The 144,179-nt window shown below is 41.3% G+C and overlaps 3 protein-coding genes and 1 long non-coding RNA gene across 4 annotated transcripts in view; all 4 read right to left on the bottom strand.

Annotated features, from left to right (window-relative positions):
* Positions 1-2,855, bottom strand: part of LOC132108301 (LIM domain kinase 1-like) — a 78,165-nt gene extending 75,310 nt beyond the window's left edge. The window contains exon 1 of the mRNA XM_059515000.1: positions 2,499-2,855. Coding sequence (XP_059370983.1) covers positions 2,499-2,556 — 58 coding nt within the window. The 5' untranslated portion in view covers positions 2,557-2,855. The remainder of the gene's footprint in view (positions 1-2,498) is intronic.
* Positions 2,856-9,541: 6,686 nt separating this feature from the next.
* LOC132108547 (uncharacterized) lies at positions 9,542-16,803 on the bottom strand. The gene is made up of 3 exons (XR_009424473.1): positions 16,705-16,803; positions 16,433-16,510; positions 9,542-9,578 (listed from the first exon to the last, which is right to left on the bottom strand). It is a non-coding gene; the product is annotated as an uncharacterized LOC132108547 (long non-coding RNA).
* Positions 16,804-29,343: 12,540 nt separating this feature from the next.
* On the bottom strand, positions 29,344-39,771 carry LOC132108329 (elastin-like). Its single transcript, XM_059515033.1, has 11 exons — positions 39,767-39,771; positions 39,565-39,685; positions 38,348-38,423; positions 38,175-38,252; positions 37,368-37,424; positions 33,267-33,323; positions 32,948-32,983; positions 32,063-32,110; positions 30,905-30,937; positions 30,363-30,419; positions 29,344-29,913 (listed from the first exon to the last, which is right to left on the bottom strand). The coding sequence occupies exons 1-11, from the start codon at positions 39,769-39,771 to the stop codon at positions 29,867-29,869; spliced, it is 615 nt and encodes a 204-aa protein (XP_059371016.1). The 3' UTR covers positions 29,344-29,866.
* Positions 39,772-41,062: 1,291 nt separating this feature from the next.
* Positions 41,063-107,683, bottom strand: LOC132108328 (elastin-like). The gene is made up of 39 exons (XM_059515032.1): positions 107,311-107,683; positions 84,402-84,479; positions 82,832-82,870; positions 82,217-82,279; positions 69,004-69,084; positions 68,875-68,922; positions 68,747-68,773; positions 67,367-67,408; positions 67,165-67,260; positions 67,032-67,079; positions 66,329-66,391; positions 66,207-66,242; positions 65,985-66,056; positions 65,018-65,056; positions 64,836-64,919; positions 62,846-62,896; positions 62,618-62,689; positions 62,433-62,489; positions 61,868-61,912; positions 56,198-56,266; positions 56,059-56,103; positions 55,677-55,766; positions 55,551-55,634; positions 55,384-55,449; positions 54,403-54,468; positions 54,220-54,252; positions 50,793-50,870; positions 50,645-50,677; positions 50,353-50,424; positions 50,149-50,181; positions 49,939-49,992; positions 46,544-46,600; positions 44,667-44,699; positions 43,795-43,866; positions 43,568-43,600; positions 42,680-42,763; positions 42,557-42,589; positions 42,285-42,419; positions 41,063-42,198 (listed from the first exon to the last, which is right to left on the bottom strand). Exons 1-39 carry the CDS (start codon positions 107,384-107,386, stop codon positions 42,131-42,133), a joined length of 2,355 nt encoding a protein of 784 aa, XP_059371015.1. The 5' UTR covers positions 107,387-107,683; the 3' UTR covers positions 41,063-42,130.
* Between the last annotated feature and the right edge of the window lie 36,496 nt (positions 107,684-144,179).

The following is a 144,179-nucleotide window of genomic DNA, read 5'->3' as shown; positions in this document are numbered from 1 at the left end:
TGTTATCTTAAGGGTTTTTACCATTATTTTCATTTTAGTTTTAGTATAACATTATAATAACATTCATATTTGTAAGATATCAATCTGATGTATAGTTGACATTTGTGGCTTAATACTATACTGTAGAAAACCACTGAAGGTTTTTCAGTTTTCTTGATTATTTTCATATAAAATATGTCATGCAGTTGCATCAAACAATGGTATAAACATTGAATGTAAATTGTGATAATTGTAATTAATAATCACAATAATGATTTCAAGTGAATAATCGACAATTATGATTTTTGTCATAATCATTCAGCCCTAAGTGATATAATAGATTTATAATAGCACAAATTATATGTATAATACCATAATAAATAAATGAAAAACAATAGATGAATAATAGCAAGTAGAATATGTAATATCAAGAGTGGAGTAATACAGAGATACAATAATGAAGAAATAAAATAAAGTAAGAGTAATGACAAAAAAGGGCTGTAAAGAAATGTTTTCTTCGAATTTCGAATATTCGTCGAATTTAAAATACAAATTCACATTCAGATTGTAGGTGTCCGTTAAGGAGGCAGCTTTAAGGCCGTCCCGGGTTTACTTGACAATCCGTGTTCTGTTCCGTCTCACACAGCTTCATCCGCTCAGCTTTCAGAAGGCTTTTCACAATTGAGCAACTAGATGCAGCGCTGCTGCGATGTTCAATCAAAATATCGCGGAAAAAGAGAATGTGGAGGAAATCTTGTTTACGTCAAAACTGAAACCAAGCCATTCACACAGAATGCATTTTCTAGAGAGGGACGTCTTCTACTACCCTTGCACTGGCGTCTCACACAATAGAGCCGCATGTTAAGAAAGCCATGTAAAATTAAGGTGGCTTCAGTGTTTTTCAAAAACATATCTCGAGACTTTATGGTGAGTTTTCCCATCCTACTGATCTCATGTTTAAATGAAAAATGTACTCTGTGTTATTGGCTTTCACCCCTTTGTATTAAACTATGCATGCACACATGGTGCTGTTTGGTTTATAAGTCTTTAAGCTACTTAATTATAATTGGTTTATAAACATTATTTTAAATATTATGCACTTTTTTCACAGTCATATTTTCTTATGCTTTGAATAAACGTGCATTAGTAATATTTTGCCCAATGCGCCCTCTTGTGGCCTCAGAAGAGAAGCCAAAAGCTTTTCTTCACCCTAACTAAAATTATGCATTTTAAATTAGAATATAATTCAAATTTTGATAATATTTAATTGCAAATTCGAATTTAGTTTTTCAGCCCTTTTGACAACCCTAACGGCATGTGAGTACTAACCTAAGTGATCTTTCATACTTTAATGTGCTTAAACTATAAATACACACAAGTTTATGTGAAAAAAATAGATAAGTTACAAAAACACTGTTGGTTATGTCTGTGAAGTTAAACAGCTGGGAAATAAATCACACTTATATTAGATCTGTGTGGCAGCAGCATAATATATAGGACCTATGCAGCTGTCTACACTGTTAATATGAGTCAAACAATAAAATAAAAACAAAATCACTCACTGCTCTTGACTGAATAACTTCAGTAGCTTTAATAAGAAGACATTTCTTACTTAAATGCTGCTTTTACATAAATGCTGTAGTGTGAAGATAAACATGACGGATCGCGTGGATTAAAAAAGGAGCAGGTGTTTTTATATCATTATAGGATGATTGTGTACACACACTGCCAACACATTTATGTTCAGACAACATCTAAAAGTGAATTTTCCATAACAGGCACCCTGTAATAACACTGAACAAACTACTAACATTTAGGTGAGGAGTGTCATCATTTCTTTATAATGCTGTTAATACTGAATAATCAAACAAACGGTCCTATATTCATCATAAGTGACATTGTGATCATTTGTGTGATCTGTTCTCTGCATGTGTGTGATTCATGTATAAACTGGAGGTGTGTATGGACTGATGGACGTGTGCTTATGGCAGATCCATAAAAATATAAACAAAATACTAACATGGCACTTTGGACACAGTTGTAATACATTTTTAACAAGTCTTTTGGAACAGCGTGCCATTATGATACTATAGTATATTTTAAGTACTCTAGTATCACAGTGCCATTACACAATCCAATACTTTCTCGCCCATGAACTTTTCTTTGACTTTTCCAGTCTTTTGAGTATATAGATTTGTACTAATACATGATTACACCGTCTTCATTAAGACCCTCGACAGACAGACTAAAGTTTCAGCAAGTTTTACCTGGAAACACTAGATATTAAGTTTTTCGTTATGTACCAAACACCATTGTACTCATCCATAAACATGGTCTTGGTACATGATAACGGTATGCACCAGCTCAGACCTTCCCTGTTTAGGAGACTCTTGAGCCCTAATGAGTGAGTGCTTCCCGCAGTGCTGCAGCAGCAGTGAACACAGCACACGTGCTTCTGCTTCCTCACGGGACACCGTACAGCAGCAGCAGCAGCAGCAGCAGTATAGAGACACACTAACCTTCCTCCTCTCCCATGCGTCCGTCCTTCCACGAGCAGCAGAGCAGCATCAGCCTCATTCAAGCGCCGCGACAGAAGCTCTCCGCTGCGGTCAGACGCGCTGGAGAAACGCGGCGCGGCACCTGCGCTACTACGGCAAAGGCGCGCTCATGAATATTACACGCGTCGCGTCGCGTCACGCTGCTGTCTGATTAGCTGACGGCTTTGAGTCGGTAAGTAGGCGGGAGTCCGCTGACGAAGCTTTGAGTGTAGTTTCAGTTTTAGTTACGCGCCTGGGCGCTTCCCGGGCCTTTGCCATAGTGGGACACCTCCAGACAGAGACCGTCACCGGGGACCGGGCCACATGAACACCGTCCCTGGAAAACACTGGCGCATGCGCTTGAGCTGTCGCTCTGATACTCTGTGACGCCGATTAAGAGAAAAGGAAGTCAAATTTGAAGAGCGCTTTCAAATTAATATATGTACGACTATATATATATATATATATATAATATATGTATATATAAAAATGTAATATAAAAAAAAATTCTAAATAGACTTCATAGAAAGAATGTAGGAGATTTAGAGATGCCGTTTAGAGATGTCATTAATACATATATATATATATATATATATATATATATATATATATTAGGTGTTTTAGTTGTTTGCTTGTTTGTTTATGTTGTATTGAGTGCTGAAGGGGCGGTCACACTGCACTTTTGCTTCCTTTGACTTCCATTCTTGCGCATGCGAATGCGTCAGACCGGAATATCTTTTTTGCATTTCTTATTTTTTTATTTTATTTATTTTTATTAATGCCAAGGTACCAAAGATACAAATACAGATAATATCAACATCACGTGCAAAGAGGTGACATTAGATGCAAAGCATCATTTATAGACATATGCAACAGTAAATAAATAATACAAAACAAAAAAATAAATTAAAAATATTAAATAAATGATTCGTTTTACAAGCTTTGAGATTCTTGGAAGATGAAATAGTTTGAATATACTGTTGAGCCTCTTTTTCAAAAACAATATATAAAGGATTTTGACGATTGAATTTACTATGGTGAATGTGAAATTTAGCTGGAAGTAATAATAATAGGTTAATAATAAAATATTCCTTAATTTAAACTCTTGGTATATTAAAGAAGCCAAACAGTACATCCTTAAAAAGCAGAGAGAAACCCTGGAGCACACTGCGATTGACAACACTACAGAATTCAATCCAAAGTTGCTGTGTGTGAGGACAATCCTGAAATATATGTACATCTGTTTCATTAGGGTCACCACAAAAACAACAGCTTGTATCGATGTGTGATTAAAATCTTTTCAAAAACACTTTAGTTGGGTAACATCTGTGTAATAATTTGAATGAGATCTCTCTAACCTTGTTTGTTATTATGTATCGAAGACAGATTCCATACTTTTTTCCAATCAATATGATCGACCTTATTCCTCCAATAAAACACAACATAAGGAGTTGTTACAAGCTCCTTTTGAAAAAGTGATCTAATCTTAAAGTTACGCGATGAAGAAGGTGACAGAAAGCATAGTTTTCCTACTGGGATTTCAAATGGGTCTAAAGAAACAGATAAAGTGCTGGATGATCTAACAGAGTCCCTTTAAAGCAGAACAGCTCCTTTAGGAATAGCGTCCATGACAATGGAGAATTCTTTGGGAGTTACTGGAAAATTACTTCGTAACTTAAAAGAAGACCTTTTGAGTTAAATAACTGGGAAACAATCAGAATGTTTTTCTCAAACCAACTACTAAAAAACAAAGATTTTCTCTTATATACAATGTCTTGATTGTTCCAAATGAAGTACCGGAGGGGAGAAATTGTGCTTAAAGATTAATGACCATGCAAGTAATACCTTGTGAAATTTAGATAAATTGTAAGGGATTCTAGCAATATTATAATTACAGATCAATAGGAAAGGGAGACCACCTAATTTGGAAAAATAGTAATTGGGGATAAAATTCCAGATTGGTTTGGGTTACACAAAAACTGTCTAATCCAATTAATTTTGAAAGTGTTGTTCAAAGAAGAGAAATCAAGGAAATTCAACCCACCATGCTCATACGTGTTCATTAATACAGACTTCTTTACATAATGGATTTAGTTTTTCCAAACAAAATTAAACAGGATTTAATCATCTGATTTACAGATGTTGTTGTCCACATATAGAGAGAGTGCAGAGTATGTAAGCCTTAGCAAGCAGTATTCTGCCTCTCAAGATCAAGTCTCTCTCCAACCATTGGGCTTTTATTACAACCGGATCAAAATTCAATGTACATCTTTTATCTTGATTTTGTGTTATCATAATGCCTAAATATGTAATCTCGGATTAAACTGGAATATTATAAATAGTGAGTGCTGTACAATCTTTAATAGACATTAATTCACATTTACTCATGTTTAGATTAAGACCCGAAGCTCATGGCTGGACTGGCCATTGGGCATACAGGGCATTTGCCCGGTGGGCCGACGTGCTTTTTGGGCTGATATATCTCATACTCATACTTTTTTTTTTTTTTTTTTAAACGGCCCATAAAATGTGTACATCGGCGGCCCATTTGTTTTGTTTTGTTTTGCTTAATTGGCGGAGCTGGGTTTGTGCCGGTGTAATGCATTGGTCAAAGTCAGTGTTAGTTTTTTTTCTGACAGACCAGCCCATGAAACACGTAGATCAGCGGCCCATTGGCTCTTTTCTTGATTGACACTGGGCTGGCCCAATCACAACTTTAAACGAGTGAGCGAGCGGCAGCAGTGTCAGTGTGTATCTGTAAAAAAAGATGGAGAAGAAACGCAAGGAATGTGTAGATAAATAGCGTGAAAAAATAGAACCAGGCCCTTAAAGCAGACACTGTAAACTGTGTCAAATATATATGTTTTCTGACCTTCATCAGCTCCTGTGGCAGATGATGATAGTGAGGACGGAGGATCAGGAGAGAGATGAGAAAGTGTAGAAACTGCGGTAAGCATAACTACTTTCAAAACACTTAGGCCATGTCATGAGTGTAGATTATTTCCACATCTGCATAGTTGACGATTACCGCAATTCACTAGAAATTTAATAAGAGGCGTTTGTAAACCATGTTTTCCGCCAAAATAAAAGCTTGATGCAGTTTGCGTCAAAATAAAAGATCATGTGCTTATCTCTTTCAAGTATAGAAATTGGTACAACTAATTAAGAAAGTTTCCTTTATTATTTTGTGCATTTGTTTTACAAAATATGGCTATTACTGTCATTGGATTAATATTATAACTATTATTATGTATAGGTGTAATGTAAATAGACACTGTAACTAAAAGAGGTTTGAATTTTTCTTTGTTTAATTTGCACACTGAATATGGGTTGGAACTTTTAATTTTGAACTCTCAAAGTGCACCAGATTAATGAATTTAACATTAAAATGCACAAAATCTTCTCATGGGGGGGCATGCCCCCGAACCCCCCTAGAAGGACCGAGGACACACCACCATAGTTTTGAGAAAAATCCTGTAAGAAACACTGGTATTGCTATGCCAGAGCCGCTTATAGCTTGTTTTAGGATTCACCGCTGTGGAGTATAGTTCAACTGTATTAATAAATATAACATTTTGACTTATTTCATCTGTTAACTCTCACTCGTTCCTATACTCACTCATTACATGGCATTAGTGGTTTTAATGAATAGGAGTTGGTATGCATATAATTAAGGGCGTGCAAAGATGGGTGGTGTTTATGATCATATAGTGGGCCGGTCTGGGCAAAAATGCCCGGGCCGATTTTTTGTCCCAGTCCAGCCCTGCCGAAGCTTCAGAGAACAGTTTTATATAATTAATGGCTATAGGGATTTGGGAAGCATCTCTCAAAAATAAGGTGGTGTCATTGCTAATTGACTTATAAATATTTCTCGATCTGCTACACGGAGACCCTGAGTGCCACTTTCACATACAAAAGCTGACAGTAGCTGCACACAAAGAAGAAATAAATAGGGAGAAAGGGGACAACCTTGTCTCACTCCTCTGGATAAACTAAACCTTGGTGAAGTGCCATTCTTTAATTTAATCGAAGCACTTCCATTATTGTAAAGGGTTTTAATTACTCTGCAAAACATGTCTCCAAAACCAAATTTACCTAATGAATTAATAATAAAATTGGTGCTCTAAAGAATCAAAAGCCTTATAGAAATCTAAGAAAAGAATGAAGCTGTCCTCCTGAATCAAGTCTGAATAATCTAATAAATCAAGAATCAACCTTATATTGTTAACAATGTGTCTTTTGTTCAAGAAACCAGATTGTGTCTCATCTAAACCAGATCACAATACAGATTGTAGTCTTTTAGCAAACATAATAGCTAAGATTTTATAATCACTGTTAAGCAGAGATATGGGTCGCCAATTGTCAATTAAGAGTAAATCTTTTTTAGGCCTGGGAATTAAAGTAATTAAGCTTTGAGTGAGAGTCGGGGGGAGAGCCTCATTCTGTATGCTTTCTTCAAAAACCTTCAGTAAAAAAGGAGACAGTTCTTTAGAGAACTGTTTATAAAACTCTGCCGTAAGCCGTCCGTTCTGGGAGATTTATTGTTTTTAAGTTCTAGAATTGAGTTACTAACTTCAGATAAAGTGATTTCACTATCACAGAGATTTCTGTCATCACTTGAGATAGTCTTACAATCTTTAACAGACTCCAGAAAAGTATGGGCTGCCTCTTCCGAAAAGGTTTTTTATACAGATTACTGTAAAATTTAGCACAGAAATGTGCAATTGACTGAGGATTATTAGTGACTGTCTCCTCGATATTGAGACTTTCAATTAGTGAAGTACTTAAGTGATTCTTTTCTAATCTGAAAAAATACGCCGTGTTACATTCTCCCTCCTCCAGCCATTTTTGTCTAGATCTAATATAAGCACCCTGTGCCCTATAAGTGTACATCTCATCTAATTTAGACCGCGGGTCAGCATACTCAAGCTTATCAGATTCAGAAAACAACTCTGGGGGTTTAGAAGAAAGTATTGCAATTTTACACACCACCTTATTTTGTTCTGCAGTTCTTCTTAAGTTTAGCTAAATTACTACCGAATTTTCTAAAGTATTTACTAATTTCAAATTTTAACAGCTCCCACTGGCAACAATATGAATCTAACACTAAAGCTTTTCTCCAGTGCTGCTCAATCAATAATGTAATATTCTTCTTGACATCTTCAAAATGGAGAAGAGAATTGTTCAATTTCCAGTAAGAAGGAGATGAGCTGAAATCAAGGGATGCAGAAAGACAAAGCCTAAGAGAGACTGTGCTGTGATCTGTAAGAGGTGTAGCATGAATGCGGACTGATTTACATCTATTTGTTAGGCTTTGAGAGATGAGCCAGTCATCTATTGGGGACTGCTTAGAACGGTCCTTGCTGCTCCACATATAGAGTCTCTGCTGTGGATACATTTCTCAACATATATCAACAACACAAAAACACAACATGAAATTATACATAATAGGACTTATAGAAGCAGCTCTAGGGGGAAACCTATCTAAATCACTGTTTAAAACCATATTGAAATCCCCACCTAAGATAAGAACAGCATTGGGGTATTTCTTTAACCAGTACTGTATATTTTCACTGATATTGTCCATTAAAGTAGTATTTTCTATAGAAGAATTATACCCATAAACATTTAATAACACTGAGATGGTCTGACCAAGTGAAAGCACTAATAAGAGAAAATGACCCTTTGGATCACTGTCAGCGTGTAGAATCTCACCAGCAAACTTATATTTTAAAATGGTGACACCTGCTGAACGCTCTGTACCGTGCCACATCCATACATCATTGCCCCACTGGGACCTCCAAAATTTAACATCGTCCTGTGTAGAATGGGTTTCTTGAAAAAAGCAGAAGTCAACAAACAAAAAGAGGGCTTTGCGCTTCACATTGTTTCTTAGACCCCTGGCATTAAGAGAAATGAACGATATTGACATTGAAAAAACAAACAGTAATGAACAGCTGTTAACACGATTCAAAACAAAGGCAAAAAGTCAAAACTGACCGATAGATGAGAAAAAAGCTGAGATGAACAGAGCTTAACTGACCAACTTAAAGGTCCAGCTGTAGTAGGACGATAGATTAAATGCCATACACTCAAATAAATTACTCTTTAAACTTACTTAAGTCAATTATGGACAGTGGTTCCACACAACCAAATTGTGTTTTGATAACATTAATGGAATTTGTTGAATCTATGCAAACTCCTTGTGTTGTGACAACACAACTGAATGAGGTAGAATCTATGTGAAATAGTAATGTCCAACCAAATCAATTTATTCACTTTGCTTCAACTTAAACCGGTTAAGTTAACTCAACATGTTATGGTTTATTACAATCTAGCCAATTTTGTTTCACTCTATCAACATAAGGAGGTTTGTTTCAAATTACTCATTTCAATTATGGACAGTGGTTCCACACAATTAGTTCTAGTTACTTTAACTAAATATTTTCTATTTAAAGTTACTCACTTCAACAAAGCATTTTTTGTGTGATTTGTCTTGTAATGAGTCAAAAGACAAGATGTCACAAATGATCAAAGTGTATTTGTTAAGCAATAAATAATGACACACAGTTACAGTAAATACAGTTTAAACCACATTACAGAATTACAAAAAAATTACACAAAATAGCAGAAATATCAAACTACTCATTTTCTAACTGGCATTCATGGGTAACCAATCAAACCTTATTCCAGGAACAGGAACTGGCTCCAGAAATGACTTCTTCAGTACTCCAAATGTGTACCTGAGTTCAGGAGGGTTGCTCAAGTTCAGTCCATATATCAGTCCCAGAAACATGGCTTTGCAGACTGTAAACTGCTAGGTCCTGAAGAACTTTATCCTTTAAAACTCCAACTTCTGCTGGACTGTCTTCAATGATGCAGCTTCAAACAGATTCCCACGAGTCTTCTGATTGCTGTCAACGTCTGTATCCTACAAGTATTTAAAAGGATGGAGAACTCAAATTCTTGTGTATTAACTTAAACAAATCATTTATTAACCTTGAACTCACCATATACTCCATACGGCTAGGGTCTTCATTCGGATACTTCAATTTCATTAGTCTGAAGATGAAAAAACTAAATTTAGCCTGTTTTTTTCCCCTAAAATTACATGAAAAAAAAGTCAGTCACTCATCTTCTTATGGGAAATACAGGCAAGCAGAAAACGGTACACACATCTGGACCCTGCACGGTAAGCAACAGAACTGGAATGTTCCCAGACCCAGAAACATAGTAAAGACATTAGTAAAACAGTCCATGTGACATCAGTGGTTCAACTATAATTTTACAAAGCTACAAGAATACTTTTTTGTGCAAACAAAATCAAAACAGCGACTTTATTCAACAATTCTTCTCCAAATCGCATCTTCCACCATTATCAACAGCAAGTAAATAATTCATGCGCATGGTGCTGCTGACCTCGAACATGCATGCGCTGAGCCTTGATTACACGCAGAGGAAAGCAATGTTCCTTTTCAGGAACTCGAGCTGCGTCGAAACGCTTTTGGGGAACGTCCCTGACGAGACCGACTCTGAATATCGTGTGCGATCAGTCCATCGGAAAGGCGTGATGTCACGGGCGGGGTGACGAAGCGACCAGGAAGCTATAAAAGCATGTGCCGTGCAGCTGGCTTCAGCTTCGAATCTGTCAGCAAGCGCTCTGTGTGTGCATGTCAAAAGTTTGTCCTGTTGGTCCTATTTATTGTTGTCTGTCCCTTAGCTTAAAAAAGATCGCTAAAACAGCTCAATATGCCTAAGCAAAAGCAAAAAACATTTGAAGGGCGATTCCAAGCCACGTTACAGATTGTGTGTTCCTCCCTGCCCTCGCTACATTATGAGCGGGGATACACACAGGCTGTGCGTGGCTTGCCTGGGATCGAAGCACGCTGAGTCGGCTCTCGAGGGGGAGTCGGCTCTCGGCTCTCATTGCGAACGATTGCCAATGCGGACGCTTTGATCCCGGAGGGCTCTCTTCGAGGAGGGAGCCTTCACCAGCGTTCCTCGTGGTGCTGGCTCCGCTTCTGCCGAGGCAGAGCGGCTGCTGCACTCGTGGGGTTCGCAGGTGGATTTGTCAGAAGGAATGGAGACGGGCCAGTCCTTATCTCCTTCCTCATCTGCCAGATCCGGCGCCCAAACCCTGGGTTCGGAAGCACGCTCGTCTGTTTCTTCCCCCCAGGGTGAGGGATCAGCTCTTCACCTCTCGTCCTCCGAGGAGGTCGATGTGGAGACTGTTGCTGGGGATTCGCCACCCCTGTCGCCCCAGTATGAGGAGCTTTTGGAGGTGGTCACGCGTGCAGTAGATAAATTAAAAATCGACTGGCCTGCTGAGAAACAGACTGAGCCGCAGAGAAGCAAATGAGATGAACGCTTTCTGTGGCCGAAGCAACCACCTCCACGTCAGAGCCTTCTCCATGATGAGTTATCAAGATCGTGGAACCACCCGTATTCGACCCGCCTCTTTGGCCCTGATTCACTATATTATGGCAACGTGATGGGGCTGGGAGAGCGTGGTTATAGAGCGATGCCACGGGTCGAACAGACGCTCGCGGGCTATCTGTCACCCGGTTCGGCCTCGTCTCTAAAGGCTCCGACATTGCCCACTAAGCCGCTTCGAGTTACATCATCGCTAGTGGGCAAAGGTTATGTGGCAGCAGGTCAGGCTGGGGCGTGCCTTCATACTATGGCAGCCCTGCAAGCTTATCAGGCTGACCTGCTGAGAGATGTCGATGAGGGGGAGGGGATTAAGTCTGAAGATATTGAAGAACTCAGAAAGACCGCTGATCTCTCCCTCCGCGCCACTAAGGAGACCGCTCGCGCAATTGGGCGGTCTATGGCAGCCTTAGTGGCCGCGGAGAGGCATTTGTGGCTGACCCTGTCAGAAATTAAAGAACGAGACAGGGTCTGCCTCCTGGACGCCCCGCTTCAAGCCTCGGGCCTGTTCGGCGACACAGTTAATACTGTCGTCGACAGGTTCCAGGAGGCACATAAGCAGGCGGCGGCGTTCCAGAGTTTCCTCCCTCGTTGCTCTAGTGGTGCATCTGGGCGGGAGATGACCACGCCACATACCGGCTCCTCACACCGGGAAGCGCAAAAACAGAGCGTCGCCACTCGTGCTCCCCCACGTCGGGACCGAGGGCAACGACGCTCTGAGTCGGGGGCTTCCACCCCCAGTTATGTCCGCCCATGAGCGTAGCGGAGCTGGGATGCTCGCCGCCCCTTCGGGGGCCTCTTACACCAGAGGTCAGTCTCGAGAGACTGATTCCCTTAGTAGATTATTTAGCAGCGTGGAAGCTACTGCCAAATGTATCTCAATGGGTCCTGCGTACAATAGAAAGAGGCTATTGCATTCAGTTCGGTCATCCACCACCGAAGTTCAACGGGGTTACACCGACTGTGGTCGGCCCCCAGCAGGCTGAAGTGAATACCCTATTAAGGAAGGAGGCCATCGAGGTGGTCCCTCCTCTAGACAGGGAATCCGGGTTTTACAGCAGGTATTTCATAGTTCCAAAGAAGGATGGGGGGTTGCGTCCGATCTTAGACTTACGTCTCCTGAACCGCACAGTTATGTCACTGAAGTTCAAAATGCTCACTGTCAACCCGGTTGTAGCTCAAATCAGATCCGAGGACTGGTTTGTCACAATAGATCTCAAAGACGCATACTTCCACATATCCATCCTTCCACAACACAGGAAGTTTCTGAGGTTCGCTTTCGGGGGCAAAGCTTATCAATATCGAGTACTTCCCTTTGGCCTCGCACTCTCACCCCGCACGTTCACAAAATGTATGGATGCGGCTCTGGTATCCCTCCGTATGCAGGGCATCCGCATCTTAAATTATATCGACGATTGGTTGATCCTAGCTCAATCAGAGCAGATGGCGGCTCGACATCGAGATGTCGTTCTCGCACACATGGGGGAGCTGGGTTTGAGACTAAACGCCAAGAAGAGTGTACTTTCTCCAGTTCAGAGAACCACCTATCTAGGCGTAGTGTGGAATTCGACCACGATGCAGGCACGCTTGTCTCCTGCTCGGATCGAGTCGATCCTCACATCAGTCGAGAGAGTCAAAGAAGGCCAGTCACTCACTGTCAGACAATTCCAGAGATTGTTAGGGCTGATGGCAGCTGCGTCCAACGTGATACCTTTTGGCCTGCTGTACATGAGACCCCTACAGTGGTGGCTCAAGTCCAAGGGCTTTTCCCCGAGGGGAAATCCACTTCGAGTTATCAAGGTCACACGGCGGTGCCTTCGTGCCTTAGACATGTGGAGGAAACCTTGGTTCTTGAATCAGGGCCCGGTGCTGGGAGTTCCTTGTCGCCGTGTAACGATAGCGACAGATGCGTCCCTCACCGGTTGGGGTGCGGTCATGAGTGGCCACCCTGCCCGCGGACTGTGGAGTGGTCGCCATCTAACATGGCACATCAATTGCCTAGAGATACTAGCAGTCTATCGAGCATTGAAATATTTCCTCCCAGACCTGAGAGGTCACCATGTGTTGGTGCGCACCGACAACACATCAGTGGTCTCTTATATCAATCACCAGGGGGGTCTGCGTTCGCGCCCCTTGTACAAGCTGGCACACCAGATCCTTCTGTGGTCCCAGGGCAAACTCCTCTCGATCAGAGCAGTGTATATTCCTGGGAGATTGAATGTGGGAGCAGACATACTGTCGAGACAGGGGCCGAGGCCCGGGGAATGGCTGCTTCACCCCGAGGTGGTGAAGCAGATATGGAGAGTATTTGGCACAGCCCAGGTGGACCTCTTTGCGACTCAGGAGACATCGCAATGTCCCCTCTGGTTCTCTCTAGTTCATCCAGCTCCTCTGGGACTGGACGCTATGGTACAGACCTGGCCGAGGCTTCGTCTGTACGCTTTTCCCCCTATCGCTCTGCTCCCGGGAGTTTAGGCGAGAGTACGCCGGGACGGGGCCCGTCTACTACTAGTAGCCCCGTTCTGGCCGGGCCGAGTATGGTTCTCAGATCTAGTCTCGCTCCTCGACGGCTCTCTGTGGGAGATACCGATCAGGACAGACCTACTCTCACAGGCGCAGGGCACGATAATGTTGTGGAAGCTGTGGGTGTGGCCCCTGAGGGGGCACAGCTGTTAGCAGCTGGTCTCTCAACCGAGGTTGTTGAGACCCTACTCCAATCCAGAGCTCCCTCTACGAGGAAACTGTACGCCCTGAAGTGGAAGCTCTTCACTTCATGGTGCAGAGACCGCCAGCTTGACCCAGCAGACTGCCCAGTTGGTACAGTTCTGGAGTTTTTACAAGCCAGGCTCTCTGCGGGGTTATCCCACTCCACCTTAAAGGTTTACGTGGCGGCCATAGCTGCTTTCCATGTCCCTTTCAATGGTCAGTCAGTGGGTAGACACCCCCTAGTTACACGTTTCCTCCGCGGTGCGCTGAGGCTGAGACCTCCAGTACGATCCCGTGTTCCCCCCTGGGATTTGGTTGTGGTTCTAGAGGCTCTTTGTAAAGCTCCATTCGAGCCAATACAAGATATCTCAGATAGACATCTGACACTTAAAACTGCCCTGTTACTGGCAATCACCTCACTAAAGAGAGTTGGAGATCTTCAGGCCCTTTCGGTGGCCCCTACTTACTTAGACTTTGCCCCTGGTATGGCCAAAGCATTCTTATACCCTCGAGTGGGTTATGTTCCGAAGGTTCCCTCTGTTACACCACAACTTATCGTACTGCAGGCCTTCTGTCCTCCTCCCTTTCGGGAGCCAGACCAAGAGAAGCTAAACTGTATGTGTCCAGTGCGAGCACTGGACGCATACGTCCACAGAGCTGCCCTGTGGAGAAAATCAGACCAATTGCTTGTTTGCTACGGTCCTTCTAACAAGGGTTCTCCTGCCACCAAGCAGACCCTTAGTCGTTGGATAGTCGAGGCTATCAACGTCTCCTATGAGTCCTCTGGTCTTCCCCCTCCTTTGGGGGCCAAGGCTCACTCAACTCGGGGTATGGCGGCCTCCAAGGCCTTCTCAGCAGGTGTGTCCCTCTTGGACATCTGCAACGCTGCGGGGTGGTCCACGCCCTCCACATTTGTCCGATTTTACGATCTTGACATGCGAGCCACGCCGGGCTCTTCTGTTCTCTCGTCTTAGCTGTGCTCTTTTGACTACACACTAGGCAGGGATTTGGAAGTCTGGCAGCGTGGGCACATCGTTCCCCAAAAGCGTTTCGACGCAGCTCGAGTTCCTGAAAAGGAACGTCTCAAGGTTACGTATGTAACCCTAGTTCCTTGAAGGAACGAGACGCTGCGTCGCAGAGCCATACTCCCGGCACCCCTGCCGGCGTTTGCTTCCCTACTCGAAGCTGAAGCCAGCTGCACGGCACGTGCTTTTATAGCTTCCTGGTCGCTACGTCACCCCGCCCGTGACGTCACGCCTTTCCGTTGGACTGATTGCACACGATATTCAGAGTCGGTCTCGTCAGGGACGTTCCCCAAAAGCGTTTCGACGCAGCGTCTCGTTCCTTCAAGGAACTAGGGTTACATACGTAACCTTGAGACGTTCATGCCTCTTGTTACTCTCCATAATGGCGGCATATGTGATTTGGAGAAGAATTGTTGAATAAAATCGCTATTTTTGTTTTCTTTGCACAAAAACGTATTCTTGTAGCTTTGTAAAAGTGTGGTTGAAGCATTGATGTCACATGAACTGTTTTACTGATGTCCTTACTATGACTCTGGGAACATTTCAGTAGCATTGCAGCCTTTATGGAGGTTCAGAACTCTTTTGCATTTTCATATAAATATTAGGGATGCACCGATTGACCCGCCATCAATCGGAAACTGGACAGTTTTTGCTTAAAATACGCGATTGGTAATCGGCCGGTCTTTTGCCTTTTTTTCGGCCGATTTTTCCGGAAGTGCGTCCGCGTGCTCAGACTACATCTACATGAGGGTGAGTAATTAATAGGGCTGTCACTTTTGTGAAAAAAAAATAATTTTCGATTTTTAAGACATAAGTGTTCATTGAATCGATTGTAAAATCGATTTTCCATGTCAAAAAAAAAAAAGACGTTTCCTTTTTCAACGTCAAATAACAGACGAACGTAAAGAGATATTTCTTATTTATTGGCATGAAGTTTCGTGCAGAATAACAAACAGCAAAAAATATATGTGCAGAGGGGACGGCTGCCATGACAAAAGAAAAACATCAGTGCAGGCTTCAACCCGGCTGCATTTATGATTTAGGCAATTCAAAAATCTCCAAGATTATTTTAAATAATGATTCAATCAGTTTCAAACAACTGTTCAAAAAAATGTAACTTTAAATGGACTTGAGAACAGGCCATGTGTCCAGAGCAGAGCGTTTTTTATTCACTATATGTCCAGCTGTTGAGAAGACGCGCTCCGACCGCACTGATGTCCCAGGGGCACTCAGGTACAGCTGCGCAATTCTCCACCACAGAAGCCGGTCACTGTCAGCTTGCTATATCATAACTCAGAATCTCCTGTAACTAGAAGCGCGAATGAGGCGAATGAGACCTCCAGACGCTCTATTCGCGTTTGGTGTGAACGCAGCATAAGAGGTCGCTTTCGACGTCACTGGGTCTTACAGGCACGTAAAATTGCTGGTATTTTTTGTCTAGCTTTCACAACGCATACTGCACTTTCGGAATTCTTTATTTTCTTTTTCTGCTTGTTTGTGAGTTTTGTTACCTCTATATTTTTAATTGTTTAATTATTTTAAAATGAATAGTGTACATATTTGGTTAAAATCGATTCCCTATTTTCATTTTCGAAACTTTTTTTGGTTGGTCCGATCGCTTGTGCAATCGATTTTCGAACTAAAAGTGAGAGCCCTAGTAATTAATGACGTTTATTTTTGGGTGACCTAGCCAGTTAAACACACCTGAACCAGCTAATCAAGGTTCTTGGGAATTTTAAAACAATAAAGTCTTACTAGAAGTTCCAGGCAGGTGAGTTAGAGCTAAACTCCACAGAACACTGGCTTTCCTAGAGCAGGTCTGGACACCCCTGCCTTGCATCAAAATGAATTGTTTTTGGGAGGCAAATTCATTCATAATCTGTCAGTTTATAGTAATACCACATCTTTTGTATTTATTGTACTAATAAACCTAATCTTAATCTATCTGTCTTTTTTTGTCAATTTCCAGTGGCCAGTGAGAGAATAATGTTTTAATACAAGGTTGTGTTGAGTGCAGTTGTTCTTACCTGTGTAGTGGGCACCAAGAGGGTTTCAGTATTTGTCCAAGCACTCTTCTTCAGTATGCAAACATCTTCATAAGTTCTGTAGTGCCGATCCAGTTTGGCAAAGACTGTTGATTCTAATGGGCCTATGGTAATTCTATAGGTCTCAAATTCTGCACAAATCTGTAAACACATGAAGTGCAATGTGTTACAAAAAAAAAAAAAAAACGGTTTAACAGCAAAAACCAATTCAATTATCAAAATATTAAGTGATTTATTTGTGTGAGTGATAAATAGTGTCATGTTTACCATTCCAAAAGGGTGAACCTGATTACATATCTGGAGCATTTGTATAATGTGAATAGTGTCCGGTTTAAAGTAATTGTATGACCACACCGCCATGTTCATAAACAAAGCTTCAAATACTTTCACTGTGCTGAGCCAGGGCTCTCCAAACTCGGTCACATTACATGGTTAGACATTTATTTATTATTTAGCTTTTTGCAATTAGTTAAAATATACATATTCTAACAAATAAAGGGAATTACTTCCGCTTTTGAAGGTCATTATGTATTACTAGTATACAATTAATTTATACAAATAAATATATTTTGCACACAAAATGAGAAAAGAGAGAAACTCCTATTCGCCATTTGATTAGCTATAGGAGGAAGTAGCTGAATGACGAATCATTCTGCCTCTTAACATCTCTTATTGTAAGCCATATGTATAATAAAAGTAAAGGTAAGTGATAGGACGTTTTATTTTTGGATAAACATTTTACTAATAAATACAATCTTTCTTAAAATACCTTACTGGGTTATGATATTTAAAACAGTTTGGTTTGATCTAGCGCAGAAATAAAACTTTAGTGAAATATTTCCCACAATTATAAAATAAATGTATGATTAGCTAGCTCCACACTGGAGAGCTGCTTTATAACAGGAAATAAAGTTATAATTCTAGCGACACTGACTCTGTATTTTCATGTTTAATATTGAAAAGCTATCTATTGCATAAGGACTGTTATATAAATAAACGTGACAGAACATTTCTTTACTGGAGTGCCTGGAGAACCTCAGAGTTCGTGCAAACATCCACATCGCTGTAATCAAATATGTTCTTAAAGGCACAATATGTAATTTTTCTGCTTTAAAAATAGCAGATATCACTATATCTATGTTATATATATTTTTTAGTTGTGTACTTACATTATCCCGAAAGTTTACTCGAACTTTCAAATCCGGAGAAAATCATAGTTTAATTAGAAGACACGGCACGTTTCTTTATTTCCGTTTTGTCGCCCGTCTATGGCGTCATATAAACTTTGACCCCTCTAGTTTATCTAACTTCCTGCGGAACCGCCAAATACAAAGGTGAACAGAAGCAAAGACGAGACGAAGAAAAAGTAGCTAGTCTTGATCGAGACTTTTATATTTATACTTCAATCAATAACTTAGTTATGGATCATGATTATGCTTTGCCTGCACGTTCTGTGAAGCGCAAACGTACGGGTGAAATAAATGACCTGAGAAGGTTTTGGGACAAGAGAACAAACAAGACACGGGTAAATATTGGAGTTGCATTTCCAAGATAGAGAGAGCTTCGTGACAAGCTGAAACTACAGAGAGATGTTTGCATTCTAATAAACAGGTATGCATCCATTCAGCTAACTATATCTATCCGTGTATTTTGTGAAACGATGATGTCTTGTGTAAAACGCAGACGGACTAGCTCTCATGTAGAGTATAATGTAAATCTACATGTGTTCTATATCTAGCTGGATAAAGTAGCTTTTTTAACATTGTAATGATAAAACCTTTCATATTCATCCGGAAGAAGGAGGCGGGAACCGGCGGACAATCAAATAACATTTAATTATTCAAAATAAACACAAAACAGCGCACCAGCCCCTCACGGACGACTGGTGCGCACAAAATAAAACCAAAACACAACTAAAATCCCAGGCCTGGTCCCCTCTCGTCCTTCATTGTCGTCGCTCCAGTTTTATATCCTTCCATCTCCTCCGTGGGCCTCGAGACCGGTGGGTCGAACAGGTGTAGCTCATCTCCAATCACTCCACCGGCCTCGCTCCCATGTCCCTCGGCCCCGCCCCACTCGTCACAAACATATATTGTGTTTTATACATATATTACTACTAGCTAGATGGAATATTGATTTGATAGGGGTCTGATAATTCATATATCTCTCCGTTCGAAAAGACTTGATCAAAATACTAGGCTGCTGCCGCTGTAGGTCAAGGGAGACCGCTGACAGACCAGGCTCTTGTCTTCATGACAACAATATCTATACTTCATGTTGAACATAAATATAAAGCCTACTGATAAAGGACACCGTCAACAGTATTGACGGCAAAATAGACGATCGATAATCGATAATTATTTATTTATTTTTTAAATTACATTTATATCTGAATTGATGTCAACCTATAGACTTCAAACATCAAAATGTCATGAATTAATATGTATTTGTGTACAAAATAACATATAAACATATTTTCCTATTATATTTTGCCTGGAAACGCTTTCAACACGCGTGCGTGTCGCGTGAACAATAGGCGTCGGTTCTATTTCTAGCAAGCACGCGTTTTCCTGAGACGCGCGGCTCACACAGGCAGTCTGCAAGCTCTAACCTATTAACATGGGAGCCGAATTAAAAACTGACACGCCACGCAGCTGAGACGCTTGCGCCACGCATCCAGTGTGTCGCCGGCCTCAGTTAAAATGAGTGAGGAATGTGGGGAGCGACAGAGCGCGTGTTCCAATGAACAACAACTCCCATGAGCCTACGCTCTTTCCCGACGTCATCAAAGTACGTCTTATGTTATTATTTTGATTGATGACCCCTGGTGGCCAAAAATTCCATACTGTGCGTTTAAAAGCTGCTTTTACATCGCGGTCAGTTTTTGTTGTGTTTATGCAGTTATTGAGAGCAAGGCGTGCAGTATATATTTACATATTCATCCAAGGTTCGGATCGGCTCGGTTTGCTCAAACTGAAGTGCTATCTTCTTCTTTTGAATTGAATCAGGAGAGTGTATTACAATCTTGCGCTACAGCGCCACACTGGTCAAACTGCATTATTGGAGGCTTTCACATTAGGCATACGAGATCAAACAACTAACGTTACACAAAAACATTTGCCGACAATTTTTTTTTATCGTCGACATTGTCGATAATGTCGACTAATTGTTTCAGCCCAAGTATATATATATATATATATATATATATACTCAAGTCAATACCTTACAGAGAGTCGTGCGCTTTCACATCTCCCAACCGCTCAAAATCATCTATTAATGGTGCAGTAAACCGATTACACAATACTAGACTGCAAAACAAAAGCACCCCAAAACAGAAACTCTAAGAGAAATTAAAGACTTTGACTTAACACAAGAAAAACTTTAGATTTTCTTACCTGACTGGTACCTCTTGCTCTCCTTCTCACCGTCATCAAATGCGTTGGAAATCGTCACTTCCGGTTTTTTTTTAATTACAAAATTAAACACTTTACATTAGTTTAACGATTGATAATTAAGTAAAATTGAAAATGAAACATTTTAAGTTGATTAAGCACAATACAATTGTGTTTTAGAGGAAAACTAAATATACTTGTGTTGTTTTAACAAAACATATCTGTGTAAAACGAACAGTGCCACAAATCCATTTTTTTGAGTGTAGTGACAGTTAACGGTCATCATTTTACAAAAGAGTACACGATCCTCATGATGAAACTCACAAAGTAATCTCCACACCTTCAATAAACGCACGTGCTCCGACGTAATAAGCCATTCTTCCAGCAGCCCTCGCCTCTCTCACTCTCGGCCACAAGCTCTTCCGTCTCTCCCGGTCCAGCGAAGTCAGATCCTCTGCGAAGCGTAGGTCGTTGTCTTTGAAAAACTGGGAATTCTTGGCAGCTTTCCATAAGGCATCGCGGATAACCCGTGAGGAGAACTGCATGATAACGGCGCGAGGTTTTGTGTTGTCACCTCTCCTCCCTTAACGATGCACAGTGTCAACAACATCAGGGTACTTGCTCTTGGCCTCGGGATAAGTCTCGCTGCATATTCGAATGACCTCGGATCTGATGTCTTCTTTGAATGTCTCAGGCACTACAAACAATCTCAAATTCCACCTGCGAGAGTATCTCTCCAGATCAGAAATGCGTGTTTCCCAGGCGCTTGTGAGATGTTCTTGATCTTTAAGCCTGGAATCTACATCTTTCACATTAGTTTTTAAATCTTGTACTTCGGCACACACAAAGTCTACCGTTTTCTTCAGCCCTTCTATCTTTAGAGCATTGGCACTAATCATTCCTTCCAGTGCGTCAAACCGAGTATTGATCAACGAGGGGAGTGTAGAAATGATGGCAGAGTCGGCCTGCTCGTTTGGACTTGAAGATTTACCTTTTTTATGAGGTGGCTTGCTAGGAGTGACAGGGAGTGAAGTAGCGCAGAGAACATCTAGCTCGTTTACAGCAGGAGAAGCATGATCGTGGACATCCATGATGTCGCTAGTGTCCGATCGCTCTTTGCGTTTGTCAAATGGCATATTAATGCTCTCAATTGAATGTACTAAAATATGATCAACCAAATGTAACGAAAAAAATACGTTAATACAGCTATACTTTCTTAGAGTGTAAAGTTTGGTCAGGAGCTCTGAAAACTTCGACTTAACAAGGCGCCATCTTGGACCTCCCCCAAAATTTTGCATTTCACTGCATTCCACAGTTCAAGTTTGGTGAACTTTGACCTGCGAATTTGCATCACATGAAGACGGGACCAGTAGAAGATTGATACGTCACTGCGTGACCTTTCTGTACAGAAATTCAAAAATGGAGGAAGCGTTTGAACACAAAGGAGGAAATTTAGAAAAATGTTTGCAAACAAGCAGTTTTCTGCCACCATTTCACGTCCATAGTATTTTTCCATACTATGCAAGTCAAAGCTGTTTTGTAGCAAACATTCTTCAGAATTGCTTCCCTTGTTTTAAGACAGACCCTGACACAGAGGAAACCACTCAAATATGAGGCATAATGGCTGTAATGTTGAGACTTGTAATCAAAAGAAATAAATCAGCCGAGAAGCTTCATTGTTTTCAACTACTTTCACTTTTCTTCACTCTTCTTCTCCTTCTTCCTCCCCACCCGTACAAATCTCTCTATCAGCCTCTAGCGGACTGGTTCAGTATTGCAGTCCATGAACATAAATTACAGAACATAACATCCCCCTCTTTCTTTAGGAAAGACTCTTAACAAGTGGAATTATTCAACCAAGTTTCCATCCACTTATGAACTCTGTCTATAACTATAAATTTCTTCAGTATCTTAAACTATCAGTTAACCAACATATGAATAACATACGAACACATTCACCATATATTTTCTGTTACTTCCTTACTACAACTCTAGTGTTCTTTCATTTACTTTTCCTTTCAATTTCCCTTTACTCTGTAGCATAGTCCTTTAACCATACTGGAGGGTGTCTAGCCCGTGTGCTCTTAACTAGCTCATACACAACATTCTCTGTTCCGGGATTAACATGAGCATTCTCTAATGTCATTTGAGTGGTTTCTGGAACCAGAGACAGGTGAGCCACATTCCATTTCTTCCCATCACTCAAGACATAAGTGCTCGGTCCCAATTTCTTATTCACTATCATTGGAACAGTGAATTTCCTTCCAGCCTTCGGTACATGCATAGGTTTTCTTACACATACCCGATCTCCACACTTGAAGGGTGGTGGTTTTGCTCCACGTTTTTTATCGGTGTACAGTTTCATCTTTTGCTGAACCCGATGTACACGGTCACGTATGCCCATTGCTCCTTTCTCACCCTGAGCTGCTGTGGTTGGTAGAGTGTTTAGCTTTGTACGCATCTTCCTCCCTCTTAACAGTTCAAAAGGTGATACACCTGTGGTCGCGTGCGGTGTAGCTCTGTAGTTCAGGAGGAAATCTGTGACTGCTTGCTTCCATGGAAGTTGTTGCATTTCAACTACTTGGATGCAGTTCTTTAAAACACGAGCACCATTCGCTTGGGGCCAGTAAACACTGCAACACATGTGTTATATTCCTCTTTCAGTCAAGAAATCAGCGAATGCCGAAGAAACAAATTGAGGACCATTATCACTGACTAATGTGAGTGGGTTACCTTCTCTTTTTTGAGTGGGTTACCTTCTCCACGACTTTTGGGGAAGTCGTGGCCTGGTGGTTAGAGAATCGGACTCCCAATCGAAAGGTTGTGAGTTCGAGTCCCGGGCCGGCAGGAATTGTTGGTGGGGGGAGTGCATGTACAGTTCTCTCTCCACCTTCAATACCACGACTTAGGTGCCCTTGAGCAAGGCATTGAACCCCCAACTGCTCCCCGGGCGCCGCAGCATAAATGGCTGCCCACTGCTCTGTGTGTGTGTTCACAGTGTGTGTGTGTGTGTTCACTGCTCTGTGTGTGTGCACTTCGGATGGGTTAAATGCAGAGCACAAATTCTGAGTATGGGTCACCATACTTGGCCGAATGTCACTTCACCTTCACCTTTCTCTCGCAAACACAGATGCTAGAAACTTTGTAACTGTGTTGGTTGTAACATTTGAGGTAAATGCAACCTCCGGCCACTTACTATAATAATCCACCATCGTAATAGCAAACCGACAATCCTGAGTGGCTCTCTCAAAAGGTCCAACAATATCTATTGCGACTTTCTGAAATGGACCATCTGGCAGGTCCACTGGCTGCAATGGAGCTGGACACGTCCGGGCGGTTTTGTCACAGGACTGACAGGCAGAACAAGAAGCAATGGACAAATGCACTTCATAGTCCATATGAGGCCACCAGTACAAGTCTCTTAGCCGTTGTTTAGTTCGTACCACTCCCTGGTGCCCCTCGTGTGCTAAGTGAATTAATTTAGAGCGCAATGCAATTGGCACCACTAGTCTCTGCCCTCTCAAGATGTACTTATCATCCACAGCTAACTCATGCCTGATCTGAAAGTACGCCATGATCGTTGGATCCATTTGTTTCTGTGATTTAGGCCAGCCTTGTGTGATCTGGGCATGCAGGTTGGACAACTCTGGACAAGATTTACATGCTTCCAGGAGATCCTTCATAGGAATGGCTTTTGAAAGGTCCTTTGAAATCTCTGCTACAATGCCTAATTCCTCTTCCTGACCAGCATCTGAATCAGGTAACGGTAAACGTAATCCTCATTCCTGCTCTGTTCATTCCTCTGGTGGCCAGCAATGTGGTCAGTGCTTGGTGTTCCGTCTTCAGTGTAAACTTCCTGCCCCAAAGGTAAGTCCTCCAACGTTCTACTGTCCAGACACACGCTAATGCTTCCTTCTCAACTGTACTGTATTTTCTTTTGGCTGGCGTCAATGTACGAGAAGCGAATGCTATTGGACGCTCCGACTGGTCTGGGTGCCGTTGAGAGATGACACCTCCAATGCCATAATCGGAAGCATCAGTGGACACAAATGTTGGCAAGAAGGGGTCGAATAAAGCTAAGGCTGGACTGTGGACTAACAGTTGCTTTAGCTCTCGAAAACTCGCCTCAGCTGCTTCCGTCCAAGTAAATCCATTCTGAGATGATCTGAGTATCTCACGCAAAGGGTCTACTACCATTGCATAGTTCGGGATGAACTTGCTAAACCAAGACGTAAGTCCTAAGAAGGACTGTAATGACGGTAGGTCGGTTGGTGCAGGTGCATTTGCAATGGCTTCAACTGAGTCCGGGTTATGATGTAGTCCCTCTTTTGAGATATCATGGCCTAGATAGCGAATTCTGCTCTGGTCGAATTTGCTTTTCTTCATATTAAGTTTTAGACCAATGTCTGTGAGTCGCGTCATCACTGCCTGTAGATTGGCGTCGTGGATGGCTTTGGTTTGGCCATACACGATCAGATCATCCAAGTAGTTCTGTACTCCTGGTAAACCCTCAAGTACAGTTTTCATCATTTTCTGAAAGGCTGAGGGCGCTGAAGCCAACCCGAAAGGAACCTTTGTGAATTTCAATAACCCATTGTGTGTGATGAAAGCAGTCAAATTTTGACTCTCTTCTAGAGGAAGTTGATGGTATGCGCTTTGCAAATCAATTTGGGAGAACACTGTAGCGCCTCTGAGCTCTGTGAAAAGATCCTCCATATGAGGCAGTGGGAAACAGTCAGTAATTACAGCTCGATTAGGCTCTCTCAAATCCACACACACCCGAATTTCTCCTGACTTTTTCCTGGTTACGACAATCGGTGACACCCATGGCGAAGCATCAATCTTTTCGATTACTCCATCACTCAGTAACCGATTAATTTCCTTGGAAACCTCCTCCCGTACACTCAGTGGTAGTCTGCGTAGTTTGTGCTGCACTGGTTTTACAGACTCATCAATCTGTACTTTGTGCACAAATCCTTTGACACATCCTGGTGAACCGGCTGCTGCATTACATATTTCTAGCACTGGTGAAGCAGCGGGGCTCGATAATGTAACAATCCTATCCCCCACAATGTGACATTTTAGAGCTTTAATTAAGTCCATACCCAAAAGTGGTAAACCCGTTTTGGCCACATAGAAATTTGCTGTGGTTGCAACCCCGTCATGTGACACAGAAACAGTGAAACATCCTAAGGTTGGTAATTGTTCACGTGAGTATGTGACTAACCTCACTTGAGGTTCCTTCAGTTCACAATGTGCAAAGTGTTTCATGAACAGGGTCTCTGGAAGGATGGACACACTTGATCCTGTATCGACAATCAATTCCAGTGGTATTTTATTTCCTTGCGGTGCTTCCAACTGTACTTGGCAACGGATTTTGTCATGAGACTGATTTACACACAGTACAGTCAGTTCAGGCACCACCACTTCTCTGACAGCAGCAGATTTACATACCTTTGCAAAATGTCGTCTCTTTTGACATTGATGACAGGTGGCAGACGCAGCTGGACAAGTGTGTGCGTTGGCTAAGTGAGTGTTTGATCCACAGCGAAAACAGCGTCTTTTATTTGAATTCTGTGGCTTCCCAGTTTGTACTGGCCTTTTGTCATAATTTTGTTTACCTCTTTTGAAACTGCCCTTTGTCTTCGAGATGGCTTGAACCTGGGCGGGAGATGAACCAGTATTTGAAAGAAGTGTAGCATTTTCAAGCGCGATCCAACGTAAGTTCGGGCTCAAGTAACAATCTGTCTCTTACCGCGGCCAGAAAAACCCATTCAATCAGTTGGTTTCTTAACATTTCGTCCTCCATTCCTCCGAAGTGACAATCCACTGCCAGATGACGTAACTCTGCTATAAATTGACTTACAGTTTCATCAATGCGCTGTGCGCGTTGTCTGAATTTATGCGACAACATTCACTCTTGGCGTGAAATGAGCATCAAGTGCCGCCATGGCCTCATCATAAGTTGTACCGCCGTTTGGCAGCGTATAGAAAAGTCTCTGGCCTTCTGTACCGAGACAATGTAAAAGAACTGCACGAAGTCTAGCATCAGGCCATGCGTCACCTCGCGCTCCGATGACAAGTAAATAGTTTTGGAAAATTTTCTTCCATGTAGAAAACGGTATAGCAGGCTCTCCTACCGTCGGAAGAAAACATGCAGGCATAGGTACGGGATGCAGACATCCTCGTCGCCAAAATTTGTAATGTTGAGACTTGTAATCAAAAGAAATAAATCAGACGAGAAGCTTCATTGTTTTCAACTACTTTCACTTTTCTTCACTCTTCTTCTCCTTCTTCCTCCCCACCCGTACAAATCTCTCTAGCGGACTGGTTCAGTATTGCAGTCCATGAACATAAATTACAGAACATAACAATGGCTAAACAGTCCATTTACATATGTATGTGTGCATGTATATTTTTAATGGATTGATTTATTAATTCACACAAACATACAATAGAATAAAGTGAAAATTACAACAAGGAAGAATTCTAATTAAGAGAAAAATTAAATAAACGAATGTCCTAATTCTTAACTTCACTAGGCATGTTTTGTTTTTGTTTAGTTTATGCATGTAAATATAAATAAATAAATGGGTAATCTAATTCTTAGGATAAAGAGAAAATGTATCCGTTGACACTCTCAGCTAATGAGCATGAAGCTGTGTCGTCAGTCAGTCGTTTCCCATCATGCATTTGATCAGCGCAGTCGGTGGAGAGCAACTGTGCTCGACTGCTCAATCCGACACAGCTGTCTCGTCATCGCCAGAGTTTTCTGGCACACGTCAACATGACATCAGAGCAAGGCGGAACTCTGACACTTTTTTAACCGGCACGGGGATCACCGGTGATCGGTTCTGCGCAGATTTTGCTCATCTCAAACAAGCCTAAAGACACTATGGTGCCAAACCCCCTCACAAAAGAAAGATGGCGTGTTTACAACTGTGACGACAAGTGCTTATCAGGATCAACTAAACACCGGATTTTAAAAAGTATGTGAAATATTTAATATTAATGGCATAGAATCTTTAAAATATGTCTGAGAGTTTTACACACCAGTCTGTTACTATGGCGACATTTTCAGGCCTCGAAACATGACGATGAACAAAATGAACTGTGATTGGTTGTTTGGCATGTCAGTCAAAGGGCCTCATGGACGGGCCTTGGCTCAGGAAAGCGGACATGAATGGTATGGCTACGCCAGACTATGGAGTAATTAGTTACATGTAACAGAATTAGGTAATTACAAAATTAATTACAAAACAAATGCAACGCTAATCAGTTAATGAGATAAAAATGTGTAATTAAACTACAGTTACTTATGAAAATGTTAATGAATACGAAGGGGCTTGAATCTGAATATTTTCACACTTATACATATTTAGTTGATTTCTTTCATAAATTGCATTGACTGCTCTAAAATATGAGACACTGATGTCTCAGGAGTTTATGACACATGCTTATTCAATAATTTTAATTTCCTATTTGGGTTTATGTATATGCTTTATTTTTTTAGGATGAACTGTTTTCCCCAAGGCACTGTAACCATATTCCCAATACTGGTTGTTTGGTTTGTTGTTTTATACAATGTCCAGTAAAATAATATAAAAATACTCTGTAAACACACCCCGTGACCTCATTACTTCAGTATTACTGTTGCTGTGTGTTTGTGCTATGAAATCTGTGTGTGGTAATGCTTTTATTAATGCAATAATCCACATGAAGCTGTGATTTACAGTGGTCTCAGAACAGTGTAAGAGATGGCCCAACATTCACAGTGTGTTTTACACAATCATGCACACCAAGAACGCCATTTTTAATTTAAAATATTTTATTAAATTTTTCCCTAGAGCAGGTAAAATGCCAGGATTTCCGGGAACTAGTCAGAATATAGGTTGTGGAAAAAGTGCAACAGCCCCGCCCCTTTATTTAAATAAGATGGAAATCCCGAGGCACAATAGAGGAGACCTGGTAGGGCTCCCAGGCAGGTCAAATACAGCACCAGGTACATTAATACATGATAAAGTGTCTCTCCAGATGGATCGAAAAACAGTATCAACCAAGTATTGCAAAAACTTACACATTATATGTTTGATAATACATTGGCTGGTGAGGATTTCGGGAAACACACACACACACACTGAGGAGATTTACAAACATCACCTACACACACACACACACACACACACACTCGCATCTTAAAATAGCACACACAGTTTTGCAAGTTCCACAGTGACTACATTGCAGAAGCTATTTAAAACAAAGAAGTTATTGTGATATGATGTGTACAAACTCGATAATTGGTCAACATGTCAAGTTCAAATGGTGCAAAACACAACATAAGGCAAAGTAACCTGTTGTTAAATGATCCAACCTATGGTAAGCGTGTGATATACATATATGATATATATATAAACTAATTCTATGTGAATACACAGCGATTAAAAAAAAGCATTCTTGGTCAAATGATGGAAGCACCTGTAGTCCCTAGGTCTGGGGAAAAACATAAGCACATCTTTTAATCTTCCAGGTTTAAACATACATAATGTACAAGTCAGAATTATGATTACTATTTTACAGAGTTACTTTAAGTTTGTTTCCTTCACCGGACAGACACCAAAACAGATGACTGATTTTAGACATAAGCTGTCATTCACTTCTGCTTGTTCTCAGCATAATCAAAGCAAAGCTCTTCATACTTCACACAGTACGCAAGAATGAATGCTGTCAGACGTTCTGCCATCCACGAAGCTCTCTTAGCATAATATGTGTTGTTTCTATTGCTGCAATACACATTCGCGCACACATTACTGCAGCCTGTTTATCAAGCGTCTCAAACCAGGAGATCAGATCTGAATCGAAGACACTCACTGATGCTTCATGAAAGCCTAATCATCTAGAGGGGTGACTCTATCTCACAAAATATGTCAAGAACATGTCACGAGACACATTTCATCACAAAAAAGAAAAATAAATTATAATTGCGTGAGGAAAATTTAGATGTTAGAAATAAATTCAATACAAAAGTATGTATACATCATGAAAGTATTACTGCCTTTAAAATAAAACACCTTTTTTATTAAAGTAATAAAAATAACATTGGCATTGAGAATAACTGATAATTGCAAAAAAAAAATCTTTGATTTCGATGAAAAAGTGTTTAATTGAAAGAATTGGTGCTCTTAAAACAGGATTAATTTTCTTTATTCAAAATATAATTTCTTTGTGTGCGTGTGTGTGTGTGTGTGAGAGAGAGTCACCCGTAAAGCACTGTAATCATAAAGCTGCTGAAGGGTAAACTAACAGGCAAACCCCTGAGCTGAAGCACAGCCAGATGTGAAGTATTTCAGCAGAATGACAGGACGCGTTCATTCAGGAGTCTGCGAGGACACTGGAGGATGTGAAAGAGTCTAGAGCGCCAGATCGTGACTGCGAAAAGCAAAAGAGCTTCGGGTGGTCTCAGAAACATCCACAAATAAGAGGTTGTGGTTAAAACGTTTGCAGTTACACAACAGCATTGCCAGCTAATCAACCCGGTTATAATAGGAAACAGTAAGGTGATGGGATGTGCCATTAGGATTAGAATTATTTTCACAGAACACTAGATGATTCGGGGATCTTGACTTGTTAAAAAAATACTATCAGTACAAAACACTTGTGCATGTTGGGGTTTTTTGTTTGAGTATCAAAAGTACATTCTGGAGCATGCAGTAGCACCATGTTTCTTGAGGTCACTTCACATCTCAAGAGATCCTTTACTTTCTCCTCCTCCCGCAGTATTTTCCTTGGCAGCCGGCTCCTCCTGCAGAACAACACCACAGACAACACCTCAGCATACATTAATTACTATAACAGCTCTTCTTCATTTGTCTGAATGAAGATAAATGAAAGTCAGCTGGGTTTGAAATGGCATGAGGGTGATGACAGTTTTCAGTTTTGGGTGAGCTATCCCTTGAAACGTGGAATGAAAACTGCTGTTCAACAAAAAAAAAAAAAAACAACAAAAAGATTTTATCCATCATAAATTCGTCTGATTCATTTTAGAATCAAGTCTGAACTCAATGCAGAAAGATCCTCCGGAGCATCTCGACTACTTTATACTTTTATAAACTCACATATGCTCATATAAATCCAAACTTCTGAAGTAGGCCAGTGTTTGTGTGATTTAGGATCGGGACGTTTAGTTCATGAGAAGCAGAGCAGTGATTATGAGAACTCAGTGATTATGTGGCGGTGGGATTCATTTCGTACCTCGATAACCTGCTCCCAGGAATCCCGTCAGTCCACCTCCATATTTGGCTGCTTTGGCTGATGAAAGAAGCAAACATGAAATACACATTATACAAGAACTGATCAATTTTGTACATTGACTGCAATGGAAATTGCATTGGTTAAGAAAAATTCTGCCAAAATGCATACAGTAATTATAAAAAAAAAGTAATGCTGGATGTGTTAATACTGGTAATCCTATGCTTTATTCAAATGAGCCATCAAAACAAAGTTAGCAGTAACTGTATAGTTTCAAAACTGATTTACAGGTATTTCTGCTGTAGATGCCCCATATCTGAAATGAAAGTGTTTGGAATACAGTGTCTGAACTGTATGGACCACCTTTATGATACTTGTTTTACTTCCAGTTTGCAGCTTGGAGATTCTTCAATGGTTCAGTTCATCCCTTTATTAAATATAATATATATATACTTTAGAGTTAAGGAGACTGAATGGGCTCAACAGCTATTGCTCATTCTGCTGTATCTTCCAGTGATGGTGTTAAGGGTTTTAAGAGTGTTTACCTTGTTGTGGTGACAGTCCTGCTCCATATCCTCCTAAAACACAAGAAATCCTTATATTGTGATGAGCTGTTCAAACCACATGAGTGACTGAGTGAAATGTGGCGTTGTGTCAAATTAAGAATAACTGTGTCAAATAGATGCCTAGAGGACCTAAGTTAACCAACAGCAAGCATCAGGATTACCGTTTGTTCCAGCAGGAGATTTATAACCAGCTGTGACCAAGAGCATCTGGACAGAAGTAATAATGAACCCACCGAGCAGCTCTACGCACTGATTATATAATAACAAACACATAATATCGTGTGGTATGACAGCGGCTTGATCGTCAGTATTAGCAAGCACCGAGACTCACTTTATAGTTAGAATGCAAATACACTTTGCATGATATTTGCACTTCAAGCCAATGCTTTTCATAGCGAGCGGATTTAAAGAGTTAAAGTGTCGATCAGTGATGCTTTTCAGTGTATTGTCTGTCAGGATATGTTGTTTAGAGGGGTCGTGTTATGAGCATTTATTTGATTCCTTCTGTTTGTGCATAAAAAAGATCCAAAGTCATTCTCTATGTATATCAGTAAGCACTGATTCTGATTCTCAGACATCTTGACTGTAGTCCTGAGTTTTCTTTCATGAATGTACTCACAGTATCCCACCTTTAAATGAATCCCACTCAAGGCATATGGCTAAAAAACTCAAGTGGGCAGGTCCTGGTTGAGTTATGTTAGTAGTGTTGTCACCATTTCACAAATCTCATATACTGATACACAAGAAGCTGTTTATGTTCACAAACATAACCGACAGTATTTATCCAAACTCTGTGTGTTTTTCACATAACCTTGCGTGTTTTTGACAGTTGATGCAAAAGATGCACAAGCCCCGCCCTCTTCTGAAAAAAGGGTGTTGGGGAGCAGCACCTCGTTTGCATTTGAATACAAACACACAAAAACATCATATTTATGCTTCCACCCAAAAATTTGTGGAATAATAATTGTTCTGTGGTGTACTTTGAGCTGAAGCTGCACAGACACTTTCTGGGAGCCCTTAAGACATCTCATCAAATGTACAATGGCCCTCGAAAAGCGAAATTAACTACACAGGGGCTGAAATCTATAAGAGTATACAATATGAATTTAGCCTTGGATTATTTCTATAAAACGATACCTGGATATGCATGTGGATATCCTCCGTATCCTCCTGGAGCTACACCACCTGTAGGAAGAAAAGAGACACAGATTTAGATCTGTTACTCAGTCGATCTAAAACAGCTTTTGTCAATAACAAGGATTAGTATACATTATTACTTGTAATCAAAGTACAAAGGCTTCAGTATCTTGGCAAATTAAAGCACAGATTGAGATCACTTTGATCTCTTCTGAAATGCCATTGGGCAAAAATGTAGGAGTAATTTAGTATTTTTCTCAGGAGAAACGTCTTTTATTGTGACTGTATTATGAATACATATTTTTTTTATTATTAATGTGCATTGTCCCTGATTAAAATAAAGAAAGAAAGAAAAATAAATACAGCAAGTATAAGGAAGATGTTTTGAAAGAATGATGCTTGAGAGAACACAGTAACACCAAACATTACTCCCGGGACCAATACAAACCCATGATCTCACTGTATTGTGTGTGTGTGTGTGTGTGTGTGTGTGAAAGAGAGAGAGAGAGAGAGAGAGAGAGTGAGACTGTGATTACACAAGTGTGTTGCTGCTATGAGTGTGAATGTACGTGTCGTGGGCAGGACAGAGGGGTAAGGCTGTCTACTTGACTGGATGATTCTGGTTTCGAGAGAGTACCACCAGCAAGTCAAAAGACAGAATGATCCAAAACAATCACTCCTGTTACTGCTATCAGAGTCACACAAAACTAGCAGAGCTCAGCACCAGGCCCACTTCGAGCACCACTTCTGTAACACCTTTCTTTATTTTACAGTAAAATTTGTCTATAACACAAACATGTAGACATATATTCAAGAATATGAATAGATGCGAATTTAGATTTGCGTGTAGCAATCATTCTTTGTCCAGTTAATACTGGGCCTCACCTTGCTGTGCGTATCCCGTACCCAAAGAGCCATAGCCTGTTGATAGAGTTAGATGTTAAACACTCAGCACAATCATAGCTCACAAAATTTGGAGGAAAACAAAAAAACCCCACAATGTTAGATGCTTTTCCCCAAATCCTCTACACTTCCCCAGCAGAGAAGGTGTGCTGTTAATTGAAGCGTCAGTGTTAATCTATGGACATGGGCAGTACATTTGTTCTTGGGGGAAATCTTTGAAAATGAATTTGGCAATGCTTTTGAAGTACAATGTGGAGTCGTGTTGCAGAGCATGAATATTTTGAATGCTTTCGTTTACTACCTGGTTTAGGTGGTTTAGCCCCAGCTCCCACACCAACACCTGATGGATACCCTCCACCTGCAACAAGATGATCATATGTCTTTAACAACAGCCCACAAGGAAAGCTATTTCAATAGTATATTCAGTATTTTGATAGAAAATGGTGTGTGTCATGTTACGGAGTCAACTTATGATCATCCATATATAAATATATACACATATACATACATGCATGCATGCATACACACACACACACACACACACACACACACACACACACACACACACACACACTGGCCAGTTATTAGGTAGACCTTGCTTATACCGGGTTGGACCTCCTTTTGCCTTCAGAACTGCCTTAATTCTTTGTGGCATAGATTCAACAAGGTGTTGGAAACATTCCTCAGAGATTTTGGTCCATAGTGACATGACGAAAAAAAAAATGCAGTTGCTGCAGATTTGTCAGCTGCATATCCATAATGTGAATCTACAATTTCCACCGCATCCCCAAAGCTGTTCTATTGGATTGTGATCTGGTGACTGTGGAGGCCATTTGAGTAAAGTGAACTCATTGTCATGTTCAAGAAACCAGTCTGAGATGATTTGAGCTTTGTGACATGGTGCATTAACCTGCTGGAAGTACCCATCAGAAGATGGGTACACTGTAGTCATAAAGGGATGGACATGGTCAGCAACAATACTCAGGTAGGCTGTAGCATTTAAACTGTGCTCAGTTGGTACTAAGTGTGCCAAGAAAACGTCTCAGGTTATGAATGTAACCATGGTTCCCCTGAGTAGGGAACGAGACACTGCATCCTCTAGGGGGCGCTATGGGGAACGCCTCGTCGTGACTCGTGTCTGAAGCATACATTGAAAAAACACCAACGAGTTGGCCGGCGACAGCCTCCGTCGTCACTACCGGCGCGACTATAAACAGGCACCGCGAGAACACGTCATTCACTTCTTCATCTAAAGCTTGCGTCCGAAGCATGGCAGGGAGCTAGTGGACGCAGTGTCTTATTCCTTACTCAGGGATCCATGGTTACATAGTAACCTGAGACGTTCCCTTTCGAGGGAACTTCAAACTGCATCCTCTAGGGGGCGCTATGGGGAACAGTATACCCATGCCGCCATGCTGAGGGGAGTGCAGGCCAGAATCATGGCAAGCACTAAGTACCGACTCTAACATTTCCATGGGAGTTGCCCCTGGGACGTTTAGACGGCTGTCTGTGACAGTACCCCTTAAGTTTAGAAGGCGAAACCGGAGTCTGTCAGGTTCATCCACAGACGTCTCTCCGCTGCCACCATGGCCGACATAGTCCCGCCCATGGCGGAGGCGGCCTGCTTGGTAGCATGGAGAGAGGTCCGTGGTGCAGCGCATCACGAGAAAGGCCCTTGCCTCCATCCAGGTCTCTTAGCAGATCAGCCTGATATGCTTGAAGCACCACCATCGTGTGTAATAAAGCCACGGCCTGACCTGCTGCTGCGTATGCCTTGCCATTTAAACCAGATTAATTTCTGAAGGGGCTTAGATGGCAAGGAGGGAGCTTTTTTTTTTAGCTCTTTCTACAGGGGGCATCTTCTCATGGCTGCTTTCGTGCATCACCTCGATGTCGGCAGATTTACTCTTATGCCAAAACCGATGGATGCGATAAGAAAACGGCCCCTTTCATTTCTTTTTTATACTTGTATGGAGATCATGCAGAAATGTAAGGCTCACCTGATCTGGAGGGCTATGGTCAGAAAGATATCGCTCATCGAGGGATTTTTTTTGTGGCCTTACAGCATCACCTTGTTAGCGCATTTTCATGGCAAGTTCAACTTTGCCGTGGAACGATCCATAACCTTTAACAGCTCTACATATGCAGGGCAGGAGGATTGAGAAGGTTCAGCCTCAGCTTCTTCATCATCCTCAAATATCTCCTACTTTCCTGGGTAAAAACCCAGCTGAGCACTAAACTCAGTATCAGATAGTGTTAAAGATATAACATCATCCTCCCGAGGCTCTCTCTTGTCTGCCGCCATTACGAGCGCGAAAGGGAAAATCCCTCTTTAAAACATTCAAACAGATCCACCTGTATTCTCACGAGCTCATTCTCCTCTGTGCCTCAGCGGCGAAGGGTCCTGAACCGCGGGAAGTAGATGGCTGACTTTTTTTTTCGGAAGAGAGACGAACGAGAGTGGAGCTTTTTTCATTGGAAAAACGTTCACAATGCACACAGATTGCCTCCACAAAAGACATCACGTGCGTGCTCTTCACCCAAACAAATAATGCAAAGATCACCGTGTGTCATCAGGTGTCAAATAACGCCGACACAGATGCACACATTGTCTAAACGCTTGCTAGTAGTCAGCATGATACAGAGAAAGATCGCTCTTACCAGTTATTTCAGATTCACACTTCAAACAGAACAGTCAGTGAATACAAAGAAGAGAATGATGTGTTCTCCCGGTGCCTGTTCATAGTCACGACAGTAGTGACGTCAGAGGCTGTAGCCGGCCAACAAGTTGGTGTTTTTTTCAATGTATGCTTCAGACACGGGTCATGACGAGGTGTTCCCCATAGCGCCCCCTAGAGGACGCAGTTCGATGTTCCTTTGAAAGGGAACTACAATATTACAACAGCCTGAACCGTTGAGACAAGGCAGGATGGATCCATGCTTTCATGTTCATTACGCCAATTTCTGACCCTATCATCTGAATGTTGCAGCAGAAATCAAGACTCATCAAACCAGGCAACGTTTTTCCAATCTTCCATCGTCCAATTTTGGTCAGCCTGTGTGAATTGTAGCCTCGGTTTCCTGTTCTTAGCTGACAGGAGCGGCACCTGGTGTGGTCTTCTGCTGCTGTAGCCCATCTGCTTCAAGATTTGACGTGTTGTGCGTTCAGAGATGGTATTCTGCATACCTTGGTTGAAACGAGTGGTTACTTGAGTTACTGTTGCCTTTCTATCATCTCTAACCAGTCTGCTTATTCTCCTCTGACCTCTGATAGAAGGCATATTTGTCCACACAACTGCTGCTCACTGGATATTTTCTCTTTTTCAGACCATTCTCTGTAAACCCTAGAGATGGTGGTCTGTGAAAATCCCAGTAGATCAGCAGTTTCTGAAATACTCAGACCAGCCCGTCTGGCACCAACAACCATTCCATGTTCAAAGTCACTTAAATCCCCTTTCTTCCCTGTTCTGATGCTTGTTTTGAACTTGAGCAAGTCGTCTTCACCACATCTAGATGCCTAAATGCACTGAGTTGCTGCCATGTGATTGGCTGATTAGCAATTTGTGTTACAAAGCAATTGAACCGGTCTGTTATCCTTTGGATCATCTTAAAAAGGAAGTCTAAATTACACTGGCTATTCTTTGGGACTGGGGTGCCTCAGGGTTAGAGGCTTGGCCCACTCCTCTTCCCAATATACTCAATTTTAGAGATCTCTTTTTACCCTCATAGAATAATTTGGTTGGAGCAAAACTTTGCAGGACTGTTGTTGGCCGACCCTGCAGTGCAGGAAAATCACAAACTTCCTATCGGAGTAAATGATGCAGAATATAGTGTCATATTTGTCTTTTCACTCTTACACCGGTTCTGGAGCCCCCTCACATCTTCACAAAAAAACAAACAAACTGCAAGTCATTCCATACTGTACCTTCAAGAAAAAAGTCACAGCTGTTAATGCACTGTGCATACATTTTTATTTAAAGTAATATAAACATGCATTTTGTCAGTTTAAAGGTAAAGTGAGGCCAGACGTATGGTGTCTATTTTCATTTAAGTCCATCCAAGTGCACACAAGCAGCATTGAACACACACCCAGAGCAATGGGGAGCAGCAGTTGGGAGTTCAGTGCCTTGCTCAAGGGTCTCACCTCAGTTGTGGTATTGAAGGTGGAGAGAGCACTGGTTATTCATTCTCCCCACCTACAATGCCTGCTGGACCTGAGACTTGAACCTGCGACCTTAGGTTACAAGTTTGACTCTCTATCCATTAAACCATGACTCAGTCATGAGGGCAGTCTTTTTGTATTCACAGGGAACCGTGACCATAGTTTTGTACTTTTAGTACTTTTCAAGCTACAGGAACACTGCTAAATGATCAAGTAATTTGGTATTGCATTACATCTCACCTGCTCCAGGTACGAGTCCTGCCCCTACACCTGCGACACTGCCTGCTCCTCCAACACCTGGACCAAACACACACACTGGGTTTAGGAGGGTGCTATGAATCAGAACCTTATTTAAGAAATCTAAGCTTGCTTGAGCTTGATTTTCTAAACACAGTTCAGGCTAAGACATTATATACATTTACATTTGTACCAGAATATTTATTTATATATTATATATATATATATATATATATATATATATATATATATATATATATATATATATATATTTGTGTGTATATATATATATATATATATATTTTTTTTTTTGTATATATACACACACACACACACACACACACACACACACAGTATATATGGTAATCAACATTTTCTGATTAAATTCATGCACGTTTACATGCACATTCTGTTACAATGGATCTTGTGAAGGTCTTAACATTATCTTAGCATTTCACACAACTGGGATATAATTTTATATCTGCTTATAGGAGTCAAGATAAGATTTTGACCAATTAATTATAATATCTGAATATCTTAGTGTATATGAACTTCGTTATTGATGCCCAAGTAATCTGTAGCAAAGGTAGTTATATGGGTATATTTCAGATGTTGCCAAGGTTGGTCCTGGAGAGCCACAGTCCTGCACAGTTTTGCTCCAATCTGGATAAAAATTCACCTGCCTGTAGCTTTCTAATAACTGTTAGACTTTGATTAGCTTGTTCAGGTGTGTTTGATTAGGGTTGGAGTGAAACTTTCCATGACCAATGTTGACCACCCCGGTACAGTATATATGATATAGGATCTTACCAGGGGCTTTCAGAGGTTTGGCTCCAGGTAACACACCAGTTCCAATTCCAGCAGCTCCGGTGCTACCAGGAAATGGGCCTAAAACAACAGGATGAAGAAACATTCAGCATTATTTTTACTTTGGTAAGTTTTAAATCTGTTTTTGTCTTTAATGATGGACTAATAATACTTACCATATCCATATGGGTAAACCCCACCAGGACCTATAAACACACAAGTGTACTTTACAATTAAGTCAAATATAGGTGCCTATCAAGGGGAATGGACATACTTCAGCATTTACACAAAATGTTCATTTGTTTGTTTGTTGTTTCTGTATAAACGGTGTAGAGCAGTGCTTAGGTTTTGGTGCATGTGGATATCTATTCCACTTTTAATATGGAAGAATGGCATGCTGGATATCTATACAGATGTGTACTGGGTAATGTGTTAGGAACGAAAGGATGCCATATCGTTTGATGGAAATGAAAATTATCAACCTACAAAGGGCTGAATTCAAAAACACCCCGAAAGTCAAAGACAAAAAATGCAGCAATCTAGTCCTAATCCTCCATGAACTGCCTGCATACTCTCTCCACATGAGGCCGGTGTCCGTCGATTTGTGCTACTGTCAGATTAAAAGAGTGAGTAGAAAAATTCAACAACAAAAAATGCTACTGTAAAGTTATGGTTTATTAACTTCTACACCTACTACACCCTAAACCTACCCTTAAAGTAATACAAATACAGTAATTATGTGTTATATTCACAGTTGTAGCTACAAGGGATTCAGCAACAGGAAACCAGCAATAAATTGTAATTTTAAAAAAGTCTACCTATTAGATTGTTTTATTAAAGTCGACTCCTACACCAACCCTAAACCTAACCTTACAGTAATGCAGATACATTAAATATTGTTGTTAAGCATAGGAAAACCCAGGACCCAATTCACCAGTGTAGGTTCTGACAATGGGTCCAAGGATTTCATACCAATACATTATGGCAGTCAGGGTGCCATTGTCTAGCCTGTAGAGGTCTGTGCATCCCTCCATGGATATACCTCCCCAGACAAATCACTGACCCACCACCAAACAAGTCATGCTGAACGATGTTTCAGGCAGCATAAAGTCCTCCACAGCATCTCCAGACCCTTTCACGTCTGTCACATGTGCTCAGGGTAAAGCTGCTCTCTTCTGTGTATATCACAGGGCACCAGTAGTGGACCTGCCAGTTCTGGTGTTCAATGGCTAAAGCCAATCGAGCTCCATAGTACCGGCAGTGAGCATAGGGCCCAATAGACGACGTCAGCCCTCAGGCCCCCCTTATGGCGTCTGTTTCTGATTGTTTGGTTAGAGACATTCACACCAGTGGCCTGCTGGAAGTCATTTTGTAAGGCTCTAGCAGTGCTCACCCTGTTCATCCTTTGGAGAAAGAAGCAGACACCAGTCCTGCTGATGGCTTGAGGACCTTCTACGGCCCTGTCCAGTTCTCCTAGAGTAACTTCCTGTCTCCTGGAATCTCCTCCTCCAAACCTTCTGGTAATGGCACGTATTGATGTGTCATTCTGGAGGAGTTGGACTGCCTGTGCAACCTCTGTAGGGTCCAGCTATCACCTCATGCTACCAGTAATGACCACTAACCCTAGCCGAATGCAAAACTAGTGAATAAAAGTCAGAAAGATGAGGGGGAAAATGTTAGTGGTCTAAACCTATAAAACCATTATGCTGCAATTCCTAATGAAATGACTTGTCAACTCTGCATAATTTAAAAGCCAGTTATTACCCACACAGTTAATTTTGGTCCCTGCTTGGAACTGATCATGTTCTTTCTTAGCCCTAGTGTGCATGTTTTGAAAACATGAAACATGAATGACAAGAGGACCATTCTTTACAGAGAAAAATCATGCTACAGGTACAGAGTGTCAGTAACAGATCTTAGAAAATACAGATTGGCAATCGCAAGCGCAGATAGCAGCAAAGGTTAAAGGGAAAACGAAGCATTAAAGTTTAATGGTAACGAGTTCTACTACATTTAGACAAGACATTTTTACATGCCACAGTAGATCTTACTGGGCTCAATGACCTTACCATTTGCTACAATAGGTGTTGGTCCTGCCAAGAAACAACATGTTCCACCTTCAACCCTTGCAGTTTAAAGACAAGCAGCATAGAGATGACTAGCTCAGAGGCAAGCGGAGGCAGAGGCCGCTGCCATAACAGGGTGCATTGTGGGATGAAGGAAACAAGCTATCTATCGTTATAGCGATCTCTCACCTGCCTCAGCAATAGTCCTGGAGATGACGGTTATTACCATCCAGACAGTGTAGAGCTACATCTAGATGCGTTGGTAAAGCCTATGTCGTGGCTGGTTAGGCTATTGCATCCCTGCACACTGTGGTGGAATTGCTCATAGAAACAGATGGAGGTGTGGGCTGAACCCCTGAGGCAGGTAAAGACCTACGTCAGCCTGCGGACCTTGCCCTCCATGCCAACAAGTAGATTACCAGATGTACTGGCCGATCAATGGGGGACCCATTGGGATGCTCATTCTCCCAGTGTTTGGCTAAACCTGCCACATCTAGTGCATTGGAAGGCAGCAGATTGTAGTTGAGTTTTTTATTATTCCTTGCAAAACACCACTGTTGTATGTGGTTGTTAGAGGGGTTTAAAACACAGTTTTGTAAATGTTTGGGAGGCACAGTTTTTATCAAAAGAATCAAAAGATCCCTTTGAGCAGACGAGTCCAGCTTCTGTAGCCGCTATTCTCTATGCTTTTCCATGATTGTACTGCTCCTGGGAGATCCAGTACATGTAAGACAGAATGGAGTAGGTCTATTGCTTATAGCCCTGTGTTGGCCAGCCTGAGAATGGTTCTCAGACCTAACGTTCCTCCTGGTAGGCCCTCCAGGGGAGATTCCAGCCTCAACTGCAGGGCTTATTTCAATTCCCTAGCCTGAACAGTTAAAGTTATGAGTTTGGCCTTTGGTGGTAAACCCCATATTAAATTCTAGTCTAGTCTATTTTTTTATTGTTAAAGCTCCCTCTACTACGAAAGTGTATTTTCTGAAGTATTTCGCATCATAGTGTAAGCAGCGTCATTTGGATTAAGTCCACTGCCTGGAATTCCTCCAAGAGAAACTTTCCGCATGTGCAGATCAACAGCATTTTATTGGGGAGATACTCCCTAATTTCCCATGGTTTACATGGGATCAGGTAGTTGAGGCCTTTCTGACCAGCGGGAACTCCTTCTTGGACCTATCCTAGAAATATTGGACCCTCTTTGATCCTCAAGAGTCAGTGTCGGATGATTGTCCTAGGGCAGGTGTACTGAATCCTGTTCCTAAGGATCTGCTCCAATACACTTGTCTGTAATTATCAAGTCTTTTTTGCAGAATGGAATAATTGGTACACAGTTGCCACTGGTGTCAACTCCTGATGCAATGTTGAATTCCTATTTCCTGAGTAGGGAATGAGATGCTGAGTCTCACTGTCATACTTCAGGCAGGCCTGTGCATCTTCCATCAGATAATCTGAAGACGTGATGTTTGAGATGGCCTTTTATGGTGTAGGTGATGCAGTGCACTATGTCAGCTGACCTCTTGATGTGATTGCACACATTCTTCAGACACGATTATGCCGAGGGCATTCCCCATAGTGTTATCGCATGATGCAGCATCTTGTTCTCTATTCAGGGAACCAGGGTTACATATGTAACATTTTGTATAAGGCACATTTTAAGAGGATGTGACTGAGTAAATGTGTATTTCTTTATTTCATTAAAGGTTTCGTCTATGAAATAATTGGATATGCTTGATTTTGAAAGAACTGACCCCTATTCAATCACCATTATTTGTCTGTACTGTAACTGTTTGCAGAAAACTGTTGCAAAAATCTCTACATTATTTGAATGAGCAACTACTTTCTTTCTTTGGCAACAAACTGAATTGCAATTAATAGTACATAGAGATTGCTCATTTATCAAACAGAATCAGTTTTGCACTTACCCGGTACAGCAGTCCCTCCAGGAGCCAGCGTTGGAAGCTTTGCTGTGGAACAAATACATTAGCTGAAATCAAGCATGACATACTAGGTGCTTTCCAGGTATTTGGTGGATTAAGCCTATTTGTTGTACCTGGTTTTCCACTTGGTGCAAAGGGCAGACCAGTACCTCCAGGAACACCGATGCCAGTGCCGCCCGGTACAACCACCAAGTCACCACCAGGTGTTGCTCCAGGAGCTGCTATTCCAGTTCCAGTGATCCCAGCGCCTAGCAAACAATGGGAAGAAGTGCATCAGGTCGAATCCATTATGCATCTTTACCCTCTTAAAAGGCAGGTAAACACAGGTTTAGATAGATAAGCCTGTTAAGAAATGTATGAAGCTAATATATATAAACTACTGTACCAGTTTTAGGAGGTTTGACTCCCCCAGGATATCCTGAAAAGATTGAATGGAGTTTTATTGATTGCTGGTGATTATTATCTCACACTGATAGTGACATGTTTGTTGGTCAGTTGAACCAAGTACCTCCAACCCCAGCTCCTGGTATCAGTCCCGTCCCAGTTCCAGGCAGTGGTGCTCCTGCTGCACCAGGTACTGTACCTGCACCTCCTGCAGGCAACCCATGTCACCATTCATATCATTACCTCATAGTTTGCACTAACATCTCTTTTTCTACAGTTTATTATGATTCTTTTGAAAAAATGTACATGCAGCTGCCATGACTAGTAATTTTGGTAACACTTTAGATTTGGGGATACATACAGTATGCACTATTAAGAATTTTCCCTCAATAAACTTTTAATTTTTCTGCATACTGACGATCATAAGTAATGTATTGTTTAGGTATGGGGTAGGTTTAAGGGAATTAGAATATGGTCATGCATTAACGTGCTTTATAGCTACTAATAAAGAGTCAATATGCAAGTAATATACATGCTAATAAACGACTACTTAGTAAATTATGTTCCATAATCTAAAGTGTTATCATAATTTTATTGTAATCAAAAAGAATGGTCAGTATTTTCTATTAAATATTTAGAATTTTGCTAGTCAACAAACTTTTTTTTCTATAATGAAATTAATTTATTGAATTTCATAAAAATACTTTAATAAAGCTATTGACATTATGTAACGGGTATATTCTCACGAATGGTTACTTGCATATCTACATAGTTTAATATGAAATAAGTTTTAACCATTTTAATTTGCTCTTAATAGGCAGTGTCCTAAACTACTCATGTATTTATATCATGAGTAGGCTGTACACACCTAGAGTGAATATGATTTTAGACATTTTTCAAAAGTCCTATTCATTTGTTTTGGCGTAAATATATAATAAGTATAAAAAACCTAAATAAAAAAAAACATATATATTAAAATAACTTTTTAGGTAGACATACAATATTTTCTCACCATATTTCGGAGGTTTAACTCCTGCTGGATACCCTGCAATACCGTAAAATCATTTTAGAGAATGAATCTTTTAGATCACAATTTATGATTTATAATGCTTACTTGATTGTTATGGGAATTCAGTCAAAGACTTTTAGGATTTAAGCACAAGTGAACTGTAATTTTAATCAAAATATATCTTGAATAAATGGCGATACTGTATATATATATATATATAATAAAAATACCTCCAGGAACACCTCCAGGTACCCCACCAGGTACCCCACCTGGTACCCCACCTGGTACTCCACCTGGTACACCTGCCCATGGATGAGATTTGTCATTAAAATAATGAAGAAACAGAACAGAAATAGTGACAGATCTGTATTTGTGTAATGCACATCCAAGAGTAGTGATGGTAAAATAAATCATGGTTTGGTTATATGCCTTGGTTGTTGACTGGATGTTGTGTTGTGAGTGTGGATCTCAAAAAATAAAAATAAACAAAATAAAAATAAAATTGGGTTGAAAGAGATGAGAGCTTGCAGGATTGGCGTTTATGAGAAATCCTGCATACTTCGCTAGAGAGAAGATTGTTGATTTCCAGTTAAGATAGTGGTTCTCAAATCCTGGTCCTAGGAACCTACTGCTCTACACATTTTTTAATGTCTTTTTTATCTGACACATTCAGTTCAGTTCATGAAACTCTCTCCTAATGAGATGATGATCAGAATCAGTTGTTCATTAACAAAGACATAACAAATGTTCAGATTGATGGGTCTGGATTTGAGTTATGACATTTTGATTAAAAATAAATCAATTTTGTTTTTAATTTGAGAATATGTCAATCATTCATAATGAGGTCTTTAAATTGCATTTGGAAAACAGATATGGCAAATTTTCATTTCATGCCAACTTTTATTTCAGTTTAGAGCAGGGGTGGGCAAGAGTTTAGTGCCAACCCTGTTGAACACACCTAAATTAGTTAATCAGGGTGTTCAGGATTATTGGAAAATAACTGTCAGGCTTGTTGGAGCAGGGCTGGAACTGAAGTCAACAGGAAATATATTATTCAATATATTAAAACTCCTATTTGCTATAAAAAATGAAAATAATTTACCATATTTAGGTGGTTTTGCCCCAGTCCCATATCCTGTGAAAATATGAAATCTGCTTTTACTTTGGGTAAAAAGCATCTATGCAAATACACATCTGAGAAAATCTATCAATCATTCTGTTACTGGTGAGAAATCATCCACATATTTCTGCTGGATCTATCTGGGACCAGTTCTTCACTACTGTCTGAACATCATGGGAATTGAACTCTGCTGGTTTGAGTTCTGTTGTACCTAATATGTTTATCTTTTCAGAATATCTTAGAGTGAAGGAGTTTCTTAGTCGCATCAGTTAACGAATGGTGTACCTCAGGGTCTGGTTCTTAGCCCCCTCCACTTCTTGATATACACAACTACACTGGCACATATCATCCAGGTAGATTTTTTCTTTCTTCCACTGATTTACTCAAAAGATAAAGACATGCAGTCTTATGATCACAAAGTGATGTCATCTTTACTTGCCTCAGCCTGGATTCAACTACACCTCTAAAGGCCCCGATATACTTCACACAAAGTTTGTTTTCGTTCTTCATTTGGGGGCAAAAATAAGTTTGAAAAGGCTAAGCAACGTAGGCTGTATACTAGTAGATTAACGTAAACAAGACTTGCAGCGCTTGCGTGTATGCCCTAAACACAGTAAAGAGACAATGATGGGCTATCTAGGTGTGAGACCGGTACCAATGGTCAGATTATAGACAAAAGAATAATGATTAGCAGCAGTTCAGAGTCAAGTTTGCAATACAAAAGAACCTTCCTATTTCCATAATCAGTCCTTTATGGGAAGTGTGAATGGCTCATAGTCTGAAAACTTTAGCATGATGTGGAAAAAAGTATATTGGAGTCAGTTCGTTACTTTATTAAATGTTAATTTATTTTATTAAACTGGATAAATAATTACTCCTTTTTAAATTTTATGTGGTGTCATGATTTGATAAAAACAAAGGTATTGTATATTCGTATATTCCTTTTATCTTTACTCTTTCCTTTCATTCTTTTCATGGCTTTGAAAAACTTGCATCTGATGTTCCTCTACATCGCGTTTTGCATAATTCTAGGAATTAAATGCTTTCTCGGAATCTTTAAAGTGTCTCCACCAGCTATCATACAAGTGTGGATATATATGTGGTAACTCAGCTATTCAACAGAGTGTATTTATGTTGCTAGTGACTTTGAAATGATGTTCTCTTGCCACCTGCTTTCCATTGAATGATAAACAACCTGGAAAAAAAAATATTGCACGTCAAAGAAGATCGCCACGGACCAATGGAAGCTCAAAGGTGTTTAGGAGCCGGAAAAAAAAAAAACACCCCAAAAAGTTTGCTTTGGTCAGCTGTTTTAAAATGCCTAAATGTACTCAAAACTAATTTCTTTTCAGCCTGATTTCATTTGAAATTACGTCATATCAGTTCATGCTTCGATTTATTTTGAAGTATATCGGGACTTTAACTAGTGCTCCAACGACACCAACTCCAGTTGAAGCTTCTGGTCTTCCTGGCAAGTCCAGTGCAACACCATCATTGTTCATCTAGGCTCATCAACAATATATTAAATTTATGCATTTAGCAGACACTTTTATCCAAAGCGACTTACATTGCATTCAAGCTAACAATTTTCTCCAAACATGTGTTCCTTGGGATTTGAACCCCCAACCTTGCACTTGCTAACGCAGTGCGTCACCACTTGAGCTACAGGAACACCAATATATAGAGAGGCTGCATGTCTCTCACTACATGGGATGCCATTCTCGGTCTAAGTCAAGCCTCTGCTAGATAGCTACTAACAAGTTTAGAACACAGCAAGAATTACATCACATCATGTTGCTGTTTAATCAGGGTTAATATTGTACTGTACCTGCTGAATATTTGGAAATGTAATAATTTACCTCCATATCCAGTTCCTATTCCAACTCCACTTGGGACTCCACCAGCTCCACCCAAACCTGATGACAACAATAACACAAGGAAGGACATGCAATCATAACTTCTGGAGCAATGAAATATAATTAAATGTTGCAGGGCATTAAAGTGCCACATGTTTTGGAGTGAAAATGAAAACGTGTTCAGCAGAATTATCTGATTTCATATTTTATGCAGTCATAGACTCTTTGAAAAAGGTCCATTCTCTAACTGGCACACACACACACACACACACACACACACACACACACACACACACACACACACAAATTATTGGAAAATGTTAGTAAACAAAACTTTATCAAGTTTATTGATAAACCATTTCCAAATCTCTTATCTATGTAATTTCTTTTCTAGGATATGCATGTATACCAATTTTTACTAGTCAGCCGACAAAGGTAGTCAACAAACCATCTCACACGCCTGCAGCAGAACTATAGTTTGCTTATACTGCTTCAGTTTTACTTTATTTCTGCCTCACTTAATTGGGGGGGGGGGGGGGGGGTGGGGGTGAGGAGACTACTTAAACTGATACTTTAATCCAACAAGCAAAGGTTTACACACAGGAACATAGGGATGACTTTTAATCAAAAATTTCCAAGAAATAACACATACAATTTACAACAAACATGAACTGAATGGACAAGGGCTTTTGATCACAATATAGCAAGGGACCTAGGAGACACATCAGGAATCAAATTAACAATCAGGGGAACACAGGTGCATGGAATGACTAATTAACAGGGAAGCGGAACACATGGGAAGGAAACTGGTCACAGAGCACAACAAACAGTCCAGGGGCGTGACAGTTTCCACTTAATGTAATTCCTAATGTCTAATTTGCGGATTAGAAATCACAAACATTCCACAGACCTAAACAAATAGTGCTGATTTGCATGTCTGTATAGTTAAGAAGGTCAGTTAGTTATACCTAAACCTAATAATCAGGGGTGTTTTATTTTATTAATTTTTTTTATATACACCATATTTAGGGGTCTGGCCCCAGTTCCATTCAGAAGACTACAAAATAATAAGTGTTGCCAGTACTTTCACAACAGCAAGCTTATTTCGAGTAAAGCAACATATTAAGACAAACATGCTTGGTCATGGTTTCAGTCCATTGAACATGAGCTACATTTCTAAACATTTTCAAACATTCGAAACCAATCTGTTTCAAGGAACATGTTTACAGTACAAAAATGGATTTATGTCTTCAAAGACGAAAGTAACTTAACAGGCTTTTTGATTTGGGGTTGCAACAGATTCTTCAAATATAAAACAGAAAAATGTTTAATACTGAAGAAAAAGAAAGAAAGAAAGAAAGAAAGAAAGAAAGAAATCCAAGCAGTCTCTAAATGAAAACACTGTTGATTAACTAAATTCAAAATCAATGATGTCTTTTGTTTAAAAAAGCATATTTACTCACAATAGGAACAGCTGTTATAGTCACTATAGCTCTGGGGTGCGTTCTCCGATAACGTTGTCTCTTAGCGCGCTACGAATACTCAAAAGGTACACCTTAACTACAGGTATACCTTTGCTACGTGTGTTCTCCGAACTATACCTTAGGATGTTGCTTAAGGTAAACCTTCTTAAGTTCGACCTTAGCAGTTGCTGTCCATGGTGGAGGTGCTGAATAGGTTGATATCGACGCCTCGATGATCGATTGTGCGCTCTTTCCTTCACAGCGGTATAGGTAAAGTATTGAGAAAACAATGTTCTTTATAAAGAAGCGTTTTAGAAATAGTACAAACTGCATTTATCGGGGCTTATTGAAATAAGTACATGCAGAAATAAATATGTGTATGTGTTTATAATTTAGCAAGTGTACAATCCCAAACCCTCACGACCATAAGTGTGTTAATGTTCTCCCCAACGTATGCTGATTATCCACCAGCCGTATCACATTATTGGCGTAAATCGCTCATTTGTGTAATTGGATGATTTCCTCAATAAAAGCGCAAACATGAGAGACATACCGACATTCACTATGTCGGGGAAAAAAGTCTGCAAAAAGAGATCGCCCAGCTTCACTGCTGGTGAAATGTCTATACTGCTGGATTAATAATAATAATAATAATTCATTACATTTATATAGCGCTTTTCTAGGCACTCAAAGCGCTTTACATAGTCTGGGGGTATCTCCTCATCCACCACCAGTGTGCAGCATCCACCTGGATGATGCGACGGCAGCCATAGTGCGCCAGAACACTCACCACACACCAGCTTACTGGTGGAGAGGAGACAGAGTGATGAAGCCGATCAGCAGATATGGGGATTGTTAGGAGGCCATGATGGTCAGAGGCCAATGGGCGAATTTAGCCAGGATGCCGAGGTCACACCTCTACTCTTTTCGAAAGACATCCTGGGATTTTTTAATGACCACAGAGAGTCAGGACCTCGGTTTAACGTCTCATCCGAAGGACGGTGCTTGTTGACAGTATAGTGTCCCCATCATTACACTGGGGCGCTAGGACCCACACAGACCACAGGGTGAGCACCCCCTGCTGGTCTCACTAGCACCTTTTCCAGCAGCAACATAGTTTTCTCAGGAGGTCTCCCATCCAGGTACTGACCAGGCTCAGCCCTGCTTAGCTTCAGTGGGAAACCGGTCTTGGGCTCCAGGGTGATATGGCTGCCGGCCAATGGATGAGGCGGAACACCACAAAGGTGTATTATTCGGTAGTTTCCGCACAACGGTCTCCAACAAAAAAAAAAAAAGAACTCTGGGAAAGCATAGACATGAAATTGGCAGCGTCTGGTTCCTGCCCATTGAGACAGTGGGACGTGATCCGTAAAAAATGGCACGATTTTGCCAGCGCTGCCATAGCTATAAAGTTTGTGTAAACTCATCTTTCTTTATATAGACTCCTAAGCCTTTTCTGTCAAATGGTTCGCCAGCTGATGTGCCTTAGGATAGTAATTAAAAAAGCTAACAACCATTAGTGTATGGAAACTTTATTAATGAAAACACTTCCATACACTGGGTGTAGGCTATAACAACTTAAGTATTTTATGTGTATAATTTTAAAGTAAAAATGTAATTTTAATACTAAATCAGATTTTATATTAAATGTTCATATACAATTTTCTATGTGTAATTAAACTACGATGTAAAAAATATTTTTGCGTAGTGGTGGCCACTAGCGGTATGAACCGTCAGCAGCGATAAGGTATAGCTAAGAGCGTTCCAGACCAACCTTACGAACGCATGACTTACAGAAGGTATACTTAACTAAGAAGGTTTCGGAAACCACGTATTAACGATAAGGTACTACTTAAGGTACAACTTAAGAACAACGTAGCGTTAAGGTAGTTTCGGAGAACGCACCCCAGCTCATTGACAGGCATTTTTGCTTACCTGTTCCAGGCACAACACCAGTCCCACCTGGTAAACCACCACCAGCACCCAAACCTAGACAAAGAATTTGTATTTAGAGGAGTATTTTCAAGGTCACTAAGAGATATAAATATAAACATACATACATACATACATACATGCATACACGCATACATATACTCTATCTTGCTTATATCTATAGATCTATATATAATCAATTAATACATATACCATATTTTAGAGCCTTGGCACCAGTAGGGTATCCTTAAACAGAAATATGAACAGTTGAGCAAAAAGAAAAAAAAGGAAAATGTTGATGCATTTTAATCCCAAATTTCAAAAAGAGGTTTAAAAGAATCAACATATCTAAAATGTAATCTAATATTTTGCCTTTTGCATTTCCTCATGCTTTTATGCAGAATGAATCAGTGATACCTCCTGCTCCAGTTATTGGTACTCCTCCTGGAACTCCTCCGGGAACCCCCAAACCTGTTCCTCCAGGCACTCCTGAGGACACAATAGCATAATCTTTGACTGTACAATACCCTACCAACAATCCTGTATTTAAGTACATCTTAATAAGACATTTATTGTTATATAAACACAAAGCTCTATAACAAAATTCCAGTGCAAATGGCAAAATAAAAAGCATGAATAGTTGGATTTATTTTACATACTGTAGCATTACCAATGCACCTAAAATCATAGAAAAAAGTCAGACCCATACCATATTTAGGGGGTTTCGCACCAGTTCCTAGCCCTAAAAACATTTATCACTATTTCTAAACATCAACACAAACTATCATGAGAAACAAAATTAGCTTAACTGACAATCAACATTTGTGAGAAATGGAGACAGTTGAACATATACAGACCTCCAGCCCCAGGCACAGCTCCAGGAACTCCTCCGAGCCCAGCAACAGAACCGTAGCCTGGGACAACACCGGCCCCTCCTACAGACATGATGTGCAGCCAAGCAGTATCAATACATTTCTTTAGATTTGTATTAATTAATTACAAAGATGTGCAGTATAAGTAATCTGAAAGTGCTATTTTAGAATAAAACTACTTCTGGGTTATTTATTTTACCCAAATGCTGGGTTCTGCTTGGGTAATTTTTTTAAACTGGGTTATTTTTTTAGAACTAATCGCTGGTTGAGCCTGTCTCAGATGAAACAATGCAGCTGCTGAGTTACAGTCAGAAAGGGCTTTTTGCGTCCTACAGGAGATTGTGGTTCTCAGCACCACCACCACTGATTTGGTGCACTATTTCCAGAAAATAAAGATTTGTATACATTTTATTTCCTTTATAAAGTCTTTAATGTGGTGTAAATTATATAATTTTACACAACGCAACATAAGGACGAGATGTCAGCTGTGTCAGCAGTGGTTGTTTTGTGCTGGAAATGCCTTTGACTTGCATAACATAAATGTATTTTATTTATTATAATACAAAGTGTAATTTAATATTACATTAAAATATGTTCTCTAGTCTCAGTACTGTTTGTTTGTGGGCAGGTTTTGGAGTCAATCATGTCATCTCTCAGCTACGAGTGAATCGGAAGGCCCCAGTCTAAAGTTCACTGTTCCCCCGCAAACAGCAGCCCTTCACTGTCTCAGATTTCGGCAACACACCGGCAAGAGAATTAGCACTATGTCGGAAAAAACAATTACAGAGTACAGATAAATACACTTAATTAAAATGCTACTTTTAAATGTGGCTTTTTTTAATTTCTAAAATGCTTGTTAAACAAGTTTAAATGTATGTAATATTGTAAACTATGCTGTATTCACCCAGATAAATTCAGTTTGTCTTGTGGGTGTTCTTGCTTGATAATAAATAAATATATTTTGATTATTGCTGTTGCCTAATAATTCTAGTAATTCTGTGCGTGATTTTTAATTTCTAGCCCATTTTAAGCCAGCAATATAATAATTTTTAAACAAAAAATTACTTAAATGGAACAACCCAGCATGGTGGGAAAAACATTTAACCCAACCAGCTAGGTCAAAATAACCCAGTATGTGTGTCCTGTCCAATATTTATCCAGTGCTGGGTTGCCAAATAACCCAAGCTGGGTTGTTTTTAACCCAGCATTTTTATAGTGTACTACCTAACTCTCAAATACTCCATGTCTACTGACAATTTATATATATATATATATATATATATATATATATATATATATATATATATATATATATATATATATATATATATATATATATATATATATATATATATATATATATAGTAGGGGTGTAACGGTTCACAAAATTCACGGTTCGGTTTGATACGATACACTGGTTTCACGGTTCGGTACGGTTCGGTACGTTTTAGATACAGCAAAAAGAAAAAATTGGCAGATAAATTTCCTTGATTTTTAAAAAAAATTTATTTATTAAAACTAACAAAGTATGGTTTTTTTTTTTTTTTACATTGAACAATGATGGAGCTATTCTTTACCCATCTTCTATGGTGTTTTCTTAGCAGCATACTGTATAAAACAAAAACAGCTCCTTATAAAAAAAAATTAAAATGTTATATTATTGTAGTAGTTATGAACAAATACAAAGATGTAACTTTTTATATGGAACTCTATAACTTTATATTGAGTGTGTTTTTACTCAATTGGTTCTCTATAGGGCTTATGTTTTTTGGAACAAAGCAGGAATTACGGTCTGTCTGAAATGGGCTCGTGAAGGAATATTGTAACGGGGCTCAATTACATTAAGCATGTTCTTAAAACCTACGTTTTCCACTACAGAGGGCGCTCGCTCACTTAGTACGCGCTGAAGGCTCGTTGCAAAATGGCCAATGCGTTTAACAGACCAGAAATAGAAGATCCTCCAATAACCAACAGGTCTGGTGTTTGGGTGCACTTTGGATTCCCTGTAAGCTATAATGGTGATGATAGAATCAATGGTAAATAGTAAGGTCTCATATCCACGGCTATAACGTAAATGTAGCCTCAATCGCCGTGGTGATGTCTTTTGCCCTGTTTGAATCCGTTGGAAATGTCTGTCTAAATGCTGCGGGGATAGTTTGTTGTATGTTTCGTGTATGTTTCTCCTGTTTTTCGTCTTTTCCCAGATACTGACACACTAAGGTGATGTCGGCGTAAATGAGTTGACATGTTTCAAGTATTCCCGCTGGTGTACCCTAGATGTGACATATCGTTTTTTTTTTTTATCCACCACTCTCTTGCCATCATCATTATAGCTTACAGGGAATCCAAAGTGCACCCAAACACCAGACCTGTTGGTTATTGGAGGATTTTCTATTTCTGGTCTGTTAAACACATTGGCCATTTTGCAACGAGCCTTCAGCATGTATTACTGAGTGAGCGAGCGCCTGACTGAGTAGCCTAACATACACATATAAGTTGGTGTTTTTTTCTTCTTCGGGGGTGTCAGGGGCGTTGCCTGTTACGTCGTTTGGGTTATTGGGCTACCTGGTTGAACGCATATCATTATATTTGACAATTCAAATATAACGACGGGGAAGTCGTGGCCTAATGGTTAGAGAGTCGGACTCCCAATTGAAAGGTTGTGAGTTCGAGTCCTGGGCCGGCAGGAATTGTGGGTGGGGGGAGTGCATGTACAGTTCTCTCTCCACCTTCAATAACATGACTTAGGTGCCCTTGAGCAAGGCATCGAACCCCCAACTGCTCCCCGGGCGCCGCAGCATAAATGGCTGCCCACTGCTCCGGGTGTGTGCTCACAGTGTGTGTGTGTGTGTTCACTGCTCTGTGTGTGTGCACTTTGGATGGGTTAAACGCAGAGCACAAATTCCGAGTATGGGTCACCATACTTGGCTGAATGTCACTTCACTCACTTTGTTTTTTATTTTCCAAATATAATTAATTAGTCCAACGAACCGTTCGGTCCATAATGCGTACCGCGTACCGAACCGAAAGCCTCGTACCGAATGGTTCAATACGAATAAGCGTATCGTTACACCCCTAATATATAGTTATACTCTCCTTATCTTTTTGAAAATACCATGGCAAATGATGTTTTTTGTCTTCATATATAATATAACATCAAAGAACACGTTTGCAAGACTAAAACACTAGCAGCTCGCAGCACCAAGTTCCTGCTATTGTCCAGGCTCCCCAGCCCACTAAAACCTGTACTGTGCATGCAATGTCTGAAGGAAAATGTCACGCACCTATAAACAATAACTGGAAGAGAATTGCAAGCAAGGGGGTAAACCCCCCCCCCCTTTTTTTGTTTTCATGTTCATCCACACTACATTATTAAATTCCATTTACACCTGAAATCTGTAAAAGCTCTTACCATATTTAGGAGGCTTCACTCCACCTGGATATACTAAAAGATAATTTGTAAAGTTATTTCTATATTTATTATTTAATGAACTTTGTCCAAAAGATTAACACTTCATTATTAGCAACATTTTAGCATTTTGACATGAACTGTAGGTTTCATCAAATGCAATATTAAATGTAGTGTAAAACTCACCTCCAGCCCCTGGTGATGTTCCAGGAATTCCGCCGGCTCCCCCCACTACTCCACCGACTGGTGCACCTTTTCGAAACATTTTAATAAAATAAGCAGCAAACCAATTTACTAATTATCCCTGGGCTATTTAAATCCATTCAGTCAGTTCTGAGTGACTTGATCTTGAGGGCATCTAGTATGTATGTATATTGGCCAATTTGGGAACCAAGAAGCACCATCATAGGCAGATTGCATTACCAAAATGTAAAACTGATGTTTAGGTGCATGTACATGTGAAATCAGATACATCTGAAATCTGAAGACAAAGCACAGTGTACAGTTGTACTCAAGAGCCACTTTTCCATTGTCAGGCCAGTGCGATCCATGGCTAACAGTGTGCTAGCGTTTCCATTGTGTGTGTTTTGATGGCTTTATATTGTGCCCACAATTTCTTTAACTTATCCCAAACTTGCACCGTAGTGCGCTGGATACTTAACTTTGCGAATTCAGCAGCGATGTATTTTTTTACGTCTTCATTTCTGCAGATGCTGTCAAACTAGCGTTGTACATTGTCCTCGGCTCATATGCTTAGAAGAGCCCTGGTATCTTTCGCAGACCAGTACTGGCGATTCTCCATTTTCAGTTTAGTTCAAGTCCTTTGCATGATCCAATACAGTGAAATACGCATCTTGCCGCAGACACTCTTACCTGACAACTCGCTTACCGGAGACAAACTTTCACCTTGACAACCTTTCACCTTGACCACTTAGTTGGCCCTCTTTGGCCCTAAGGTATTTGGCGGGCCAAAAAACCCCAGCCTTTGACCCCAAGGAAGCCCCAACGAGGCACAGTCAAGCCCTGGAAGTGACAGTGGAAACTCGACTGGCCCTGGCACACACTAGCACATTTGCTTACCTGACAGTGGAAACACAGCTGTGGATATTTTGTGAAGTGGCTCCTAAGTGCCACAAGAAGTGATTTGATTGTTTTTTTCCCACTCACCTCCAGTTCCAGGGTACAGTCCTCCAACACCAGGAACAACACCAGTTCCAGCTGCCCCACCCAAACCTAGGAGATTGAGGAAGAATATATTAAACATTGCTTTATAAATGTGGTCTTAGAATAAACTATGTAAATCTCTGTGAAATCCCACCACGAAGAAATGTTACCATATTTAGCTGCTTTAGCTTGAGCAGGAGTAAGGCCTTTCGAAAAAAAAAATGGTTTTGAGATTCCAAGATCATTATAATGTTTTAATGTTCTTCTAGATATTTTGTATAGACAGTTGTTTTAACCTCTTGTTGCAGGATAAACCCCTCCAACTCCTGGCACAATCCCAGCACCACCAGAACCAATCCCAGCTCCACCAGGAACTACTCCTGCACCTAAAACAAGGTAGTGCCATGATCTCTCAGTTTGACATTTCCAATGCTATATGTCAGGGTTCTTTAGTCCTGCTCCTGGAGGACTACTGTCCTGGAGAGTTTAGTTCCAACCCAGCCTGTAATTTTCTAGCAATCGTAAAGTCATCAACTGGCTTGTTCGGGTCCGTTTAATTGAGGTTGAGGCTACAGTACCTGCATTGAAACTATGCAGGACAGTGGCCCCCACAGGAGCAGAAATTATAATCATGGCATATCTGAATAAGAAGTATCCTAAATATGTATAAATGCCTACCGTATTTAGCAGCTTTTGCCTGAGCAGGGGAGAGTGCACCAGGACCTTGATACATGGCAAAACACAAAACATTTTTAAGTGGTGAATCATTCTATTAAAGTGACTGTCATTTAACACTACTGGACACAATTTATCTCACCCCCTGCCCCAGGAAAGAGTCCACCTGTGCCTGGTACACCACCAATACCAGTAAAACCAGGACCAGCACCTAGTGAAAGAAGGTTTGCTATCAGATTGAGATTGTTGGTTGACATAATCTCATAATCTAGATTTAATACTGCCACATGGAATTTATGTTAATGGAATTTCAATTCTGCAGCGATGATATCTTAGATCATTACCTAGTCTTATGTGTACTCTATATAGTTAAAGCTGTAAATTTAACTACTTGTTACAAATATGGTAGAACCATCACTTGACATTGCACCATAGATCCCCTGGAAAACAATTCCACTCATTCTCTACAATAGGAAAGAAAGAATTGTATAAACTTGTTAATTCATCTAAACCAACAACATTCATGTTACATCCTGTTCTATCTAGAATTCTAAAAGAGGTGCTTCCAGAAGCCATAGACCCTAACTATTATAAATTTATCATTGTCATTAGGATGTGTTCCCAAACCTCAAAACTGTCTATTATTAAGCCTCTTATTAATAAAATACAACTTGACCCAAAATAATTTGTGAATTACAGACTGATTTTGAATCTCCCTTTTCTATCAAAGATACTAGAAAATTTATTATCCTTACAACTATGTTCCTTCTGCCATGGTCCGGTGTGAGAAACACACGATTAAGACGAAGAAGGAGAATAATCTTTAATATAATCACTCAGACAGGTAGACAGGTCACACACGCACAACTTTAACACTGGACAAAACACAGAATGCACAGACTTGACTTAATAAAGGGCAGCTTGATGAGGGACAGGAAGGTGAGGAGGATGAACCAATAATGACATAAGAACATAACCAAATATGGGCACAATTAACTAACTACTGAATGAGAGACAGAAACAGGCTTAATGAACACATGAGGAATGAAAAACATAATAAAATGTCCAAAGGGGTGTGACAGTTCACCCCCCTCCCAGAAGACGTGACCTCACACCGCAGGAACAACAAATGGAGGGATGGAGAGGGACTTAGAAGAAGGAAAAAAAAAAGAGTGGATGTGGGATGATGACAGGTGCTGGTAAAGGGCTGGCAGGAAGGCCAGCAGGCAGACGGTACAGATGGAGGTTTGGGCAGAGGATGGACTCCCAGGAGAAGGATGGTGAACAGAGTCCAGGGTGGAGATGATGCAGGAAGGAGCCAGGGAGAAGACAGGAGTAGCGAGGGTGGATATGATGGAGGGAGGAGCCAGGGAGAAGACCGGAGTAGCCAGGGCAGATCTGACAGAGGGAGGAGCCAGGGGGGACCACATGAGTAGCCAGGGCAGATCTGACAGAGGAAGGAGCCAGGGGGACCACAGAAGGAGCAGATGGCTCCGGCTAGAGAGACAGGAATCCAGAAGGCTGCAGTGGAGCCGGAGCGACTGAGGACCAATGTGGAGCCGGAGGAAAGGAGGAGCCTGATAGAGCCGGAGGGACGAGGCACAGCCAGAGGAGTGGAGTCCCAAGGGATGCTCAACAAAAGACCAAGCTGGAGCAGGAGGGACGAGGCATCCCAGCGGAGCTGGTGGACTGACATGCCATGGTGGAGAGGAGGGAGTTAGGATTTATGGTGGAACCGCTTTTTCGCAGAGCCAAGGGGGAGTCTAGAACTCAGAGGCTGGAGGCAGAGAAAAGGGATCCTCCAGTCCCGACGCAGACTGGCAGACCTGCGGCGAATCGAGTGCACAAATGGTGGGCTGAGAGTGAGCAAAGGGGCTGACAGGAACCAGCGGTGGCAGATGCTGAAGCAGCAGGGTTAACAGGAAGAGACAGGAAAGGGTGGGTGGTGGTAATTTGTGAGCCCCCGTTTTTTCAAGGATGGTGTGTGCTGCACACACACCAGATAGTGACTCCCAGCACCGGGAGCGCGGCGGACAAGGGAAAGACCTCAGCAGTCGCTGTCCTATTGGCAGACAGTTCAGGGCAGGCTGAGAGTTCACAGACGGCCTCAATAGCCAAGACCGACAGAGGGTTCATGGCAGACTGATGTTTCAGGGCAGGTAGAGGGTTTAGACAAAGGCAAGAGAAGAGGGGGCATGTCTGCATATACAGTACAGACCAAAAGTTTGGACACCTTCTCATTCAAAGAGTTTTCTTTATTTTCATGAGTATGAAAATTGTAGATTCACACTGAAGGCATCAAAACTATGAATTAACATGTGGAATTATATACATAACAAAAACACAAACAACTGAAAATATGTCATATTCTAGGTTCTTCAAAGTAGCCACCTTTTGCTTTGATTACTGCTTTGCACACTCTTGGTATTCTCTTGATGAGCTTCAAGAGGTAGTCACCTGAAATGTCTTCCAACAGTCTTGAAGGAGTTCCCCGAGAGATGCTTAGCACTTGTTGGCCCTTTTGCCTTCTGTCTGCGGTCCAGCTCACCCCTAAACCATCTCGATTGGGTTCAGGTCCGGTGACTGTGGATGCCAGGTCATCTGGCGCAGCACCCCATCACTCTCCTTCTTGGTCAAATAGCACTTGATGCCTTCAGTGTGACTCTACAATTTTCATAGTCATGAAAATAAAGAAAACTCTTTGAATGAGAAGGTGTGTCCAAGCTTTTGGTCTGTACTGTATATCCCAATAACAGTCCATTGAGCTCAGATCACCCTTAGCCATGGTGCAGGGTGGTGAGGGACAGGCAAGTGAGGAGGATGAACTAATAATGACATAAGAAGAACAGGAACATGACCAAATATGGGCACAAGGAAATAATTAATGATTGAGAGACAGAAACATGGTTAACACATGAGGGATGAAAAACACAACTAAACGTCAAAAGGGGTGTGACACCTTCCTAGAGAAAAATGGTATCTTTGAGGTTTTCCAGTCCGGATTTAGAATTTATCATAGTACGGAGACTGCTCTCCAGTACTTAATTCGTAAATTGCGAGGTCCCGGAACAAACAGGGGTAGCGGATCCGGCACGTGATTACAGAAGGGAGAGGTAATGGAGCATTCGCACAATCACATTGGTGGACCAGTTTAAGTGATTAACCACATGCATCAGTTGCTTTAAGTGTCTGTAAGTTCATGAATAGCATGGAAATGCCATGCAATTTTAAAACAACAATTTCCAGGCCTGAAAAGGTTTAGAAAAAGTTGTGGAATTTTATTTGACAAATCTCTGTGTAATAGAGTTGTATTTAATCAGGTCCTAAATTTCTGTGGGGACTATGTGTAATTATATTGCATGGTTTTAATAATTCCTCCAGCTTTCAAGTTTATAATGAGGGAAATTCCTGCATTTATTCAATATAGCATGTAGGTTAGAATACTAAAATAAATCTATAAGATTAAATCAGACATTCGTAACCAGCCTTCGAATCCATGAACTCTCTCAGAGCGCGCTTCACATCAGCGCATCTTGTCTGCACTACAGCGACCTGCTGCATGAGACAAGACTTTCACTTGCATTTCGGGACAGCTGACAGTACGGTCACTTGACTAATCGGGTCATTGTTGCATTGTCACAGAAATTTTTAATTTGCACACCTTTTAAGTATTTTAAACCATTTGGTAGACGCGCGCTCCAGAGGCTGTATTCAGGGCCATAGTTGGGGTTAACAGGTTGTACCAGTGGGCTCTGTTTGAAAGGGTTTAATTTGTATGTTCGTTCTATTTATTTATTTGGTCTGTTTACACAATGTTGAAGTTTTTTTTTTTTCAGGTTTCTAGGTCTTCAGGTACAGAACCCAAATAATCAAATGTAAAATAGCACTGCATAGTCTTTACCGTAAAAATGAAATACTGTATATAGCAAACCAAAATTTATTCAGACACCTTCAACATTTCTCACATTATCACAGTATATAGTTTAGAAAATGGTAATAAAATATGACAAGAACTCAGAGTTGTGTCTGTGTCAGAACAAATTCATTTTGATAATATCATATAACTTTGATAGAAAGGTATGCAATTTATTGCAATTGACCAAAAATTCTGACAACTGTTAGTATGACAATATTTACACAACTATCAATTCTTTGTTGACCAATTACCAAGCAATGCTTAATTTTGTTCAGTCTGTGGTGTAAAAGGTCACATTAGCAATTAAAAAAAACACTTAAGCAAAACATGGTCAGGTCAATGTGTACATTTGTCAATGTGAATAATTTTTGGTCACAATTTTTTTTTTTTTTTTTACTGGTAGTCCTCGGTCCATTTATTTTATTTTGCTGTATTCACTTACATAAGTAAACTATAGTGTCCTGCTCCCACTAGTAAAAAAATAAATAAAATATATTTGGTCTCTGAATAATTTTTGGTTTGACTGTGGATTGTGGACTGGGAGCTGAAGTGAGACCTGTCTCCTCCAGGCTGTGCGTAGCGCATCAATCTGAATGGAGGTGGGGTGAAGTTACAAGGTTTTGCTGAGAGCTTGAGGATCCAATGGTGTTACGAAATTTACTGACAAGCTCTTTTTAATACTTATAATTGGTTAAATATTTGTAAAACCTTCTGATTTAAAATAACAATGAATTATAATAGAGATATGAAGTTTGGATAGTTTTTAATGGCACACCTGACTGGGCTAGGTTATGGCAATTGCCATACTCTGGCCACCGGAAATGCCACCCCTGGAGGAAGGGGATCCGCCAAAATGAGGTGTCAGATCGGATTTTGAAGGAGACAGATCCGGATCCAGCTTGTTCCGGCACAAATTAAGCCCTGCTGCTCTCATTAGAGTTACAAATGACCTCCTCTTATCATCCAAACGTGGTTGTATCACAGTATCAGTGCTACTGGATCTCAGTAGTGCTGCAATCGACAATATCTACCACAGCATTATCTGGGAAATGCATTGGCATGGTTAAAATCATGCTTATCTGACCATCATCAGTTCATAGCAGTGAATGAAGAGGTATCATACCATTTACAAGTGCAGTATGGAGTACATCAAGGCTCAGTACTAGGACCTTTTCATGCTTTACATGTTATGTCTGATGATACTCAGCTCTAGATTTCTTTGTGGCCTGAAGAAACATATCAATTTGCAAAACTAACAGAATTAATAGTTGACAAAAAACTGGATGACTAGTAATTTCTTACTGTTAAATTCTCAAAAAATAAATTTTTGGGCCAAAAACCTCCACATGTAGTGACCTACTGTAGAATATTGTCTAACACTCGATAGCTGCTCTGTTAATTCCTCATGATCAGTTAGGAACCTAGGTGTGCTATTTGATAAAAATCTTTCCTTCAAAAGCCATGTCTCTAGCATTTGTAAAAGCACATTTTTCCATCTCAAAAATATATCTAAATTAAAATGCTCTCAGTGTCAAAAGCAGAAATGTTAATTCATGCGTTCATGACCTCAGGGTAAGATTACTGTAGTGCTTTATGGGTAGTTGTTCTGAAAGTCGCGATATTTACCAAGTGTGTTAACTCATACTCAGAATTGGTGCACTGCATTTAACCCATCCAAGCCAAATTGAGTGTTTACAGTTGTCCTTTTGTATTATTACACACATTTCCCCCCCTATTGTGATACTGTAAAGTTGCTTTGACAAACTGTATCGTTAAAAGCACTATATAAATAAATGTGACTTGACTTTACTATGTAATACAGTCAACAAGCCTGAATTGCCCATTAGTCAGTTATGAGACCCATAACAAAGTAAGATAAGCAGTCAGTGTACTCACCATATTTAGCTGCTTTAGCTTGAGCTGGGGTAAGAACACCCACACCTGTTCAGAGAGGATAAATCCAATTTTTTCTTATAGAAAACACAAAAAACATCAATAATATCACAGGCCATTGAATGTCACATCTCATGGCTCATGTGCATTGACCTCAAACCTATCGCAACATGTCTTTGCATGCAATGTTTGATTGTATAATTGCTCTGGTAGCTTATATTATTTCCAAATTCCTTGTAGTTTCTAAGTTCCTATATATTTTTAAAAGAGACTGCACATATGGAAAAAATGTATACTTGAATTCATTTCAAGTGTCAGCACAATGAGTAGATGCAGGACAAATTAGTCGGATTGGTTGGATTTACATTTTGAAGCTTTTAACAAACAAAAAGTGTGGTCTGTCCTCAACAACAACCCTAATTGTTGTTGTGTTGGTTTAGTTTTTTGGAAAAAAAGGACATTTGTGTTCCACACTTTTGAATGGCATATGGGTGAGTAAATTATTTTCTTTAAACAAACGAGTCTGATTGCAGCTCCTAAACCATTCTTTAGTAAAATTATTTTTTACCTCCTGCCCCTGGGTAAACTCCACCAGCACCACCTGCTCCAACACCACCTAAACCAGCTCCAACACACAAGAAAATATATAGACACTAACCTAGCCACTTGAGAAAATGACTTACATTTCAATATGGACAATTTATATATGTTAATTGTGGTTTTAGGGGATTTCAAAGGAAAATGCATCCTTACCTCCCATACCAGGGTAAAGTCCACCAGCACCACCCAGAAAAGATCCAGCCCCACCTAAACTGGCTCCAGTACCTGAAGAAATTGGCACAAACAGTGAACTTCTAATATTAGCTCTTAGGAAAACAAAAAACAACAACACAGTTTTGCACAAACAACTGAAGTACAATGTTTATTTCTTTGTTCTTTGGAAAAAGCATGTGGAATTCAAAATCATTTAATTATTATTACCATATTTAGCAGCTTTGGCTTGTGCAGCAGATACCCCTAAAGTCCCAACACCTATGAACAGAGACAGCAGATCAGCTACTTGTCATTTATTTGCAGTGCATGTATGTGCATGCTGTTTGCAGCCATGGAAAATGAAAGTTATTTCAGTATTTTTGCAACTCTTTTAGGGTGAACCTCATGAAGTCAAGAGCATGTGTGGGTTTTAGTTCACCACACAATCTGACTACATACAGGTGCAGGTCATATAATTAGATTATGATCAAAAAGTTGATTTATTTCACTAATTCCATTCAAAAAGTGAAAATTGTATATTATATTCATTCATTACACACAGACTGATATATTTCAAATGTATATTTCTTTTAATTTTGATGATTATAACTGACAACTAAGGAAAATCCCAAATTCAGTATCTCAGAAAATTAGAATATTGTGAAAAGGTTCAATATTGAAGACACCTGGTGCCACACTCTAATAAGTTAATTAACCCAAAACACCTGCCTTTAAATGGTCTCTCAGTCTAGTTCTGTAGGCTACACAATCATGGGGAAGACTGCTGACTTGACAGTTGTCCAAAAGACGACCATTGACACCTTGCACAAGGAGGGCAAGACACAAAAGGTCATTGCAAAAGAGGCTGGCTGTTCACAGAGATCTGTGTCCAAGCACATTAATAGAGAGGCGAAGGGAAGGAAAAGATGTGGTAGAAAAGAAAAGTGTACAAGCAACAGGGATAACCACACCCTGGAGAGGATTGTGAGACAAAACCCACTCAAAAATGTGGGGGAGATTCACAAAGAGTGGACTGCCGCTGGAGTCAGTGCTTCAAGAACCACTTCACAAAGACGTATGCAAGACATGGGTTTCAGCAGTCGCATTACTTGTGTCAAGCCACTCTTGAACAACAGACAGCGTCAGAAGTGTCTTGCTTCAAAAAGGACTGGACTGCTGCTGAGTGGTCCAAAGTTATGTTCTCTGATGAAAGTAAATTTAGCATTTCCTATGGAAATCAGGGTCCCAGAGTCTAGAGGAAGAGAGGAGAGGCACACAATCCATGTTGTTTGAGGTCCAGTGTAAAGTTTCCACCGTCAGTGATGGTTTGCGGTGCCATGTCATCTGCTGGTGTTGGTCCACTGTGTTTTCTGAGGTCCAAGGTTAACACAGCTGTATACCAGGAAGTTTTAGAGCAATTCATGCTTCCTGTTGCTGACCAACTTTATGGAGATCCAGATTTCATTTTCCAACAGGACTTGGCACCTGCACACAGTGCCAAAGCTACCAGTACCCGGTTTAAGGACCATGGTATCCCTGTTCTTAATTGGCCAGCAAACTCGCCTGACCTTATTCCAATAGAAAATCTATGGGGTATTGTGAATAGGAAGATGTGATATGCCAGACCCAAGAATGCAGAAGAGCTGAAGGCCACTATCAGAGCAACCTGGGCTCTCATAACACCTGAGCAGTGCCACAGATTGATCGACTCCATGCCACGCCGCATTGCTGCAGTAATTCAGGCAAAAGGAGCCCCAACTAAGTATTGAGTGCTGTACATGCTTATACTTTTCATGTTTATACTTTTCAGTTGGCCAAGATTTCTAAAAATCCTTTCTTTGTATTGGTCTTAAGTAATATTCTAATTTTCTGAGATACTGAATTTGGGATTTTCCTTAGTTGTCAGTTATAATCATCAAAATTAAAAGAAATAACCATTTGAAATATATCAGTCTGTGTGTAATGAATGAATATTATATACAAGTTTCACTTTTTGAATGGAATTAGTGAAATAAATCAACTTTATGATGATATTCTAATTATATGACCAGCACCTGTACATAAGAAATTCGATTTTTGCATTAACATTCAGTACATTATCTTTGTGAGAATTAAAAATATCTATCTATAGCTAAAACATGATGTGTTCTTTACATGCTTTTTTAGATCCATAGTGTTTTATAAATCATTTAAATATGGTGGCTCTGACATAACACACCAGTCCCTGTTGGATAACCGGGCTTGGAGCCAGCTCCAACGTTCCCACCAGGGAGTCCAGCACCTCCACCGAAACCACCATAACCTTTGGCATAGCAGGCGAGAATCAGCACGCAAGCTCATACACATCACACACAAGGTATTCAGCACATGCATGTGATCGAGGTCATCACTGTAGCCTACCATAAGGAAGTTTACCACCAGTGTAGGGTAACCCAGCACCTGTTAGGACAAGTCATGACATAAGACTTATCGAGACATACTAAAGTTATACCAAAAATACTGTGTCAACAAAAATTTTGTATCCTGTACATATTATAGCTTTTCACAACAGAAGAGTTTGGCGAGAACTACAATAACACATGGCCAGTTATTGAACAATGAGCACATTCAGATAAAATGCTACAGATAAAACTGCAAAATATTAGATGATAAAAATGCCTCTGAATAATTTCCGTTGACGTACGAGCTCACTTTCACATAACCTGTAAAGCGTTAAACCATTGAAGTTGACCATGCATTTTTATCAACATTATATCCTACTTTTATCAGAACAAATATGCAAGTTTGGAAAAGCTTTCTTCCACTAGAGGCTCACATATTAATACCGGATACACTGGATGTATTCCTAGTCCATGATTAAAGGTTGATAACGCGCCGATAAGAGAGACATGAAAATATGTATTAAATTTCAAGCTTCAAACGGAAACATTAATGAAAATATTTTCAGTTGTGACTATGAAAGCTAGGACTATGAACTTTGTCAAGGCACTTTCCCAAGTGAGATGTCAGGTTCCAGAGAGCACATCATTCATCTGCGGTTAGTGCACGAAACAAATTAATGGAGCACTTCAACTGCTGAACCTCTATGTAGAAGGAATCACACAACGTTTCGGTGCACTGGAGAGCAATTTACCACATTAATGGATGACTAGCGAAGTCTATACACTGATCCAATATAGAAAAATTTTATTTGGAGCATTTGATGAAAGACATTCATACTTTCTTAATTCTGTCAACCTTATATTGTATTGCTTAATAGCTGCAAAACCACAAATGCAATCAGCCGGAAAATGCTTCTTTTCAAGGCGTGGCAGAGCTAGGCTAAGCACAATTTGTGCAGTATGATCAAAAGAATCAAATGATCCACCTGAGGCTTTGGGAGATTTGAGAGGGTATCCGTGAAATACTCCTTGTTGCAATGGTCCATATCCACGCCCACCTATAACAAAAGAATTGTTTGTTTGGATGTCAACAGACAGTGTATACTTTTTGAACACAGGTGTTGTTCAGGTTTGCAGATACTTCCACACTATCCAGATATCATTATTAATATTCGGTTTACATGGTTGCTGTATGCTCATGTACTAACCACCACCTGGTACCAGACCCTGTCCTCCACCAGCAGCTATAGGAAACATTCAGTCAGTCATAAATATATGGTAGAGTTTATGTCACTGCAATGGCTGATGTCATTTACATCGAGAGCTTCACCTGATTTAGGTTTGAGTCCAGTACCTGTGGCTACACCAGGAAGAACACCCCGCCCATTGAAGCCTGTAATCATTTAAATCCAAATGATCAAGACCAAATGAAGGCCATGTGTGCAATTTGAATTTGGGGTTTTATCCTAATGACTGATTAGCAGGCCTGCACTAAATCTGTGAGCACAGAAAGCTCCACACAAGTCTGGAGAAATCATTTATGTTCTACACATACCTTTGTTTATAAGATGTCTTAGCTAATTTGATAACAGACCATATTTATTCTATGCACGTATGTGCAATATACATTTCATGCATCATTTATGTCTGTTTCTGCTAACATTAGAGTCTTCTATGGTGTGCGTTCTACTTTAGGTCAACTGTTATGGAGGAGTCAATCTTGGTGAGAAAGTCAAAGAAACTAAAGTTAAATTCAACAGTCTTTAACAAGCTATCTGAATAATCCATTACACACTGTGAAGGTAACTCTACCGCCCCCTTGAGTGTGCCAAGAATTTGTAGGTTTGCATTCTTGCATATAGTATGTTTCTGGACTAAGCTCAGTTGAACATATTTTGCCACTAGCAGATTCATTTCACAGAATTAGGCATATGTTCCCCACAATATGCACTATAAATGCAAAAAATGTTAACAAAGCCCTTGTGGGATTGGTGGTCATATTACTGTACATAAACAGAGGAAAATTAACAAACCTTGTCCAGGAACAAGTCCTCCTTGGTAAGGTCCAGGCACTCCCACTCCTGCAAAAAAAAATAATTCCAAATATTGATTTATAATCATGATTATTTCCATGTTTAGATACCAACTTCAGACCCACACACTCACCCGGCACTGGAGCTTTTCCGGGCTTCGCGGCTTTTCCCCCAGGTCCAACCCCACCAGGGCCCAGTCCTTGTACACCGGTCTGAGGAATGACAAGGCCTAACACACAATTGAAAGGTCAGACTACCTTAGACGAGTCTATCACTGCTGGCTAATCATTTAAATTAACTCATGCCAGTATTTGCTAAATATAGATTCACTGCACCTGGGAGGCCAGAACCAGGGCCAATTCCTCCTGCTCCTGGCCCTGAATGAAAACCCAACAAAACATTCAGTCAGATCACTAAACACATTGGGCCTCAATCATGAAACTTGCGCAAATGTATGTGTAAATTATGAGTAATTTGCGCCTGTAAAACAGACCTTCACGAAAACTCTCCTCCGAATTCACAACTGCTTCATATGTCCGATTTGTTTGTTAAACATGTGTATGTTAATGAATTGCAATAATTTGTAAATAGGGGGCTTGTGCACGCTCATTCACAATTAGCATAATCCCAGCCTATGAATTACATGTCGTGTCCAGGAACTATTGGAATATTCTGGTCTACTTTCTCTGGTTTGGCTCCAGTATATTGCATAAATACAAAAAAGACTAGGATATATGCCTAACAATAAATATTCAATAATGAAAATAACCACCAAAGAGTTTTTAGCCAGCTGAAAAAATTTTTTAGATGCTCTTCTTAAAACAGCCAGCTGGTGGCGCTTGAGAACACTCTGGTGCCACAGCGTTTTTCCAGCTGAGACGCTTTAGTTGCTATATGGAATATAAAAAGAGTGCAAGGGCAAATTAACTATTAATAATTATCAAGGCAGTGAATAAAAATTACTGCCATCAGTTTTGCCATAAAGAACACAGAACATTTTACCAACCATTTTCACGTGGTAGGGAGCAGGTGTACATTTCCTTCACATCAACTAACATTCTGAAAATATGAAAATTTTCATGAATTCGAAAGTTCATGTCAGAACAGCTTTATGAAGGATTTACACAAAAATATGTTCTGCTCATGGTTCATGAATGAGGCCCAATGGGCCTGCAGATATTCCTTTACGCTTCCTTGTTGATTTAGTTTGCCTCGCTTGCTCCCTCCCTCTGACATGAAACAAGTCATCTTATCTGATTTCAGTGCCTAGAAGCTGATGTTTCAGGCTGTTCATTTATTTGTTTAACCCTTTTCCAACTGATTTCAAACACAGAAGAACAGACATTGCGTGCTGCTTTTAGATTGTGCCAAGGGCATGCTGAAATAATGTGCTGGCTTTCAGTACATGAACACCACCAGCGGGGTCCCAGTGGGGACACGTTTGTTGATTTGGCTCATGATCTAAGGCTGCTTAATTCAACTTCAAGCCAACTGGATTACCATGAAAAGAGTCATAGCCGTATGAATACCAACAGAGTAAGCTATTTGTAAAAGGTGTTAAAAAGGGACCTGTATGTTTTTATTGTATGAATGTTTCCTCTGAAAATGAGGTCAGATCCCCACCTACCTTTTCCGTTTCTATTCTTCTCGAAAGACGTTAAATTCACAAAGTGTTTTTACAATGGAGACAATGGACTCAGAAATATGTGTATTACCTCCTTTAGCAGGCTTTCCACCAGCACCTGAAGAAAGAGAATCAGACTTAGAAGATAGCCGTGTAGTTTTTGTTACGTAGCCACAAAGAATATGCAAATCATTAATAGGCTTGTTGAATGAATGGCACCTCCAGGAAGACCTCCTCCAGGAAGACCTCCTCCAGGTAGCCCAGCACCTAAAGAGAAGTTCTTATGGTTACATGTAATTACTTGACTGCACTTTAAACACAGCTGACTATTCACTGGATGATGAGCACCTGGTTTAGCCGGTTTCAGACCTCCAGCCACTGGGTAAAATCTTCCAGCACCACCATATGCGCCATAAGCCCCATAACCACCTACAGTAGAAGAGACATACAGCAACAAATTCAGAAAACCTGCATGCCAGGCTTGGAAATTTACTGGCATTAAAAGTGCCAACAATTTTAACATGGTTAACTTCAGGATATTAAAGGAAAATGTAACTTTTGGACAATGGTCACTCTTAATTTTGATAGCCCACTTTAGCATTCTACTGACTACTAGTAACTTTACAACTACATGTCAACTAGCAGTTATTAGAGTATCAGTAGACCGTCTGCTTAATATCTGCTGACACTTTATTTCAAAGTCCACCAACAGACTATAAGTCACTTTCAAGTATGTCAACTTATTCTACTAACCCTAACAAAAAGTAGAGAGAAGACAAGGAAATTATAGGTAGCATTGGAGGCTAGATCTGTGGTAGCCTGTAAGCAATGTAGTGAATGTTCTGAAAATACAGTGACTATTGTGACCATGAGTATGCCTCTCTAGAGCATTGAATCCATGATTCTGGATAGTGGGTTAACAAGTTAGGAGTGATATCTAAATATCTAGTGATACATCTAGTGATTTAGCAATGAATCTGGGAGGGGCTGGATGGGAAAGAGAACAAAAGACAATGCATTTTTAAAGAGATGGAAAGTGATGGCTCAGAGACTACAGTGGATCGTTTTGGCTAAGTAAATGATTGATTGAAAATTATTGCTACATTGTGTCCTCCTTCAACAAGGAAACCCTAAAGAAATAAGGTCATGAAGTTTGCATCCATGTTTTATGGTAGAGGAAGGAATATAGGAATGGAAAGGAAGTGCAGTAAAATGCTTTGCTTGTAAGTCTTTCTTTTGCCTTTTTGCCATTATAATTTTGAGTAGCTTTAAAAGCCTCTAAATTCTGTTGTTCGAACTTTCCAAGCATAGTTTGCTGAGGGTCACAGACAACAGATCATTAACTTGGAAAAAAATCCACATTGCTCTGCAGAACAATGCCACAATTGTACAGAGCTGAGGAAATAACCATATTTTGGCCTGTTATGGAATATTAAACAGATTGTCTACATCAGTTAAATGTCTAATATAAGCTAAAAAAGGTATCCAATAATCTCAGCCTCAAGCAACATACCCACAGACAATGTCAACGGACTGAAATCATCAGTTCCAATGTGACTTAGTGCTACACTAAAATGTTTTTGCTGGAAAAGATGCTTTGTCGTGAGCATCTGGTTTGACCCCCTTGATCATTTGTGGGGATCTACACAGGCAGGCACACAACATAGCTGCATCACGTTCACACAACACCCAGGATCACATGATGTTTTGAAAAGTCACATGACCAATTAGGAAGTGATAAGTGTCTGCTGGTTGCAAGGCAGATTCTTTTTGTGTTGGTGCTGGACACTGTTGTGCGCCTTGGGCTTCCTTTTCATGGTAATTTCTAGAAGTGTGTGTCTACTCTTCATGGAGGACACAGGCTTCTGCATGGAGTTTTAAAATTTGTTGTGATCACCTCATTGTGACCTGGGCTGCATCGCAACGGAATGTTCACCTTTGTCTTCATATGTCAATGAGCTGTGGGACAGTTGAGCATACTGAAAAGGACCAGGCCAGCCACTGTTTTCTTGTGATTAATATGCATTTTTTTATTGTTTGGTTGGTTTGTTTGTGTGATGTTATTTTGCCTCTGGGCCTACCACCCATGTTGCCCTACTTGTAGGCTATCCCTGTACAAGGCCGGATCCACACTGATGCTTTGCCCCTTCTTGCCAAGGGACCACATTGTTAGAGACATTGGTTTGGGGTGTATTTATAACCATAACACGGTGTGAGATTTTTGTTGTGGTATCTGAAGATCTTGAATGTGTGGTACTTGCTGTGTTGCATGCTTCTTCTGGTGCTGGGTTGCTGTCTCCTGTTTCTGTTTCCAATTGTTTATAGCAGTATTTAAGATCCATTTGAATAACTTTTCCACACTTTTTGTACTAAATTGTAATAAATTTGAAATACATTTATATATCTGCCTCTTGTCAACTGTCCCTTTGCGATGAAAATATAGAGTTAGCTACACTACATTAAGGGAAGACTTGTGGGTCCTCCTGCCCATCATCAGGGGGTGGCGTAGTCAGACCGTAAAGATTTACTGCTTGATGGGTACAACACATTAATACTAGCAAACAAACATTTCCAGGACCTGTGGATCAGTCGTGCACATCTGCTTAAGTGAATCTGACTTGGACATCCAGAAACATTTAATTTCTCCTGCTTTAACCTTTCGGTGGTAGACCTACTTGAGTGTGTTTATGGACACCCTGAAATTGATCTAGACATGCCCCTGGTGATCACAGGATTTTTTAAATGATTTCATCACCACCATGCTTTTCGGAGCATGCAGAGTACTCGTATCATATACTGTTTAAAGTCTCTGTGTGTTACATATTTTTCTCTCGGCTGTTTGCTCTTATGCTGCTGGCTGTTGTGTAATTGATCAGGTACAACCTTCATGCCTACTTAATTATCCGTGCAATATATTGTCAAATCATATATTTTGTGAACGGACTCTTGAAGAAAAAAAAATCTAAAGTTGTATTTATGACTGGGAACCTCTGGGATAATTTGATACCCAAGATTTCAAGTTGGGTGGACCACAGGCTTTAAACATGGCAGATAACAGAACTATTGCTGTAGTGACTGTTAAGTTTATGTTGTCTATACGGTAATGTATATTTATGTATATAAATAAGTATATGATGCATATTGTATTTAAAAGAACATTTATTTGCCTGAAATTCCAGGATCATCCGCAAGGTGACTTATTGGATAGCACAAGCAGTGTATATAATAACTGATTACAGTTGGATAATTCAGTTACAATTGCATACATCAAGACAAAAAGCCTAAGAATACATGAACTGACACTGCTATGCAAGTATTTGAATGAGCGCTTCACCAGACAGTCCATTATTGTTGTATCAGTTATTTCTAACATAGGCTCATTAGAAAAACATGCTTCTTGCAGAACTTCAAAAACATACCTACACTGATCATACAAACAATTCAGTGCAGTTTCCAGCTGAATTAAACGAGTTCCAATAAAAAAAAAAAAAAAAAATTTTTAAAAATTAAAATTTTTTAAAATTTTTATCACATAATTAGTTCCATATGTGAGGCTTTTATGATGTGGTAAGCTCGCTCAATAGATCATCTAGTATAGCATTGCACTTGCGTTGTGGAGCGCACGGGCATGAGTCCCATGAGACACAAGTCACATTGAAAGAGCTCAAAGACTTGCAGTAGCAAGTAAAAGGGGTGTGATTGCTTTGTTTGTGTCACATAGGCTTTTGTTAACTCTAATGGTTAGATTCAGGGCAGGGTTTAGTGTAGGTGTGAATGTGACACCTACAAAAACCACCAATGAAATGTTTCCATATTCATGTTTATGTGAAAATTGAATGCTCTTTTAGTGCCATTCAAAGGACATTTTGTTCCAAAAGTGCCAATAAACATGTAAGAAGTAACATAATGTCATAAGAAAGTAACAGAAGTGTTTTTCAAATGAGCCTGGGACAATTATTTAAGAAAAACTTGCTTCTAAATAGCTCGTAATAACAAAAAAATACACTGGTCACATTAGTTTTCAGTCAGCTGGACATATCTAAGTGGACAATTCTGGCCCAGAATAAGCTGTAAAATAGGCCAGACTTGATGATAAAAGTTGGGCTACGTGACACTATTGAAAGTCCCCGCTAGCACATCTGAGGCTCAAGAAATGTGGAATGCTCTTGGACTAATTGTGGCTAATTTGCTTTTACTAATTTCCTAACTCAAATCTTTAGATGGAGCTGTTGATCCATTCGTTTCTTAGTGCATCTAATCTTTACTAATATATCAATTAGAGCGACGCTCAGACGCCAAGACAGGTGCGTCTGCCATTAGCTAATGATGTACTCCCCTGGTTTCCCGGTGTCAGACAGCAAACCTCCCTCAAGCACTTTGTCAGGCAACGCAGCTATTCCTGATGAACGTGAAGACAGTCCAGGCTCACCTGGAATATATTACAGTCATCTCACTCTCCCTCTTTCAACAAAGTGTATGAAGGTTATCGAAACATAACTCTACCCACTCACAAAAACTTACAGAGGAGGACAGAAGAAGAAGCATATACTTTTTTTTAATGGATTGTAGACAAAACCACCACTGTAAGTTTAAGCTGGATGCCATTTGTCAAATGATGTGATTTGTCAAATATGAAACATGCAGTATAGGTTAAAATAGATGGGGCGATTTTTTAAGAACTTAAGGTTCAGTTATTTTGAAGTCATCACTATTATTGTGAAATACTGTCCAGTCCTTTTGAGTATCCCTACCAAATAGTGACAGCTTATTAGTAGTGTCAGAAAAACAATGAATAGTATGTTAGGATCAGGTTTCTTGCTGATGCTTGTCACAGTAAACTGCTCTAATTGCAAATGTGTTAATTTTTCATCTGCACCACCCTGATTCACTAACTGATCATGCACCACACTGATCCATGCTTGCTATGTTGCATGCCAAATGACCATCAGTTGTGCATACACAAAAACCTGCACGAAATGTTAACATGCAACAGATATAGCTATTATACTAATCTAAAACAGAGCAGCTGGATACATTACAGCAAGACTGCATTTAGATTTTCACCAGCCAGTGCAGCAATACTAGGCAAAATGAAAGGAACTTCAGAACTTTGTATGGATGTATGTGGATGAAGAATGTGAATTCATTTCCACTGATTTCTGTGAATATTGAATAGTCATTTGTTATATAAGACAAGTTGTTTGGTACTGTTCAGTATTCTAGCAGATAGTGGAAAGATGCCATCTCTTTGTCATCATAAAAGATGAAAAAAGTTAATGCAGCTCTCTCTCCTGTGATGTCTGAAGGATTTATTTCAAGCAACAACTAGGCATGGTAACATTTGGAGATTATAACAGATTTATCAAGTATGAAATGATCAAGACAGCAGCAAACCTTCAATTTTCAAAGCATGCGGCCATCCAATCTGTCTTGGGTTCAGGCATGCGTTTGTAGAGCTGGGTGCCAGTCATGTGAATGACTGGTGTAAACACATTACATATGAGAAAGAAACATTCATCAATGATTCATTTTTTAATTAAAGGCACCATTTGAGCAGAGTCCAGATGAGAGCTGGACCTTTAAAAACATTTTTAACAACATCAGATAGAGGGAGCCAGGAGTATGGAGCAGAAGTAAAGCTTAATCCACACCCACAAACCCCCCTCCGTCCCTCTGCCGGTCCTCACTGGAGCAGCTGGACAAGCCTGAAGATTTAATTTAAGAGAGCAGAGAATTCCATGGCCCTCATCCATGTAACTGACGGCAACTGCAGTGAACCGACTACAACATCATGCAATTCAAATGGCACGGAGGTCCTGTGAGATTATTGGAAGGATCTCAGGCCCAGTCATTTCCACTGAACTCTGAGCTTGAGATACCTTGTGAATCCTACAGCAAGTAAAAGGCCATTTACCAAATTAAAGACATGCATAGTGCTTTCCTTTTAGCATGAAAAAAAAGATGGTCCAAAGATGACATCAACAACCACACACTGGCTGATTCGCTATAGACCTTGATGCTCAGTTAAGTAGCCAGCATGAAATTTGGGGGCAAGCTGTTTCAGCTACAGACAGAAATAGATTGCTGGCTGGCAGGGGGTCCACCTATAGCTAATGTCACAATGTGTATTCATTTTCAAGCATAGTCCAGCTATTAAATTGAAATAACAGCAAAAGAGGTCTGATGCAGGATTTAATTATAGCAAGACTTAACTAAAACGTTGATGCGGTTCTACAAGCTGTGGCATTTCCTTAGGAAATAAATGTAGTTATCGATATGCTGTTGTTTTTCCCTTTATTGGACTTGAAAGCAAAATATTACCAGATGTCCCCTACTGTGTCCAGTATCATTTTGGACGATTGTTCCTCCCAAAGGGAGCAGGTGTTTGCGCAGGAAAGAAAGTAATGCACTGCCATGTGAATGGATCCAATGTACATGCGATTGCGAAACAATCCATTGTAACAATGTCCGCAAGTCTCATTACCCCAGCGAGATTTTCTAAAACATGACTCATATGTCACAGAGGAAAAGCCATATCTGCTCCTAAAATAGTTTTATTATTGCTCTGTTTACTGTCATTTAATTGAAAGTGTACCTGAATATCTCATAAACTTTGGCTATGTAGGTGTATGGTAACTATGGTAACAGTGTTTGGTGAACGTGTACGACTGACATAACACGCTTGCAAGCTGTATAATCGAAATCACTGATGACAACCCAACACTGACATCATAGCTTTATTTCAAGATATCGTTTGTCACATACAGCAATGCATGCTTATTAAATGTTTATGTAGGTTTTATGACAGAGTGCACCGGGTTGAAACACCATCTGCTTCTGTCAAGTTTTGTTACACGTGCGCTTCCAGAAATATGCCACAAACTCCTTCAGTCTGTATCATCCCCCTAGGCAGAACGTGAACATATCTGCAGTCTGAGCTGACACAGATGCTTGATCATTTATTTATATTATTTATCACATCTCAAAGAACTGTATTGTGCAAATCAAAGTAAAAAATGTCAATGCGAGAGCCGACTGTGGCGGTCTGATCAGTTGGCAATGCGTGAAACATCTCCCAGATGGCTCACATATGCATGGAGTTTGTGCACACTGAATACTTTTCTGACAAGTCAGGGCTGATACAACCGATAAACAGAGCTCACATAAGCTCTACACTCTTGCTCATGACAGACCTCAGGGATATCAGAGTACTTTTGTGTTGACTAAATCAGGGGGGCCCAATGTTGCTCTTGAAGAATGACCATCTTGTTCAGTACCAACTCTGCTCTAAAGGGCCCTAGAGATCTTAATGGGCTGGTTCAGGTGTGTTTGCATAGGGTTAGAGCTGAACTCTGCAGGAAGGTAGATCTCCAGGATCGGGCATACATTCTAGTACAGTTGTTTCCATCCTGAATCAGATCATCAGCTCATGAGCAGAGATCAATGGTTAGGGGCTCCAGGAATGAGATTAGGAACCAGTGCACTACAATGTGTGTAAACTGTATGTCCTTTACAGAACAATACTGTGACAGGACCATGGCACAGTTATGGTATCGGATGGTAATACAGGGGTTCTTTGACCAACAAAACATCACAATAGTATTATGTATGCTCAAAACAGTGCCATGGTACATTTCCAAAAAACAAAGTACTGCTGCAGTAAATATGTTTTATCATGTGTTCTGTGTATCCATCCTTGACAGGGGCAAGTTTAAAGTTATGGGAAAAGCATTTTCAAAAGTAAGTCTTTGAAACTGTATTTGGGAAATAACTTCCTTGCATGTTTACGTTATTGCTCTTTCCTTTGCTTAATTTATTGCATCCACATTGCATTGAGAAAAGAAGTCCAAATCTGAGACAATACAGATCTGTTGCCTTCTTCCCCTCTTTTAATTATTTATTTATGTCCATGTTTCCTCTGTTATTTATTTCCACCATCACACATCTCTTCTTCCAGTAAGGATGCATCTTTGTGTTTTATGGCTGCATGTGTAACGAATGGTTCTTAATTCAGGAAGTTAACTAAGATGAAAAGACTTCTTGTTTTATGCTCAATCATACTCTAAAAGTAGAACGCTGTTATGATGATGACCACATTGTGGTGGACAGCGTTTTTTGGAAGAGCGCTCCTCCTAAGCAGTTGTGCAAGACTTGTGAAACGAAACACAATCGTCTGCATCTTGAAAATGTTTGCCTCTGACAACGTAAACAGACAAGCATCTCATCAGAAGTGAGAACAAATTCTAAAGACTTGTTTGCAAATTTTGCCTTCTGAGCATATTGTGCGCACATTGGGACGAACACAGGAAGTGATGCTTGCCTCCCGAGGGAGTTGAAGAATGTCAGCGTCAACTCGGTGACATGAGGATCGACCATTATTCACAAGCAGAGGCCAGAAGCGAGCAGTTCGAGGACAGGTCTGAGCCAAATAATGAATAGCACATGTGCTTCACAAGACTCTATGGCTCTTCCCAGCTCATCTGCCTGGCCCACACCCTTCATTCTCTCTGCGTTCACCCCTCACTCCCTTTCAAGTCTGAAACAAATTGGCTCCTCTCACTGAGACAACATAGAAAAGCATGTGGAAAGCAAAACCTGACATACTTTCTATGGGTTGTGCTGCTCTGGTTTCTGTGCAAATCAAAACAAAGTCTGCTTTTGTGATCAGGTGACTAAATAAAATGCAGCTGACTGTTTAGCCATTGCAGAATTAATCCCATAAATTCAATGTAAAAAAAATCCTTGTGAGCCAAATCTTTCCTCATCACCTCCAATCTAGACATGATGTTTATGAGATCGATCTCACGCACATGTGAAACAAAGAAAATTGTCCATGGTCTCACGACATGCAAGCTAACCATTTGTGTCAAGAAGCTGGCCAACATTTGTGCAAAATAAGGCTTTTTGTGGGCGTTGGCAGCGGCAAGCGACACAGAATCCACCTGTGCTTCAGGCACCGGGAGTGGCGGATGATTTCTAAAAGTCCTCCCCAATTTCAACAGTTCATCACAGCAATGATGACAAGCCTCACCATTAGCTCTGTTTTACAAGGGCTTGCAGAAGCCAAGTTCATGACTTACATCGCTCGTCTCAGCCATCACCTTGCTTTGATTTAACACCAGGTATCTTTTTGCAGTCAAGGTTTCCAACATAGATATTTTTCAATGCTATCTGCGATGGTTTATACGTGATCCCAAAATGTATTGTGTACAAGGAGACTTGGGTACAACTATAAACCATGGTGTTTTGCTATCAGGCATTTGAATCATGAACATATAATTTGCCTTTTGATAGCAATTACTATGACATTATAAAATGGTTATTACTTCTTACAGTAGAGCAGAAGGCTAGGGGGAATCAAACGGTTATCTATACTATGAAGTATAGTTCTACTGAAATAAATAGGTCATTATATCAGAAAAATAAGTAAAAAAACAAAATAAATAATAATATACAGTTGTGAGCCATAAAAACAAAAGAAAAGTATATGATTAATGAATAATAAGTAAAACCATTAACAGCTATAGCCAAAGCGGCTTTCAGTGAATTTAAGGAAAACATTTAATCAGTGGTACTTACCACAAATAGAAGTCTAAATGCTAAAATAAAAAGTACTAAATATATTTTAGAAAATTCTGATAGTCCACCAGAATAAAGTAAATATTACAGGATATATAAATATTTTTATATATATTAAACATTTGTATTGTTACATACATTTTTTTTGAAGAGCACTTCTTTGGGGGGGGGGGGGGTAATGCTTTATTATTTATGATACTATAGTCATGTTTTTGTCATGGGATTTGTCTGGTGTCATTGTGGTGTTATGTTGGTGGTCAAAATCACTGCATACCAGAAACAAAATCCAGTCATATGATGTCATAAACAGACTGTGTTCATCAAATAAATCACCAATCCTATCACTTCTTGCAAGCCCTTAGAACCAGAAATTGTTGTTCGAGTCATGCTCTACACTTGTAGCAGACCGATTGAAGGCAGGGGTTTAGAGGTATACAGGATTTATTGAAACTGGTAAACAAGTGACAGAGAGAGAGTAGTGGGTGGATGGAGGATGAGAGAACTTTCAAACAGGATGTATTCTTGCCAGATGGGGGTGACCAGAGTTGCCAGTTGCGAGCACACACCTCGGTGATGGTGAGTAATGGTAGTATCGGAGGACAGGTGGATAGCTGGAGGCACTGGAAGGATATGGAGGATTGCTGGAGAGAAGCGAAGTACAAGAGGTTATTTCCGAAGGAGTCAATACTAGTGACTTGGCAGAGGATTGATCCGCTGATAGTCACGAGATCCGACCAAGAGGGTGAGTGAGGAGTGTGCATTTATGTGGAGGTGAGCTGATAGGTTGATGGTGTACAGGTGCAGGAGATGAGTGTTTGAGTTAGTGCACGGTGGATGAAGAGCCTGACTGACTTATGACAGTACTCCCCCCTCCCGGAAGGCTCATCCCGAGCCATAACACTGGGGTGGGGGGGGGGGTGGGCGCCCTGGAGGTGGGTGTAGGACAGGAACAGGGTGGAGCAGAGGAGGACCTCCAGGGCGGATCTGGAGACTGGGGCGGCCATGGCGGATCGGTCTCCAAGGCCGCAGCTCCAACCACCGCCTCGGCCTCTATGGCTGGATCTCTACTGCCCCCCCCAAAACAAAAAGCTTGGGAAAATTTATGGGACTGGACTTGGGGCCTGGAGCCGACACTGGGCTTAACTGGGGTTCAAGAGCCCTTCCTGGGCTTGTCGGGGAATCAGGAGCCTCGTCTGGGCTCGACAGGGGATCAGTAGCCCTCCCTTGGCTCAATGGGGGTTCGGGAGCCTCATCTGGAAATAACAGGAGATCGGGATGCTCTGGGATGGACAAGACCAGGGGAGACACAGGGGATTCCAGGCTGGGCGGAACCAGCGGAGACATAGGGGATACAGGGCTTAGGGTCAGGGAGGAGATCTGGAGGTCTCGGAAGGGATGAGGCAAAGGAGGGAGTGGGCTCTTTGGAGTATTATGTGGATGGAGCTGGATTAAGGCGACCTGGAGCACCTACATGCATGGATGGGAGAAGGATTAGGATCCTCCAAATCAATGACGAACTTGGAACCAGTTAGATCGAGGACATAATAAAATCCGCTACCTGTCTGCGACAGTCGTCAGCAGTCAAAAAGAGAAATAAATAATCTTTTAGTCCCATCCAGAAGTATGTCTTAATAGTGGAATCGCTCCAACTCACCAGAAGTATCAGGCTCAAACTCCACATACTCCTCCAAAGACCTTTCCCCCTGCAGGATCTCAGACATGTGGTCTTCAGCCCAGGTCATTCTGTTATGCTCTTTCGGTTTTGGGTCGGATCTTCTGTAACAAATGGACTGAAGGCAGGGGTTGAGAGGTATACAGGATTTATTGAAACTGGTAAGCAAAGTGACAGAGGGAGAGTAGCAGGTGGATGGAGGATGAGAGAACTTTCAAACCAGATGTATTCACTATACTAGTGACTTGGGAGAGGATTGATCTGCTAATAGTCACGAGATCCGACCAAGAGGGTGAGTGAGGAGTGTGTATTTATGTGGAGGTGAGCTGATGGGCTGATGGTGAACAGGTGCTGGTGATTGGTTGATTAGAAGGTGTACAAGTGCAGGAGATGAGTGTTTGAGTGAGTGCACGGTGGATGAAGAGCCTGACTGACTTATGACAACACTATAGCGCTTTATAATAATGACCAAACTAATTTGTTATTATTTTGTGTGAAATGATCTACAGACATTTATTTTGATTGGTACTGTAGCAAAGCACATTTGTTTTGTTCATATGGATGTGATTTGCAGTGTGTAATTTTCTCAGATTCACCTGTGGATGGAGGCACAGCTAACCAATCTAATATCAATAAATGTATTCTAATACTGCAGACATAACTATTGTTTCAGGTTGCTTGGCTGCATGTGTCTGTCTTCTTACGATGGATTTTTGACATTCCAAAACAAATTTACCATGGTCCAGTAACAATGTGTAGAGTTTTTTTTTTTTTCAATGAATGAACGGCTGATAGAATTCTGTGCAAATCTGATTGTCTTTCTACAGAGCTCTGCTGGTACAGATTGTGCATGACCTGAATTATATACAGGAACACATAGCCATGAGCCATTCTGAATTTGGTCAACTGAACTGCAGGGACTGAGTCTATTCAGACATTGCCTTACAGCCAATCTAATCTTAAATACGTTCATTCATCTTATCTGTGGACTGCGTTCATGCTAGGTTGTGTGTTGTGCATCAGCTAGAGGCGAGGCCTGGGGTCTGAATGCGTCTGCTTCCCCTCAGAACTGCTAAGTATTTTTACCTCAAAGATGAAAAGCGAAAGATTAGATTATTATCTCCTGCTTCACTCCAACAATCACAGCCAAAGACAACTTCCACTGCAAAATCTGATATCGGGGAGTTTAAAAGCTCTTTCAGAGTGAAAAGGTCTTTCTCAGAGGAGCCAGTGAGCTGCTCCAAAGTTTATTGAGCCTGGCTACATTTGTTTAATTCCTTATCTCTCCAAACATGTCCTTGGAATCCGCACTGCTTTAGGAAATTCAATTATACCCGAATGGTGCTAATGCACCAATACTGCTCGGTTTGACAGAGAAAGCAACAATATTTATATTACGGTATCAGAATGGGTCCAGTTGCACTTGGTAGGCGCCACGATTTCCACTTATTGTATTCCAATAACACATTCAGAGCTGCTGCCCCATTGTTTGAGTAGCGCTAATGTAAGTTTACACTCATTAAATCAGCTCGTGGACAAGGGTGCTGGGATGAAAATGATTTCACCAAGAAAGGATATTCCATGGCAAAACCTAGTGACCCGATGGATGTAAAACTGGAAATCTGAGAACTGTGGCAATATTCTCATTTATTTCACATCAGATAGTCTAGTATGCTAATACTGATGAACTCTGGGCATTGGGACTAATGCTCTATTAAGATCTCTTGAATCATTGCGAAAATCCTCAGTGGGCTTACCTGGTTTAGGAGGTTGTCCTCTAGCTGATAAGGGTCTTTTTGATAATTGTTTGTTTGAGTGATTTTTTTCCAGTTCCAATTCATCTGTATATTTTTTGGTAATACTGATAGCATTTGTTTGGTTTATTTTTCAAATAAATGCTGTTCTTTTTAACCTTCTATTCATCTGTGAATCCTGACAAATAAAATGTGTCATGATTTCCACAAAAATATTGTGCAGCACAACTGTTTTCAACATTGATAATTATCAGAAATGTTTCTTGAGCAGCAAATCAGCATATTCGAATGATTCCTGAAGATCATGTGACACTGAAGACTGCAGTAATGATGCTGAAAAAACAGCTTTGATCAAAGAAATCAATTATATATTAACATTCACAATGAAACTCCCATTTTTGGATAGTTAGTGATGCAAAATCCATGACATTACACTGACATACTACATTTTATATTTGTAATTGCTGTGAAATGGGACATCTTTTTATTGCTTTGCTAATTCAGTAAATGCATGCAAATGAATGCACATGTATGGATGACCTTGAAGAGCTCTTACCAGTTCCATAACCTCCAGCCCCTAATGCTCCTGTCTGAGTCCCAGCAGAACCTCCATATCCTCCTGCTGAACAAGAGATTGCTTCATTAGCAACCATCTCATGCTTATAACATGCTATATCCGAGACTCCTCTAGCAGCACACATTACTCATTTGCAAATGGCAAGATGTGACTTCGCCAAATGCCACACAGGTGGTCTTTGACTTTTATGGCAGTTTTATAAGTAATGATAGCTCTCTTTTACTGACACAGCCTGCCAGCCAACACATGCAACTTGACTGTACCATAGCTCTTACGTTTGACAAAGGATAACGAGACACTATTGTTAACCTCTTTGCTGAACAACAGGTTTATAATATAGTAGTAAGCTAGATTGGACTTGAAATAAAAAGCTATTGAACATTTGCACCATTTGGAGTGTCAAATTTATTAGTGACAACTTTTTTGGATGTTTGGGTGGTTGGCTGGTTGATTGAATGAATGAATAGGTGAGTAAAGGAGCAGATGAAAAATGAGTCAATGAGGTCTGAAGGGATGGGTAACAATACATGATTCTGATCTCAGTGGACTCAAATCACTTCTAGAGTGTTTATGTTCAAAACAAAATGATCTTACCTGCTGCTTTTGCTGCTTTGTATTGGGACGCCCCAGCACCTGTTAAAACCAGTAAAGTTAGAGCACTGTCAGTGCAGAGGTTTTCACATCTTGTCAAGTGTAAGATAAAGATGGTTCAGCTTTACTCTCAGACACCACAAAGCGTGTGAAATGCATCTAGTCTTTGGAAGACTTTCAAGAGTTTTATTTGAGACTCCTACACTGTAAAATCTAATAAGTTGGGCTTACTTAAAAAAAGCATGCAAACTGATTGCCTTGAAAAAACTAAGTAAAGTGAAATAGGAATAGTATGTTGTACTGACAAATGCTTAGTATAGTTAACTTACACAAGAGTTCTAGTAACTAATAAAGAACTGTAGGGGGTACTTGATCCTTTCATTTAGGTTTACTCATGACTTAGTATAGCTACTCACTGACTCCCAGAATGCATTGCGCAGAATAAATTATGCAGTTGCTTTGTTTTAAAGTTGTTGTTTTTATTTGCCAATTTTATTTGCTGTCTTGTGTCAGCAGTAGCACAACAAAAAGAGCAAATAAAATGGCTATTGTTACAATTAATGAAAATAAATTAAATTTAATTGTTACCATTGTTGTGATTCACGTGATGAATGTTTAAGTCTGTGTGTGACTTCAGCATATTACCACTCACTATTTAAGGATTATATAAAAAGTATATCAAGGTATTTATGAAAAATAAAATCTCAAAAAGGTCATTATTAAACACACACATAAAAATGCTTAAATTAAAAAATAGGTCATTTTATAAAAGCAACCTATTTATTACTTTTCTTTGAAATCAAATAACTCTGATTTCATGATGCATTTCTCCATTAATAGAGAGAAAATTATAGTAACATAAATGAAGTTTCAAGTGCCCAACCAAAGGGAATGCTAATCACTATAATGGAGAGCTAAAAAACAACAACCGGCAATTAGCAACATATTAGTGCACTGCTGCCTCTCACTGGTTTATTAATGTCATTGGTTCCTTTGTGGCTACTTGAATATTTTAAGTAAGTGTCACTCAAAACAGTAAGTAAATTGTTTTATTTGCCTTGTAAACTATTGGATTTTACAGTGTAGTAGCAAGCAAACAAAAGATTAACTTTCAAGTATGCATAACATAAATAGCATCAGAGTGTTGTATGTGAAATATAGCAGAACCTGATTTTACCAAGTGAGACATGTTCTTGGGACAACATCTTTGTTGTCCCTGGAATAACATTGTGATTAACCAATCAGATTTGAAGAACCAGTTTATAGTTTTTGTGAAGTTTACGCTTACAAGCAATGTTAGGTGCTTCTACATCAGTGTCATTCATCTATTATTTCCTCTGATTTTAGGGATTACTCATGGTTAGGGTTAGGTTTAGGTGTAGGGATATGGTCAAGAATATATTTTTGGAGTAAAATGTTGTTCCAGGGTCAACAAAATATGTTGACCTAGGAACACATCTAACAATCTAATATATTCTGAGCTCTGATTGAAATCAGCTGTCATGGCCAGTGTCATTTCTTCATTTGGTATAAATGAAAGCGGTGAGCGGATCATGGGTGTTATTGGTTATACCTGGGAAAAATCCAGCACCTGGTAGCAATCCAGCACCTCCTGGTCCTGCTCCAGCAGAACCAGGTGGCACATACACCCCTGAAACAGAAAAACACGCATCGTCAGGATCTGTCTTTCATGTTTCCCAACCCCAACTCTAACAGACATGCAAGGAGAAGAAATCTGATTCTGAAAACACTGGAGACTTTTTCAGGCACTCATTTTCATTTCACATTTTTATCTCCAATTTTTTCTTCTTCCCAAAACAGGATGCTTTCAAGCACTAAGCATTGATGCTTTGTCATCCTTGTCCTTATAAATCAGCTACATGAGTCGTATTTTACATTCATGCATTAAGCAGATGCATTAATCTAAAGCCACTTACAAAGCAAATCATCAAAGAACCAACAATATGTCTACACAATATCAGGATCATTAAAATACTATGTAGATTAGAAAGCAAGCTAGAGAAGAGGAGAAATGCTGAGAGAAAAGTTGAAAGTGCTTTTTCCTGAAAGCTTTGTCCTTAGTTTTCATCAGCAGTATACTAAATGTTTACAAACTAAATATTATGCACAGTCAACTTAATCACAAAGTTTCTTTGATTCTGAAACAAATTTGTTAACCTGAACTAATTAAGTGCAAAAACAAATACAAACTTTATCTGCAAATACATGGATGAGTTTGTGTTTATTGTTCATTATATTTATTGAAATATTAATAACAAAAGATAGCAATTTTGTGATGTCATGAATGTTTTTTGTTTTTGTTTTTGAAAGTCACTACAGTAATTGCATTTATAATTTGACATTTTATGCCATGATAGATCAAAATGGTAATTATTCAGTTCATCAGCATATCAGTAAAGAAAGGTTAGTCTCATGTAGTGGGCTGTTTTACATGGGCTCGGGAGAGGTTCATGATGGGTGGGCCGGTGGGTCCAATGCTTTATGACTGCTAACGGCCTCCCAGGAGGTCTTGTTAGCCCAGGCATCAATTAGGAAGTTACATTTCGAAGCCAGATCCGGTTTGATGGAGAATGTGAACAGCCCCTCCAAGGACAAAGATTTTTAATAGCTTTTGCATGTTCCTCGAAGGCCATTTAATCAAATCCATATGCCCCAGCTTCTTTGGTGTTTATTAGCAGCAATGCAGTAAACATGGACTTTTATTATGGAGTTGCACGAATAACCTGTCATTATTCAGTAAAGGATTATACATGCTTTCTTTTCATTATTGTTATTATTTTGTGGTCTGCAAAAAAAAAAAAAAAAAGAAGAAACAAAATAAAAAGAAAGCCAATCAAGGTCAGTGTTGTCATGTGAAAGAGAAAGCCACACATGGGAAGAATCACTCACAGTCGGCAGATCAGAGATTGAAACTACAAGAGCAAGCTGTGAACTGCCCTGGCATTGACTTGCAGATGAGGCAGTGAAGAAATGGAACAAAGATCTTTAATACGCTAGTGGAAAGTTTACATATCCTGTCTTCTTGCCAAAACCTTCACACGCTTAGCAAGGACAGAACATTATCGCACCGCTTCAAAACACAATTAGGAGTGACAAAAATGTTTAGTCTGAGGCAGGCTACACTTTTGCTGTTTGAAGAAGAAACAAAATAAATACAAAATTCAGCTTACAAGCTGGTTTTTCATTTACCTTCAATGTGGTTCAAGTTTTCTGAAAGAAGCTTGCAGGAAATGGTGCAATTTGTGCGCTGTGTGTGTCTTTATAACTTACTGCTGATAACAGTAACAGTAAATTGAACTTTATCACGTTATGGGGAACACTTCCTTAATAACATTAATATGCATAGAGGCAAATGCAAAAAGCGATGATATCAAAATACATTTATATTATCCTTTGATGTTATATGAACTTATTGTGCTGGTATGACATCATCTAGGCACAGCAAATAAATATTGGACATTTTCAATGATTGCTAATGTACGTACATGAGTTTTCCGGAGATTTTAAGGCAAATGAAATTGTTTTCTTAAAATGATTTTTTTTTTTTCATTTAAAAACTAGGGATCAGGAATAATTCTTTATTACATTTGTTTTGAAAAAAAAAAGACTTAGTATGCCATTACTGAATGGTCAACAATGCTTTATTTACACAGTAGTCTATGATAATGTGGGCATATAAAATCCAATAGTATGTATGTGTTAAGAATGCTGATATTTAATTCACTTTACAGTGAAAATGTTGGTGTTTTAAGTCAAGTAAAGTTATCTGAAGAATTAGTGTCTATGTCAAGGGTTGACTCAGTATTTTGTTTGTTTTTGATCAGAGACATTTGGGCCTTATATTGTGCAGTGTCATGTGTGATGGTGTTTACTGTGTGCATTAATATATTGGCACTCTGAATTGTAGTGGTTATTTACTGTGCATTTGCATCAAATTTGTAGTGGGTTTCTATTTCTTAATCTGCCCTGCTTGACTCTTTATAGACACCTATTAATGGACAAACCTGGCAACCCGCTTCCTGTTTTATTATTCTGCCCATATTTGGACTGTGCTACCTCCCTGCTAATGTGACTTAATTAATTCATTAGAACTTGTCACCATGCTCCACCTTTTTGCCCATATTTGGGCGACATTTCCTGTGATTTGAGTAACTTTATTATTGCCTCTGCATTGCTGCTGATAATGGCAATTAGTGACTAATTCTCTAACAGCTGGCCATGCCTAGTTTGAAGGAGATAAAAACTGACTCTTTGGAACAGAGAGGGGTCTTGCCTGGTGGCTGCTGTTCTGCTGCCATTTTGTGTTCTGTGCACTTCCCTGCTCTGTACACGAAGCCCAAGTTCCCAGGCATCTCTGTTTGACCACCGGTATACTGCAGCTGGATTTTCTCAACGCTCTCTAATGTTGCCTAAAGGGCCGTAAATATATTTTATTACCACACATTGTGAATGTGTGTCCATTTTCTGTGGTGTTGGTGTTCATTGTGGTTGTTTGCTTTTAGCCTCAGCAATACCTGTCTTATGGTTCCAGTGGTTGGCATTGTCCTGAAGACTGTGGCTATCCTCGAACCTCCCTCAACGCTCTCTAATGCTGCCTGAAGGGCCGTAATTATATTTTATCGTACTACAGTGTAAGTGTGACCCGCTATCTGTGATGTTGGTGGTCATTCGTGGTGCTCTCTTCTAGCCTCTGGATTATCCACCTTGGATCCCTGGGCCCAGTGTTGCTGTGAAGACTGCCTTGGTTACACCGGAATCTCTCTCAGCATTTGCTGTTTGCCGCCGAGAGTATCTTAACGTTTCCCTGTGGGTCGGACGACTGCCGTGACCTTCTGGACGTGTCCGCTTGACTTTTTGGAGGGAGGACCGCTGGAGCGAACTGTCGTGAAGCCACCGAACCTTAGCCTCTTTCCAAACGGCTTCAGAGACATCATTTTAGTGAACTCTTCCCCCTACATAACACTATTTCTAGTTAGTGCTTGCTGTCTCAAAGACTATTTGTTGTATCCACACATTGACTGTCTGTTTTGTTTCTGTGGCTGGGACCTGATTTATTTTATGTAACGTTGGTCACTAGGTGACATCTAATGTAACTAAAGCACACACATGTCAGATATTCAAAAGGGGGAAAGTGTTGATGCTTGTCAGACAATGGGCTGTGTTTGAGTGCAGTGGAACATTTGAGCAAACACACGGCTTGACACTGATCTGCACTGAAAACATAACCACCTTTTGGCCGATTGGTGAGTGCAGAGAGAAGCTCCACCCTCTGAACACATTCTGGACAGAAAGTGACCATTCACCGGGGTAACCAAGCCTCGTATCAGCATTGAACAGAGGATTTCCTGTCTCTGTTGGAGTGGTGAGAGCAGATTTTGTTCTTAGATACCTCACTTATAACACGGTGCTACACAAATACAGACATATAACAATGAAGTAAAACAGTGTAAACCTATACACAACTAACCTACTGACAGATTTTGACTATAAATATGCGTTATATAAATGTTTACCTATACAGTACATAAACTAAAAAATACAAACTATACGAATGCTTCACATAAATACTGTACCTATACTCATCTAACCTAATTACACTGTAAAAAATTGTGCCGTTAAATAACAGTAATTTACTGGCAGCAGGGGTGCCAGTAAAGTACTGTTAATTTACAGCTTTCAACCATTAATTTACCACTCTTATTTTTTTACAGTATTTTATCGTAAATTCTACCATGGAAACTAACTCCACTCCCACTGCTTCAAACAGTTCGAGTTTAAAAGCTAGCATTCCTACGATGTTAGTACTATGAACTTATTTAATCTGAGTCCACTGAGAAGGAATATTTCTTAATATAAAAATGCAAACATTTAATGTGTATTAGTAAAGAAACTAAAAGCATGACTTTTACTCAAATCACTGCAGTTCATTGTCAGCTGTAGCACACATGTATGTGCTGAAGAACTTAACACAGAGATCACCACTGTATCAGCGACTCCACATTTACTGTCTTTATATAAAGCAGCAGAAGATCAGAATTTGAGGCTCATCGTTGACTGAAGCACAGGCTCTACTCTTCAGCACAATGGTGAACAACAAAACTACATTAAACTAACAGATCTCTCTTGTGCAAACACACATTAATACAGTCGAGTTCAGTATTTACTCTCATTATCAGTGTATGACTTTGCATAACTTTTTTTCTATGGATTTTCACAAATATTTTAGTTAAATTAACTTTTTTTGGTAAATCTGACATTTACATTTTACAGTATATTACTGTTTTTCCTTGATTTAACGGCAACAAACTGTAGAAAAACACTTTTTTGCTGGCAACCATTAATTAACAGAAACAAACTGTAGAAAAACAGTTATTTACTGGTAGCAGGGGTGGCAGCAGGGGTGGCAGCAGGGGTGCCAGAAAATTCTACAGTTTGTTTCCTGCAAATTAATTACAGTTTATTACTGTTAAATTATGTTTCATGCTGTTTTTCTTCATCTTAAATCTTTAACCCTTTAAACCCCACAACAAAATCCTCAGTTTTAAGTGAACACTTATAATGTGTGCACACTACAGAGTGTTAGAGTAACACTGAATCAGTGAAGTTAATGAGATAATTCTGTGATTGATGATTGAGCATTAGTGATGAACACCTGCTATTAACAAACAGAATCACTGAAGGAAAGAGAAACACAAGAACTACAACTGACTTCAGCCACAGCCTTAGATGAAATCAATTGAAATAAAAGAATTCATCAAATCTCTAAAGATATGATTAAACATCTCCTAAAACAGCTTCATTAGATTCACATTACTAACCAGACTGACTTTATTTCTGTCAGATGTCTACAGAAGATCTTATTGAGACTTAAATAGGTTTAGGAGTTTTTTTTTCACTACCATGATGGAGATCAGTGTTTATTTTAGTTGGGCTCTTGAACGAGACTTTTTTACATGCTGTAACAATGCCTCTTTGGAACTTGTTATAGCAAAAAATAAAAAAAGTCAACAGAAGAAAAAAAAGTCTGGTATTGTTGTTTATAGATTGACAAGAACGAAAACTATTATTTCTGATCCAATCCCATGTCCCTTCTCTTATTGAATATTGATACTACAACAAATTAAGAAACACTGCTGAGCCATAAGTTAAGACTGTTAAGAAAACCTTTGCTGAAATTCAGACAGAAACATAAAGAATCAGCGTATGAATCACAACAATGGTGACAATCCACAAAATAAATAAACAGATAAGTTCTGAACATCACAAAACATGCTACTAAAATTTATGACAAAAGCAAAATTATAAGCACATAAGAATTCAAGAAAATAAGTGAACAATTCAGGGGCATAATTTATTCATGCCGCAATGCATGCTGGGAGTCATGGATGAGTACAAAAGAACGAGTGTCAGGAGCCCAACTAAAGCAAACACTGATCTCCACAATAATGACGTCAAACGAAACAGTAACATTATCATCTAAATCGCTGTAATTCTCAATAAGATCTTTTGATCTCTGATCTGACAGAAATAAAGTCAGTCTGGTTAGTAATGAGTGAAGTCGGTAAAGCTGTTTGTTGATTGTTTAAATCTTCAGTTTATTTCATCTAAGGCAGTGGTTCCCAAATCTGTCCTAGAGTACCCCCAACACTGCACTTTTTCTTTGTCTCCCTAATTAAACACATCTGATTCAACTCATCAGCTCATTATCACATGGGTTAATGAGCTGATGAGTTGAATCAGATGTTTTTAATTAGGGAGACAAAGAAAACGTGCAGTGTTGGGGGTACTCCAGGACAGGTTTGGGAACCACTGATCTAAGGCTTTGGCTGAAGTCAGTTGTAGTTCTTGTGTGTGTCTTGTTTCTCTTTTCTTCAGTGATTCTACTCGTTAACAGCAGCTGTTGATCAGTGTCTGAATTCACTCATTAGTTTTCATTCTCTCTGTCAGGTGGACTATATTAGTAAACTCATGTTGGAATAGTGAATGAGGGTGTGATTTGAAACACAGCCGCTGAGTGTCGACTTTGAACATTGTTAATTTACGATATAAAGCAGCAGGCTACCTTCTCGAAAATGATGAATAATACCCAGAATGCACTGTTTTAATGAAAAACAGTACGTTACTGTTGAAATTTGGCCGTTTTTTTACAGCGATTTTTAACAGTGTATGTCTCTCTCCAAGGAAACCAGGATTAACACATGATTCAAATAAATTCAAATATGTTTTAAATATGCTGTTTAAATGTACCTTTAGCTGATTAACTAGATAAACACAGCTCATATTTTCCCCTTTTTCAAGTGCTGAAATAAGTCCAGTATCTCCTAACATTTAGTCAGTCATGCTTTGCTTTCGTCCAATAGTTAATGACTTTAGACCTACTCATTGCATTCAATGTTTTTGTGGATTTGAACAAAAAGCTATTATGAATATATAAAATTTAATATAAAATTTATACAAATCCAAGCTGCTAGTAGATCCAGAAGTTGGCCCCTGGATGGTTTTGTGTTTACAGAAGAAAAAGCGTGATATTTTTGCCTGCAGTTTTAGTCCAGTGCAACTGCTGTTTTACCCTTTCATTAAGGCCCTTCATAAAGGCACCGATATATTAAGGAATCTCTAAGCTATGATTTTTGAGACATCTAAATTATATCAGTGATGTAATTCATAATGTTATAAATGAATAAATGTAATAAAGCTTTGAATGGTGGTTTAATTGACACACAGGGAATCATTAAGGCTGTTTTGGTGACTTGTTTTGCAAATAAATGACTGGTATTAAATTGACACATTCTCTATCTGGGACGACTTGATTCCCATCCAGGTAACGGCTAATTAACACATTACTGAAGGCATGACTCAGAGCACCAACGCTTCATTGCAAATGATTGACAGTTTCAGCTTACAGCGTTGTTTGGAACATATGACTTTGTTGATGAAAATTTTTAGTCTAAGGATTAATACTTTTTTAAGACTTAAAAAAAAACATAAGGCCAATAAAAGGAGTAGTTATGAAAGAGTAGTTAGGAATTTTGCAACACCATTGCAGTTGTGCATGCAATAAATCATGCTGACATGTAAAATCATGCACCTTTATTTGTTTATTAATTCCTTAATTTAAATGCAATACTGTGTCAAATCTGAAATCTGAAAGAGATTTGACATGACTAACTGATTAAATACTGACATGATAAAAAAACGATTCGAACAGATAAAAAGTCGTAGCAGACAGAAGCATGAAAATAACATAGTGACAGAAATAAACACTTATTTTTGAACTTCTGTCTAGATTGCATGCAGAAGTCACTATGAACAATCACTACAATTGATCAGTTAAAAAACTAATAAAACAAATGATTTAGTAAACGAAATCCAAACTTGTGATTGATCATGTAAGTACATACAGAATAAGCTGCAAGCCTTGTAAATGAGCATGTGAGCCTGACATCTTGAGGATTAAATATACTGATTGTGTAGCTTTATTTTCATATACATTAATAATTTTGAACTCAAGGACTGCACGCTTTGCTGAGCATGTGGTAGGTAAACCTACATTTTGTCACATCTTGACACTAGATTCCTATCTTGAAGAATATAAACAGGAGGATGATGAATGGCTGAAAGATGTGAGCCGGAGAATAAGAAAAGTAAATCTCTGTGATGGGAAACACCCTTCCCTGCTTTTCTTCTCCTGGGCACAAGCCGAGCTGCAGTGCAGAGACAGCGTTAACTTTGAGGAATGCAAAGGCAAATAAACATATGATACACAGACTGTCCTACATTCTTCAAGTCGCTTAAAAATCAAGATGATTTGTCTCTATTCTCCCTTGGCTGAGAAGGTAAATGATACAGACAGAGATAAGCGCTCCCTTTTTTTTCCATATATCAGCACAAGCCTCCTCCAGACAGATCTTATCCAGCAAGATTAAAAAGGCTTGAATTTTGTAAACAGCATTAGCATTGGGCAGTGTTGGAGGTAACGCATTACAAGTAACACATGTTACATAATCAGATTACTTTTTTTTCAAGTAACTAGTGAAGTAACGCATTAGTTTTTAATTTACAAGAGAATATCTGAGTTACTTTGTCAAATAAGTAACGGCAGTTACTTTTTTTCCCCCGTTTATTGATTGACAGCTCTCCTGTCCCCATGTTGTGAGAAATCGGGAGTAAAATGTTACTTTAGTTCTAGAATAAATGTGAACATGTATTAATTGATCTCTCTTACACACACACACACACACACACACACACACACACACACACACACACACACACACACACACACACACACACACAGAATAATCTGATTTAGTTTTCCTCAAAATTAATAAAAACAATTAAAAGCAACTCGGAAAATGACTCAAAGCTGCTTTAATTAAATATGGTAAATAATATAAATATCCTTTATGTATTTAATCCCATTTTATAAACCAATTTGCTGTTGAGCTTCAATGGTCCAATTCAACCACACTAATAAGCAAAAATTACACAAGATTTATTAATTGCTGAAGAGTGTTTAACTTTCTTCTTCTGTGTTTTACTGTAAAGACGTGAATTTACATTTCTTTCTGCCTGAGGCTTTTGGTACGAAAGGGTTTTACATTTGCCAAAAACATAACTTTTTATATTAAAAGCAAACAAGCAAGCCCAACCCAGATTTAAAAAGTAACACAAAAAAAAGTAACTCATTTCTTTCAATAAACAGTAACTAAGTAACGTTATTAGTTACTTTTTTAGGAAGGAAATATTGTAATGCATTACTTTTAAAAGTAACTTTCCCCAACACTGCCAGTGGGCTATGAAATTACAGCGATCTCGATGAAGCAACAGAAGCACACATTGCTTGGTTTGCTGTATTAGGAGTGGATTTGCTATTAGACATGCTTTACAGGTTTCATTTGGAAGAGAAACGCCACAGGTTCCATAACTAGTAAAGGGTGAGCTGATTGTTCCAACATTTCCAACCAAAATCATAATCATAATAATGAGGAATAGTGAAATAGAGGTTGCTGTTTATGAAAAACTTGTAAATGTGTCATACAAAAACATATTTAATAAACCATTTCTGGACACTTTGCATCAAGTCCTAAGAAAGATTATGTCATACTGTTCCCTAAAAGCCAAACTATACAGTTTTAACACAGTTCTGGTTTAATGTAATTAGAACATACGCTGTCACTGAAAACATGCAATTTATTGTGAATTCTTATTTCTCGGATGTTGTCAACTTTGTTTTATTGCAGGCTAAATATCATATTTAAACATGCAAATGGAAAATAAAATGTATGCCCCCCTTTAATATATTTCTTTCTGAGTTTGTGAAAATGTCTCATTTTTGTCTTCAAGTATTATGAAGACCAGATATCAGATCAAGCCCTAACCCCATGACCAAGCACATACCAGTCAGGAACCCTGTCCATATGTAGCAGGCATAGCTGCCTAGTTAATGTTGGTAACAACTTGATTTCTTACTGCATGATAATCACCTAATTAGATCCAGGTGTGCTATAAGGTGCGTGAGTGAATAAGGAGGGTTTCTGAGTTGTTGGGAAGCGTGTTGACTGCTGCAGACTTGGACGCCGTCTTTCCGAGCTGTTCCCGCATGGGGATCTTTGAGCCACACACAATTTGGTATGCATCCTGGGCTGTGTTTATCCATTTGTGGTATGATGTTGGAAGGGCTGATTTGGTAATATTCAGGTGGGTAAACTATTGATTTAATAGAGGAATATTCGCGAAAAGACTTGTTGGCTATATAGTGTTCCCCTCTGTTTTAGTTGAAGGGGTCAAGAGCTGGTAATATGTCCGCATGATTACAGCGAGCTGAGTGGGACCGTGACTGGGCGTCCTCTTCCTGTTTGGTCTTTATCTTCATGTTTCGAGTACCTTCGCACTGTTGCGCGTGGCCGTGACGTTCCGCCTTGCCTCATTCGCGCCTGCTTGACCAGTCTGCATCCAGTGAACTTGATGTCTGGAGATTGTGAGACCCGAGTTTAGTCCGCGTGGCCGTTTGGTCACCTTCACACGGTTTCAACTGGGAGATTGTGTTTGGGGGGTTGTATAGTATAATTGGATTGTGTGAATGAATTCATAGCTTGATGCAAATTGTGTGAGTGCGTTCGTTTATTGTTGGAAGTGTGTGCGTGAGAAATAAGTATTAATGTTTGTGAGTTTGGATGATCCTATGGAGTGGTGTGTGTGTAATGTTTATGAGTAGGTGATTTTTTTTTTTTTTTTTTTGTGTATTGATTTGTGATATTTGACTCTTTTTTTTACCCTGTGTTTATTGATTTGTGACAATTTGATGTTAATTTGTATATTTTTTTTTTTTGTTGGATTGGCTAGGAAGGAGTGCTGACCACTCTAGGTCTAAGTTAATGTATACCCTTGTTCACTGAGTGATTTAATTCTTCTTAATTTTCCATCACCTGAATGCACGTGTGCTTGTGGTGCAGTGAGTACATCAGTGTACGTTTGAAGTGTGTTGTGGAGTTGGGTAGGTTTGTTATTTCTCCTCGCCATCTGACAAGTTACTTTTTGGATTGTATGATTTTGTTCATTTTCTTTTAGTTTTGATTTGAGCCATATTAACCCCTTGTGTACTGAAGTGTGTGTGTGGAGTTTTAGTTAGCCATAATAAAGTGTTATTATTTTCTATATTCACGTCATCTTTGTGGGAACGAACCAGTGTCCTTACTGGACCATTATTTCCCTGGGTGAAATTCCCAAGGTGGCGAAGTCGGTGTTGTAATTAATTGAGTCTTGAACAATGAAAACCACCACTTGGGTGCCACATTGATTCTTGGGCTGAGATGTGAAGTTGGTTGTTTTTCTGTATTGTGTGGGGTGAATGTTGTGATCTTTTTTTTTTTTTTTTTTTTTTTCTTTGGAGCAGGGTGGTGGTGTGCATCGGACATCCAGTTTTGTTTTTGGTAAGTCTCACTAATTCCTTAAGGATGGATGAGGAATTACGTGAACTGCGAGATCAAGTGTTGCAGTTGTGGGCTGAAAATGAGAAGTTGAGGCAGGATCGGGCCATCGCAGATGCAGCTGAACCCAGACCTGGTCCATCGAATGCGTTCCCAGCTAGAAATTTTTCATGTTCTGGGAATGTTTTCAGCGGCAAGTTTTATTTTAGTTCCCAGAATGTTCTTTTAAAAGGTAGGATAACATTCTCTAAAAACATTCTAAAAATGTCTATTGATAACATTGTTAGAAAATTATCCTCTAACATTCTTATAAAGCCTCCCATCACACTAGATGGGGCTTAGAAGTCAAATGTTGGTTGAAAGTGAAAACCCAACTTTTGTTTGATATCAAACTCCAGCGTAAATAACTCCAAAAAAAGATATTACCAATTTCACTTATTATAAACAAGACTGACTTTATTTCTGTCATAAATGTAAAAATGTTCTTATAGAGATTAACGGAGGTGTTGATGGTTTATTGAAAATAAGTTTATTTTGACGTCACCATTATCGTGATCAGTACTTGGGCAGTATGACTCTTTTCAGTGTTACTTTTTGTTTAACTGCTGTAACTATATTTATTACGGTGAAAACAGTGAACATTAAACAAATCATCAGGTGACATGGGTTACATGCTGATGTTTAATATTTCATCATGTAATGATCTGTTCAACTGGTTTTATCTTGAGACTAGTCTATGCTATTACTTTACTGTTAGTGTATATAGCAAATGTGCTGCAATGCATAGGATCCTGCAGATTTATACCATATATATTTTTGTCTATTCTTTTTAAGTTACTTTGTTCATGAACCTCTCTGTAGCACAGACTGTTTAGACCTCAAGAATTAGTGTATGAATTTCAACAATGGTGTCATGCTTCATGCCACAATGCATTCTGGGTGCCATGGATGAGTTTTGTATGACGTACCCAAAATACATTGCTGCATGAAGCATGTCACCATTGTTGAGTCACACACTGAATCTTGGGGTGCTTCTCAATTCATATTTGTGCATCCTCGTTTCCTTTCCTCGCTTCCTTTCCTCGTGTCTTAGCTCCACCCTTTCAGGATGCGAGGGAAGGACGCAAGGAAAAGAGGATGGAGGACTTGAATCAAGTGAAATGATTTATCCTCGCTCCCTTCAGCGTTACTTCAAAGTGTCATCAGCTGTAATTAAAGGGATCTGCCCTTATGTTGTTAAAGTTTGTTAAGACATTCATAATAAATATTAATAAAGCAAGATGCCCTGTTTGAAATATATGACATGCATGGTTTATTTGAAGTGAAAAGGTAAAATATAAATAAAAATTGTTACAACAGATGTGAAGGGGGAGGAGAATTTATACGTGCGTCACGTTAAGTCGATAAAAGACTTCCGCATAGGATACACCTGTGTATCCTCGCTGATCGCTCCTCAGGAAGCCTCCTCACTCCTCGATCCTCGCCTCCTCGCGGTGCAATTAGAGAATTGAGATGTCCTTCAAGATGGCTGAGCTCGATCGGTTTCCGGGTCATAGGATGGAGGACGGAGGAGCGAGGAGACCAGGATGGATATTGAGAAGCACCCTTGATGTTTGTGTGACAAAGAATTTTTTTTTTTTTTTTGAATTCTTGAAATTAAATGCTTTATATTCAGCTGGGTCTCAGGCTGTTAACCAATTGAATCACTTTAATAAATAATACTCCACTATCACCATACGTTAGATTGGATGAAACCATGTAACCAGACCACACATGTGGTGATGTCTTATTCATCAGCAAACAATCAGCATCATACACATGTCATTTTGCTGTTTTTGCCATAAAGATTACAGCAGCTAAAGAACAACACTGATAAGTCAAGTGGCAAATTGCACAACTAAAGCCAACACTTACCACCATTATGGTGACATCAAATCAAACTATTACTTTGAAACAGACATCAACATCTAAACCTCTGCTTAAATCTTAATTAGAATGGTAGGGCATAATGTTCTAATAATGTTATTAATAAACATTTTTAGAATGTTTTTAGAGAATGTTATCCTATCTTTTGAGAGAATGTTCTGGCAACAAAAATAAAACTACCAGCTAAAAACTTTTTTTTAGAACAATGGCAATGTTCTTAGAACATTTTTAGGACAAAAAAATTCTAGCTGGGTTTCCAGCATTGCCAATTGACCCTCCGCTTGCAAACTCTGGTGTTCCAGCTGCAGAGAGGTTTGTGTTTATACCACGAGATCGTAGGTCTTCCAAATTTAATGGTAAAAGGGGAATGGGTATAAACGAATGGGTCGACGAGGCGGAGGCCTGTATGAGGGTTCGTCATATGTCCACTGCCGATCGCGCTTTCTTTTTATTCGATCATTTGGAAGGGGAAGCTCGGGAAGAAATTCGATACCGCCCAGCGATAGAGCGGGAAGACACAGAGAAAATAATTTTTGCATTGCGTGAATTGTACGGTTGCTCCCAGTCCTGCGTAGCTTTGCAAGAAGCTTTTTTCTCTAGGAGACAGCATGAGGGAGAAACCCTATTGGAGTTTTTGGCACTCATGGGTCTGCTAGAGAGGATTAAACAGTGGTCGCTCAATGGACTGCCAAATGCTGACTCTTTATCGCGGGATCAATTCGTTGAACATGTACAGGAGAGCAGCCTCCATCGAGAATTAAAGCAGTTCGTCACCAGCCAAATTCCACCTTACTGGAAGTGCGAAGTGAAGCTATACTATAGGAACAAGAAGGGACCCCAGGGGGTGCTAGAGGCTGTAGCCATTCAGTTCCATTGGTTCAAGGCTTCCAGTATGGGGTGGAGGGAGGTGTACATACAGGGGTTGGTGGTGTACCTCCATGCTCTGAATTGAGTTAATTGAGAGAGCGGTTTAAGGCACAGCAGAAGCAGCTTGAGCAGCTCACTCAAAGCATCACAAGGTTGCAAGGACCTTTTATCTCGTGTTCAATCTGCTCGTAGTGGCCCTGTTATATGTAGGCGGTGCCATAGACCGGGACACATTGCCAGAGAATGTTGGGGAGCGAATGGCCCCTCATTTTAGGGACCTACACCGTCATGCTGATTTTCCAATGGATGGTAGGCAACTTCGTTTTGGTCAACAGTCGGAAAACTAGTCCCCGCCGATCGCGGAGCCATGATCCGGTTGGGAAGAATTGCGGCTCAGAGATAGATTACGGTTCACGATCTCTGCCACAATTGGTGTCTTCTTGCCCCCACTTAGATGTCCATATAGGTGGGGTAGTTGTGTCTTATAGACACTGGGTCAATGGTGTCTACTATTACGGAAACCTGTTTTCATAGACATTTTGAACCATGGGGGCAAGACCGTTTGCAGTCCTGCCAGTGGCTGCTATTGCGTGCTGCAAATGGGCTTTCTATTCCATTTATAGGTTATTTGGAATTGGATGTTGAATTAGCTGGGCACGTGGTTTCTAACTGTGGCATTTTGGTGGTTAAGGATCCCCAGGAGTCATCTGTGTCCAAGCCCCTGGCCTATTAGGGATGAATGTCTTGGGGCGGTGTTATCAGCAGTTGTTTGGACAGCACGGTACCACATTTTTAAATTTCCCTTCTGTGGCTGGAGTACCTTTTTGTGAGGCAGGCCCTGCAACAGTGCCATCAAGTAAACCCTTATCCTTCTGGTTGTCCAGGGTGGGTTAGGGTGCGGGGTCCTGGGACGCAGCGAGTAATAGGTGGTACTATTTCGTTAATAGCGGCGACCTGTTCAGAACAATTTGCGGATGGAGTAGTACTCGTTGAACCCCCTGAGTCTGGATTACTGGAAAATTTGTTGGTCTTGCCCGCATTGGTTCGCATTGTTAAAGGCACAGTCTATATACCAATAGTAGATGTTATGCTTTTCCCACGCAGGGTTTTAGGAGAGCAATGTGGGTAGATCTTATAGCTGCGGCTACCCAGGTTACCAGGTCTATGTTCACAGGCCATTCGCCTGTGGATATGGTGTCCTTACAGGCTGCTGACCCAGTGATTAGCGAAGTCATGGGATTTTGGAAATCCAGGAGATATCCTGATCCAAAACTATCCCTTTATGGGATAGTTAAATCACGAACCACTCCATGCCATCCAGCTGGGAATGGGCAATGTGAGCAGTTTTATCCGTACGCTCCAAAATCTTTTGCGAACCCTTCCAAGCTCGAGGAAGTGAGACTGGGTAGCATGCCTTCCTCAAGTGGTGTTTTGTTATAACACCACCTTCCACCAGACTACAGGAGAGTCCCCACATATTTTTTAATGTTTGGCCAGGAGGCACGATTACCTGTGGATTTCTTACTGGGTAGCATTCCAGAGCCTATAGAAGGTGAGATACATGAGTGCGTGTTAGAGCACCAGACTCGACTACAGGTGGCTTTCAAGGGAGCTCGAGAACGGTTGCAAGTTGCAGCAAAAGGCATCGTAAAGAGAAGCATGATCTGTTAGTTCGGGATGCCCCGCTCACTGTAGGGCAGTTGGTGTATCTTCGCAATTATGGGGTCCAGGGGCGGCATAAGATCAGTTATCTTTGGAGTCCTGTGGTATTTCAGGTCCTGCGAGCACCTGAGGAAGGTGGTGTAGTGTACGATATAGCTTCGGCTGATGACTTGACCCAAGTAAGAACGGTACATCGTTCCTTGATTAAGGGTCGATTGGGGTCAGAGGTCCTGGATGAATGTGAGCATAGATCAGCTCCAGAGGAGAATCCCCCTTCTCTGGAGGAAAGTTCCCGTCATCTGGAGGAGGAAGACGTTGATCTGGTGAGGGTTGTTAGAGTAGGTGTTGGGAGCCCCGAGCTTATGGGTTAAGGTTGTTCCCAGGACCACTTGGGAAACATTGTTCCACCTCTAAGGACAGGTGTGGTGCAAGCAGAATCCCCTGTGTGTTGAGAACGAGGTAAGGCCTGGACTAGTCGATTTACCTTGTGAGGTTGCAAATACAGTTAGATAGACCAGTCGAGTTACGGCGGGCCAGCATTCTAACGTGAATCGCCTCCCTAGGCCAGCGGTTGGGCCAAGTCGGGCAATTAATGCGGTCACGGCAGTCTTCAGGCCATGGATCTGAGTTGTCATGCAATCACCGGGACGGCGATCCAGTTCGGGGGTGTGGATTGTAGCAGGCATAGCTGCCTAGTTAATGTTGGTAACAACTTGATTACTTACTTCATGGTATTAATCTAATTAGATCCAGGTGCGCTATAAGGTGCGCGAGTGAATAAGGAGGGTTTCTGAGTTGTTGGGAAGCGTGTTGACTGCTGCAGACTTGGATGCCGTCTTTCCGAGCTGTTCCCGCATGGGGATCTTTGAGCCACACACAATTTGGTATGCATCCTGGGCTGTGTTTATCCATTTGTGGTATGACGTTGGAAGGGCTGATTTGCTAATATTCAGGTGGGTAAACTATTGATTTAATGGAGGAATATTCACAAAAAACTTGTTGGCTATATAGTGTTCCCCTCTGTTTTAGTTGAAGGGGTCAAGAGCTGGTAATATGTCCGCATGATTACAGCAAGTTGAGTGGGACCGTGACTGGGCTTCCCCTTCCTGTTTGGTCTTTATCTTCATGTTTCGAGTACCTTTGCACTGTTGCGTGTGGCCGTGACGTTCCGCCTTGCCTCATTCGCGCCTGCTTGACCAGTCTGCATCCAGTGAACTTGACGTCTGGAGATTGTGAGACCCGAGTTTAGTCCGCGTGGCCGTTTGGTCACCTTCACACGGTTTCAACTGGGAGATTGTGTTTGTGGGGTTGTATGGTATAATTGGATTGTGTGAATGAATTCATAGCTTGATGCAAGTTGTGTGAGTGCGTTCGTTTATTGTTGGAAGTGTTTGCGTGAGAAATAAGTATTAATGGTTGTGAGTTTGGATGATCCTATGGAGTGGTGTGTGTGTAATGTTTATGGGTAGGTGATTGAATTGGTGGTTTTGTTTTTGTATTTCTTTGATCAACTTTGTATTTTTTTGTGTATTGATTTGTGATATTTGACTATTTCCTTTTTTTGTGTTTTATTGATTTGTGACAATTTGATTGTATTCTTTTTATCTTGTTTATTTATTTGTGACAATTTGATGTTAATTTGTATATTTTTTTTGTTGGATTGGCTAGGAAGGAGTGCTGACCACTCTAGGTCTAAGTTAATGGGTACCCTTGTTCACTGAGTGATTTAATTCTTCTTAATTTTCCATCACCTGAATGCACGTGTGCTTGTGGTGCAGTGAGTACATCAGTGTACGTTTGAAGTGTGTTGTGAAGTGGAGTTGGGTAGGTTTGTTATTTCTCCTCGCCATCTGACAAGTTACTTTTTGGATTGTATGATTTTGTTCATTTTCTTTTAGTTTTGATAAAAGCCATATTAACCCCTTGTGTACTGAAGTGTGTGTGGAGTTTTAGTTAGCCATAATAGTGTTATTTTCTATATTCACGTCTCTGCTCTATCTTTGTGGGAACGAACCTGTGTCTTTACTGGACCATTATTTCCCTGGGTGAAATTCCCAAGGTGGCGTAGTCGGTGTTGTAATTAATTGAGTCTTGAACAACAAAACCCACCACTTGGGTGCCACACACATCCTCTCCCTACTAGAGTCTGTCTCTGACGTTGGCTGGTATGACCGCTATCCGGGCTGGTTTAAGTGCAGGTCTTTGTTTAAATCTTGGCTCCGTCTTCTCTCAGGGGAAGCAGACAGGATTCTCACTTTGACATTTAGCCTCGCTGGAATTTGTGGTTCTAGAGCAAATAAGATTCTAATGTGCTGTAACACTGGAATATAAGTTATATACAGTTTAGGACATAATAGCTGTGAACAGCTTTATCATAAAAAATGCTTTTATTGTAAATAAGACCACTGAAACTGTCATTAACCCACTTGAATTGCTGTTACCACCACTATGAACCGAGATAAGCATGCTAAGCACTTCCATCCATGTGTGTAAACAAAATCTAAATAAGACTGGTCCAAACTCAAGATCATTCTAAAGAGCCTGATTTTAAATTGAAACTCCCATTACATACTGTCAGCAACAGCTTGGATTAAGCAGACTGGTCTTAATATCTGGTGATTTCAAAGCAATGACATCCTGTGATGGGCCGGCGACTGCTAGTTATAGGAGTGTGTGGCAAGTGAGCTGTGTTTCAAAATGCCAAAGATACAGGAGATAAACTGTCAGATCTGTTAACGGCCTCAGACTGTGAATGAGGGGGAGGTATAAATTCATGTAGCTAAATGAAGCCGCTTATCTTTGCTAGCATTCCTACAGAGCCACTGCCAACACTGCAGGAGCCCAATAGAGCATGGAGTTGAGAGCTGAGGTCATAATATAACACTCTACAAAGGCCTTCTTTCTGCAGGCCTGCTCTATTGTCGCTATACAAGGCCACTTAAAGCGTATCACATCAGTCAACAAGTACATGTGCTGGATAGCTAACTGGAAAGCAGGAAACAAGTGAGGTATTTCAGGCTACCAGAACCAGAGGTTCAGATGGGATGGGAAAGATTCATATGTTGAACTATGGTTTTGTTCAGACCTGCTCTGCTACTTTCTGTGGTGTGCATCTGTTACTAGGGCTGCAACAATAAATCGATGCAGAATCGATTCATGGATTGCATTAAGTGTAGATTTTAACAGCAGCTGGTGCTCCAATCTATTTTTTATCCAGACACTCAAATGCTCATGAAGAAGAGTGCATCTGTAATTTCACCTCAGCTCAGAAAGCCTTTATGAAGCCAGATTAATGTAAACACAGCCCACTCTGAACACCCTTGTAATTTGCTTCAAACTTTTCTAATCTTATAAACAATTATTTTAGCTTCAAGTGGGTGTAAGGATTTGGAAACAAGCAGAGTACGGCTGTTTTTATAGAATGCAGCGCCATCTGCTGATCAAAACTAAGCTCAGAATCTAATTGAGAAAGAACCGCCATGTATTTGGAAAATCTCAGAATCTATATAATTTCTTCATTCGCGATGCATCGATTTATTTTCTCAGCCCTATCTGTTCTCCTTAAAAATTCTCAATATTTAGCTGGTCTCCAGCATATGCAGTAGATGCTGATGTCCTCAACAAGTACAGTTTTGCTGGTGGAAATTATGGCTCTGGTGCCACCAGCTAGACCAGCACATAAACTGGCCTTAGTGCATGAAAAGCATCATATGCATTGTCTATCACAGGCATTACAGTGTTAACAACGGCTCCAGTCAGCAGACAGCATGGCAAACGCTCAGTTCAAATCAATCAACACGCCACTAGACATACCACAAGACATTAATTCCTTTCAGGCAAGCACAGCCGGCTCTGGAAAACAAGATCTCCAGGATGGAGTCCAGAGAGGCGCTCCCAGCACACATTTGCCTTAAAGCACCTCTGGAGGAGTCGCTAATCTGATTGAGAACTTGTGGACGAGGAGGGTGGGCAATTTATCATAATCCCATCTGACGGCATAGGTGTGCCATCTGATCTGGGGGTGATTTCATACACCTTCAAGAAGAGCCAGCTGAATGTCAATGAGGAGGAGACCTAATGGATTGAACTCCTCTGATGTTCTGAGCCAAAGACTTACGCCAAGTGGTGCCTTTTAAAATGTGCCCTCCTTATTTCAAGCTTTTGTGTGAGAAAAGAAAGGCTTCTTAATTCTTACAAGACCAGAAGGAGGCAAGACTTTGCTTTCCTTTCCTTTCATCTGGCCCTGGCTCTCCTCTCATAGCCCGCATGTCATTAATAGCGGTTGTCATAAAACAGCCTAATTGTTTTGGCTGCAGGAGCAAAACCTGGAGCCTGTCTACCATGCATTGCTGTATTGGAAGCGTCTGCGCTAAAAGCCAACCAACAATGGTGTTGGAAAAAAAAAATTAATGATTTGCTGTCATAAACTTAAACGTATGACAGACTTCTGAGTGATAAATTACCACAGTAGGGTATTGGAGAGGGAGAGAGAAAGCTGATACGTGATAATTGGTACTTCCACTGTGGGCTTTCCATTGTGTATGATGTGACTGCCAACTGCATAGGGAGGCTTACACAATCGATCAACAGTTTAGATACACTAGACATAATGCCAGCTCCAATAAAGCATACAGACTCTGGGATCCTGCAAGGTCATTACTCAACAACATGTATTGCATTCTTTGTAACACTATATGGTTTAACATGAAGTCTCACAGTGTTGTGCCCTTGAATATAGTTTTCATGGGTCAAAGTAATGCATGATGTGAGCCTTTTGGCTCCAAAATGACATTCCTTAAGCTCCGACAGGGGCTGTTCCATGTATCAGAACTATCACCATTTTGCAGGAATGGAAGCAGAGAGACATTTAGGCTTTGCTTAAACCATCACAGTAACAGCAACTTGTCTGGTGGTATAGTAACTTCCCAAGGCCCTGAAATTCCCACCTGCCCCATAATTCACTCACACCATTACATAAAACATTCCACCTGCACGAGCCATCCAAACAGACTCACAGACACTGAACTTTGAATTTCAGATGAAAATTTTGGTAACTGTCCAATACGGACGTCTTTCGATAACAATGCACCCAGAAAGCAATGTGTTCAATGTGCACAGCACTGAAAAACCATTTCTATGGGGTAATGGGAGTTGACTTTAGATTCTTTTGTGTCAGTTTGTCTGAATGTTTGTACACGCTTTGTGCTACAAAGAGCATTGTCTTTTGCTTAGCGTTGGCTTTGGAGACAAATTGATAAATGCACGCCAAGAGGATAAAATGTCATTTTAAAAACACTTTCCCAATTCATGGCCTTGATAGTTTACACTTTCGGCACGCAAATATCACAGATGCCCTACAGACAGGCCTGCATCGAACAGACCAGCAATTTGTCATGGAGCTTGAGATGTATGGAGGAAATAGCTGAGCTGTTTTATGGCCTCCAATACAATTATTAAAATGAACATAGCAGACTGCTAAAATTAAGATGCGGACCTGATGGCTTTTATGGGAAACATATCACAACTGTAAATCCTCACAGGCAACAAGAGCAGTATTTCTCCATAATATAAATTAATTCCGCATCAGTGAGACGAGCTGAGAGAGCTCTCTTTTAGGAGCAGCCTGGAAACACATACATCAGTAAGTGCCGAAGAAAGTATTTTTCTGAAAATAAATAAATCATTGTGAAATACTCTGGCTTTGTTTGGAAACTGGGAACAGACCCCCACATCTTTTCCAATCACGACTAAACATTGCACAGACGCACATCCAAGAACATCAAAACAACTGCAATTTAATGATGGGGCCAAAAAAATAAGTTGGAGACTTTTTTACTTCTCCGTCTTCCGCACCATAGTTTGCCTTGCTACTTGCAAAGCCAGCTTCTGGCCAGGCACAACCAAAGACAGCAACCTAATGGGCACTTGTACGGCTCACTGGACATCGATGTCCACCAGGAAGGTTTTTTATTTGTCAAGTCTACACAAGCTGACAAAAAGAGTCCATCTGTAGTCTTCAGAAATTCAGTACACATGAGCTGTGTTTTCGATTAACAAACTCATCACAACTCTCCTCGTCATCCAAGCAAAGCGCTCAACGATCGAGGGGAATGGCCTTCAAGAGAAACAGCTCTGACCACATTCATATTCCCAGTCGAGCACTCTGGCACAAGACTGTGGAGAACTTAAACTAACATCTGTAGCTGAGTTAAAGTTTATGATATTTAGTTATAAAATATTTGCAGTCCACATTTGCTGGTTCGTACTACAGTATTTGCAAGCTTGAATTCATTGAATTTGATTGCAAAAAATGCTGCAGTTTAACTTGATGGGGTGACCCACCTAAACAAGCATTTGAATGCATACCGTATTAACCACAAAAGTATATGAAGTGTATGTATATGAGCCACAAAAGTTTAATATGAAGAATTAATTTCAACTAAAGCACCGGTTGAATCATATCATTATTTATTCACATAAATGTCTTCTCAGCAATAAAACATCGTTCTTTTGGTTAGAAAATGACCTGGATGTTGTTGTGAGTAAGCAAAACATACTCAAATGTGAAACATGTGAATGTCACCACACTGATTGTTTCCAATTAATGTGGACCAGATTCCTCAGTAAACATGCATCGTGGTAATGTTCAAGATCTGAGGGATGCCTCTGAATTACTATAGATTTTTCATTCATTTTTTTTGAGTTATGCATTGTAGGGTTTGTATAATATTGTTTTGTAATCATCCATGTCATGTTAGCATGCCAGGCACAGGTACATGTAATGATATAATATAATGGTATAATTAGTCAATTATACTGAATGCATGGCTGCTTGCATGTTATTAGTATTCTATCAAGTATCCTCCAGTGAAAATGCACAACTACAATCAGTAGTAAACATGACCACCTTTAGCGCTGGTCAATTGCACAAGTCCTCCAGCTTCACTTTCTGCATAGTGCACACTTCAGGTTTCTACAAAATGTGCAGAAAAAGCACTTTGGAAGCCCACAGTGTCCCTTCTACACCAGTAATGCTTCTCAGGATCTCCTAAACGAAACCTCAAAGTGCACACCTACCTCCTTGCAGCGAAGGACTCAGCTGTATGATGAGGAAGAATCCGAGAAGGAGCAACGCCACCCTCCTGTTAGCCATCTCGCCCTAAAATGCACTGGGTCTCCCTGAATCAGCTGGTTTTATTCTCCAAGAGCTAATTACCACTTCAAAAATGTCTCAAAAAAATGAAGAGGGGAGGAAAAAAGAAAATGATACTGGACACGACGTAATTAGGAAAGGGCAAAGCCTTTAGTTCGATGGATCATTGCACTTTTTTCTCTTCTATGTCTGGTGTTGCTGTTTTTATTCTGGTCACTCCTGCCAAAAAAGCTGAGTCCTGCCAGAGAAAGAAAGAGAGTGAGTGAGAGAGAGAGAAATAGAAAGAGACATGCAGGGAGTAAAGACAGGAGAGAGGGGAGGGAAGAGAAGGAAGAGAGAGAACAGGAGAGACAGGGAGAGCGAGAGACCTGCTTTCCCACTCTCTTGTCCAAGAGGAATTTCACTGTCTTGCCAGACATTTGCATGGACTTTAAGAGAACCTCACTTTTTTATGAGAGCAGAGGAATAAAACATAATCAGTACTAGGGTAATGATGTTCACTCCGTCTCTGGGTGCTCACGCACATCACATCGATTCTCAAGTAGTTACAACAGTTCTCATTCCTGTAATATGACCAGTCTTTTTTCTTTTTACTTTTTCAAAGGCTGCTCAGTCAAGGGAAACTTCACCAATGTTTGTCTAAAAGACTTGGGGGAAATGAAGCCCATTGTTCTGAGAAGGGCATGTCTAATGCTTTATAATGCATCTGTTACACCTGCCAGGAGTAACTGTACTGACACTCATTACACATGAAAGTGTGACTGCTTGCATGTTGCCTCTAATAAAAGACCTTCATGAAGCATTTCAAAAATGCACACAAACTTGTTGCAAACTGAAAACAAAATAAGACATTAATGGGTCAAGTAAAAAAGAAAGAAAGAAGAGCAACTCTTGGTCAAAAGAGAAAAAAAGAAAGCAATCATTCTCATAAATATGAGCATTGTGCACTTGTAACGAGTGAACGAGAGTCAACAGAAAAAGAGAAAAAAATTGATGGGTTGGAGACATGCTCTGGGATGGCCAAACTCAGTACAGTGTGAGATCACTGCCAGCCTGAGCGTATGGGCTTCTCACTTACTTATACTTGTATACTTATTACCTACAATCCAAAGCAGGGATAGGCAACATCGGTTCTGGAGTGCCATTGTTCTGCAGAATTTTGCTTTAAGCCTAAACAAACACACCTGAACAAGCTAATCAATGTCTTTAGGATCATTAAGGCTACAGGCAGGTGAGTTTTTTTGGAGTTGGAGCTAAACTCTGCAGGACTGTGGCACTCCAGGATCAATGTTGCCTATCTCTGATCTAAAGACATGTCCCTAGCAAAGACATACATACAGGACTCCAGCCAGTTCAAGAAAACCTCTCAAAGAAAGCTGTATTCAAGCAACACACCGTGCTCTATGTGGCGCAAGACAGTATATGCAATGTTTATTATTTATTCCTTTAACTAAGATGATGACTTATTAGACTGGGACAACTAAGGCTGTTGGTCACAGGAAAAATCTTCATGGAATAGGTGATGTGCCTCAGTATCTTCCACAAAAAAAAAAAAAAAAAAAAAATTGTAGCCTAAGTCCAAGTTTTGTTCGTTTTATTTTATTTTTTATCTTCTTCAGGCCATCAAAGCATGGTGAAGATGATTTCCTAAAGGAAGCTTGGTCTCCACATATTTGAATGGCTCCGGTGTAATTTTCCCAGAAATGACGTAAGATGGAAAGAAGGGGATCACACTGAAACTCTCGCTGCTAATGAAACAGATAGATAAAGACAGACAGACAGACAGACAGAGAGTGGATTTCAGTTTTTAATCAGAAAGCCAAATAAATTTAAAGACACACACACACACACACACACATATATATATTCCAATAAAACTTTAACTTAATGCCATTTCAGGACATTTATTTACATGTCTTCAGTAGATTTGCCCTTTGATCCTCATTGTTCACTCGACAGATCTGCTCTAACTGCATTAGTCCTGTGTTTAGCTTAAGGATAACAACTTCTGCCTAATGAGCCTGTGTTAAGACACTAAGTGCATTTTTTGAAAGTCAAATACCTTTTTCTCCTTTTTTTGTCAGCTTTTCTATTTTAGCTCATGTCTGGTGCTTGCCCTTTCAGCATCTTGGGGATGCCAAAAGACTTAGCATGTTTATGAATCCAAGGAGCATGTGAATATTATCCAGACCTGCATTTGTCAAATAGTTAAGCTGTTAAAACATTCAACAGTTCATTCAAAAAAGTCTGGACACAGTATTTGTGGTTATATCTTAAAAATAATAGGTCAAGTTTAGTTGACTCGTTGTATTACATACAGGATCACATAGTTTTGTAGTAGAAAATGAATTTATTTGAAATCTCATTCCTTATGTTTTAGTGGATAGTGGTTGGTACACAATTGCTCAATTGCCTACAGTCATAGTTAGCTAAACCTGTATATTATAGTGGTACTGCACTACAATAAGTACTGCCGCTCCTTATACGCAGAGTACGCAGTTTGCGTAGGGCACCAACTCCCAGGGGGGCACCCTCCCAGTTGCTTTAAAAACAAAACAAAAACAACAACAACAACAAAAAAACTTCCATTCTATATTAATATTAACATGTACATATAAAAATAAAAATGTAAACATTAACACACACACACACTTATATATATATATATAAAAATGCATTTTATGATGAACGTAGCTTGCGGTATAAGCAAACATGACGCGTCATTCCCGCATCTGTGCCTGGGCCCACTCTTGCTCCCAACCTCTGAAACCCCAAGTATTTAGTCTGTGCCCTTTCCCACCTCCTGTTTGTGACTGAATACAAATTATCAACATAATTAATGGATGACTTGGCTATACCTGGGGAAAGACATCAGATCAGAGAAAAATAAAAATAAAAAAGCCCAAGATGAATCCCATGCATCACTTGGTATCAGGTAGCTACATTAATCCTGTGAAACTTTTTGGACTGTTGACATTAGTAACATGTTTTGATGTCGGTAATAATTTCACCACCAACAACAACGCAATATTCTAGTTTTCATGACTTAAAACAATGAGGCAATAATGATTGGTTAATTAATAATAATCATATGGGTTCATTGAATAACACTGTTAAAATGCATAATGTAGCTAATAAAAAAATAAACAATTTGCTTTATTACAAATGCTTGCAAAGGGCACCAATAGCCTGGCCTCAGTCACTGATTATGCCATCCAGTTCCAGACGTTAGCCGCGGCGTGTCGCTGGAATGAAAGCGAGCTGCGCGCACATTTTCTTGAGGGGCGGGACTTCACCATTGCCGATGAACTCGTGGCCATAGAGCTCCCGCGGGAATTGGATAATCTGATAAATCTCGCACTACGTGTAGAGGGCCATCTCAGCCGCCGCCGCAAACTATGGCAAACTCCCGCTCCGGGGCGCCACCTGGAGTCCTCTTCAGCCAGTGTAACCAGCTGTCAGCTCTCGAAGGATGAGCCCATGCAATCGGGTCGTCGGGGGCATGCCTATACTGTGGCAAAGGAGGCCACTTCACCCTTCAGTGCCCGTTAAAAGCCAGGGCCCACCAGTGAGGCGGAGAGTCCTGGTGGGCATGGTTCTCAGTTCAAGCTCTCCAGCAGGATGCACTCAGCTGCCATTCCAACTCTCTTTTCAGAGTCATTCACACACTGGACTCGCCCTTGTGAATTCAGGGGCTGAGGGGAACTTCCTCGATGCTGCTTCTGCTCACTGTTGGAACATACTGCCTATTCCTCTGGTTAGTCCCGTATCAACATGGTCATTAGCGGACAGTCCCCTTACCACCATCACCCATGTCACACCCAAGATTAATCTTCACATTGCTGGCAACCATTGTGAGCAGATTGAACTGTTTATCATTGATTCCCCGAAGGCTCCTTTAATACTGGGACACCCGTGGTTACATAAGCACAATCCACACATTGACTAGGTTAGTAATTCAGTTTTAGCCTGGAGTCAGTCTTGTCAAGTGTCGTGTTTGGGTGCTGATTTTCCTCCTGTCTCTGTGTCTTGTGTTTCACAGGAGGATTCCTCTGAGCTGACTGGTGTTCCGGCGGAGTACCATGATCTTCGGGCGGTCTTCAGTAAGGCCCGGGCAACCTCGCTACCTCCACATCGCCCTTACGACTGTGCCATTGATCTTCTCCCAGGCTCTTCTCCGCCTAAGGGTCGTTTATATTCCCTTTCAGGTCCTGAGAGAGAGGCCATGGACAAGTATATACGTGAGTCACTTCAGGCTGGGCTCATCCGTCATTCCTCCTCTCCCGCTGGTGCTGAGTTTTTCTTTGTTCAGAAGAAGGATGGCTCCCTGCGCCCCTGTATTGATTACAGAGGTTTGAATGACATTACTATAAAGAACAGGTACCCCCCTACCTTTATTGTCTTCTGCTTTTGAATTGCTGCAGGGAGCTCAGGTCTTCACCAAGTTAGACCTGTGCAACGCCTACTACTTGGTGCGCATTCAGGAGGGGGATGAGTGGAAGACGGCGTTTAACACCCCTTCGGGACACTACGAGTACTTGGTTCTTCCGTTTGGTCTTACCAATGCTCCAGCCGTTTTCCAGGGACTCGTCAACAGCGTGTTGGGTGACATGATTATTCAGTTTTTCTTTGTGTATTTGGATGATATCCAGCGGTTGCTAGAAAACCAGTTGTTTGTCAAGGCAGAGAAGTGTGAATTCCATGCTGAGTCTGTTACGTTCCTTGGACACATTATTTCTACGGGAGGAATCAAGCCTGATGCCGCTAAGGTAGAAGCTGTCGCCCAGTGGCCGGTCCCTGATTCCCGTAAGGCTCTGCAGCGTTTCCTGGGTTTGGATCCGGGAGGCGCAGGTAGCCTTTGACATTTTAAAGTCCTGTTTTGTCTCTGCACCTGTTCTGTTGGTTCCAGATCCTGAGGCCCAGTTCATTGTCGAGGTTGATGCTTCAGACGTTGGGGTTGGCGCAGTTCTCTCTCAGCGTTCCCTCCGTGACGGGAAGGTCCACCCGTGTGCATTCTTCTGTCGTCGTCTCAGCCCTGCAGAACGTAACTACGACATCGGCAATAGAGAGCTGTTGGTGGTACGATTGGCCTTGGGTAAGTGGTGTCACTGGTTGGAGGGGTCGGTGCAGCCCTTCTTGGTCTGGACAGATCACAAGAACCTGGAATATATCCATTCGGCCAAGAGGCTGAGCTCACGTCAGGCCCTCTGGGCGCTTTTCTTTGCCAGATTCAACTTAACCCTCTCGTACCGGCCAGGATCTAAGAACACCAAACCCGATGCCCTCTCTTGCCTGATCGAGGCCCCAGGGAGGGAGTTTGCGGCCGAGGCCATCCTTCCTGAGGGGGTGATGGTCGGGGCTCTTTCGTGGGGTATTGAGCAGCAGGTTGAGGAGGCCGGTCGAGGGGTGCAGGTGCCAGGAGAGTGCCCGGCGGGCAGGTTGCTGGTGCCGGCTGCACTGCGCTCTGAGGTCCTTGAGTGGGGTCCAAACCTCTGGCCGAACCAAGACTGCAGCCGATCGTCACTGGTCTTCTCCACTAGCCTATGTGTGTGGTCAGCGGGTTTGGCTATCTACTAAGGATCTGCCTCTCTGGGCACCTTCTCGTAAACTGGCACCCAGATTTATTGGGCCATTCCGCATCGCCAAGGTGCTTAATCCGGTGGTGATCAGGGTCAAGATTCCTCCTACTCTTGGTCGGGTTCACCCGGTGTTTCATGTTTCTAGGGTCAAGCCGGTGTTCTCTTAATCCTGCTTGTAGTCGACCCACCCACCCACCCCCTCGTCTTGTGGATGGATCACCTACCTATACGGTTAAGATATTACATGATGAGCGGTGCCGCGGCAGGGGGTTTCAGTATTTTGTGGACTGGGAGGGTTATGCTCCAGATGAGAGGTGCAGGGTGCCGTCCCGGGACATTCTGGACCGCTCGTTGATTGAGGACTTCCGTCTGCATCGAGGTAGGCCCCTTCCTGGAGCGCCGGGTGATGCACCTGGGAGGGGGGGTACTGTCGGGTCTTGGGGCTAATCACCTGCCTTTTTGGGGTTGTGATTATGTGTTGTGTGTTTGGATGATTTGACAGCTCACTGCGTCCGTCTGTTTGATTTGAGTTTCCCTCCCTCCCTCCTTGTTTCTCCTTTGTTAACCTTAATTGTTTGCCACCTGATCTCCATTTCTTCTAATTTCTTCCCTTTATAATTCCCTGTGTTTCTCTGTCCGTTGTCAGACTGTTGTTACTCGTACCAGTAGCTTGGATCTACTAGCTGGTCTGTGTACTCACCTTGTCGTGTCTTTTCTTCAGGCTCCAGTGTCTTTAGCTGTTTTCCTCTGCCTCCTGTTCTCACGAACGCAGTGTTCCTAGAAGCTTCCAGCTCTCATTCCTCCGGTCTCGGCTGTCGAACGAGCTAAACTGTGGAACGTTACTCATCTGCTCTCTCTCATCTGCTTCGACCTCTCATTCTCTTGCTCTGGTGCCGGCATTCCTCGACCCTACGAGCTAAACTGTGGAACGTTACTCATCTGCTCTGTCTCATCTGTTTTAAAATAAAGCACAGTGTAAATCCGCAACTGAATCCAGCCTGTTTCTCCTGACAGTAACAAGATAGGCGCGGTTAGAGAATAGACAGGAGAAAGAGCACATGGCACCAAACAAACACAACACTCACAGAAGACAGTGACAGAAAAACTGAAGACTGTGACAGAACCCCTCCCTTAAGGAATGGATTCCAGACTCTCCAAAGTAAGAAATCATGGAGGGAGGCGGAACGGAGGTGGATCAGGGGGAGGGATGGAGGGCCAGGCCGGTGTAGTGGAAGAGGGCCTAGAGAAAGAGGTAAAAAGGTTTGCCCTGGGGGAACCGGACACCAACGCCTCGGGGGAATCGTGAGCGGACACCGCCGCCTCGGGGGAAACGTGAGCGGACACAGCCGCCTCGGGGGAATCGTGAGTGGACACCAACGCCTCGGGGGAATCGTGAGCGGACACCGCCGCCTCGGGGGAATCGTGAGCAGACACAGCCACCTCAGGGGAATCCTGAGCAGACACCGCCACCTCCGGGGAATCGCGAGCAGTATCCGCCGCTTCGTGAAGACCAGCAGCGAGGCCCACTGCCTCAGAGGGAACATCAGCGGGTTTCAACGCTTTGTGAGTCTTGCGAGCTGACCATGCTGCCGAGCTGACCAGAGGAACTGAGAGCGGACGCCACCGCCGCCGAATATATAGTCTGTGATAATGGGCAACAGCTCTGTGTGTGCGTGTGTGTGTGTGTGTGTGTGTGTGTGGGTGTGGGTGTGATTGAGTGACCAGGTGTGCGGAGTGAAGGTAAATGAGTCCGGGAGCAAGGGAGAAACACAGGTGGAGCAACTAAAACAATGATGAGGTAACAAGATAGGAGCGGTTAGAAAATAGACAGGAGAGAGCACATGGCACCAAACAATCACAACACTCACAGAAGATCGTGACAGAAAGACTGAAGACTGTGACACTTAAAGGACGATCAAATCCTTGTTTAATATTGACCAAACATTTAAGGCGAGACACTGCAGGTGAATAGGGCAAAAAAAATAACTAATAGTTATCACCTTACTTGATCACAGTTGATTGATTACATTGATTATTGCAAACATTTTTTGTATTACAAGTTTTCAAAAATGTTATGTTTAAATATGCAAATGAGGCATTATTTAATGAAATATGTGCTAATTTGCATAAATGTCTAGTACAAAAATTTGAACACTAGATGAAATCAGTTTCAAATTTTTTGTTTAATTTTTTGACATATTAGAGTCAAATGTTTTTACAGAGGGAATTCTGGTTATCTTTTTTTGTCACTCCATAATTCAGAAAATACTTTGAACAGCCAGAAAACAATATATTTTCACAATTTTGGGGGGAATAAAATGTTGTATATAATCAAGGAAAATATATATGAACAAATCCCTCTGTAAAAATCTTCAGAATATAGACAGGAATAAAAATGTCAAGTTTGGTGTGTGTAAGTGCTACTGAAGTGGAGATTTATGGCTCAGTGTTGAAGAAAAAACTCATTTTGAGAAAACGGCCTTTAAAAATATGTATTTTAATTGAAATCTATTGACACAAACAGATAAAGTGCTATAAAAGAAACACTTAACAGTGTCTTTTGGATGTTTTCCTTCCACTAGTTTGAAAAAGCACTTTATGCAAAACCAAAAAGCCCAAAATCTCAAAAATGACAGGTGCTTGGAAAAACAGTGTTTTTGCCTGCAGTGTCTCACCTTAATTCAAATATCCACTTAATTTTACATTTTTTGTCACCTTTTTGCAATAGAAATGCTATAGCCTCTTTAATTTCTTCAACAAAAAATTGTAGACATCATAACCCTTACCAAAATTAACCAAGGTTTTATCGTAGTAAAACTACTTAATTTTATTTTGTGGGATTTCTGAATGCTTGAGACTATAACATCAATCAGACAACTGTATTACTAAAAGCATAGCCATAGGTAATTTTCTAGAGCTACAATTGTAATTTTTAAATACTACCATTTAATTACAATTTATTTCTTTTATATTTGATTAGAATTCTATTTTGAGCCCTTACAGTATTTTATATATGTATTTATTTTTATGAAGGAGGGGGCACAACACTACTATTATGCTAAGGGTACTCATTTGGCCAGCAGCGTCCCTGACTACAATAGTAACCAGGAGACTCTTCCAGGTATTGGCGTTTCATCAACTGCATATGTGTGTGTGTATATACTGAGTGAGTTCATTTTATATATATATAGTGCTGTCAATCGATTAAAAACTTTAACTAGATTAATCACACATTTTTTTCTGTGATTAATCGCAATAAAAAAAGAAATGTTTTTGTACGTTTTTAATATATTTTTTAATGTAATAATTTCACAGTTAAATTTAAATACTTGTTTAAATGACATCTTTTTATGAATGAAGGCCAGTATTACTGATATTAATACAGCTACTGATTTATTTATTTTTTTTTACATTTATTATTAGGCTTCAAAAATATAACAGTTTTTAATTTAAGTAAACTTAAAACAATGCTAACATAAACCCATAATAAATGTCATGTTTACTCCTGCCCTTCCTGTCTTAACAGTTAGGAAATATACAGAAATTTAATAAAGTTATCAAAGTTATATGCAGTCTGCACTGCATAAACTATAAATTAAATAGTTAATCCTTATTAAAGCTACAAAAGTTATTTAGTCAAGAGCAGCGAGTCATTTTCTCTGTTCCCTTTGTTCTTTAACTTTACTGACAGGAAGCTTTATTGGCTGCTGTCCCTTTAAGAGCAGACAGACACGCGGATCTCACCATTTATATACTGTCTATGGATCTCGCCTCATTCTCTCACAACTCTTTTTGTTCATTTTAGACTTTATATAAATCATTTAAGATTGCTCTTATGAGGATAATCGACAAAACTGGCACTTTGGGATGTTTATTGTTAGTTCAAGCGCTTAAGAGAACTGGATTCTGGCGCCCTGTCTATGCATTGTGTGTGTGTGTGTACGTGTGTATGTGTCACATAAGGGCATTCACAGACAGCGCATTCTCTTTTGTCTTGCCGCGCTTGAAATGTTTAAAAGCATTTAAATGAATAAGAGCGTGATCATATAATGTAAAGCTAGCCAACGGATGGCAGAAAATACGGATGCTGCGTTAATTGCGTTAAATATTTTGACACGTTAAACCAGACAAAAATTAATCGCATGCGTTAACGCGTTAACGTTGACAGCACTAACGAATATATATATATATATATGTGTGTGTGTGTGTATATTTGTGTGTGTGTGTGTGTGTGTGTGTGTTAAATATATTTTTAGACATGCAGTAACATTTGTTATTACATGTACATCTAGATCCTCGGATTCAGGAGGAACAGTGTGGTTTTCGTCCAGGCCGTGGAACACTGGACCAGCTCTATACCCTCTACAGGGTGCTGAAGGGTTCATGGGAGTTTGCCCAACCAGTCCACATGTGCTTTGTGGATTTGGAGAAGGCATTCGACTGTGTCCCTCGCGGCGGCCTGTGGAGGGTGCTCCGGGAGTATGGGGTCCGGGGCCCTTTGCTAAGGGTTATCCGGTCCCTGTACGACCGGAGCAGGAGCTTGGTTCGTATTAACAGCAGTAAGTCAGACTTGTTACCGGTGCGTGTTGGACTCCGGCAGGGCTGCCCTTTGTCGCCGGTTCTGTTCATGATTTTTATGGACAGAATTTCTAGGCGCAGCCAGGGGCCGGAGGGGGTCAGGTTTGGTGACAACACGATTTCGTCTCTGCTCTTTGCGGATGATGTTGTCGTGTTGGCCTCATCAAGCCAGGACCTTCAGCATGCACTGGGACGGTTTGCAGCCGAGTGTGAAGCGGCAGGGATGAGAATCAGCACCTCCAAGTCCGAGGCCATGGTCCTCAGTCGGAAAAGGGTGGCTTGCCCACTTCAGGTTGGTGGAGAGTTCCTGCCTCAAGTGGAGGAGTTTAAGTATCTTGGGGTCTTGTTCACGAGTGAGGGAAGGATGGAACGGGAGATTGACAGACGGATCGGTGCAGCTTCTGCAGTAATGCAGTAATCGATTTACCGGTCAATCTACGTTCCTACTCTCACCTATGGTCATGAGCTTTGGGTCATGACCGAAAGGACAAGATCACGGATACAGGCGGCCGAAATGAGCTTTCTCCGCAGGGTGGCTGGGCGATCCCTTAGAGATAGGGTGAGAAGCTCAGTCACCCGGGAGGAGCTCAGAGTAGAGCCGCTGCTCCTCCACATCGAGAGGGGTCAGCTGAGGTGGCTCGGGCATCTGTTCCGGATGCCTCCTGGACGCCTTCCCGGGAAGGTGTTCCGGGCGCGTCCCACTGGGAGGAGACCCCGGGGAAGACCTAGGACACGCTGGAGAGACTATGTCTCCCGGCTGGCCTGGGAACGCCTTGGTGTCCCCCCAGAAGAGCTGGAGGAAGTGTCTAGGGAGAGGGAAGTCTGGGGTTCTCTGCTTAGACTGCTGCCCCCGCGACCCGGCCCCGGATAAGCGGAAGAAGATGGATGGATGGATGGATGGATGGATGTACATCTATATATTTTAAAGTGTTTTACTGAATATAAAATGACATATATTGTGATATATATATATAAATAAATATATTGTCACATATTTTTAAATATATCAAAATGCCAATTCCTTATGTATTATTCAGTATGTTTTAATATATTTATTGAACATCAATAACATTAACAGAGGTAACATTGACAATCGCGGACCGGGAGGAACTAAACAGACAGGGTTTTAAACACAAGGGAGGTAATCTGGGGGATAGAGAACAGGTGGGGATTAATCAATTATCCAAACAAGAAACGGGACATGAAACAGAAAGTCCATAAACGTAACAGTTCGCCCCCTCCCGGAACAGTGTGTCCTCACACTGAAAGAAACAGTCCAGCGGAGGGAGGGTGGGGGTTCAGGAGGCGAGCATGGGGCAGGCAATGAGGGAGCATGGAGCATGGAACCAGGGTGGAGAAACTAAACAGTTGATGGCGGGAGTGGCCATGGTGGAGGAGGAGCCGACGACATCAGGGGGCCGACAGACAGAGACTACGCCGGTGGGTGTGGAGCCCAAGATGGAGCAGAGCAGCTGCAGAGCCAGGGTGATGCCGAGAGTCCGAAGTTCCAAGGCAGCGCTGAAGGCACCGGCAACAGAGGTGGAGGCGGGGCTCCGGAAGCCCGCTGCAGAGTCAGAGTGACTGAGGATGGAGGTGAAGGAAGCCGGAGGGAAGGAGGAGCCTGACAGAGCCGGAGGGATGGAGTGACAAGGCGAAGCCATAGGAGTGGAGTCCCGAGGCGGCAGATGGTCGACGACTGACCAAGGCGGAGCCGTAGGGTCGAGGGAGCCCGGTGGAGCTGGTGGGATAACGGACCATGGTGAAGACAAGGGAGCTGGGTGCCAAGGCAGAGCTGCTGGGTCAGAAGACTGAGGTGGAGTCCAGGGCTCGAAGGATGGAGGTGGAGACAGGGAATCCTCATGCCAAGGCGGAACTGTAGACTGGAAGTCCCTCGGCGAACCATTGCGCCCAGATGGCGCTGACTGAGGGTGAGCTGCGGGACTGACTGTCACCAGCGGAGATGGGGTTGAGGAACTGGCTGGCTTGAGAGGAGGCGGGAGAGGGAGGCTGGGAGGGAACACAGATGGACTTGGGCTGGGCGGAACCAGCGGAGACACAGGAGATCCAAGGCTGGACGGAACCAGCGGGGACGCAAGGGATTCAGGGCTGGACGGAACCAGCGGGGACACAAGGGATTCAGGAATTACCTCCATAAACCAGTCTATAAGGTCCATTTGAAAAATGTCCATTAATTCCTCCATATAATTTCCAGAAACCAGATGCAGCTCACCCTCAGTCGCTGGATTGTGGGCGGGGCTTCCCTCCACGCCCTTGATCTTCACCAGTAATCCCACGATGCACGGTGTTGCCGGCTCACACACCTGGTCAGTTGCGCTCTCTAGTTCTTGCTCCCAGACAATGACAGGCACGGGCTCTGCGGCTGCGGTGGGCTCTGGCTTTAGCTCCGTGCAGCGGGATGGCAGCTGGCTGGTCTCTGGATCGGGAGTGGGGCTGGAGATATCCTCTTCAGCGGTGCAGATGGTTTACGAAGATCCATTTTTCTCCAGCACCCACTCCACAAAAGCGGCGAAATCCTCTCTGGGACCGTTCGCTTTTAAAAACAAGGGAGGTAATCTTGGGAATGGAGAACAGGTGGGGATTAATCAATTAACCAAACAAGAAATGGAACATGACCAAAATAAGGAAACAGAAAGTCCATTAACATAACAACAGAGAGCAATCTAAGGAACAGAGAACAGGTGCAAACTAACAATCTAATGGTGAGAGAATGGGAACAAAGCAAACAATTTCACATTAAACAAGGAACCAAAGGATACTAGAACAAAACAGAACATAAATCTGACAGTCATCTGTACTCAAAACTTTCCAAAAAGTGCAAAGGAACAACTTTTTTAAATTTAGTAATTTAAAAAAAAACATACAAATGGACAAGGGAAAACAGGCAGGTATACTGAAACAGTAGGAGAATGAATAAAAACAGAATAAATAAAACCAACATGTAACCGAACTTCCCCCTCCTGGATGACACATCCCTGCACCATGGAAGTACAATAGGGGAGGGAGGGAGAAGGATGCAGAATGGGAAGAGGGCAGAAGACAAAGACAAAGGGAGAAGATGGATGGAGATACCAGCGAGGATAAGATTTTGGGAGGTGCCAGGAGCAGGAGGAGCCAGATGTTAATCCAGAGACCAGCCAGAACAAGTCTCCAGGGCAGAGTCAAGGGAGGGAGGAGACATGGTTGAAAATATCAGTCAATTAGAGACAGATCTCGAATCTCCCCTTTTCTGTCAAAAATACTAGAAACAGTAATATCCTCACAATTATGTTCCTTCTTAGAGAGAGAAAAAAATGATATCTATTAGATTTTGAGAGCTACAAATGACCTACTCTTATCATCTGATAATGGTTGTATCTCTTTATTAGTGCTACTGGATATTAGTGCTGCGTTTAACATTATCGACCACAACATTCTTTTAAATAGACTACAAAATTATGTTGGCTTTTAAGGAAGTGCACTGGCATGGTTCAAATCATATTTATCTGAGCACCATGAATTTGTAGCAGTAAATGAAGTGGAATACATAGACTGTTGCCGCCAGATCCAGTCTGTATCCAGATCAGATGGTGGATCAGCACTTAGAGATGACCTCTACAGCCCTGAATGTCAATGGAAACTAGGACAATTAGATGTACCTCAAAAACATTACCAGGGAAGAACTCATCACCTTGACGGCCATCGGGAAAAGACCACAGGAAACGGATGAGTCCTCTGCATAATCTGACTTTGCTGCAGAGTAGAATTGAACCGCTGGTTTCATCTGGCCAGAGGAGAACTGGCCCCACGTCTGAGCCTGGTTCTTCCAAAGGTTTTTTCTCCATTTTTGTTAGCGATGGAGTTTTGTTTCCTTGCCGCTTTCGCATCTGGCTTGCTTAAATGAGGGCACTTAGGCACTTATTTCCAGCAATATCGTCAACTTGATTGTACAGATACTATTTGAACTGGACTGAGCTTGACGATGACATCACTGAATCAATGATGAACTGATTTTAACAGAAAAATTTTGTTTACAGTTGTCCTTTTGCATTAATACACACTATTTTCACATTTAAAACTGTAAAGCTTCTTTGACACAATCTCTATTGTTAAAAGTACTGTATAAAAAAGGTGACTTGACTTGACTTAGAGGGATAAGGGAGCCCGGTGGAATCAGTGGGATGATGGGTCATTGTGAAGACGAGAGAGCAAGGAGCCAAGATGGAGCCATTGGGTCAGAGGGCTGAGGTGGGGTCCAGGACTCAGAGGCTGGAGGCAGACACAGAGGATACTCAGACAGCACTGACTGAGGACAAGCTGAAGGACTGACAGGGCTGATGAATTGTCTGGCTTTAGAAGAGGAGACAGGATATGGAGGAGGGGAGGGAAAACAGGAGCTGGGCTGAACCAGTAGAGAATCTGGAGATCTAGAAGACTCAGGAGATTCAGAGAGGGATGGGAACAACAGTAACACAGAATATTTTGGGAGTGCTGGAGATGCAGGTAAATTGTGGATAACCTTGCCTGTCCTTTTTTAATATCCCTTAGTTCCTCATAATAAGCTCCAGAGGACAGGCTCAACTCAATCACAGTGGCGGGAGTGTGGGGAAGGCTTTCCTTCTAACTATCTAATGGTTAGTTCAACTCTCTAATCATTAGGCCATGACTTTCCTCTGTGAGACAGATGGAAACATACAGTCCATTATTCTCCAGCACCCACTCCACAAATAGCTGCTCGCTGAGGCTGATCCTAGAGAGAGCAATCTCCTCGTTCTAGGAGGAGCTGGACAATGGAATATTCCTCCAGGATGAGAGAAACAAAACAAAGACATAAACAAAGAGAAATGCCACACATTATTCACTTTTGATCCAGTATTCTGTAATGTACAGCTAGATAGAAAGCACACAATGAAGGAACATAATCCAAAGAGTACTTGAATAAATCCAAGGAGAAAACACAGAGTTTAAAAACATCAATACAAACAAAACCGGACAGAGAATTGAGGAAAACCTGGGGCTTAAATACACGGGGAACACAATCAGGGAAAAACAGAACAGGTTTAGAGCTAATTAATAAAAAAACCATAGAAACTAACAACGGAAATCATGCAGAACGAAATGGGGAGACTGAAACAAAATTAAACAAAACCAAGATGTAAAGTCCATTTCACACTGAGCACGATGCAAAAAAGTAAAGCGGATCGCTAACGGACATTGTTTTCACACAGAGTGCAAAATGATTGATCGCCTTCTGCTAATTCATTACTGCACGCTGGGTGGCTCTGACCAACAATTCATTTTTCCTCAGATATGTGTCTTGTATATGGTTTTAACATTGTCCGCTGCTCAATATACAGCATTAAATTAATATAATAAAGTAACTTGATTTTGATTCTACAATAGGCAGACAAGCACTCTTTATACATTAACGCCACACTGCTTATTGTCATAAACATCCTATATTGTTTTAGAAAATATCATGAGCTGCACACAAAACATATACAGAAAATATATTGTCATAATCATATGTCTATTTGCTTTCATATTTCATGTGTAGAAATATATTTCACTTGATATTTTTTATTTTTTTTTAATACAGAGGATCTTGAGAGTTAATGCGCTCTGACTCATAACACTCACAAATGTGGAAGAAAACGGACACTCCAGATCACATAATGGAATTATATTAAGAACATGTGAGAATAAATCTGTTCTAAGATACCAAAGATAACAATAACTCTCCATCCACTCTCTCCTCTCTTGGAATACTCATCTTCTTCTATTACATATTTGCATGCCTATTATTAACATATTGGCTTTTTATTACTTATTAAACAAATATTCTTCATGAACATATTTCACTTCCCTAATCCACCCCATACCTAAACTTAACAATTACCTTACTATTAATAAGCAGCAAATTAGGAGTTTACTGAGGCAAATGTCATAATTAATGGTTTGTTAATAGCGAGAATTGGACCTTAAAATAAAGTGTGAGCAAAAGTTATTTGGCCACTATGCTTACTGGACAGCAACCATGAATGTTAAAAACTGCATTCTGCAAACAGCTAACTCATCTTGGAAATCAGCAAATCGTTATGGGGGTTTTTGTAGTTGGTGTACCAAAGCAATTGCGAAGTAAAATTATAGTACCATCAACTGAAGTTTAAAAGTACTTTATTTCTCCCATCTAATGGTTCTGTGTATCAAAGTATCTTAAAAAACTGATGGTAGTCCTATAACTCGACAACATGGATGTCTGTCCATGCTGCTACGCCAAAGGCGAAGATGGATGATATACAGGGAAATGCAGAGTTGCATGTATTTCAACAGATATTACACACATATGATGGATCCAGGAGACACTACCACATAAAACAGGTGCGATCCAGTTTTTGTTCCAGTGAGCTCATACCGGAAATGTCCTCTAATTTGGTCACCATAATAAAACATTAAGCAGTTTTTCCTCCTCAGCAGCTCTTTTCTCTGAGCCATTCTGTTCCTGATTAAATAGTCCTTCAGCTGACCATCTGATGTTCAAAAGTGTTTATCGAATAAACATACAATCAACAAACTCATTAGCACACCAGTCTTGCACAATGGTGCAGTTTTCTTGGGTGCCTATGTTTTATTTTTGTGCAAACAGATTTTGAACCATTTTTATTTTTATGATAATCCAACTCTAACCAGTGCAAAATACAGTAAGTGAACTGAAACGATCAGTTCATACCATGGCTTTTCAACTGGAATTTTTTCTGGGCTCTGAGCAGGACAGTACCAACATTTCTTCAAAGTATTTTCTGATTTGGGCCACTGTCAAGAAAGAAAATGTGTCATTGGTTTAAGTGTAGATTTGCAGAACTAGATGACATCTTCTCTTTAGCGATTTGTCTGTATTTGACTTCTGGTTGCACTTGATGGAAACAAGGTTTCCAGTCCTTTCAGCTGAGAATGTTAGCCCAGAGCCTCACACTGCCATCACCATGCTTGAATGCAGAGATGGTCTTATGCCATTTTGGGCATTTGGTTTGTACCAAACTTAATGCTGTGCTTTCAGGTTAGCTCATCAGACCATATTCTTCTTTCGCCAAAAGGTTTCAGGTTTTGTATAAGGGTTCAAAAGCAAAGTACCAGTATGACTTAATGTTAGCCTTCCTCAGAAGTGACTTCCTTCTATCAACTTTCCCAAAGAGGCCAACTCCATTAAGTGCTGAAGAGTTTGTTGATGTCTGGACAGCTTCTGCCATTTCAGCCAAAAAGCTCTGCAAATCTCCCAAAGTTTTAGACATCTTGTTCATCTTGCTATTGGTTTGGGTTTATGCCACTTTTTATGTCATAAAATACCCCCCCCCCCCAAACAATTGTATAATCTTCTCCATCAATTTAAATGTATTTCATAAGGCCTGTTAAGTTTATGACTCCCATTACTTATCAGTTAAAAGTTAAAACATAGGATAACACTTGAGAAAAAACACTTAATCACTATTAACTACAACTTTTTCCTCAATAAATTCCTAATTTGCTGCTTATTACTAGTTAGTTATGTAGATGGTAAAGGGGTCATCGGAAGTTGTTTGAACATAAATGTGTGTTGGAAGTATGTGTACACATCCATCCTATAATGGTAAAAATCCACCCAGTGTTTTTTAATCCCTATTTTAAAATCATCTTTCTCAAATCAGGCTGTTCTGAGATTCCTGTCAAAATGACATAGTTATGCACAGGCCCCTCCCACGATGGTTGATTGACCAGGCCGTCTTACCTTAGACCTGCACTGAGTGAGCTGTGAGCTGTCCGCCATTCGTGATCCAGCTTCATCTACAAAAGTGAATATAAGGGTTGTTTTTGAATCTTTGTAATTCACCTTTCCTAATAATGTGCTGCTAAGCAAGTTTTGTGGCTGAAGTTTACAGTCTGCTCGTCACCCCACGGCAGAGGGGGATGGGGACAGCAAACCTCATTAGTATTTAAAGTGACATGGACAAAAAAAAACACCTTGCTGAAAACAGAGCTAATTTTGACGGTAAAAAGGCTGTTTTTTGCAGTACCATTGAGAAATTTGAACCAAAGTATGTTATAGACTTTTCGTTAAGACCCTAAAGAATCATATCAGCTTGTGGAAAATGGGCATCCGACGACCCCTTCAAATGTAGGTATTGGGTAGGATTAGGGATGCAGTATAAGGTCATTTAGAACAAGGCATTGATATGTGCTTGATTAGTACTAATAAAAGCAACTACTTAAGAGACCCTAAACTAAAGTGTTATTAAACATAGATACAAAATAATCAATTAATTTTTTATCTTAATTAAATATAAATATAGGCTAACATTTTCTTAAAAACAAAAGTTTTAAAAATTCTTTTCAAATTTGCTTTAATTTGAAAAACAAAAAATATAATGTTAATGTATGTAAGGGATTGTAATGTGGGGTTTGTGTTTTGTTTGTGTTTCTTTTTCATTGCTTTCATGTCTTTTATTTTGGAGTTTAGTCATGGTCCTTGTTCTGTCATGTGATTCCCTTGCCCTCCTGTATTCATGCTAGGGATGGGCGTTTTCCGCAAATATCACATTCGAATATTTGAGCTCACAAAAAACGAATATTAGAATATTTGTTTATTTAAATTAAGTTTAATGAGACAGACGTTATTTTTCTGCAATATTTATTGTTTCCGTCATTTTGAACAAGCTTACACACAATAAGCTTGAACATTACACATCGTGTTTTGTAGCTGAAAACCTTTAACAATGCGTGCAAACAAACAAAAGTACAGATTAAAAGCAAAATAAAAAGTGAAAAAAAAAAGTGAACAAAGAAAAAACGTAAAGCAACCTGCAGCGATTAGGCTATTGTAGAACGTAGCCTACACTTAACTTTTAAACTTTTAAACTGTCAGCAAATCTTTTTTTCTTTTTTTCTATTGTTTTACATGTTCTTGTTAAGAAATACGGGCATGTAAACATGATCGGAGGAAAGTCGGCTCCTTAGTCTGTTAACAATAAGGCCGGCCGCGGAGAAAACATGCTCTGACGGCACAGACATTGCCGGGACACACAAATAACGGTGAGCTAAGCGAATCAGTTTTGTGAAGCGCTTCGTGTTTTCGTTTTACCACTGAATGGGATCCTCATCTGGTGGAATACATGACTCCAGCAAGAACTGTTCCCACTCATCTCGGCTGGATTCTCTCTAATCATCGCTGAAGAACTGGCTTAGCCTTCTCCGACGAGTGGGCATTGCATCCACTTTATCATTGATGACGGCTGCATCCGCACCACTCACATCAAGGGAAATGATCTGATATTTTTTTCTTACTTCTCTCATGTTTTCATCGAGAAAACCTGAGATGTTTGTGCCGAGGGTCTAGGGCAGACGCGAGAAGAGGAGTTTTCACTGCATTCTCCAAGTTAGCGGTGTTTATTCGTTGCTTGAGAGATGCCTCAACAATGTTCTTGAATTTGGTCACTTTCTGTGATTCTCCACGGCATATTTAAAGTATTGTAGAAGACCGTAGTTCTTAGGGGCCGTTCACATATCGTGTCTTCTGTGCGCTCAAGTTCGTTATTTCCAATGTAGGCGGGAGGTATGCGTGCTCATAATGGAAGCGACGCGGTCGTGATGCGCACGCGGTGCGACGTGCCCGTTTGTCCCGGCGCGTCCGCAAAGCATTGAGTTAAAAACATCTCAACTTTTCAGAATGCCGCAAGCGCACCACAGGTCGTGTGACAAGAACTAAACATTCAGCTTCATTCTTTACCGTAACAACGTTGAAAGCTTAGCCAAGATGAAGGAACAGCTGATCATAAATTTAGTAGCAGAGCTACTGCAAGCGATTTTTTTGTGCTGCAAATCCATTTATCCTTTGCTGAAATTTCCGCGTCATCATGGAGAGAGCCCGTCACTGTTGATTAGCAACGGCAGACGCCTCAGGAGCGCTTTGGAGAAGGAGAATATGTGAACGGCCCCTTATTCATTCATTAATTATTTTTTGCTTGCATACATCTTCAAATATGCCGTGGAGAATCACAGAAAGTGACCAAATTAGGTTTTGTTGTGAACTTTTTTTTTTTTTTTGCAAAATTCGAATATCATTTTTATTTATCGAATAATTAGAGCAGAACGAATATTCAAATGTTCGACTATCCGTGCACACCCCTAATTCATGCCATTGGTTACGATTGGCCATTGGCCATCGAGTGATTCGTTCTCAAACCAGATATCACTACACTGTTGCTGAAGAAAGTCGTAGTTTTTTTTATATTTTTGGACCAAAATGTAATTTCAATTCTTTAAAAAATTCTAACTGACCCTCTGATGTCACATGGACTACTTTGATGATGTTTTTCTTACCTTTCTGGACATGGACAGTAGACCAAGCACACAGTTTCAATGGAGGGACTGAGAGCTCTCGGACTAAATCTAAAATATCTTAAACTGTGTTCTGAAGATGAATGGAGGTATTGCAGGTTTGGAACAACATGAGGGTGATTCATTAATGACAATATTTTTATTTTTGGGTGAACTAACCCTTTAAGCACTATATAAAAAGTGTTTCTGTTGATCATGAAAATGTTTCTGAAACATCTGTGTATTTGACAAATATTGCATTTAATTCACTTCATCTGTGATAAAGTATGCAAACACCGCTTGAGTGTTACTAACGAGAGCAGTGTCCAGCTTGATGGCTCTGTTTTCAACTCCGCCCCCAACTGCAAGCGTCTACTCTCGCCGATCGACATCTGTAGCTGTGCGTCAAGCTGTGCTTCTAGTCTATGTTCTCTTTGGTTGTCTTAGTCATGTGTTTTGTTTCCCATTGGTTTGTTCATGTCATCTGACCATCTTTGTTTGCTATAAGTAGAAATGTTGTTGTCATTTGTTCTTTGTTGTGCACTAATGTTGTAACCCGCTGTTGGTGAGTCTATTCTGTTTTAGTCAAGCATGTTCACGTCAAGTCTATCCATTCCTTCTCATTTAAGTGCTGAAGAATTAATTTCTTCAATTAACTCTGTGTACCAGTATCCTTGACTCTATTGCGCCACTAAAGGAAGAAGTGGAAGAAGGACAAGCTACAAGTTCTTATATTTTCAGGGGTTTGCTGTCAAAATATCAAATAATAGTCAAAAGAGTGAAGGCCAATTATTTTTCTGATATTATTGAAAAAAATTGTTGCAATCCCAGAGTTTTATTTAGTACTTTGAATAAATCCTCCTGTATCTGACTGTCATTATGTCTCTCTGAAAACATATGAAAAGTTTCGTAATCATTTTGAGAAAATTGCCAATAGTCGATCTTCTATTCAGTTACCTGATTATGATCCATTGGTCTCAACTGTTTCATGTTCTGCTCTTTTTTTTATCAGTTTGAGCCTGTTCCTCTCACAATGTTAGCAGAGATTGTTGAAAGTCTACAAACGGTCCTCAAGATATTATTCCTACACGCGGTGAGGACGTGCAGGTGTTCTGCGTTGATTGCCAGGGCGACGCTGATTCCTCCGAGGACCCTCGTCACCCCCCCCCCCCCCCCCTAAGCGCCGTTCTGGTCCTGTGAACATATGCAGAGAGTAGGGGTGAAGTTAGGGGAGGGTGGGGAATGACCCCTGACAGACCTGCATAAGCTGTCCAGATTCAGTAGAGGCCATCGGCATTCGCGTTGGCGGCCCCGGCTCGATGGCGAACTTCAAAGTGGAAGTCCTGGAGCGCTAGGAACCAGCGAGTCACCCTGGCGTTGGTGTCCTTGGTGCGGGCCATCCACTGTAGGGGCGCGTGGTCGGTTACCAGGGTGAACTTGCGGCCTAGAAGGTAGTATCGGAGCTCCAGGACTGCCCACTTGATGGCCAGGGCTTCCCTCTACACAGCAGCGTACTTCCTCTCGGCCAGGGACAGCTTCCTGCTGATGTAGATGATCGGATGCTCCTCACCTTCCTGAACTTGGGAGAGGACCGCTCCCAGTCCCATGTCGGAGGCATCCGTCTGCAGCAGGAAGAGGCAGCTAAAGTCCGGCGTGCGGAGCACAGGCGAGGACGTGAGTGACCAGCCGGTAGGTGACCGGTCCCATCCTTTCCACTATCGTGTAGGGCCCTTTCCAGGAGGCCAGGAACTTGCAGGCGGAGCTGGGGACCAGGACCATGACACGGTCGCCGGCTTGGAACTCGCGTGGCTCTGCCCTCCGGTCGTAGTGGGGCTGTTGGGCCTGCTGAGCCTTGGAGAGGTGTTCCCGGACTAATGGCATCACTCGGTCGATCCACTCCCTCATCTGTCGGATGTGCTCAATGATGGTGCGATGAGGGGCAGGCTGCTGCTCCAACGCTTCCCTGGCCACGTCAAGGAGCCCCCGTGGTTGACGCCCGAACAGGAGCTTGAAGGGGGTGAAACCAGTTGAGGCCTGAGGGACTTCACGGATCCCGAAGAGGACGTAGGGAATCATGAGGTCCCAATCCCGCTTGTCCTCCGCCGCCACACGTCTGAGCATTTGTTTGAGGGTATGGTTGAATCTCTCTACGAGTCCGTCCATCTGCTGTTTCACCCGCAGCAGCCTGCAGAGATCCGCCATCAGCCGGGACATGAATGGAGTTCCCTGGCCAGTCAGGATCTCGGTGGGGAGGCTGACTCAGCTGGCCAGCAGAAACAGCTCCTGGGCGATGGACTTCGCCGTGGCCTTCCGCAGGGGGACTGCTTCTGGGTAATGGGTGGCGTAGTCGACGATCACCAGGATGTGCTCATGTCCGCGGACAGACTTTGGCAACAGCCCCACTATGTCCATTCCAATCCGCTCGAAGGGCACCTCAATGATAGGCAGCGAGATGAGCGGGCTGGGGGTAGGGGTCCGAAGCGATGTGGTCTGGCAGGTCGGGCAGGCTTGGCAGAAGCCCTTCACTTCGGCCTCCAGGCCTGGCCAGTGGAAGCGGTCGCGGATGCGTTGGGTGGTATTGGCTGCCCCGAGGTGACCTGCCATAGGATGGGAATGGGCCAGTTCCAGGACAGATTAGTGGTTTGGGAGGAGGACTCACGTTCTCTCCCACTGTCGGAGACGAGCAGTACGGCCACCGGCAGGTCCTTCACCAGGCCTACCTCCACCGGCCAGGTGCTTTGGGGGCTCGACTCATTCCGCTACCTGTGTTGGGGTGGGATTTCCTTCCAGCAACCAATGCTGGGCGATGCGGCCGAGTTCGGCTGCCTGGACGGTGGTGAGTTCATCCTCCATCCTGCCCAGGCGAGTGGGGAGGTGTTCCACTATTTGCTGCTGGCGGATACTCACTTCAGCTAGGCGTTGCAGGACTTCTTCCATTGCGGGGACGCGCACGCTGCCTTCCGTGGTGCTGGGCCACAAACAAGAAAAGAAGAAAAAAAAGTTGGGGTTGGAGCGGTGAACTTGTCGGTGATCCTTCACTAATCTGCCCGCATTCTCCACCACTGTCACGGGGTGAAGAATCACTCGACAAGGTTTCGTGAATGTAAAGCCCCCGGAGGGTGGATTTATTCAAAAGAGCCTGGTGAAATGAGGTGAGCCGCTTCGTGATGGCTGGTGCTTCCCGTGCGTTCCTGTACTCTTCGGTGTACAATCCAAAGCGAAAGTGGGTGTCCAGACGTGCTCCAAGGTGAGTGGGCTGTCGGTCACTCGCTGCTTTCTGAGGAGAAACGAGAGAAGGATTAGACCAGTGTTTCATTCGGCTCTAGACCGTCTTTAGAGTGCAGCGTGTGCTGCTTAAAAGTGCGCAAGCTGATGGGGAGCAGCTGTGACCGATCAGCCGGCGGTGAGGACATGCAGGTGTTCTGCGTTGATTGCCAGGACGACGCTGATTCCTCCGAGGACACTCATCACAATATATATATATATATATATATATATATATATATATATATATATATATATACTGTACAGACCAAAAGTTTGGACACACCTTCTCATTCAAAGAGTTTTCTTTATTTTCATGATTATGTGTGACGAGTGGGGCAGGGCCAAGGGATGTGGGAACACGAGCGAGGCCGGTGGAGTGATTGAGAAATCAGAGACACCTGCGACCCACCACCGGTCTCGAGTCTCACAGAGGAGATGGAAGGATATAAAACTGGAGCGACGACAGTGAAGGACGAGAGAGGACCAGGCCTGGGCTTTAGTTTATGTTTGCTTTTTATTTGTGCGCATCAGTCGTCCGCGAGGGGCTGATGCGCTGTTTTGTGTTTATTTTGTTATTAAAGTCTTTGTTTGATTGTCCGCCGGTTCCCGCCTCCTTCTTCCCGATGATTATGGAGTTTTATTATTACAGTGGTGCCGAAGCCCGGGAGAAGGAGGGACGCGCTGCTGAAGATCCCTCGCCGATGTGGTGAATCCGCGGTGCCATCGAGCAGGCGAGGAGGATGCCGCCATGGACACTCGAGGCGGTGGGCTGGAGTGAGTTGCCGGGGACGGGCGAGCTCGCTGCCGGCCGCCCGCGATGTGGAGGCGCGGCTGCCGTCCGTGAGGGAGCGGAGGAGTCGGCGCCGTTCGCCAGAGAGCCGGAGCCTGCTGCCCTCCGCCTGAACGGTGAGGAGCAGGGAATGGGGGACTCCTGCCGGCTGCCCAAAACCGGAGGAGCCGTCACCGTCCACCGGGTGGCGGAGGAGTGTTGTGCCGTCCGCCGAGGGCCGTCCAGTGCCACCGCCAGGCACCGTGGAGGAGATCACCCAGTTGGTGGAGGGCCGAGCAGCAGTGCGTCTGGGAACCGGAATTTTTTTTTTTTCCTCTCTCCCCTCTCTCGTCTCGGTCGCTCCTCCTTCCATCTCCTTTTCTCTCGCCTCGTCTATCCTACCCCCAGGTTCCCGCAGGTTCCCGCAGGTCCCCGTGAGCGGTCCCCCCCAGAGGGAGGGGGAGGGGGGGAGTAGAGCGCAATCTCGAGGGTACCCCCGGCCTGCGAGGGGCGATGGGGGTATGTGACGAGTGGGGCGGGACCGAGGGATGTGGGAACACGAGCGAGGCCGGTGGAGTGATTGGGAAATCAGCGACACCTGCTACCCACCACCGGTCTCGAGTCCCACAGAGGAGATGGAAGGATATAAAACTGGAGCAACGACAGTGAAGGACGAGAGAGGACCAGGCCTGGGCTTTAGTTTATGTTTGCTATTTATTTGTGCGCATCAGTCGTCCGCGAGGGGCTGATGCGCTGTTTTGTGTTTATTTTGTTATTAAAGTCTTTGTTTTATTGTCCGCCGGTTCCCGCCTCCTTCTTCCCGATGATTATGGAGTTTTATTATTACACTATGAAAATTGTAGATTCACACTGAAGGCATCAAAACTATGAATTAACACATGTGGAATTATGCGTATATGGAATTATATACATAACAAAAAAGTGTGAAACAACTGAAAATGCATCATATTCTAGGTTCTTCAAAGTAGCCACCTTTTGCATTGATTACTGCTTTGCACACTCTTGGCATTCTATTGATGAGCTTCAAGAGCTTCACCTGAAATGGTCTTACAACAGTCTTGAAGGAGTTCCCCGAGAGATGCTTAGCACTTGTTGGCCCTTTTGCCCTCTGTCTGCCGTCCAGCTCACCCCTAAACCATCTCGATTGGGTTCAGGTCCGGTGACTGTGGAGGCCAGGTCATCTGGCGCAGCACCCCATCACTCTCCTTCTTGGTCAAATAGCCCTTGATGCCTTCAGTGTGACTCTACAATTTTCACAGTCATAAAAATAAAGAAAACTCTTTGAATGAGAAGGTGTGTCCAAACTTTTGGTCTGTACTGTATATATATATATATATATATATATATATATATATATATATATATATATATAAATTTTATCATCCTTTTAGAGACTCTTAAAGATTCTGCTAAAAATAGATAAACAGTCAATTCTAAATAAATAAAATAGTCAATAATAACAAAGAAAACAGCAAGACAATGAGATGAACACTGCAAAAATCGAAGAGAATTGCAGAGATATTCACACAAATGGCATGTAGTTATTTGTTAATCTAGCTACTGTGCTAAATAAAAACCTTGGATTATTTTGGGTATTTTCAATGAGTTTGTGGATATGCCCGGCCCTGGCAGCTTTTAGAGCCTGTCTACAGCTGGACATACTGTTTAGACATACTGTTTATCCACACAATTCTAAACACTTACAAGTTAGTTTTTCTCTATTTGCGCTCAAGACTTTGAGTTTCTTTCTTGAGAGAGTGTGTATTACTGTTATACCATGGCACAGTATGTTTTTCTCTAACCTTTATCAATTTGATGGGGGGAACAGCTTCTAATGTATTATAGAAAATAGTGCCCATGTTGTCAGTCATTTCATCTAGTTCATGTGTATTTTCGGGTACACATACCAGTTGAGATAAATCAGGCAAGTTATCTGCCAACCTGTCTTTGGTGGCTGGAACAATAGTTCTGCCCAGATGGTAACGCTGAGCCATTTAGTTAGTATCAGTGATACGCAGCATGCATGATACAAGGAAATGGTCGGTGACATCATCACTTTGAAGTACGTTATCTATATCAGTATTATCAGTTCCATGCAATATAATGAAGTCTAATTTATGATTAACATTGTAACAGATCTAGTAAGCTGTTACTTTACTTTCTTATTTAAAGTGAGTGGTAATTGTACTCCCAGTCATAAGGGGGTGTTAGGGAGTCATTATCAGTGAAGTTTTCTCTAGATCAGAGAATAAGAGGAGTAGGAAGTTTTGGAAAGGACACTTGCGAGCTGGGAGTATTTGCTCTCCTCATGCTTACTCAAACCTTTATTGAGGAACATGGTGTTCTACATCTCAGTTTAAGTTACTTTAGTATTTCTTTAATATTGTCAGAGGTTTTATAGTTGGTAATGTACTCTGCTTCCAGAACCCAGGACATTTGTGGTTATTCAGAACTTTAAGGTTTTTTTCTCTGGAATTGCCAGTCTGCTGTAAACAAAGCCGATTTCATTACTTCTATTATTAGTCATTCAAAGCTTAATCTCATGGCCCTAACAGAGACCTGGATCAAACCAGAGGACACTGCTACACCTGCAGAACTCTCCAATAATTTCTCATTTTCCCACTCCCCCCGTTTGACTGGAAGAGGTGGAGGTACTGGTCTGCTCATCTCTAATGATTGGAAATGTAATCCTTTACCATCTTTGGGTATCAACAGCTCCTTTGAATCTCATTCAGTTACTGTTACCTACCCTTTCAAAATACATTTTGTAGTTGTCTATCGACCCCCAGGACCACTGGGTAACTTTTTGGATGAATTAGATGTTTTACTTTCAACCTTTTCTGAGGATGGTACTCCCCTAGTTATGCTTGGAGATTTCAACATCCATCTAGATAAACCTCTGTATGCTGATTTCCACACTCTGCTTGCCTCTTTTGATCTCAACCGAGTGTCAACTACTGCTACTCACAAATCAGGCAACCAACTGGACCTTATTAATACATGACACTGCTCTACTGATCATGTTCTGGTTACTCCACTGCACACGTCGGATCACTTCCTCCTCACTCTTAACCTCAACATGGTCCCTGACACTTCACTTACCCCTCCACATGTCATCTTTCGACGTAACCTACGCACACTTTCACCCTCCCGGCTTTCTGCAATGGTTTCATCTTCACTTCCTTCCCCTAAACTGTTTGCATCTTTGGATGCTAACAGTGCTACTGATACTTTCTGCTCCACTCTTACATCTTGTTTAGACAATGTTTGTCCCTTATCTTCCAGGCCAGCCCGTAACACCCCTTCTGCCCCTTGGTTATCTGATGTTCTACGCGAACACCGTTCTAAGCTTAGAGCTGCTGAAAGGGTGTGGCGCAAATCCAGAAATACTACTGACCTTAATATGTATCAGTCACTCCTATCTTTTTTCTCTGCTAATGTCTCCACTGCTAAAATGACATACTACCATAACAAAATTAACAATTCGTCTAACTCTCATATGCTTTTTAAAACATTTTCCTCACTTCTTTGTCCTCCTCCTCCCCCTCCTGCTTCGTTTCTAATAGCTGACGACTTTGCAACGTTTTTCATTAATAAAATTAAACACATTAGTGCACAATTTTTCCACACCACAATCAGTCAAGCTCATATCACCAGCAAACTCACACTCATTTACATCCTTCTCTTCACTCTCTGAGGCAGAAGTCTCAAAACTAATCCTTTCTAATCACCCTACAACTTGCCCGCTTGATCCTATTTCATCCTGCAGTTGTACCTGCACTCACTCACATCATCAACACATCCCTCCACACTGCTTTTTTCCTTCATCATTTAGACAGGCACTTATAACTCCACTACTTAAAAAACCCAACCTCAATCCATCTCTTTTAGAGAACTACAGACCAGTTTCCCTTCTTCCTTTCATTGCAAAAACACTTGAACGAGCTGTGTTCAACCAATTATCTACATTTCTCACACACAACAACCTCTTTGACAGCAACCAATCTGGCTTCAGAAGTGGACATTCAACTGAGACTGCCTTGCTCTCAGTTGTTGAAGCTCTAAGACTGGCAAGAGCGGAATCCAAATCTTCAGTACTTATCCTGCTTGATCTGTCTGCTGCTTTTGACACGGTTAACCACCAGATCCTTCTATCAACCCTACTGGCAAAAGGCATCTCAGGAACCACACTTCAATGGTTTGAGTCTTACCTATCAGATAGGTCCTTCAAGAGAGGTGAGGTGTCCAAGTCACAACATCTAACTACTGGGGTGCCTCAGGGCTCAGTTCTTGGACCACTTCTCTTCTCTGTCTACATGGCATCATTAGGTTTTGTCATTCAGAAACATGGCTTTTCATACCACTGCTATGCTGATGACACTCAACTCTACCTCTCATACCATCCTGATGATCTGACGGTAGCTATTCGCATCTCAGCTTGTCTAACAGACATTTCTTCCTGGATGATGGACCATCACCTTCAACTCAACCTTGCCAAGACAGAACTGCTTGTGATTCCAGCAAACCCATCGTTTCATCACAATTTCACCATCAAGTTCACATCAACCATAACTCCTTCAAAAACAGCCAGAAGCCTTGGAGTTATGATTGATGATCAGCTGACTTTCTCAGACCACATTGCTAAAACTGTCCGATCCTGCAGATTTGCTTTATTCAACATCAAGAAGATCAAGCCCTTTCTTTCGGAACATGCTGCACAACTCCTTGTTCAAGCTCTTGTTCTGTCAAGGCTGGACTATTGCAATGCCCTCTTTGAAAGTGACGTGACATTCAGCCAAGTATGGTGACCCATACTCAGAATTTGTGCTCTGCATTTAACCCATCCGAAGTGCACACACACAGAGCAGTGATAACACACACACAGACTGTGAACACACACCCGGAGCAGTGGGCAGCCATTTATGCTGCGGCGCCCGGGGAGCAGTTGGGGGTTCGGTGCCTTGCTCAAGGGCACCTAAGTCATGGTATTGAAGGTGGAGAGAGAACTGTACATGCACTCCCCCCACCTACAATTTCTGCCGACCCGAGACTCGAACTCACAACCTTTCGATTGCCAGTCCGACTCTCTAACCATTAGGCCACGACTTCCCCTAAAGTCGTGGCCTAATGGTTAGACTGGTTTTTGCAGGTCTTCCAGCCAATTCTATCAAACCTTTACAATTAATTCAGAACACGGCAGCAAGATTAATTTTTAATGAGCCAAAAAGAATACATGTCACACCTCTGTTTATCAATTTGCACTGGCTTCCAATAGCTGCTCGTATAAAATTTAAGGCATTGATGTTTGCCTACAAAACTACCACTGGCTCTGCACCCATTTACTTAAATTTGTTACTTCAGACTTATGTACCCTCTAGAAGCTTGCATTCTGCAAGTAAATGTCGCTTGATTGTGTCATCCCAAAGAAGCACAAAGTCACTTTTACGGAATTAAATGTCCCCTCCTGGTGGAATGACCTCCCCAACTCTATCCGGACAGCTGAGTCCTTAGCCATCTTCAAGAATCTTCAAGTTGTTTTTGATTGCTTCCACTGTCCTCATCTGTAAGTCGCTTTGGATAAAAGCGTCTGCTAAATGAATAAATGTAAATATATGTAAATGTGAATGGACATTTAAAAGGTTTTGCCTCTAGATCGGGACAGACTTGTTACAAAATATATGGTTTAGACATGTATGCTATTTGATGTAGTTGTGTGCACCTAAAGGAAATATATTATGCTATTAAACTGTGATTGATCCCCCTTCATTTTCTTTATGTGACATTTGATGTTGTTGACTTTTACATAATTTGGCACCAGAACAGGGACCTTGATCACCACTTTAGCAAATTTCCTGAAGAGTGAATTGAATGCATGTTTTTTTTTTTTTATCAATCCTATGCTATGTCTTTCCAATATATCATTGTTGAAAAGAGGTCAAACTTCTCACCTTGACTGTAACTTTGCGTAACCAACCTTGTGAAGCCATTGTGGATACAGGTAGCTCTTACTCATTAATCCAGGAGTCGCAATGGAGAAGATGGAAGGATGAAACCGAGTCTTGGCAGTCCAGCCGGGGACAGACATTTGGCCTGGCCAATGGCCATGTCCAGAGGGCACTGGATGAAGTAACCTGGAAGTGTACCCTGCAAGGATGCACAAACCCATTGCGACAGTGGGGCAGGTGTCGCTCATTTGCAAATCACTCCACCGGCCTCGTTTCTTTCCCACGATTCTTGGCCCCGCCCCACTCGTCACATACCCCCATTGCCCCTCGGGAGACTGCACTCTACCCCCCCCCCCACCTTCCGGAGAGACCGCAAACGGTGGCTGCGGGAACCTGTGGGTAAGGATAGACAGACGAGGCAAGAGAAAAGGAGATGGAAGGATGAGGAGTGATAGAGACGCGAAAGGGGAGAGAGAAGACAAAAAAAAATTGTTCCGGTTCTCAGACACACTGCCGCTCGGCCCCCCACCAGCTGTGAGAACTCTTCCGCGGTGCCTGCCAGTGGCACTGGATGGCCCTCGGGGGATGGCACGACACTCCTCTGCTGCTCGGTGGATGGCAACGGCTCCTCTGGTTTTGTGCAGCCGGCAGGAGTTCTCCATTCCCTGCTGCTTCCCATTCTTGGAGGATGGCAGCAGGCTCTGGCCCCCTGGCGAATGGTGCCAACTCTTCCACTCCCTCACGGATGGCAGCCACCCCTCCACATCGCAGGTGGCCGGCAGCTGCCATTGCTACTCTTTAGTATCCTTCCAATCTCCTCCGTGGGACTCGAGTCTGGTGAGTGAAGCAGGTGTCGCTCATTTCCAAATCACTCCACCGGCTTTGCTCCGTTCCCACGACTCTCAGCCCCGCCCCACTCGTCACAATGAGGATTTGGCTTTTCTGATAATTTTAGGCCTTGAGTTCCTTGTGTTGTGTAGAGTTCACCTGTTAACCTGCACCCCGACGTGGGCATCCTCAACTCCCCGTGTTTGCACGTGTCAATATTTATGAATAGATTAAATATAACGGGACAAATTTAATCTTGACAGACTATATATCACTATGAAGATCTAAGATTCAATCATCGACAACAGATCGCTGTTTTTCAATGGAAAGCTTATAAAGACGGTATTTACTACATTTGTGAAAGCAGTACACATTCTTCAGGGACAGAACTGTTTGTGTCTGTTATGGTATGGTTATGGTAGTAGAAAAATGGCATGGTTTTGTAGCGTACAGTGTCACAAACAGAATGAGACGATCCACAAATAAAGTGAAGGATAGGCGAAATATTGTTTATTTGAATTCTGGCGCTCTCTGTTGTTGACTTTTACATAATTTGGCACCAGAACAGGGACCTTGATCACCACTTTAGCAAATTTCCTGAAGAGTGAATTGAATGCATGTTTTTTTTTTATCAATCCTATGTTATGTCTTTCCAATATATCATTGTTGAAAAGAGGTCAAACTTCTCACCTTGACTGTAACTTTGCGTAACCAACCTTGTGAAGCCATTGTGGATACAGGTAGCTCTTACTCATTAATCCAGGAGTCGCAATGGAGAAGATGGAAGGATGAAACCGAGTCTTGGCAGTCCAGCCGGGGACAGACATTTGGCCTGGCCAATGGCCATGTCCAGAGGGCACTGGATGAAGTAACCTGGAAGTGTACCCTGCAAGGATGCACAAACCCATTGCGACAGTGGGGCAGGTGTCGCTCATTTGCAAATCACTCCACCGGCCTCGTTTCTTTCCCACGGTTCTTGGCCCCGCCCCACTCGTCACATACCCCCATTGCCCCTCGGGAGACTGCACTCTACCCCCCCCCCCACCTTCCGGAGAGACCGCAAACGGTGGCTGCGGGAACCTGTGGGTAAGGATAGACAGACGAGGCAAGAGAAAAGGAGATGGAAGGATGAGGAGTGATAGAGACGCGAAAGGGGAGAGAGAAGACAAAAAAAAATTGTTCCGGTTCTCAGACACACTGCCGCTCGGCCCCCCACCAGCTGTGAGAACTCTTCCGCGGTGCCTGCCAGTGGCACTGGATGGCCCTCGGGGGATGGCACGACACTCCTCCGCTGCTCGGTGGATGGCAACGGCTCCTCCGGTTTTGTGCAGCCGGCAGGAGTTCTCCATTCCCTGCTGCTTCCCATTCTTGGAGGATGGCAGCAGGCTCTGGCCCCCTGGCGAACGGTGCCGACTCTTCCACTCCCTCACGGATGGCAGCCACCCCTCCACATCGCAGGTGGCCGGCAGCTGCCATTGCTCCTCTTTAGTATCCTTCCAATCTCCTCCGTGGGACTCGAGTCTGGTGAGTGAAGCAGGTGTCGCTCATTTCCAAATCACTCCACCGGCTTTGCTCCGTTCCCACGACTCTCAGCCCCGCCCCACTCGTCACAATGAGGATTTGGCTTTTCTGATAATTTTAGGCCTTGAGTTCCTTGTGTTGTGTAGAGTTCACCTGTTAACCTGCACCCCGACGTGGGCATCCTCAACTCCCCGTGTTTGCACGTGTCAATATTTATGAATAGATTAAATATAACGGGACAAATTTAATCTTGACAGACTATATATCACTATGAAGATCTAAGATTCAATCATCGACAACAGATCGCTGTTTTTCAATGGAAAGCTTATAAAGACGGTATTTACTACATTTGTGAAAGCAGTACACATTCTTCAGGGACAGAACTGTTTGTGTCTGTTATGGTATGGTTATGGTAGTAGAAAAATGGCATGGTTTTGTAGCGTACAGTGTCACAAACAGAATGATACGATCCACAAAAAAAGTGAAGGATAGGCGAAATATTGTTTATTTGAATTCTGGCGCTCTCTCGTGATGGCTCATGACGCATGCTCTGACGCACCTGTCATCTGATGGAGGTTTAATTAAGTGATCGCCTCTTTCTTTATTTGTTACTCTTACTTTTATCTGTATGACCAAAAATGAGTATTTTATGAGCAAGTGAGAGTACCGTGCCTCCATCTGTCCTGCTGTGAGCGCACTTCTGTTCAGTTTCCACACACACTGCAATAGCTCACATTTATGTAGGTTAACATTAGATTGAGCGGCCATGTAAAGTTATTACTACATACATCGTTTAGATGAAAAGCTATATTTGAAGTCTATGAATGATATTTGGGCTTTTGGATGTAGGCTACTGCCCGATGTAGGCTACTATTCCCACATAGAACAGCCGTTAACGATCTGTCCTTCACCAGCCACATTAAAGCAAACAGGAGAAGAGCATAAAGACACAGGGCGAGTACAATTGAGTTCAAAATTAAAATATAAGCCTACATTTTATACTTTATTTATTTCACATGGAGCAGCATTAGCGTTCGACTTGAAGCAGCACTGCACAGAATGATCACTGTATGACATCAAAGTACCGATGTCATAGCGAGTGAGCGATCTGAATGCATTGGATCCGTGTGCTCTCTTATCGCTCGCGCAGTACTTTAACGTCATACAAAGACCATTATGTGCAGCTGCTTCAAGTTGAACGAGCCTAATGCTGCTCCATGTGAAAGGGTGCAGGTGATGGAGATTTACTGCTGATTACACAACCGGCTTTACTGACAAGATAAATTAAATATCGCGTGTGATTTATCGTGCAGCTCAACTGCCTAAATAAAGTATAAAGTATCGGTAAACTAAACCAAACGTGTTAACAGGTTAGATATCAGCCTACTCGGACTACATAGCGTGCAGAAAATATCACAATACACTAAGGGAATTTTTCTTGGCTAATTACCTGAGATCATCCGGGATTTGTCTGCTGACACTGGTTATCCAACTTCACACAGCAGCCACGAGTCGCATTGGAGTGACGTCAACTCCCCCTTGGACTGATTGGCTAGAGGAGCAGCTGTCAATCTAGAACTAGTGGGCCAATTTACATGAAACTCAAACTGCAACTTTTAGAAACGCAAGCACAGAACGTGGAAACAAGAGCAAAGGGGAGAAAACCACAAACACACACAAAAAAATAACATGAGCAGGAAACCTGATTTTGTTTGCAATTTGGAAAATTTTGAATTCATGTTTCAGTTTTGTTGTATCCATGACTGCGCTGTTTGTAATTTCAAAAAAATAGCATTTGTTTTTTGGTGCGTTATTATTTTACGCGTGTTTTTAAATATTTTATTTATGCTTATTATTTTTCGATCTGTGACTGCAATACATTTGGCGGGATTCTAATCCCATAGGGGTGTAGACATAGTCTCAAAAATATTTGCAGGAATCTCATTTTTCTTGATATCTTCTTCAGATTTGAAATAGAAACTCATGAGACATTTGACTCTCAACCCATTAATTTTCTAGATTGTTTTTTATATCAAATAATAAAAAAAGAAAAAAAATCAGTGTGGTAATTTTTTTTAATTTAAAGCCCAAAGGGTCCTCTTTCCACAGTCACCAAAATTATGTGTATAACAAACATAAGTAAGGAACTGTTACAATTTTAAGTTAGGTACTGGCAAGTAGCACTGGACGAGAGTAGTATCCTGAAAACTGCTTTTGTCACCAAGTACAACCAGAGTTTGTTTGTCTTGTGTTTTGGTTGAAAAATCCTGGAGCAATGTTCCAAAGGCTGATGAATAAAGTTCTGCAAGGTCTTATAGGCAAGTGCTGTTTTGTGTACATTGACGACATTGTCGTAAACTCCAGAGACATACATAAACACTTCCAAGATCTGAAGAAGGTGTTTGCTGCATTGGAATCAACCGGCTTGACACTTAATCTTAAAAAGTGTAAATTGGTAAGAAAATCACTGACTTTTCTAGGACACATCATTTCGGAAGAAGAGATTAAGACAGAGGATTCCAAAGTGAATGCTGTTAGGAATTTTCCTACCCCCAAAAAATGTTAAAGAAGTGGAGCGATTCTTAGGTCTTGCTTTGTGGTATCATCGCTTTATTACATATTTTTCAGAACATACTGCTCCACTGAATGCACTTAAGAAGAAGGATGTACCATGGAACTGGTCTGAAAAGTGCCAACATTCTCTAGAGCAGGGGTGCCCAACTCTGCTCCAGGCGATCGACTGTCCTGCAAAGTTTTGCTCCAACCCTAATCAAACACACCTGCATTTAATTTTTAAGTGAGCCTGAAGACCTTAATTAGTTGCTTCAGGTGTGTTTGATTAGGATTGGAGCTAAACTTTGCAGGACAGTCGATCGCCTGGAGCAGAGTTCGGCAGTTCATCATTGAATTCAGTGATGTCATCTCTGTTCAGTTAAATAGTGTCTGTGCATTTATTTGCAATCAAGTCAACGATATCGCTGTAGATGAAGTGACCCCAACTAAGCAAGCCAGAGGCGACAGCGGCAAGGAACCGAAACTCCATCGGTGACAGAATGGAGAAAAAAACCTTGGGAGGAACCAGGCTCAGTTGGGGGGCCAGTTCTCCTCTGACCAGACGAAACCAGTAGTTCAATTCCAGGCTGCAGCAAAGTCAGATTGTGCAGAAGGATCATCTGTTTCCTGTGGTCTTGTCCTGGTGGTCCTCTGAGACAAGGTCTTTACAGGGGATCTGTATCTGGGGCTCTAGTTGTCCTGGTCTCCGCTGTCTTTCAGGGATGTAAAGGTCCTTTCTAGGTGCTGATCCACCATCTGGTCTGGATACGTACTGGATCCGGGTGACTGCAGTGACCCTCTGATCTGGATACAGACTGGATCTGGTGGCTACGGTGACCTCGGAATAAGAGAGAAACAGACAAATATCAGCGTAGATGCCATTCTTCTAATGATGTAGCAAGTACATAGGGTGTTATAGGAAGTGATTCCGGTTCCGGTTAACCTAATTACTGCAGCCTAAAAATCCTTTAACGGATTTGGATATTAAAAGCATATAAGTATGTTATGTGTAAGCCAGGTTAAAGAGATGGGTCTTTAATCTAGATTTAAACTGCAAGAGTGTGTCTGCCTCCCGAACAATGTTAGGTAGGTTATTCCAGAGTTTAGGCACCAAATAGGAAAAGGATCTGCCACCCGCAGTTGATTTTGATATTCTAGGTATTATCAAATTGCCTGAGTTTTGAGAATGTAGCGGACGTAGAGGATTATAATGTAAAAGGAGCTCATTCAAATACTGAGGTGCTAAACCATTCAGGGCTTTATAAGTAATAAGCAATATTTTAAAATCTATACGATGTTTGATAGGGAGCCAGTGCAGTGTTGACAGGACCGGGCTAATATGGTCATACTTCCTGGTTCTAATAAGAACTCTTGCTGCTGCATTTTGG

The sequence above is a fragment of the Carassius carassius genome, chromosome 28 (assembly GCF_963082965.1).
Source record: "Carassius carassius chromosome 28, fCarCar2.1, whole genome shotgun sequence".
In the NCBI taxonomy this organism is placed as follows: domain Eukaryota; kingdom Metazoa; phylum Chordata; class Actinopteri; order Cypriniformes; family Cyprinidae; genus Carassius; species Carassius carassius.
This window is presented reverse-complemented; position numbering and strand designations above follow the sequence as displayed.

Coding starts and splice junctions, on each gene's coding strand:
- LOC132108328 (XM_059515032.1), bottom strand. CDS start 107,386: ATGGCTAACAGGAGGGTGGCGTTGCTCCTTCTCGGATTCTTCCTCATC. Junction 43,601..43,794: donor ACCTGGAGGTGTTCCTGGAG/GTATTTTTATTA, acceptor ACGGTATTGCAG/GGTATCCAGCAGGAGTTAAA. Junction 42,420..42,556: donor AGTCAAACCTCCTAAAACTG/GTACAGTAGTTT, acceptor ATTGTTTGCTAG/GCGCTGGGATCACTGGAACT.
- LOC132108329 (XM_059515033.1), bottom strand. Junction 38,424..39,564: donor TTCTCCAAAGGATGAACAGG/GTGAGCACTGCT, acceptor TCCCCTTGATAG/GCACCTATATTTGACTTAAT. Junction 32,111..32,947: donor TACGGGATACGCACAGCAAG/GTGAGGCCCAGT, acceptor TTCTTCCTACAG/GTGGTGTAGCTCCAGGAGGA.